General features: G+C 43.3%; 1 protein-coding gene across 6 annotated transcripts; it reads right to left on the bottom strand.

The window, feature by feature from the left end:
* Positions 1-47457: 47457 nt before the first annotated feature.
* Positions 47458-104139, bottom strand: ZCCHC2 (zinc finger CCHC-type containing 2). Of its 6 annotated transcripts, XR_011076290.1 has the most exons (16): positions 103201-104139; positions 90611-90722; positions 87938-88014; positions 85584-85655; positions 82430-82542; positions 76754-76848; positions 74083-74166; positions 72105-72162; positions 69885-70020; positions 68334-68398; positions 67849-67943; positions 64454-64582; positions 58422-59915; positions 57421-57493; positions 51993-52145; positions 47458-47496 (listed from the first exon to the last, which is right to left on the bottom strand). XR_011076290.1 is itself a non-coding variant. In XM_068563327.1 (15 exons), exons 1-14 carry the CDS (start codon positions 104137-104139, stop codon positions 57426-57428), a joined length of 3537 nt encoding a protein of 1178 aa, XP_068419428.1. In that variant the 3' UTR covers positions 49797-52145; positions 57421-57425. The 6 variants fall into 6 exon arrangements, 4 of the variants coding, with proteins under 4 accessions (XP_068419428.1, XP_068419429.1, XP_068419427.1 ...); XM_068563327.1 differs by lacking the exon at positions 47458-47496 and having other exon boundaries at positions 49797-52145; XR_011076289.1 differs by lacking the exons at positions 47458-47496; positions 51993-52145 and adding an exon at positions 52834-53085 and having other exon boundaries at positions 57349-57493.
* Between the last annotated feature and the right edge of the window lie 40040 nt (positions 104140-144179).

The following is a 144179-nucleotide window of genomic DNA, read 5'->3' as shown; positions in this document are numbered from 1 at the left end:
AACAAGTGTATGAAAAGATGCTCAACATCACTAATCATCAGGAAAATGCCAATCAAAATCACAATGAGATATCAACTCATACCTGTTAGAATAGCCGTTATAAAATAAACAGAAAATACCAGTGTTGACACGGATGTGGAGAAACTGGAAGACTTGTACACTGTTGGTGAAAATGCAAATTGGTGTAGCCACTGTGGAAACAGTATGGAGGTTCCTCAAAAGATTAAAAATAGAACAACTATATGATCCAGCAATCCCACTTCTGAGCATTTATCCAAAAGAATTGAAAACAGGATCTCAAAGAGATATTTGCATTCCCATATTCACTGCAGCATTATTCACAATAGCCAAGAGGTAGAAACAACTCAAATGTCCATTGACAGATGAAAGGATAAGCAAAATATGGTCTATACATACAATGGAATATTATTCAGCCTTAAAAAAGGATGGAGATCCTGCAATATGTATAACATGAAGACATTATGCTAAGTGAAATAAGCCAGTCACAGAAGTACAAATACTGCGTGATTCCACTTATATGAGGTGTCTAAAGTAGTCAAACTCATAGAAGCAGAGAACACAATAGTGGTTACTAGGGACTGGGGGTGGGGGAAATGAGTTGTTATTTAACCGGTAAAAACTTTCAGGCATCCAGGGCTTCCCTGGTGGCGCAGTGGTTGGGAGTCTGCCTGTCAATGCAGGGGACACGGGTTCGACCCCTGGTCTGGGAAGATCCCACATGCCGCGGAGCAACTGGGCCCGTGAGCCACAACTGCTGAGCCTGCGCGTCTGGAGCCTGTGCTCCGCAACAAAAGAGGCCGCGATAGTGAGAGGCCCGTGCACCGCAATGAAGAGTGGCCCCCACTCGCCGCAACTAGAGAAAGCCCTCGCACAGAAACAAAGACCCAACACAGCCAAAAATAAATAAATAAATAAATAAAAAATAAAAATAAAGGAATTCCTTTAAAAAAAAATTTCAGGCATCCAATATGAAGTTCTGTTGCTCTACAACAATGTTCATATAGTTAATACTGTACACTTAAAATTTTGTTCAGAGGGCAGTTTTCATGTTATATATTTTTTTAAACCCCAGTTTCTAAAACAAGAAGCTGAATGGAGCAAAAATATATTTGAAATCATTCATGGCATACACATAATTTGTAATTGCATCCAACCAAGCTGTGATAGTCTTCGATTCAACTGAAGTGGTAGTTGACATAATTTGCAAATATATATATACACAGAACTACAATATTATACACACACACAATTTTTGTGATGAAGCTGATGTTAAATAAAAAATACTTCCTCCTGGGACTTCCTTGGTGGCGCAGTGGTTAAGAATCTGCCTGCCAATGCAGGGGACATGGGTTTGAGCCCTGGTCTGGGACGATCCCACATGCCGCGAAGCAACTACGCTCGTGCGCCACAACCACTGAACCTGTGCTCTAGAGCCCGTGAGCCACAACTACTGAGCCCGCGTGCCACAACTACTTAAGCCCACACGCCTAGAGCCCGTGCTCTGCAACAAGAGAAGCCACTGCAATGAGAAGCACGCACACCGCAACAAAGAGTAGCCCCTACTCGCCACAACTAGAGAAAGCCCACTCGCAGCAACAAAGACCCAGCGCAGCCAAAAATAAATAAATTAAATAAATTAATTTTAAAAAAAACTTCCTCCTGGGACTTCCTCGTTGTCCCCTAACCAAATCTCCAAATCTACCTGCATCTGTATCTATACTCTGTGCCTTCTCTCTTACTACATAGATAAACTGTCCCTGGTCACATCAAAGGGCATCTTCTTCCCTGCTGCTATTAATTTCATCCCCTCTTCTTCCTCAAGAACTTCACTCCTGCAAATTTCTCTTCTCTCTCTTGTAGCATCAATTTCACTCCCTCTATCAGATCAGTCCCATCAACATAAAATATGTTTTAGTACTTTCTATCGCTAATCTTTCCCCTTTGATCCTCAATCCTTCTCCAACTATCATTCCTACTTCTCTCCCTTTCACGGTAAAACTTCTCCAAAGAGTTCTTCATAATGGGTGCCTCTACTTACTCACCTTCATTCATTTCTGTGACCTACTGCAAACAGGATTCTGACCTCACTGTTCCACCAAAACTGTTCTTCTAAATGTTGCAATGACCTCTATGTTGTAAATCCAATGACCACATTTCTGACTTTATTCTATTTGACTTTTTAGCACAACTGACCACTCCCACCTGCTCTTGGACTTTCCTCCTTGGCTTTTAAGGTACCTACTTGTCTGGTTTTGCCCTATTTCAGCCCCTTTGATGGCTCCTTCTCCTTGGTTTGACCTCTAAGTGTCAGAGTGCCCTGTTTGGTCCTTCACGTTTATCTACAGATGCTCCCCTAGGTAATATTAATTCGTTCCATGGTTTACAAACTATGTGTGTGCTGATAGTTCCCAGATTTATATCTCTAGCCCTGAAATCATGTACTTGATTTCCTAACTTGAGTATCTAATAGATTTCTTAAATGCAACCTGTCCAAAAAGAAAGTCAATTTCCTCTGGCCAAAACCTATCCACCCCAGTCTTTTTCCATCTCAGTAAAAAGCACCATCACCCATGTTGCTTCTCTTTCCCTCCACCCACCACATGCCATCCATTAGCCAGTCCTGTCAACTCCTCTCCAAAACTTAACCCGAATTTATCCACTTCTTCCCATATTCATTACTACCACCCTGTGTCCCAGCTGGTACCATCTCCTCCCTGGACCTCAACAAGCCCTTCCTGACCTTCCTCCTGCTTCCCACTCTTGCTCCTTCTACAAACCATTCTCCTTGCAGAAGCTAGGAGAGCGTCTAAAATCACAGAGCCAGTCTTGCGGCTCCTCTATGCTAAAAATGCTCCAAGGAGAGAGTAAATGCCACTCTCTGCTCTGGCCTGCTGAGGCCTAAGTGCCTGGGCTCCTGTTTGCCTCTTCGTCCCCACTTCCTGCCTCTCTTCCTCACTATGCTCATCCATGCCGACTTCTGGCCAATTCCTAGAACATATTAAGAACGTTCTCGCCTTAGGGACTTTGCACTACATTGTTCCCTTTGTCTGGAATTTTCTCCCCTCAGAGCTACACATAACTGGCTCCCAGGTCCTCAGAGAGGGTTGCTCTAACCTGCCTATCCAATGCCACTCTTCACCGTATTATACCTTTTTATTTCTCAATTGCATACATCACCACTGAAAAGCATTGCTTTTTTAAGTAAGTGTACTTTTTTTGGTCTGTATTCCCCACAAGAATATAAGTGCCACGGAGTAACAGTGCCAGGTTTAGCAAATAAAAATACGGTGTACCCAGTTACACTCAAATTTCAGAAAACAAAGAATCACTTTTAGGATGTTTCACGCAATACTTGGAACAACATTATACTAAAAAAAATTGTTTGCATTGTTGAGATTCAAATTTAACTGGGTATCCTGTATTTTATCTGCAACTCTGTCCAAGAGCAGAAACCCTGACTACTTTATCATCCCAGCGGATATAGTGATATCTGGCAAGTACCCCAGAAAATACTGATGAAATGAAACAGTGATTGAATGAACAAAAGAAGGGAAAGGAATCAATTTGTGATGCTCAATCTAAAAACCAGTTTTAGTTATTGTGACAGTTAACTTTATGTGTCAGCTTGACTGGGCTAAGGGATGCTCAGATAGCTAATAAAACACTATTTCTGGATGCTTCTGTTTAGGGTGTTTTTTGGAAGAGATCAGCATTTGAATTGGTGAACTGAGTGAAGTAGATTGCCCTCCCCAGTGTGCATGGGCATCATTTAATCCACTGAGGGCCCAAAGAGAACAAACAGGTGGAGGAAGAGCAGATCTGTTCTCTCTCTGCCTGAGCTGAGACATCCATCCTCTCCTGACCTCAGACATCGGCGATCCTGATTCTAGGGCTTTCAGACTCAGATCAGGACTTCACATCAGCCCCTGATTATCAGGTCTTTGGACTCTGACTGAGTTACACTGCCGACTTTCATGGTTCTCCTGCTTGCAGATGGCAGGTCGTGGGACGGCAGCCTCCATAACCGCTGAGCCAACTCCTGTAATAAATCTCCTCTTATGTATATATCTAGCCTATTGGCTCTGTTTCTCTGGAAAACCCTAATACAGTTATCCAGACTGTAACCCAGCGGTTCTCAAGTTTCAGCCTGTATCAGGCTGGCCAAACAGAAACAAGTCCCACGAGGCCCCATTTATGTTTTCCAAGTTAATTAAATTTATTTAATCAGTTGTTTCAGAGCTAGTTTTCTCTCCAGGATTGGTAGCCCCTGACAACAGGCAAAGAGGACAAAGGCACAGCTCTACCAAGTGGCAGCATGAATTGTGTCTCAATATAACTTATGAATGTGCAGGGATGCCTGAGATCCCTTCATTTCCATAAAATGATTCCTCCCCCCTATTCCTAAGCAACTTTAGCAATTTACCTTGGAGGGTTCCCCCCCCCCCATCTTCTCATTTTCTCTTGGTCCCACGTGGCAATAATTGTACCTTGTAAACTACAATGAGGTATCACCTCACACCAGTCAGAATGGCCATCATCAAAAAATCTACAAACAATAAATGCTGGAGAGGGTGTGGAGAAAAGGGAACCCTCTTGCACTGTTGGTGGGAATGTAAATTGACACAGCCACTATGGAGAACAGTATGGAGGTTCCTTAAAAAACTAAAAATAGAACTACCATACGACCCAGCAATCCCACTACTGGGCATATATCCTGAGAAAATCATAATTCAAAAAGAGTCATGTACCACAGTGTTCATTGCAGCTCTATTTACAGTAGCCAGGACACGGAAGCAACCTAAGTGTCCATCGACAGATGAATGGATAAAGAAGATGTGGCTCATATATACAATAGAATATTACTCAGCCATAAAAAGAAATGAAATTGAGTTATTTGTAGTGAGGTGGATGGACCTAGAGTCTGTCATACAGAGCGAAGTCAGTCAGAAAGAGAAAAACAAATACCATATGCTAACACACATATATATGGAATCTAAAAAAAAAAACAGTTCTGAAGAATCTAGGGGCAGGACAGGAATAAAGACGCAGATGCAGAGAATGGACTTGAGGACATGGTGGTGGATGCGTAAGCTGGGACGAAGTGAGAGAGTGGCATGCACATATATACACTACCAAATGTAAAACAGATAGCTAGTGGGAAGCAGCTGCATAGCACAGGGAGATTAGCTCAGTGCTTTGTGACCACCTAGAGGGGTGGGATAGGGAGGGTGGGAGGGAGACGCAAGAGGGAGGAGATATGGGGATATATGTATATGTAGAGCTGATTCACTTTGTTATAAAGCAGAAACTAACACACCATTGTAAAGCAATTATACTCCAATAAAGATGTTAAAAAAACAGTACCTTGTAATAAATTTTTTTGTGCTCACACTTTAATTTTATTTTATGAGCTATGAATTGAGAGGATTCCTATGTTTCTGTAATGGAAATAACCATGGCTGCTTCTGTGATTTTAGCCACAGCTCCAGCTGCCCCTTCTCTTCTACTTTCCCAGTGTCCCAGGTTTTCAACCTTGAAGCTATTTTCCTACTCTCCTATCAATTCTCCTACTGCACATCCTTGACATTCGTCTCTTTCACGGCCACCCTGCCCTGGTTCAGGTCTTTGCCCCTCTTCCCAGGGTTCCCTGCTCCCACTCTTACCAATCCATCCTGCGTCCATGTTTTCATTCATTCATTCTCTCAATATCAATCACTGAGTACACACTTCATGTCAGATTGTGCTAAACACAATGAACAGGGGAACAAGATGATGCCCCTCCCTTCTTTCCAAAGCAGTTATGTGTTGTCTCATCCCTAAGAACCAATCATGACTGGGACGCGCCCGGAACTCCCCTAGGGTTTGGATCTTGCCTGAGCTCTGTCCTCCTGGGAAGTTCTCTGCATCTCCCTTTGCTGAAGTCCTGTCCCTACTTCAAGGTTTAGGTTCCCCAAACCACCTCCTTTGTACTCTCTTCTTTCCCTCTCCTCTACAGCACAGCGTTGCCCCCTGTAACCTAAAGTGCAGCCTAGCCATTCACACTGATGTTGTGTCATGTGTTGGGCCTGCTTCCTGGCTCCCCGTGGTATTTATCATCCCCTAGTTCCCCAAGAAATATTTCCTCTAGGATTCATTTTTGCAGTTGTAGGGGAGGCAAAACTTTACCTCCACCCACCTTAGATTTTCTGCTGGAACTCTAACAAAAAGATTAACATGAGATGGAGCAGTTTACTAACACGTGCAGCACACATCACACGGGAGAGACCTAAAGGAAAAGTAACTCAAAACAGCAACTTAGGGACTTCCCCGGTGGCGCAGTGGTTGAGAATCCGCCTGCCAACGCAGGGGACATGGGTTCGAGCCCTGGTCCAGGAAGATCCCACATGCCACAGAGCAACTAAGCCCGTGCACCGCAAGTACTGAGCCTGCACTCTAGAGCCTGCGAGCCACAACTACTGAGTCCGCGAGCTACAACTACTGAGCCCGTACACCTAGAGCCCGTGCTCTGCAGCAAGAGAAGCCACCGCAATGAGAAGCCCGTGCACGGCAACGAAGAGAAGTCCCCGCTCGCCACACTAGAGAAAGCCCACGCGCAGCAACGAAGAACCAACGCAGCCAAAAATAAATAAATACAAATAAATAAAATTAAAACAAAACAGAAACCGGCAACTTAGAATTCCAGCTTATATATATATCATCTTCAGCAAAGAACAATCAATTTGTGGAGAAATGACAGGACAAAGGAGCTTGAGCTGGGGTAGTGACTTGTGGAGCAGTAACTAGGAAGATGAGGGTTAGTTTAGTGAGGTGTGTTTGTACAGATTCTCAGCCCCAATTCCGCATCGCTGGTGAGAAGAATGTCTTCCTCTGGTACAGAGAGGGCACCTTTCACTCAGGAGTTTTATCTCCTGCTTTCAGGCTGAAAAGAAGGGTCAGAGCGCTCTTCTTTCCACCTGTTTCTCAAATGCCTTTAACTCAAAATAAGCAACATGCCAAAACGGTGTATTTTGGGGGTGACATGATCTGAACTCCTTCACAGCTAAAGGATTACAAAGGGGACAATGGTACTATGATGCACTCCAAGGCAGGGGAAAGGTCGTTAGCATACGGTGTGTCTGGTGAGAAAAAGGCTGACAGGCACATCTTTATTATCTTTATTAAAGCACATGGGACGCTGCTAAGTCCTCCCCCTCCAGCACATCCACTAAACAATTAAACACGTCCTCTCCGCGCTTGCTTTGGAGAACCCAGTACGACAAATGGCACTTAAACAGCATTATAGTCAATCATGTCACAAAAGTGACTCGAGCCGAAAACTTCTGAGCCTGACAATCTGTTGCCTTCTTATTTTGACTCTCCTCATACTAGTTCGAATGTTGCATTTTATCTTTTTATATTTTTACTTATTATAAAACCTCTATTAAAATAACACGAAAGGGGGGGGGGTTCCCTGGCAATCCAGTGGTTAGCACTCAGTGCTTTCAGTGCTGTGGCCCCAGGTTCAAGCCCTGGTCGGGGAACTAAGATCCCACAAGTCTCATGGTGCAGCCAAAAAAAAAAAAAAAAAAACACGAAAAGGGATTTTGAAAGAAAATAGCCCCCCACCTCAATTCTAACATCTGTTCTGATTTTCTACATTCCCTTCCAGGCTCTGTTCTTGAGATACTGGTGTTTTTATATATATATATATATATATATATATATACACACACACACACACACACACACACACACACACACATATACACACATAATCTTAGGGTACAGACAATTTTGTATTCTGTTGTTCCCAATGAATATTATATTATCAACATTCTCCTATGGTGTTACATAATTACAATTGTGCAGCATAAAATTCACCTGGATAATATGCTTTAATTGATAAAGCTATTCAACTAGTATTGAATAATTTATGATATGTCCCTTATTTTCACACCCATCCTTCCTTATAGATCCACTGCAAAAAAAAAAATCTTTAAGGAAAAATATTTCAAAATTAACAAAATATTTCTTGAGATCAATTTTCAGGAGTGAATGGGACTATGCTGTGAAAGGGAATGAACATTTCTGTGGTTCTTGATTCCACAGCTAAATTGCTGTCCTCAGGGATGTTACCAGTTTAAGCTGTAAATGTGTAAAATACATTGTCAGGACGCCCCATAACAATACAGGAAATGGTCCATCAAGCCAGTGTTCTCTGATAGGACTTTCTGAGCGCCACACCCCACATATGAACTGAGGAGTACCCGCTCCTCATATCCGCTCATGATCTGCCCAAATCAGGCTCAATTTGTGCAAACCTATGGCATCTGTTCCCAGGCAACTTCCAAAATACTGTATAGTTATTTTTTCCTTGAATATTGACATTTCTTCATATGTATGGATATATTTCCATTGTAACTCACCCAGGTCCAAAATACCAGAGAGGGGTGTTGAGAGTCCACAGAAACTCAGAGCCACCAGATTTTCCAAGATTGGCAAGAATTCAGAGAGGCTTGGTATGCAAGAAAGCACTAATCTTTGTGCTGTAATGGTTCCATATCTTAAATATTTTCCTTTAAAATCAGATTTGGCTCAAAAAGCATATGGGTATTTAACTGACCAGGAACAATCCAAATTTTAAAAATGCCTCCAGTGGAGAAAAGAACAACATCGTGCTCTCTCCCCCACATTACTCCTCCCTATCTGTACGTTTCTCACCGCATTTCCACCCGCCCTCCGAGCTAGGTCTCTCGGAAGAGCAGCTTATGAACTATGCCATCCTCTTCGTGATAAACATTCAGCTCTTCATTCCTCTTGCTACTTCACAGATATGTATGAAGGTGAAATCAATAATATACATGAAGACTTTTAAAAACTAGAAATAAAGCACTAGGGCTTAACGAATAGATATTGACTGGTATTAATTATCATTAACATTTCCAAAACAGCAAGAAAAAGAAAGATAATATGGCTAAAAATAAGAACTTGGAAAAAATTGCTGATGTAGAGGTCAATTTAAGAATAAAGTTGAACATGATTTTGGAAGCCTGGCCATAAATATATCAAGTTGGTATTAAAAGTGTTGCAATTTAGGTCAGTCCAAGTAAATAGACTTTTTTGGGCTTCCTCAGAAAATTCAAAATTTTAGTAAAAAATAGTGGATATCTTTTTCCCTCCAAAATCCTTTCCCCCTTCAGATAAATATGTATGAAATTTCAGCTGACGTATGTTAACACAGTGTTGAGACAGACATCAAGGCAATAACTGACAGCCCACTAGTGGGTAATATTCTGATATTCATCCAATAAACAGCCTTCGAATGCTTGCAATGCTCAGTTTTCTGTGGTCAGCCCTCTGGAGGACTAAATAAGAATAAAATTATCATTTCCAGCTAAAAATATAACTTTTCTTCATAAGGAAGGATCTGATGTTTAGGTGATGTGGTGTATAAATTGCTTGTTGCTATACTGAGGGCTGAGGGCAGCCTTATCACGCCTAGAAGCTGGAATTGAGGCAGTGAATGAATCAGTGGTCGTTACTGTTTTAAATCCCAATTTGCCTATTCTGAGATATTAAAATAGGGAAGCAGGGAACATTACAAACTGTAATTTGCTTATTTAATGTGATTTTTGGTGCACCAGGAGAGCTTCTTTGAGCAATAAACTCTCACTTGTTTGCTAGTCCCTAAAATACTGAGGCACATGATTCCTTCGCTTTCAGAAACTGACCTCTTTCAAAATGTTAGAGGTAACTAGTTGAGCTGCGGGTTGTTGACAGGCATTTACATTTGGTATGATGCAGTTTCAGGGTTTGTCTTGAGAGGGATTTTGTTTGGGAAAGAGCTTAAGACCCAAAATATGGGAGAGAGACTCCAGTGACAGGCTGGGGAGCTCCAGAGAAAACTGTGGCTCACATCACACCACAGTTTGGCCTAGGATCGGCATTGTAGAAACCACCACCACCAAATCTTAAAAAAGAGGTAAATCTGAAGTCTTTCTCTAACCAGGTGGAACAACGTGACATTCTACGAGATGACTACTTACATAGCGAAGAAAGTGAACGAACCTCCAGGAAAAACATCTGGACTCTTCTTTAGAGAACACTGCACTAAGATGAAGTGTTTTTTTTTTAACATCTTTATTGGAGTATAATTGCTTTACAATGGTGCGTTAGTTTCTGCTGTATAACAAAGTGAATCAGCTATATGCATACATATATCCCCGTATCTCCTCCCTCTTGCATCTCCCTCCCACCCTCCCTATCCCACCCCTCTAGGTGGTCACAAAACACCGAGCTGATCTCCCCGTGCAATGTGGCTGCTTCCCACTAGCTATCTGTTTTACATTTGGTAGTGTATATATGTCCATGCCACTCTCTCACTTCGTCCCAGCTTACCCATCCCCCTCCCTGTGTCCTCAAGTCCATTCTCTACGTCTGCGTCTTTATTCCTGTCCTGCCCCTAGGTTCTTCAGAAGCCTTTTTTTTTTTTTTTAAGATTCCATATATATGTGTTAGCATATGGTATTTGTTTTTCTCTTTCTGACTTACTTCACTCTGTAGGACAGACTCTAGGTCCATCCACCTCACTACAAATAACTCAATTTCGTTTCTTTTTATGGCTGAGTAATATTCCATTGTATATATGTGCCACATCTTCTTCATCCATTCATAAGATGAAGCTTTAACCATCCAGAATGAGTCAGGCCTGGGAGAGAGAGATGGGCAGCAGGAGAGGGGGCCCTCTTGGAATGAGTACGTAAGTGCCATCCCAGCTGTCAGAAGGTGGTATTAAATGGGCGAGACTTTGGTGGGAACCCAACCCTGTATCGCTTGAGTGTGCGGGTTTTACTAGAGTCTTGTGCACGAAAGAGACAAGAAAGTAGAGACTGATTGCCCAGTGACTTTCTTTTTCCAAACTTGCTTTTCTATAAAATAGTTTGGGACCGAACATGCAGATCCTTAATCACCTTGTCCCCCTCAGATGTGGTGACTCAGGTGGAATGTGCCCAGCCAGGTAAGCCATGCTTCTACCTACCCCTAGTCAAGAGCAGTGCCCAGCTGTCCTCCTGGGACAATCTGCTTCAAGACCCTTAATTTGCAAAGCCCTCTGTTACCGCAGCCTAAGGAATTATTCTTAGGACTCAAGTGTTGTAAAACAGCCAACACTCCCTTAAATTCTTTCTTGAGAGGGCCCCTATTATGTTGGGGACATGCCAGCCCCACCCTCCAGCCTGCTTCCTGCTTGGCAATTTAGAAAGAAAGCAGAACAGTTAGCTTTCCTAGTCCATTATTCACCTCTGAAAGGTAATCAAAGGGAATGCCTTTCCTCCTATTATCCCATTGTTCAATTTTATGGAGGACTGCCTCTGAATATAGATGTTGTCAAAGCAGCCAAGAACCTAACGTAAACAAGAGTTTCCTAGTAATACTTGTTCAAATTATCTTATTCCCATGGCTAGCACTGCCAAATTCCTGAAGGACACAGTGAGGCTTCCATATGATTTAACCTACTTTAACAGCTGAACATCTATCTGCAGGACACCCAAGAAGGCCATGGGGGCACAAGCTTTAAACATCATACAAATGGAATCATTCAGTGTGTACGCTTTGTGTCTGGCTTCTTTGCTCAAGCTCATGTTTGCTTAAGCTCCTGTGAGAATTCATTATGTTGTTGTATGAAGCTGTAATCTATCATTTTAATTTCTGTATAGAAATCCCATCATAGAAATTTAATTCCATCATAGGACTATACCACCATTTATTTATCCGTTTTGCCTATGATGGACATTTTGGGCTGTTTCCAGTTTGGAGCAAGTATTAGTTTCCCATTGCTACTGTAACAAATGACCACAAATTTAGTGGCTTAAGATAACACAAAATTGTTATCCTGTAGTTCTGGAGGTCAGAAGTCTAAAGTGTGTCCACGGGGTTGCATGACTTTTGGAGCCTTTAGAGGAGAAGCCATTTTCTTGCCTTTTACAGCATCTAGAGGCCACATATAGTCTTTATCTTTAGCTCATGGTCCCTTTCTCCAACTTCAAAGCCAGTAACATAGCATCTGTTCTCCTCTCTGACCTCTGCTTCCATCCATACATTTATCTCTGACTTTGACCCTCCTGTGTCCTCCTTATAAGGATCCCTGTGATTACGCCGGGTTCACCTGGATAATCCAGAATAATCCGCCCATTTCAACATCCTTAACTTTATCGCCACCACAACCCACAGATCAACAAGTATCCCAGCAAAAAAGGAAAAAAGTCATCACTGCAGCCATGGTCAGAGAGTTAAGGAACTCCATCTCAGAACTGCATCCTATTTTCTCCAAAGCCCATGTTCTTGCTATTTCTAACATGCCATTTATTTCACCTATTAACTGCTTTTAAGGTTCTCTCTGACGGACTCCACATTTTCTATCTAATCTTATTTCCCCTATATCTTAACTTGGTCTTCCCATCATACTTTTTCAATACTCTTCTCCCTCTTGTTTGCAAATACCAAATGCATGCCGGATTGTGTTCCTTTGCTATGTTATTCTCAGCCTCTCCTCACTTTTCTTTGAAATGTCTGCCCTTTGATTATTTTTTGTGTAATGTATAAGAAAATAGATACATAAGTATTAAAGTAAAAAAGAGGGTCATCTCTGTGTCACTGAAATTGCCTTGAACACCAGCAGTGGTACACATCACATTCTTGAAACTCTGAGCTGGGTTGAGAAGCAGGGGCTTCACCTCACTGTGGAGGCCAGAGGATCCGCAGTGAGCTGTCTGGGATGTTATTAAAAGGACTTATGCGTCTAACAGCATTACACCACACGACCTGTACAGTCCTTTACATTTTGAGATTCTCATTCCAGTTTCAAAATCTAAAAACTAGCACACAATTCTGGAAACATTTGTTTCATTTAGGTATAACTCAAAAATTAAATATATGCTCTACAGCCCTCCTCCGAAGCTAGAAATTACAGGCCTCCCTCGAAGATGGGTAACACTCTTAATTAGAGACATAAATAAATAACTGTAACATTTATATCAATGGGTTCCACAGGATTGCTCATATTTGATTGGATCCTGGGGAGAGGGCAGTCTGCAGTAATTGCTGGATTCCCCACATCAAAAAGCAAGCAAACAAATTAAAAAACCCTGTTCTGGTGAAAATGGACGTGGTGAAATGTTTGCAGTGTGACGGGTTTATTATTTCTTTGAGACTTATTTGAAGAGTAATGCCAACCATCCCAGGTAGACTAAAATCTATGTGAACTGTCAAGCCCATCAAGAGAAGACCCCCCCACCGAGCCCCTGTGCCACCCATGCCAAGACTCAATCCCTCTGCTGTAGCCTCGGGCTATTTCCTCTCCTTTTCCCAGCAGAAATGGACACTAGCTGGTCACTAAGTCTGTAAAATAACCCCCAGGGCTTTGGCCACCACAGCTCCTCAACCCTGCTCCTCAACCCTGTCCCTCCCATAATCCTCCTCTCCGTAACCTTTCCTTAGCTGGCGCTGTGTGAAAACTGAACTCTAAACCATCCTTCATCCTGGAATCTTCCCTGAATCTGTCTCACCCTAAAGAGGACAGAAGTGAAACCAGCGCTGGGTGTGACACTGGGACAAAGACAGGGACTGTCTCAGCCCAGAATTATGCATGCTGTGAAAAACAGGGCTACTCGATTGTGTCTTCAGAGGATATCATTACAATGAAGAAAACACAGCTCCTGCTGGATGAGATGCCTGACAAGGCGCAGCCAACACAATGATGCCATACCCAGGGGAGGAACACAAACGTCCCAGGGTTTGAGCATAACTCCCCAGGGAGATGAAGCCAACAGGGCAGGAGGGCCCTTGCCAGCAAAACCAGTTGTAAACAAGTCAAGGTAAATATGAAGGAGTCCTTTTGTTCAATGAGATTCTAAACCCTGGGAAAGCTGAGAAGCATCATATATGTGTCATATATCATAGAAGTATCATACATCAAGACACAGATGACAAATACCTGCACTGCTGTCGTATGCATCACAAGCAGGAAGTAAATGCACCAACTGATAACAAGAAGCAATTTCTTCAGCCCCCTTTCCTTATGTAAAATTGAAGACATGCAGTCAGAGCAGACAGATGGAGAATTATTCAAGTTCTGCCTTGGTTTTCTACTTCTGTTAGGGTCTTTGAGGGGCCCCAAGAGATAACACTCTTCTTTCTTGCCTGCTTTATGAGCCAATTGAGAAACAGATCAAGAAAGATGGCAGGTGAAGGCTACAATGACACCTTTATTAAGCTGATACTGAGGACACAGCTTGTATCTGTGAGCAAATAAACTTTCCAGTACTGAACCGCAGTCACAGCAGCCTGGACCATGGCAGCCTCCCACCCGGCCCTGCCCCTCCCCAGCCCACCGCTCAGTTCACGTCTCCCTGAGGGCAGGGTAGCTCCCAAAAAGGAAAACAGAGAGGGGCTGAGCCAGTCACATTGGTTTGTTCTCTCTAAATTTCCTAACAGCCAAATCACTCCATCTTCTCTGAGCAGAGGGTGAGACAGCCCCGGGTGTTACATAGTGAATAAATGAATGAATATGTAAGCAAGTGTAGGTGTACATTGCGTGCATGTGCATATGTGTGCATGCACAGGTGTACATGTGTGTCTGAATGTACATGTATGCCTGTATCGAGCACTAGAGCCAGGTGTACATATTTGGGCAGATTCATTTCAACAAACATTCCTTGAGTACCAATGATTATGGCAACTGTGAAGAGGAGTATTACATTTCTCTAGAGGCAAAAAGCTTATAAGCTGGTAGGAAAGATAGATACGTAAGCAACCATTTGTAGCACAAGATCAAAGATGCTAAATGCAGTAACAGCACAAAGAAGAGGAGAGTTGTTCTGATCTGCAGGATGGCAGGGATATTTGAGATCAGCTTGAGAGGAGACGGGAGGTGCCTGAGGGCATTCCAGGCAAAGGCATAGCAGGAGCTCAGGCCAGAGGTGGAAATACAGGGCATGTTTAAGCAATAAGTCATTTGTCGTGCCAGGGTAGAAATTAATATGAGAGTTACTACACCAGACCAGACCAGACCAGGGATAACATCTTGCCTTTTTTCACCTGATTTCATAGGGTACATGGTAATGAATGATGGGAGATGGCCAACTTGTGAAGAACTTCGACTGCTATACTAAGAAATGTGAACTTCCTTTCTTGAGGCAAAGGGAAACCATTATGTCCAAGCGGAGAAAGGCAATGGCAAGAGTGGATTGGAAATTTCAGGGTGAAGGGGTTATTACATTGGCTTGGGTGAGAGAAAATGAGGGCCTGAACTAGGTGACAGAAAGGAGGGATCAAAGAGGTGACACTTTTACCGATACACTCGTAAGTATTCTATTAGCATGAGGAGGCTGCTTTCGGATCAGGGGACTGGCTGTATGATGATGTCACCCGCACGAGGAGGAAGAGGATGACGGGGTAAGAAAGATGAAGTTAATTTCGAACTACTGTGTCTGCCCTGAACTTCGTAACCCCAAAGCCTACATAGATGCTGACTTCGGGGGACTGTGTCCTCTAGCTGGTCAGGCAGCAAAGAATGAACGTTTTCTCTCGTCACTATGGTTCGCCTTCCAGAGAAAACTGTTTACTTCTGGAGGAGGCCAATTCCTCTCCCATCTGGAACCTTTCGTCTCTAATGAATTCACCTCTGTAGCTCAAACTCAAGAAAAATCTCAATTTGCATCCTCAGTGGGAGCCCTGAAGAAGCAGCGTTCCTAGAACAAGGGATGTATTGCTCTTGCTCTGGTCTGCTCTGCTCAGAGTCTAGCAAGCCACTACAGTGGGCACGTCCAGGGGTGTATGACCTGAGAGAGTGATAAAGGGACCTAAAGCACATCAGCTGTGAATAGGCACGTTTGTAGGTCCAAGGAGAAGTCAAGTTCCAGGAGAGGACAGGCTGCCTGGTGGCTCCAGTCAACAGATGAGGCTCTGCTGGGCCAGCTGGGATGCAGAAGCAGAAGAAAGCACCCTCAATCTGCCACATCAGCCTGGAAGGATGCAGAGAAGGCCTTCAGCTGCAGGATTCAGTAGAACCGGGGTCTAAAGAAAGGATGAAGATGGAAGGGCAAACACAATAGCAACTGAGGTGGATTCCAAGAATGAAGAGTGGTTAGCCAGAAATATGGCAGCTAAAAGCCAACAGTGGGTGGATTCCCAAAGTAGGGACCTGAGAATTGAAAGGGATTGAAAAATATCTAGTATCTAGTGATACAAAGACATATGCGCTATGGGCTGCTGCTGGTTCTAAGGGGTGTGGTGCTGTCTGCGAAAGCTCAGCAGGCACTGGGGTCACTGGTCTGCAGAAGAGTTGATCGCTGTTAACTAAACTGTAAGCTCCTGTAAGGCAAAGAGTGCAGAGGTGAGGTCTTGACCAGCAGGCAATCAATGGATATTGGTTGATCAATTGCTTAAATAATACTTTCAAGAGGACAGTCTCTTAATTGGTACTTTATACTTTTGAAATGGCTTTGATTTTTCTAGTTTCTCTCTTTCTCTCTTTTTTTTCCCCTGGCAGCTGTTATTGCTTCAGCAAACTGAAGCTGCTGCTATTTCAGCATCATTGCTAAGAAGGGCATCGGAGCATCTTAATGTCAGGCTGAGCTCACTCATCCAGATTAATTCCTTAGATGTTCAGCAGAATTTCGAGTAAAGTCACCTTTCGGTGGGAACAAAAGGCAGATAACTCACTTTATCCGTGAGCCTTTTATCTTGTTGACAAACTCCAATTCTCATCCATTCCAATTTTCATGGCAATCCAAGAAATTGCCAGAAGAATAAATGTGGACTTTGGAAATATACACTTTGCTCCTTGCTGTCATGTGAAGTCCCCACCATCCTGGCAGTTTCTGATTCAGTTCCAAGAGCACTACAGAAACATGATTACTGTGTTCCCTAAGCTTCTCACTGGTTTTAAAGAAGTAGCTGGTTTCCACTTTCTTTATGGAAACTTTACGAATTATCTCCAAAGGCCAAGAGTCCAAGAAGACATGCAGAATCTTGGAGTTTGAGAGGACATGTGAGGTCACCTAACCCCTCCTGTGTCAGATGGGCAAGCTGAGGCTCAGAGAATGATCCTTGCCTAAGGTCCCACTAAGTGGAATGCTGGCACTTGGAACTGAGCTGCCCATGTTCTAAATAGCATGACTCCTCATTGACAGAAATACAGTGGATCCAAATATTAAAAAATGGATGCAAAAAATGATTGAAATATAATAAAAAGCAATCAAAACAAAAAACGCAAAAATAAGGGGGGAAGTCTTAAACAAAAAAATAATGCATATGGCATTTGCTGCCCAGACCAGGTAATCATTCTGCTTAACACACTTATGCATCCATAAGATAAAGCACTCTCAAGCTGTCTATACATGTAGACCTCAAAAGGCACATTATATTCCCTTTTTCTCTGCAAAAATGACAAGCAGTTATAATCTTTTTCTGAGCAAATGATGACCATCCCTAGCACCCAGCATCATGAAAACTCAGGTAGATAAGTTTCACTTTCCATCTCTCAGTTTTTATCCCAGAACAAAGGGAAATTATAAGGCATTGCACTAACAATGGAAACGTAATCTCTTTTTTTTTTTTTTCCTGTTTTTTTGTTGCTAGGGTATAAGACCACGTGTGCCATAGAACTCTCTCCCGTCTGGCTGGTTTTGCAAACTTCTCTGGGACCCGGTTTTTACAGTTGAGCAATTAATTCTCTCTAACACTTGGGAGCTGCTGAAATAAAGATTTCAGAGAGAGCAGTTCATGACCTTATGCCTTTGTGAGCTGTACTGAAAACTGACTTCCCGCATTACTGGGAGAGAAAAATCTATTAAAATCTCTTGGGTGAATACTTCAACAGCCTGATTTCATTTTGAAACTAATCATTTGTTATAGTTTAGAAGGCATGATGAATGATGCCACTTCAAATATTAATATTGTTATAACCCTAGATAACATGCTTTTTCCTCGATTCAGAGCTTTTTTACAACATGTCAACAATTCCATAAAGCCCCTCCTATAACATTTGAAGTCTGGTCAAATACAAGAAAACAAAAAACCCCGTTGTTTGATATTGTTGAAAAAAGTATCAAAAACTGTTAAATATCTATAAACCTAGCCCCCCAAAATCACATGAAGTTATGGAAAAAACTTAAAACTCTAATAAAGGATATAAAAGACCACCTAAATAAGCTGACATATGTACCATATTTATGAGTGGGCCAACTTTAGCACAGAATAGACGATAATTTTCCTTAATCTCTAAATTAATGCAATTTAAATCAAAATCTCAAGATGATTTTTTCCAGCTTTACTGAGATACAATTGACACATAATAGTATTTAAGCTTAAGGTGTGCAATGTGATGACTTGATACACATATGTATATACCGTGAAATGATTACTGCTCTAAAAAATGAAGCTTACTAAAACAGACAGACATTCTACAGCTCCTCCCATCAGGAGGTAGGTGGAGTCTTTTTTGCCACTTCTTGAATTTGGGCTTAGTCATATGACTTGCTTTGGCCCACTGGGTACTAGCAATTTGAAGAAGCAGAGGCTTGAAAAGCATGTGTACATGGGGGCTTGCCCTGTCCCCAGCTGCTGGACACCCCGAGATCATCTCGTGAAGAGGCCTGGGCTAGCCTCCTGGAGGATGAGAGGTCCACCCATCCCAGCTGAGGTCCCCATGATGTGAGACCACACCTCGACCATCCACCCCCAGGAAGCAGGCCCAGTCCAGAAGGACCACCCTGCCAGCCCATCGCAATTCATCACTGTTGGCTTAAGCCACTATGCTTTGGATTGGGTCTGTTATTACAGCAAAAGGTAGCTGATTCAAGCAGGGGCACAAAAAGTAGAAACTGCAAAGGAAAAAAAAAGAAAAGGATGAATTTAATGACATCAAAAGTAAAACTTTCTTCAAAATAAGACAACCCTAGACAAAGGTAACAGAGAGGAGATGTGCTGGAAGAAGATATTTTGCAAAACTAGGACAAAGGATTAAAATCCAGAACATCTAAGGAACTCCTGCAATTTAGCAAGAAAAAAACAGAAAAATGGGCAAAAATATGAAAAAGGAATTCACAGAAGTAAATGCAGAATGGCCAATAAATAGATGAGGAGACTCTCAAACTCACTAGTAATCAGAGAAATGCAGATTGTGTTAAAAATGAGATACTACATGGAGGTGTCTCAAAAAACTAAAAACAGAACTACCATATGATCCAACAATTCCACTCCTGGGTATCTATCCGGAAAAACAAAAACGCTAATTCAAAAAGATACGTGCACCCCAATGTTCATAACAGCACAATTCACAACAGCCAAGACAAGGAAACAACCTAAATGTCCATCAAGAGATGAATGGATAAAGAAGATGTGGTACATATATAAAATGGAATATTACTCAACCATAAAGAGAGTGAAATAATGCCATTTGCAGCTACATGGATGGACTTGGAAGATATTATGCTAACTGAAATAAGTCAGACAGAGAAAGACAAATACTGTATGATATCACTTGTATGTGGAATCTAAAAAATACAACAAACTAGTGATTATAACAAAAAAGAAGCAGACTCACAGATACAGAGAACAAACTAGTGGTTACCAGTGGGGAAAGGGAAAGGGGAGGGTCATTATAGGGGTTAAGGGATTAAGCAGTACAAACTGTTATGTATAAAATAAGCTACAAGGACATAACGTACAACACAGGGAAAATAGCCAATATTTTATAATAACCATAAGTGGAGTATAACCTTTAAAAATTGTGAATCATTATATCGTACACTTGTAACTTACATAATATTGTACATCAACTAAACTTCAATAAAAAAAATGAGATACTACCTTATAACCATTCGACTGGTAAAAAATACAATGTTGTGTAACAGCAAGTGCTGACAAGGACGTGGGGAAATGGAAGTCCTTATTGCACTACAGATGGGCAGGAGTCACTTGTTGCTGCCATTTTTGGAGGTCAGTTGGGCAGTATTAGTGAGAACATGTATATGTATATTCTCCATGTGACCCAGAAATACTGTTCCTGGGTGACAGCCCAGAGGAACTGAGAGGTGCTGAAAGAGACTCATGTCAGTGTGTCTGCACTAGCATTGCCAATGTAAATGGCTGTAAACAGTCTAACTGTCCTTCAGTGAAAGAGTGGACATGTTATCTGTGGTACATGCACAGGACGGAAAAACTAGACAACACTCAGAGGCAGTAAATAAATTTGACTTATACCAACATGGTTACATCTCAGAAACCTCATGACGAGTGAAAAAATAAGTACAATGAGACGTACAGCACAAAACTGGTTATGTGAATGAAAGTCTACTTTATATATATGAAGGTATGGAAGGTGAGTTAGAAGAACACGTGATAAAACCCAGAATGGATGTTTATAAGAGGAGAATAATATGAGCAATTAAGGGACTATAATAAAGTAAAATCGGAAATTTAGTTTTATACGTGTACCTACTGCTTACGACAACGTGAGTTTTACTGACAAAGTTGTGATTTGGAAGACCAAGTAAAAATATATTTCTAAACCAAAAAAGAGCTTCTTTTATGTAAGTAGAAACAAATGCAGAGTGATCTCCCCAACTTTGGCAACATTCTGCTGGTACCACTAGCATCACTGTTAGCCTGTAACTCTAAATGGATGCCCAGTGGAAAACGAAACAGGACAAAAGGCATCTTTCCTCTTGTTAGAGGAAGAATCCGTGTAGGGAACTCCCAGGCTTGTTGCTGAAATCACATATTAAAGGGCTCGTGGTCCCCTTCCCTCTTACCACAGACTGGCCTCCACAGTGCACTCTGTTCTACGGCTGTGCTTTGTAACAACTATTTCTTTAAATATGAATTCAATATCTATGCAGGGCCTCCTACGCTATGCCTCTCTTGAGTATAATTTCATTGAATTTACATTCAAAGGTGAAACCAAAATTATTTTATATTCTTACCTGAGAACAGCCACTCATGTAAGAAATAAGGTGTTGTTTCTTGGGTTAGTTAAGAATTTGTCCTGGCTCTGGTCTTATTACTTTGGTTATATCTGGTTGAGATTTTCACAGCCATTTGAATTTGTGAAATAGACCCTCCTTTGCCTTCTTCCCCAGAGAGCAGCCCATGATGAGATCATAGGTGTCCGTGTAGTGGGCTGGGTGGGGGCAGTGTCGGGGTTAGGATGGGGGAGAGTGCTAAGCATGAGGAACAGACAAAATCCAATGTAATGACACATAATTAATATTATGTGTCAACGTGGCTGGGCCATGGTGTCCAGATATTTGGTAAAACATTATTCTCGATGTTTTGTGAGTGATTTTAGAGGAGATTAACATTTAAATCGGTGGCCTTTAATTGGACTGCCCTCCACACTGTGGGTGGGTCTCATCCAATCAGTCAAAGGCCTGAAGAACATGGAGACTGACCTCTCTCCAGCCTGATGGCCTTTGGATATGAGCCTGACAGCTCATCCTACAGATTTTGGACTTGCCAGACAATTCTTTAAAATAATCTCTCTCTCTCTCTCTCTCTCCATATGTACATATCCTATTGGTTCTGTTTCCCTGGAGAACTCTAATATACCAAGGAACTCCTGTAAGGAGTTGATCAGAAGACAAAGAGTGTATGCCGTCAGCTTCTGACCTCAGGATTGGTGGTTTGGGATCACTGATAAGGAACAATTTCAGAACAGCATAGCGGAAAGATGCTCAGATTTTGTGTAGGTAGTGCTCAATTTCCAACAAACAGAACTGTTTACATAAGAGGGGGACACATCCCTAAAACAACAGGCACCCACCACCCCCAAAACCCTAACCATTTTAACCACAACAATTCACCAGATGGCTCGGCTTGATTTCCCAGAATGTGAAACAGTTCTATGAAGGAAAATGAGCTGATTTTAAAAACTGGAAATAACATAGGATTTTTTTTTTCATTTGTTTTGTTTTGCTTTTTACTCTCATCACTCAATATGATCCAGTTGCCATAATGTACGAGTCCTATGTGGGTCAGGTTGGATGCCAGGTTAAACATGAAGACGTCAGAGGGAAATGTCAGGCCAGTGAGTGGAAAGGGAAGGTGGGTCACTCAGCCTGTTGGAGAAAGAGGATCTCAGGGAATTTTTCCCTGTTGTAAATTCCTAATATTGCCATCATGAAATTGTCTGACCAATAAATAACCTTGTCTAGATTTAAGCATTCCTTAGGAAAAACAAACTAACATGCTAACCTTTCCTCTCCATTATGCTTTGGAGAAGCTCAACTGACTTCCCCACGAGACCACAATCACATCACTTTTTCCTGGTCATCGTTAGGTTTAACTACAGGCAAAAGAGGACACGAACACTAATCAGAGTCATAATAGACGTGTGGACGGAAACAGAATCCTAGGGTCAGAAGGAAACTTGGAAAAGTGTTTGGTCCATCCCCACGGCTCTTGGGCCGCACCTAAACTCTTTTTTTTTTTTTTTAACATCTTCATTGGAGTATAACTGCTTTACAATGGTGTGTTCGTTTCTGCTTTATAACAAAGTGAATCCGTTATACATATACATATATCCCCATATCTCTTCCCTCTTGTGTCTCCCTCCCTCCCACCCTCCCTATCCCACCCCTCTAGCTGGTCACAAAGCACCAAGCTGATCTCCCTGTGCTATGCCAGCTGCTTCCCACTATCTATCTATTTACATTTGGTAGTGTATATACGTCAATGCCACTCTCTCACTTTGTCCCAGCTTACCCTTCCCCCTCCCTGTGTCCTCAAGTCCATTCTCTAATAGGTCTGCGTCTTTATTCCCATCTTGCCCCTAGGTTCTTCATGACCATTTTTGTTTGTTTTTTAGATTCCATATATATGTGTTAGCATACGGTATTTGTTTTTCTCTTCTGACTTACTTCACTCTGTATGACAGACTCTAGGTCCATCCACCTCACTACAAATAACTCAATTTCGTTTCTTCTTATGGCTGAGTAATATTCCATTGTATGTATGTGCCACATCTTCTTTATCCATTCATCTGTTGATGGACACTTAGGTTGCTTCCATGTCCTGGCTATTGTAAATAGAGCTGCAATGAACATTGTGGTACAGGACTCTTGTTGAATTACGGTTTTCTCAGGATATATGCCCAGTAGTGGGATTGCTGGGTCGTATGGTAGTTCTATTTTTAGTTTCTTAAGAAACCTCCATACTGTTCTCCATAGTGGCTGTATCAATTTACATTCCCACCAACAGTACAAGAGGGTTCCCTTTTCTCCACACCCTCTCCAGCATTTACTGTTTGTAGATTTTTTGATGATGGCCATTCTGACCGGTGTGAGATGATCTCATTGTAGTTTTGGTTTGCATTTCTCTAATGATTAATGATGTTGAGCATTCTTTCATGTGTTCGTTGGCAGTTTGTCTATCTTCTTTGGAGAAATGTCTATTTAGGTCTTCTGCCCATTTTTGGATTGGGTTGTTTGTTTTTGTGATATTGAGCTGCATGAGCTGCTTGTAAATTTTGGAGATTAATCCTTTGTCAGTTGCTTCTTTTGCAAATATTTTCTCCCATTCTGAGGGTTATCTTTTCGTCTTGTTTATGGTTTCCTTTGCTGTGCAAAAGCTTTTAAGTTTCGTTAGGTCCCATTTGTCTATTTTTGTTTTTATTTCCATTTCTCTAGGAGATGGGTCAAAAAGGATCTTGCTGTGATTTAGGTCATAGAGTGTTCTGCCTATGTTTTCCTCTAAGAGTTTGATAGTGTCTGGCCTTACATTTAGGTCTTTAATCCATTTTGAGTTTATTTTTGTGTATGGTGTTAGGGAGTGTTCTAATTTCATTCTTTTACATGTATCTGTCCAGTTTTCCCAGCACCACTTATTGAAGAGACTGTCTTTTCTCCACTGTATATTCTTGCCTCCTTTATCAAAGAGAAGGTGACCATATGGGGCCGCACCTAAACTCTTAAAGCCCTTAGGAATTTACTGTGCTGAAGACCTCCAAGGACAATACCTCATGTGTCTTCGAAACTCATTCTAGTGTCTAAGAGTACGTACTGTCAGGAAGTTCGGCGTTGTGAGTAAGTTTGGGCTCCGCTCACACCCACTTCCTCCGGCTCCGAGCTCGGGTGGAGATGGACGGCAGCTGTGCCCACAGTCCAGCCCGCCACACATGTGACAGTCGTCACCAAAACAGCCCCTGCCCACCCCCGCCCCTAGCCTTCTCTTCTCTGGGTTAAATGACTGCTGCCCCTTTAATATCTTCTCATTGGTTTCATTCTCTGGATTTAGGCCTACCTGTGCCTAATCTTGGACAAATAGTCCAGTGGAGCGTTGGTCACGATCGGCTCTCCGGTGACCAACTGTCCCAGTTTGCCAGGGCCTTCCCAGGACATGGGACTTTCAGAGCTGAAACCAGGAAAGTCCCAGGCAAACCAGGACACACTGGCTGAGTTGGTTCTCTAAAGGGGAGAAATGTCTCACCCCCAAATTTCGAGGACACTGCAAAAATCATAGATTTGTATCTGTGCCTTGGCTCAAATCCTCAGAGTGTGTACAGAGCCTGACTTCTCTCCCTCAAGTTCATTGCCCAAAAGGTGTCCCTCTTGTTGGAAGGGTTACGGGCAATGAGCCGTCCTCCGGTGCTGAAACAGAACATCTCAATTAATGACGTGTCACTGTCTGGACACGGCAAGACCAGTCTTAAGGTCCTCTTTTGTTGTTCTGTCCTCAGCACAGACCTCCATCTGGAGGGGACACGGCAGAGTGTTTGCCCCGCAGGGCACAGCACCTGGGTGTCCTCCACCAGTCACCTGGGGGAATGGACACATGTGGGGATGCAGCACATGTGAGTACAAAAAAGAATCAGGAGCAAAAACAGGAACAGAAATGAAGTGTGTGAGGGGGAGGAGAAACAGAGCAGGGGGAATGAAAAAAAACAAAACAAAACAAAACGTGGGGCATGGAAGGGGGAGAAAATGGCCAGAAGTGTATAGAAGAGGAAAAACTTAACTTTGTTTCCCTCTCCCCTCCTAGGTTCATTGGCTGGGGCCCTGTGAATTAGACTAACAAAAGACAGATTAACAAGAGAAAAACAAACAAGTTTATTAACATGTGCATCGCACATGCACAAGGGGGCACTCAGAGATGAGTGATTCACGGGGTGGTCAGAACTTGGGCTTGTATGGCATCTTAACGAAAGAAAAATAAATGTCTAAGGAAGTGACAAGACAAAGGAAAAGGACTTTGAGTTTCTAGGGTGGCAAACTGTGGGAAGGTTAAGTATATGGGGAAATAATGGAAGATAAGGGTTCGTTAGGAAGTTTGTAAGGTAGGTTACTAAGAGTATAGAGTTGTCACCAGTGCTGAACTTCTGTCCTTCCTGGTAAAGAGGGGAGGGGAGACATCTTTACAAATTTATGTCCTGCTTTTAGGTGAATACGGGGAGGGTGGAGCGCTTTTCTTATATCTGCTTCTTCTCAATTGCCTTCAGCTCAAAATAATCCTTATGCCAAAGTGGCATGTTCTGGGGCGGCATATTCTGCTACCCTCCCAGGGCAGGAGCAAAAGCAATGGAGAAACTAAGGCTAGAAACATACTCAAAGGCAGGGAGAAATTGGCCAAGGACACAAAATGAATAAATAAGGAGGAAGAACCTGAGAAGCCTGTGTTGGTAGGAGAAGTGAGAGCCTCCCCCAACCCTCTCTGTGTTTACCTTAACTTTTAGAAGAATGGTTCCCATTCTTGGAATTTCATAGACCAGAAAAAAAAAAAAAAAAAAAAAATCAAGGCTGAAAAGAACATGAAACTGAAAGTACCTCCTACTATGCTCGTTATTTCCAAAAGCAAAGGGCACTGTACATTCTCTGAGTAGAGGAAAAAAAACTGTCATCAGCAACCAAGTGCCAACATGCACACATAGGACATTGTCATTATCCCTCCCGTTTTGCCAAGGGATGCTGAAAACTCTGTCACAGGCTGGTGCCAGGTGTCAGCCCGGCATTTGGGAGGCCCTGCTTCAGTGAATCTGAGTTCAGCCCTGCACTTCTTTAGAAAAGTGCTAAGAGCTAAGGTTTATCGATCACTTCTGTGCCAGCCCCTGCCCTCAGTCACTGTCATCTCGTGAAATCGCATCAATGATCCAGTTCTATTTACTGTCCTCATATTCCAAATAAGAAAACTGCGGCCTGGAAGTGTTAAGAAACTTGTCCACAGTCAAGTGGTAGAGGAGGGATTTAACCCAAGTCATCTGACTCCACGGCCAGTGTTTTAAACCGCGATGCTGCCCTTTGTAAACGTGCTCCTTGACTGAGGGAGCCTTCTGGACTTTCTGGACACCTCTGGAGGGTTTTCAAAAGCTCGACATCAGTTTTGCTTATGCCTCCACGTGAAAAAATATGAGGGTCTCCCTACGACTATCTTTCCTGAAGCAGAAGTACTTAAGAGACTTGAAAGCAGCAACTGCAGCCTCTCCTTTGGTCCCACGTCCCTGCCCTGGCTGGATGTCAGCGCCTCACTTTCCTCCCAGGGTGGAGCCTATCCTCGCCAGTCGCTATTCATATCTATGTTTGTTCAGGGCCTTCCTTCCTGCCTCCCTTTTTGCCTTAAGATCTTCCCTTTTCAGCAGTGCTGGCCTTGATGCCTAACTCCAGCTGCACCTCAAAATCAGGACCACAGAAAGATACTGTCAGGTAGAAGTTTCTTACTTTTCTGCATTGGAGACTTGGTGCCCACGGAATGAGTGCTCAGACCAAAGCTGTGGGTGCACAGGGGATTAAGTGACAGGAAAACAAGAAACTGGATTGTCCTCCTATTCAAACCCTGTCTTGTAAGTGCAGGAGTATTTTATCTGTTCACCATTTGCTGACTGTTTTATTAACAATCTAATAACGAGGGGAGCTTTCATTACGGCTCTTCTGGAAGCTTGAGGGCTGTATTAGTTTACTATCCTGTTGTGTAAATCAGAACATCAGCATCGGGGCTGGAAGAGAGTTTAAACTATCCCCAACATGGTTCCAAACAGATGAGAAGTCCTCCTAGCTTTAGAAATTTCTGGAGAAGAATCTTCCAGGATCGACTCTTTTAGCCCATCCCAATGTTTAATAATCCTCTTTGCTAAGAAATTTTTCTTCCTTTAATCCAAATCCTTTCTGCTGTAAACTTGTGTCTTATGGGTGCCCTTAGAGCTAAAAGCACCACCATCCCTACTACTTTTTAATGTAAACTTCTTCTCTGAAGGAGAGAATTCTTTAATTTTTTCTCATTTTCCAACCTTTAGAAGTTAACTTCTCTATCCTCTTTTGTACAATTGGAAAGGGACAGCAAATAGGTCTGGTTTAGCAATTCTCAGACCTAGAACTCCAAATTAACCTGCAATGCCAGAGTCCCACCTCAGCTATGCCAAACCAGAATGTCTGTGAGGGGGACTCCAGAATCTAAACAACCCCAGGTCATTCTGGTACCGACATTGTTCAGACAGGCATCTGGGAACCCCTGACCCAGTCTAGTTCATTCTTAGATTTCCTCACGGCATCCAGATGGAACACCTCCAGTGAGACTGCAATCACTACATCCCAAGAAAACCCTTCCCAGAGGACGGCCAGAGCCCTCCAACCAGAAGAATGTTTTTCCTTTTACCAAGCCAAACTTTGCCTCTTTGAAGTTTCTATGAATTATGCTACATGCGGCCTCGGATGCCAGAGTATTTCTAATTCTCTTCATTAACTTTTCCAACCCTGGTAGTATACAAATCACATTTCCAGGTCAACATTAAAATAAATAAATAAATAAAAATAAACAGTCCCATTTTCCAGGAATTGGTTACATGCACCGGGAAACTACGTATCCGATTGTCCAAGAGCCCTGGTTTTGTCATCAGCATATCAATGAAAAAGAAGCTGTCGAAAGATCTAGCTCACTGGTTCTGAGACGTTAGTGTGAAGCGACCACCCTAAGGGCTCCGGCAGATAGCTGGGCCCTGCCCGGCTGTATCTGACTCAGCAGGTCTGGGGCCCGGCCTGAGAATGGGTTCTCTAACCAGCGCCCAGGTGCTGCTGGTCCACAGGCCACACTCTGAGAACCACTGGGCTAATTCCTGCATTTACCACCCCACGGAATGAAAACCTACTGCATCAGAATCAGCTGGGGAAGCTTCAAAACGTACACGTGTCTCTACGGCTCAGGACTCTGGAAGTGAAGCAACATTCCACGGAAATCTTCTTGCTAAACTCTGAGAATCCCCGGTCTGTGGTTTTGCCGCTTCAAAGAGCGCTGGGTTTGAGGCCTGTGGTCCTCAAAGTGTGTGGTCACCGGATCAGCGGCATCAGCATCACCTGGGAACTTGTTAGCGATGCAAACATCATCTTGTTTTAACAAGCCCTCCAAGGGATTCTGAGGCACAAAACGTGGGCGCCATGGGCACAGGCTAAGCTCACAGACACGGTCAATCTCTCACTACTTCCCCGGCTTCTGCTTCTTCCCAGTCTTGTTTTGTTTTGTTCCGTTTCACTAGAGAACATGTTAGCTTATTCTTTGGGAGGTTCCCAAACGTCAAGGAGTTGACAGGCCAGGTGGGGAAGGTGGCCTGGGAAAGAATTTTGAGTTTGAAGGAAGCTTTACCTACTCTATTATGAGTTCAAAAAAAAATTTTTTTATTGTAAAATATACACAACATAAAATTTACCATTCTGACCATTTTTAAGTGTTCAGTTCAGTGGCATTAATTACATTCACACTGTTGTATAACCATCACCACCATCCATCTCCAGAACTTTTTCAACCCCCTAAACTGAAACTTGGTCCCCATTAAGCACCAATTTTCCATTTGCCCTTTCCCCCAGCCCCTGGCAACCACCATCTTACTTCCTGTTTCTATGAATTTGACTGTTCCAGGTATTTCATATGAATGGAATCATACAGTACTTGTCCTTTCGTGACTGACTTATTTCAATCAGCATAACGTCCTCAGGGTTCATTCATGCCGCAGCGTGTGTCAGAATTTCCTTCCTCTTTCAGGCTAATATTCCCTTGTATGTATCGGACACATTTTGTTTAGCCCTTCCTCCCCCCATCAGCGTGCAGTTGGGTTGTTTCCACCTGTGGCCACTGTGAATCGTGACACCATGAACACAGGTGTGCAGAATCCACTGGAGACGTCTGCCCAGTTTCCCCAGCTGAGTCCAAAGATGCTCTCCCGCCCAGACAGTCCCATCTTGTTCTGGAGCCAAATATGGTGAAGGCAGGAACTGATTAAGAATCTGGCAGGTTGAGAATGAAGTCACTAGCTTAGGTGTTGGTTCCGGGGCCCAGTTAGAGCTGCTAAATTTTGCAGTGGAGCCCAACTCTTCCTCCTGAAAATCCTCCTTCACAGAATGTTTCTTCCACAAGGCCAGGAGCTGTGCCTTTCTTACTCACTGCTGTGTTCCCAGCTCCCAGGACACGGACCAGCCATGAGAGGAGCTCAGAATAGATGCTGAATGAGTGAACCATACTAGGGCCAGTGTCTCCCAATAGGGATTTCTGGGTCACAGAATCTCCCTCCTCTGCTGATGCTGATTGGCAATGCAGCCCAGCCTAGAAGCCCGTTCTCTCCAGAAGCCCTTCCTGCTCCGGAGGCCCACTCTTTTCTTGCTAATGTTAGACCCCTTCCCTGGTCCTGATGGCCAGCTGGGGTTCTATGTGGACGGCTGCCTGATGGGTGCTCTTGGGACTTCTGAGTGCACATCCCCCCCTCACCCTTCGACATGGGTGGGGTTCCTGACTTGCTGTCTCTTCGGCCCCTGGGAGCAGTGACTCAGAGCCAACACGGGCTGAGTCCCCCACCTGCTCCATCCTGCTAGGTTTAAGGTCTGGAGCCCAGGTCATGTAGAAAGTTGGGAGAAAAACAAAACAGATACTACTTGCCGGTTGACCTGAAGCTCCTTGGCCTTAGTGCAGGCAAGCCACAGTGGTCCAAGCATGACTTCTGGGCAGCAGAAGACAGCTGCGACATATAAAGTTGTCTGGACTTAGAAGGTCGCATCTGGGGCTGGTGCAGTAGAGTCAGGAGACGGGGGAAGATGTTTTGTACGACCCTAGATTCACTTCAGTCACTTAAGCTGATGTCCGGGGAGCCTACAAATGGGACAGATGATGTCTACCTTCAAAAGGATGCTTCTTCATTAATCTTGAATTCGTGGTTCAAGTTCTTTGGTGGGGAATTAAAAATTCTAGTGGACAGTGGAAGACAATTCCTGCCAGTTCAAGTTTACCATTCCATAAATGCTAAGCTACCTTCTTCACCCCTATTCACCTAACCCTGTAGATGTTTCTGTCCATAGCAAAAGCTTGATTTTGAGCTGTAGGTTGAAGGATGGCCATGGTCTCCTGACATATCGAAGACCCTGCTAATTCAACCAGACTGCCTCCTGGAGACTTATACTAGGAGGAGGAATCTGGGAGACAATGTTAAGTGCTGGGGTCTGTAATAAAGTCAGTGGAATGCAAAGCATTTAGACTCAAAGCATTTGCCAGAATTCTTCCCCTGATACCTTAGAGGATTTGCTGTATGGGTATGCTGCACTAGTACATAATTTCTAAGAGTGTTTATCATTTCCATCTTTATAATATTTATTGAAAGCTATGAATTCATAGCACTGCACTGAAAGCTCTTTATATGATTGACACCTATAGCGAATATCTTTCGTTGGCCATGCCAACTTTAATTTGTATACTAAGCAAAAGCAGTGAAATTTGTGACTTTCAAGGACCACTCAGTTGCCAACAGCACCATGAAGTATTCAGAAGAATTAATTTGATAGGCAATGCTTACTGGTTACATTATTGCCTTTAGCTTCTATGGTGCCGCATATAAAACATTAAGGAAAATTACATTTTCTGAACCCATTTTGACACGCACAGCCCTCGGAAGAGAAAGGAGAGACGGGTGCTATTTTAGGATCTGTATTTTCAAAGAACAGCAGCTCCCTAAGTGACGAGAAAGCAAGTAGAACCAATTTTAGAATGAAAGGATGGGTAGGTAGGAGGAAAGGGATGATACAGGTTTGGAATGATGAATAAGACACAGTCTTTGCTCTTAATAGGCTTGCGTTCTAGTGGAGTGGGTGAGCCGGATATACCAAAATAGTAGTAACCATACTTTCCAAATTCAAATTTGGGACACATGATCTGAAAAGAAGGGGTGCCCTTTATGGGGACAACTGGGCCAAATGTTTGAAATGTTAGCAGATTTAGGACACGTGGTTGCCATACTCAGAATGGAAGACAGGGGAAGGAAAGCTCTGTAGGAGCCCACATATAGCCTACGTAGCTTCGGGCTGGAAAGGCCCAGGACACCACACTCTCCTTACTCCTCCCACCTCCTGACCGGCTACCCTTTGCCATGTACTGAATTAAGGGTTGTGGGGGATGCACCCTGGGCCAGCCATACACGTCCCTTCTCACCGGCCACATGCGTTCCTGAGCACGCCTGGGCTTAGGTCTTGAAGAGACTTCACTCTTTGGTTCAACACATGCATGCCATGAGGCTGTCAGGACGGAGAGGTGGCAACAGAAGCGCAGGCTAAACCCTCATTTCAACTTCAGAAATACTAAAACAATTCTTTAATGTAATACTGCATATCTACTAAACAAAAAAGGAGAGGAAAAGGCAGAGGAAGAAAGAAGTGGGGTTGGACAGGGACAAAAAGAGAAAGAAAGAGAAAACTCTGTTAGGCCCAAAGAGAAACTGGTAATCTATAAATTGCTAGTGGTACTAAGAATAAGTTTATTCTTGCAGACGAGGAATCTGACAATATGTGATGCAGTGTCAAAGGCTTTATACACTTTTTCACCCAGTAGTTTCACTTTGGGAAACGGTACATCAAAATGGCAACAATTCTAGTAAAAAATCCATTGCAGCCCTTTTTATAAAACAATAATGGGAAACAACCCATGCTCAATAATAGGAAAATGTTAATCAATAAAATATTTTTAGACACGAGATACTGTGAGAATATACCAATAAATGGAAATGTGTAAATGAAATATTTAGTGAAGAAAAGCAGAACCTGAAATTATAGGTACATGTTGATTACAGCTTTGTAAGCTGATGTGTATATCACTATGTATCCAAAGAGAATTTTTATGAAACAAATAGCTGTTTTGTTTTATCAAGTTTTTCTGAAAATCGCTTGCATTAATTTTTTTTTTAAGGGAAGAGTGAGTGTGCAAGGGTACTGGTTGAACTATCACAGTTTTCAGCCTCACTAGGCTTCTTATAGGTTCATGTACTGAGAGGGCTGTTGCAGGTAGTTTGTTACTAATAGTTAAAGTATCAGTCTTTGGTTTATTCCAATAGTTTAATAATAATTTTAGAGGTGGTTCAACCCTGTTGTCTGTATAGTAAAGTCACTACCACATGTGACTGTTTTGAGATGCGTATGTTTTGAGATGCTTTCTTTAGCGCAGACAGAAGGGATAGAGTCACACGTCACTCCCCGGCTAAGAGCTGGCTCCTGGACGTGTGTCACACATGTGAACGTCAGCTGTCACGCGAGGGAGGTTGGAACTGATGAACTGTCGTGATATGTATGACAGCCCTGTTCCCAAAATACTAATATCTAGTGCCTCCTGATCGCTTCAGTCTTAAAAAAATTACATTTCCTCCTTCCTTGTCATTCAAATGCCTTCACTGGGTCCCTCCTGCTCCCATTTGCCTACATCACGCCTTCTCGGCCAAGATGCCCAAAGGAGCCGTGGCCAGCTGTCCTCTGCAGAGTCTCTGTCTCGGGGACTTCCTAGTTATGAGATTTGGTAAGTGCTTCCCTGAGCTCTCTGCAACATTGAATGCTGGGGACCACTGGTCTCCCTGATACTTTCCCCAGCTCAGGATTCTGCCTGACTTGCTGGCACTTGGGAGAAGCTAGTCCAGAAGACCAGCCAGACAAAGGCTCCCTGGAGGGGCTTCACCGGCCGAGGCTGCAGAGCCACCCCCATGGCTGGCTGAGAACAGAGGAGGGACTCAGTCCCCTGGGGGCTGCTCCCTTGCCAGCCCACCCCGGGACCCCGCCCCCATCCCCGCTGGGCCATAGGCAGGTGACAGCAGTTCAGGAGACTTCTGGCACCAGAAGGACCCAAGGGCAGGGAGCCTGTGGAAGCGTCAGCCCCGGACACGGGTTTCCCTCCCACCTTCCTGCTCCTTCTTCCCTCCGAGATGATGGGATTGAGAGCTGGGCCTCAGAACAGCGCTCTGTGTACCTGCCGTGTAGCCAGGACTTTCTGAAGGAAGTGCTAGAAATCCCCCCTGGAATTGCTCAGCTTCTATCAGCTGTGTGTGACATGGATGGAAAGGCTTCCTACAACCCACCTCAACCCCCCCAACTCCTGCAGAGTCGCAAGTGGCTGCCAGGAAGGGATGCAGCCAGGATAGTGGTGGGGAATCCGGACTCTGGGAGCCACGAGAGGGCGGCAGGTTCTCAGCTCACAGTCTGCAGGGAGGATGCAGCTGACCCCGACTGGCTCGGGGCCTCCCCAGCAACCAACACCCCTGGGCTGTGGTTCTGCTCTGCGGTCAGAGGCTTGTTCTCAGCTGCCCTGGTTTAGTGGGAAAATCTGGGTTCAAACCGGCAAGCCCTGGCAGCTGTGGGCAGGAGGCCAAGGAGGGGGTCTCCTTCCTGATGTCCTGTGGCCGATGGCCCAGGCACGGACCCTGGAGGGTGTCCACGCCTGCACCTGTGTCTGGCTCTACTTGAGGGCTTCTCTCTGCATGTAATAAAGCAGACACCTGTCTCTGGGATTCCTGTTTTGACCCTTGAAACCCAGGGATGGAGCTAGGCCAGATGTCCCTGCACAGCCCTGGTCTCTGTGGGCCTTAGAGCAGGACTTGCTGCTGGTGGTGACAAGGACCACCCAGCACAGTAACCGGAAAACAGAAGGAGGGAGAGGGAAGGAGCGGGGTGTGGGGCGGGAGGACCCTGAGCCGATCCCGGTGCCAGGCAGCTCCAGGCGCCAACAGTCTTGAGGGAACAGCAACATCGTAGCCTTACTGACCATTCGCTGGCTGCCTTGGGACCCTGAGAAAGAGCTAGAAAGTCACTTCTCCCACGTTTATAGGTTTAGGATACCAGACAGGCAGCCCGCAGAGCAGGTCAGCTGGCGAATGGCTTTCTGCTTCTCACCTTCACTTGCTGATGGGAGCCTGGCCCGGCTGCTATGAGGGTGGGTGGTCGGCAGCAGGTGGGCCCTGTCTGCAGCCTCAAGGACAGCCTTGAGCCCTAAAGCCTCCCCTCTCCCTGTCCCAAGGCTGTGGTTGCCCCATGACGCCGATCCGCACAAACGGCTGGAGAATTGCCCGATCTTGGGACAGAGCCTGCTCTGCACTGAATGCGTCTGTCCTCCTGAAATTCACATATTGAGATCCTACCCGCAAAGGTGATGCTATTAAGGGGTGGGGCCTTTGGGAGACGCTTAGTCCTGACGGTGGAGCCCTCGTGGATGGGATCAGCTGCCTCATTACAGATGCCCCACAGAGCTCCCTCCTTCCTCCCTGCGAGGACACAGCCAGGAGCCTGCTGTCCACGGCAGAGGGCCTTCACCGCAACCCGACCAGGCTGGCCCCCTGACCTTGGACTTCCAGCCTCCAGAATGGTGAGAAATAAACTTCTCTTGTTTACAAACCACCCAGTCTGTGGAGGTTTATTATAAATGGACCAGGACAAAGCCCACCTTGGGCAATCAGCCCCTCCATGCACCCAGCTCCCCGTTACCACCCCCTTGTCTTCCCCTTTCTCCCCCCAGACCCCCCGCCCCCGCACTTCACTCCGACTCCACCTTTGGGGTGCTCTCTGCTGCTCTCCTCTCCTCTCGTCCCCTGTCTCTTGGCGCTTTCTCCTTCCCTCTTCCCCGGTGCCGGGAACTCCTGGTTCTAACGAGACGGAGCACGGTGCTGTGGCCTGATGATATCCAGCCCGGGGAATTTGGCAACACAAAAAACAGAGACAAATGCACACACACGCTCCCACCCCCCAAACCCCACTCCAGCCACCCACAGCTGCGCCCAGGGGCAACCGCCGTGCAGACCAGCTGCTGCCCATCTGCTGTCATTCCCCCTCTTTCCCAAATGACATCTTCCAATATCAAAGACACTGCCAGCTGTCAAAATCAGGTTCACATTTTCATATACAGGACAATGACTGCCGAAGAGAGACTGATGCAAACACATAAACAAACGGGGGGGGGGGGGAGGAAGGGGAGGCCGCTGGGCTGTCTCCCTCCAGACTCATCATTTCTACAGAAGCAGGGACTGAAATGACCTCTGAGTTGTTAAAACAGCAACTGACAAGCACAGCCTCGCAGCCATCAAGGCTCGCATCAAAGGAAACTAGAAAAAGGCATAAAAGAGTTTGATCTCTGGAGGAAAAAGGCAGGGAGGATGCAGAGCGATGGGAACAAAGGGAGGCCAAGCCTGGGAGTGGATTATTCGTTCTGCCGCCAACATAATGAACGGTGTGTTATGAGAATGGAAGAAAGCAAAGTGAATTTCTAACCGAGATAATGAGGAAGCCAAGACTGGGGAGCAGAGCCAGACAGGAGGGGGGTGACCTTCTTAATTAAGCATCTAAGGATGTCATCCTTTCTTTCTTGAGAACCAGCCCTCGTGGACACATCTCCCTGCTAAAAGTGTAAAGAGTTGCTCCCGCCAAGCTAAAGGCCCCGAATAGGGTTAGAAGTTAGGACGTTAAAGTCCTTATTCTTGCCCTGTTACCTTGAACAAATCACTTAAATGTTCTCTGCCTCCGTTTCCCCATTTATAAGATGCAGAATCCTAAAAGCAGACTCGAGGATGGTTTGGAGCACAGTTGGGGAAGCAGAGTGTACAACTCCAGGGGCCGTCGGGAGGGGCGGGGTGGTACCGTGGATGGAAATGGCACCCCACTGACAGCTTGCCAAAGGGACGCGTTTATTTTTAAAGGGCGCTGAATTTCATAGAACATAATGACAGTCTGCAGTGTGTGTTCCCAGAGCCTGTCCCACCCACAGCGTCTATGATGAGGCTGTCCAGCCTACAATCATGCAACAAGGTCAAAGTCAGATCCAGGAGGAAAAGCACTTCAGCTGATAGGCTCTTATGCCCTTCCCCACCTCCACTAAAATGCGGAGGCCAGCCCAGGTTGTTGGTAAGCAACAAAGGCCTTACGGCAGTGGTCTTTTGGACCTAATTGTGGCTATGACAGCTGGTGACTCCAAAGGGTGTGGTGATCCAAACGCCTGGAGAAGCAAAATCATTCATCTATAAGCCAAGAGATTCCAGAATGGGAACTGATGGGCAGCCCCCAGGGATTCTGCAGGAGCTGTAGCATCATAAAAGTCCTCAGCCTAATAAAAAGGGGTATGTCTCACTCAAACATTGCAGGGAATCTTGGTCCCTCAATTTATCCTGAGACCTCAGAACAGAGCTGGAAAGCCAGGCAGCTCTCCCTGTGATGTAGTGGCACAACGCTGTCAACAGGCAGAAGCTCCAGAAGTCACACTGAGCAACCACAACTCACTGCAGTACCAAGAAGTGAGTTCACATGGGGTCTCCCAAATTCTCCCACCACCCACAGGTGGTCAATCTGACAGCGGAGGTCCCACACCATGAGGCTAGGATGGTGCCTGCAGGGCTCAGGGCAGTCTGGGGACAAGTCACAATGATGGTGCTGTCCCTGCCATCACTGGAATTTGTGGGTCCAGGAGCCAAGTGGAGGAGGTGGCTCCCCTTCTGCCCATGCAATTGCTTCAGTTCTGTGCCACTGTCATGTGGGATCTATATTGGCTGTGGTTACATGAGCCATTTAGTACATGGATTACAGAATGGAGAGGGATATCTAGAAGGGATCTCAACAAAACCAGGGGTGAAACTGACTCTGCTGAGCGGTGGCTTCTGAAATGGCCCTGCCTATTGACTCTAAGGCAATAACTAGATGTGGCCTTCGATGAGGTGTGTTTTGACAGCTGGATCATATTGGAAGGGAATATATTGATACTACGTAGTGGAAGGCGTGTCATGGGGCCTCAGATCCACGCCCTTCCTGGGAGCAGCAAGCTGTCCCCACTTCTCACCATGTTGTATCACATAAGACACACTTCCGCACAGCTGACTGGAACAGAAGTGGCCTGAGCCAAGGGCAGCCCCAGAAAACTATCACATGGGCCAGGCCACCTGTCTCTCTCTTTGGAACTGGAGCTAAGAGGCCGTTGGCCATGGAAGGGGAATCTGAGGTGTGATGCTGGGAGGTCGGGAGGGAGTGGGATGGGCCACCTCCTGAGGAAGTGGCTCTGTGGACGGTTGAGGCAGTGGGGCGGAGGAGAGAGGAACACCCAGCAGAGGGAGAAGCAGAGGCTCAGAGCAGGAGAGCGGGGTCCTGCCGGCCACCACACAGAGCCCTCACAACCCCCGACAGTGACCCAGGCCAGTTCTCGCTGGTCATGGGTATCCTTAAAATAAACCCCCTTTTATAAAAAAAAAATTATTTTATTATTTTTTTCAGTAACTTAAGACTCTTGCTATTAAAAGAGCCTAACTAGAGCACATTTCCTACTGGACTAGGAAATGATCTATTCTACATGGGTGCTAGGAATCTGGTGACATAATAACTGCCTAGAAATCAGGCTTTGGTTTTCTCATCAGAACGCGAGTCCTGGTTTCTCAGCATATCCAGCCTGAGGACAATTAACACCCTAATGACTAAGACACCTGCTTTACTTCGGTGTTCCTTATTCTTGTCGTCATTGATAAGATTAAGGACTGCTTTCACTGTAGTTACTGTATGGAGAGCTTTTACATTTTCTTAGGTGGAAAGGGGGGTGGATAGGAGGGGATGGGGAGAAAGAAAAAGGATTGTTTCCTTTCCAGAGAAAGAATCGAGAGCGAGAAACAATGGCTGGGTCTCTCCAGCATTAAATGAAAAGACAGAGAAATCCAGGGAGTCCTGCGGGATCTCGAAGTATGAGGCACTTTTGGCCAGCAAGCTAATTCAAGGTTCTGCTAATTCCCGAGGGCATCTGCTGCAAACCTTTTCAGAAGCCTCAGACAGGCTGCCCTTCCTGCTGCCCTCACAGGTGTTAAGTAGTGGTTTCCAGGTGCAGACGGCTGTTACTTTGGAGACTAGACAAGAGCATAAGGCATCCTTGGAGGAGCTCTGCCCTGGGGTTCAGGGAACGAAGAAATCCTAGCCACCCTCCAGCCAGGCCTAGCTTCTTGGAGTTGTGTCCACAGAGAGGGGTCCCTGGAAGCTTCCCAGACAGGGCTGGTCTGCTGAGTGCTGACGCAGCCCCGAAGGGTTCGTGTCCAGGCCAGGGGACCTGCTCAGCACCTCTTGGGTGCAGCAGGACACACCATGAAGAGCCCCGAGCTGCGGCGGGTGGCAGTGGCACACCGCTGGCTCCCGACTGAGGGGCACTCCTCCCACTTCCATCCACCGTCTCCTCCTTTGTCCCGGTGTCCAGGCAACTGCAGGGCGATCCCGACAGGGCAGCGGGGTGCCCAAGTGGCGGCTTAGCCACCTGGCCTTTAGTAACTGGGCACTGCTAGTCGCGGTCACGTCAGGGCGGCTGGACCATTTCGTTTCAGGATCGACGTCCAGCTCACCTCAGCTCCACCTCCTGACACTCAGAGGCCACAGGGCAGGATGTGTCAACCTGAGGGCTCCGGATGGATCCTGAAGGGTCCACGACCCCTGCAATGCACAGGCTTTGTGCACATGCACATTTTTCTGGGGAATATCCGCAGACTTTACCCAGCATCTTGAAGAGATCTGGGAGCCCAGAGAGCGACATGGGCTCTCCATAGTAGGAAAGGAAAGGTGATTGGAGTGCTGGGGTTTTCTGGAACAGGAGGCAGACAAGCGATTTCCGTGTTTCTCACAGAAAAGCCTGGACTCAGAGGAGAGAGTCCAAGCTTTGGCATCAGGACCGCTTCCCTGTCACTGAGTAGTCTGGTGACCCTGGATGAGTTTCTTATCCTCCCTGAGGAAGGACAGTGCATTCATTAAACATCTACGATCCAAACCTCTTCCCCACTGCACGAAGCCTTCCGCGGGCCCTGCGACCCCATCTCCACCCCCTCCCCCCCAGTTCCCCAGTTCCTACAACTGCAACCTCTTCTCTGAATGCTCTCTTCACCTGCACATTGGAACCTCAGCCTGGCTCCATCCAGCGGGCGCTGCGGCTCCGGAGCCTCTCAAGTGACACTTGTCCTCCCGCCTCCTTGCTCCTGCTTGGCCCCCAGGACTTTCCCCTCCTCCCTGAGCCAGCCACACCCCCCCATCACCTCCCCCAATACGCCTTGGATTAGTCAGGGTTCTCCAGGAAACAGAACAAAGAGGATGGATGTAGATATACACAAAGAGATCCATTATGAGGGACTGGCTCATGCAATGGTGAGGCTGAGAAGCCCCACGATCTGCCCTCTGCAAGCTGGGGGCCCAGGAAAGCCGGCGTGTAGTTCCAGCCCAAACCTAAGGCCTGAGAACCAGGGGAGCCGACGGTGGCAAAACCCCCAAACTTGGTTAAATCCAGCTCTGCCTGCTCCACGCCCATGCTCACGTGGCTGTGCTCCGCCGAAGAGGCACAGCCACGACAGGGACGGGGCAAGGGTGTCTCTCCTTAAAGGCATGACCACGGCCGTCCGGGGGGCCTTCCTGCCGCTCAGTGTCACAGGTCCCGAGTCCACCCACTCTCCGCTCTCCAACCACTCCTGCGTAGCATTTTCCTCTCTCCTCGGACCCCCGAGATGCCTCTTCATCCTCACTCTCAGCTGCTGCCCTGGCTCTACTTTCACTCTACACATTTCGCTTCCCCGGGCTCTCGCCGCCCCGTCTCCCGGCGGCTCCGGCCACATCCTCTGCGCCGTCTCAGGGCGGTTACCAGGGGCGAAGTGTTCCTGCTGCCCTTGCGCATCAGACCCCTTCCCATGTCCCCGCTCCCCTTCACAGCAAGACCACCCCGTCCGCAGTCACGTCCACTCATGCTCCCCTCCCACTGTTGGCTGAACCCACTTCAGTGGGACTGTCACTCCACTGCTCCAGAGGAACAGCTCTTGCCCAAGTCACCGATGACCGCCTCAGGTGTCCACTCAGCCCTCATCTTACTGATCCCTCAGCACCACTGGATTAGTTGGGGACACCCTCCTCCTTGAGACGTGTTCTTCTTTCTTATTCTGAGACACCACACTCTTCTGGATTTTTACTTACCTCCCAGGCCCTCCTTTTCATCTCCTGGCTTGTGGCACGCACCCCTCGTCCCCACCTCTGGCCACTGGAGGGACCCAGGCTGAGTCTTTGGACCTCTTCTCTTCTGACTACATGTGCCAGCCTCCTGATAAATGCCAGCCAGATGGTGATGGCTCCCCACGTATCTCTCCAGCCTGGACTCCTCCCCAATGCCAGGCTCCTACATCCAACTAGTCTACATCTGTGCAGGGATTTCCGGTCGGCATCTCAAATCTACCCTTCCCAGAGTCTTCCCTATTTCGCTCAGCCCACTACCTTTCTGAGAAGATTATTGCCAGAGAAATCATAAAGTCACCCTGAAAATGTCTTGGACTATGCACACAGCAGACTTAAAACATCCCTTTGGGTTCCCTGAGCAGGAAGAATGCTCCAAGAACCGGATGAGGAAGCCAAGGAGAAGGGCTTACTCCCCAAGGAGAATTTCAGGCGTAGTCAGGGAAGATAATGAAATAGGAGAAACTCCTTTGAGATGCAGCTGGGGTGCCCTTTGGAGGCCAGATCAGAAACCTAAGGGAACGTTCCCCTTGTCAGGGCTGGGAACCCTCACAAAACCTGTCTCTCAGGAAAGAATCTGTCACTTCTGTGAGCCAGGGGCTACTGCGCCCTCCCTCTGCTCAATGGGAATCTGTCACTTCTACTTCAGCTCTGTACGCTGGGTGTCAGGAGGGCAGGCAGACAGCTCACCCCCCCTTAGTTCACTGGTCACCAGAACACAGGATCGGAACCTAGCCCTGCTGGAGAAGAATGCGTGACCTGGAGATCCTGGATGTAACTTTGGGTTGTCTCCCGAGAGAAGGGGATGAGACTGTGTGTGGAGGGGAAGGAGAATGAGATGGCTGGTGACCAAAAGGATGTACTGGGGCAGAGACAACGCCATTTCCTTTCCTTCTGGGCACACAGGAAGAGGATGTTTCCCAGTCTCCCCTGCAGTGGGTGAGGCTGAAGCACAACTTTAGGTTGATGCAATACAGGCAAAGACTGGTCCCTAAAACGATGCCCTTGTGTAATCCTCCCTTTTATCCCGTCCTTTGGTGACCTTGGAGGCCACATGTTGAGGATGTCAAGTGTCACAGGATGGATGCAGCCGAGGTCCCTGAATGACTATGTCACTCAGAGTCACCAAATGACATAGTGTCCCTCCATAAGTCCTGCCCTTCCCCCACCTCTGCCTCAGACCACCATGGACTTGAAGTAAGCGAGCAACGTTTATTCTACTAGGTCACTTTTAGGGTTGTACGTTAGAGTAGTTACCTTACCCCGACTTATATAGTAGGTACTCAATAATTACGGTGACTGAGTGTTCTAATTCCAGAGCCCAAAGCTTTTAACCACCACACTCTCTTAACTGGCTTTCTATATGCATTTTTCCCATTTCTTCATAAAATAAAATTCTTTCCTGATTTTAAAAGTAATACGTGCCCAGAACCCAACACCAACAACAGAAGCAAACAAGCTGATGAAAAATGGACACAGGCCTTGACTAGACATTTCTCCAAAGAAAATATACATATAGCCAACAAACACATGAAAAGATGCTGTCAACATCATTTTTCATTAGGGAAATACAAATTAAAACCACAAAAAGATACCACCTCACATCCATAGGATGGTTGCAATCAAAAAACCAGAAAATGTCAAGTGCTGGCGAGAATGTGGAGAAACTGGAACACTTGTGCACTGCTGCTGGGAATGTAAAATGATGCAGATGCTGTGGAAAACAGCATGGCAGTTCCTCAAAAAATTAAACAGAATTATCATCTGATCCAACAATTCCACTTCTGGTTACTACCCAAAAGAATTGAAAGCAGGGTCTCAAAGATATACCCACATACCCATGTTCACAGCAGCATTATTTACAATAGCCAAAGGTTGGAAGCAACTCAAGTGTCCATCGACGGATGAATGGATAAACAAAATGTGGTTTAACATACAGTGGATTATTATTCAGCCAGAAAAAGGAAGGAAGTTCTCACACATGCTACAACATGAATGAACCTTGAACACATTATGCTAAGTGAAATAAACCAGTCACTAGGACAAATACTGTGTTACAGATTCCACTTACATAAGGTTCCATAGTAGTCAAATTCATAAAGACATAAAGTAGAATAATGGTTGCCAAGGACGGTGTGGGGGAGAGGGGATGGGGGACTTGTTTAATGGCTACAGAGTTTGTTTTGCAAGCTGAAAAGAGTTCTGGAGATGGGCTGCACAACAATGTGAAGGTACTTAGAACCACTCAACTGTATGTACACTTAAAATAATTTGTTAAGATGGTAAATTTCATGTTATGTGTATTTTATCACAATTAAAAAAAATTTTTTTAATTATTATGTGCTCACTTTTAAAACATGACAAAATATAAAGGAAGTTTTAAAACCATCATCCTCTATCACTCCAACAGAGTCTACCACTGTTGAGAGAGTCTTTTTATGTAGCCAAAGTGGAGTTGTTTTATAAAACATTGATTCAAGACTATAAAGCGAAAGCCCAGTCTTGGTGGAGAAAGCAATCCTGTTATAGAGCGGGAGAATTAGCCCACTTTTTGCTTCCAGGCAGACTGGAACAACTCCAGTATTTCTTTCTAAATCTTCACATTTGACTTTGGTGAATATTGTCTTTGTAACCAACAGCGCAGAGGCCTCTGGCGTGTTTGGATGACTATAATTAGTTTTGGATTCAGGACCATACAAATCGATACCTGGGGCATTTCTTCCTTTCATTCACACATGTATGCATTCATTGAATAAATATTTGTTGACTGTCTACATATGCTAGACAATGGGCTAGGGGTTCAGGAGACAGCAGTGAACAGGAGAGGACACTTACCTTCCAGTTGGGGAGACAAACAGTAAACAAGTAAACAAATTGCAAACCGTGAAGGGCTCTGAAGGAACGGCACAGGATACTGCTATGGATACTGCTATCGAAAGGAACAGGAGAGGAGATGACATCTGAGCTGAGACCTGGAGGATGGGAATGAGCTCCCAAAGAAAGTGCTGGAAACTCCGAAGGACATTAGGACATTTATATAACAGACAAAAGGAATCTGCCGCGATGGAGGTCAGAACAGTGCTTACCTCTGGGGAGGGTACTGACTTTGGGAGGTACGGGGGGCAGGCTTCGTGTGCTGGAGATGGTCTGCATCTGAATCTGGGTGAATATATATGCAGAAAAGTATGTAAAAATTCATCCAGCGGCACACTTTGTTTGTGCACTTATCTTACAAATAAAATGAAATACCCCTTCCCCCAAAAAAGGGAAACGAAAGGGAGGGGGTGGCTTTCCAGGTGGAGGGAATAATAAGCAAGAGGCTTGCAGGTGTACTGTCCCTCGTGGAGAACAGCCAGAAACCCGCAGCTGGAGCTGCGCAGAGGGCAAGGAGGGCCGTGGGGTGAGGTTACACCTGGGGAGAGAATTAAGACTGGGGCTCTAGGACCAGGGATTTTAACTGTTTACACTTTTCAGAAATATATTCTTTTTGAACATATCTTCATGTTTTACGTGTATCATTTTTAAAAGTAAATAAGGCCATTTGCTTTTGTTTTCAAAACGTTGCTTTCCGCCTTTCCTACCTGCTTGTTCTAAGGAGGTTAATGGCTTTGAACATCCTTTTCTTGTCTCAAGGGGAAAAAAAAAAAAAACCCAGGAGTGTAAAGTCCTCATAATTCTTTCTCATTAGGGCTGCGGTCCTAGAATGCCCACTCAGAATACACAGGTCATTTTCTGGTTCGTGGAAGAACAAAGGGAACCGTGGCGGCTGGGGGATGGTTCCTCACTTCATTCATTCCTGTAACATTTACCGAGAGTCTGTTAGATACAGACACCGCTTGTTTTCCGGATATTCCCAGGTCCAAATCTCTCCCTGCTCAATTCACCATGGAACCAAAAGCTGTAACGCTAAGTCTGAGGCATTAGGATCCGGGGTGAGGGCGGGCCGCGTGCACAGAGGGACAAGCCCATCCAAGGGGAAAGTGTCCTGGCCTCGCGGTCAGGACGGTTCCAGTTGCGGCGCCGGGAACCAGTTGAAGGGACGCGGAGCACTTTCTAGACCAACCCTGGGGAAACTGTCCCGAGCCTATTGGAAAGGCCCCTTTCTCACCGTCTTCGAGACCCGCACACACTGACGCTCCGAAGGGCAGGTGGCGCGGGGTTGGGGCCCACCTCCCCGGCTCTTCAGTTTTTCGGGGCCACCGCGCAGGCCGAGGAGGCGCGAGCGGGCGGGGCGAGGCCTTCACGTGGACCCAGCGCGGGCGGGCGGGGCGAGGCCTCCACGTGGACCCCGCGCGCGGGCGGGCGGGGCGGGGCGAGGCCCCCACGTGGACCCAGCGCGGGCGGGCGGGGCGAGGCCCCCACGTGGACCCCGCGCGCGCGAGCGGGCGGGGCGAGGCCCCCACGTGGACCCCGCGCGCCGGCGGGAGGGGCGGGGCCTGCTCCGGGCCCCGGTCGCCTTTCCGGAGGGACCGTCCTTGGCGGTGCGGGCCTCTGTCAGGACATTTAGCATCCTCAGCTCTGGCAGGACAACACCCCTGGGGGCGGCGCGCCGGGGGAAGATCCCCTGGGCGGCTCTCTCGGTCCTAAAATGGGTTCGGAGAAGCGCAGAGGGGCGTCCACGCGGACGGGGGGAGGGGGGCCGAGGCCGCGGGGGGGTCGCTGAGAAGGACCCTCCTCGCCCGCCCCGCCGCCGCCGCCGCCCCCAGCCCTGCAGCCGGTCAGTCCCTGGGCGTCCGAGGTCAGCCGGCTGCACCTGCCGCGGCACCTTTGTCAATAGTCAGTTTTTGGCATATGTGTGGGTCTATATCCGGACTCTCTAGTCTCTTCCAGGGATCGATTGACTTACATTTAAATAACTATCTGTGGCTACTGGCTACCAGATTGGACAGCTCGGGTTTAGACTGAGCATCTCAGAAAGGATACTGTTTGTAAGGCTCGTCAGAGAAAACATTGTTCTGCCTTGGGCTCCACAATAATAATTATTTGAACATTCCATGCTTACCATGTGGTTGCTGAAGAGGAGTTAAACTTCCACTGAAGTCCAGAAAAATGGACTTCCATTTTTCTCTATCAGTTTACTGTCAGGTCTTTAAGGGCTAGAGGCCCAAGGAGAAGAGAGCTCCAGGCTCTGAGGTCCCGCATTCAAATGCCGACTTCGCAACTTAGTGGGCAAGTTCCTTAACCTGTCCTTGACTCGACTTCTCCATCTATAAAGTGGGTATCATAATTATACGTATTTCATAGGCTTGTTTGAGGGTTAATAATACGTGGAAGTGCTCAGGATAATGCCTGGTGCATGATATGGACTCAAAAGCTAGTCATTATTACTTCGTGTAAAACAAACAAAACCCCACAGGAGAGGAGGGGGACAGCCTACACTTTCTGAAGCCCCTTTTCTTGTCTTCTGAGGACCTCTTGTGTGTATCAGTGCATGTTTCAAGCACTTTAGCTTTGGTAGCTGTGCAGGCACTGGGGGGGGGTCTCCACGACCCCATTGTTATTATTCCCATTTTGCAGATACGAATGAAGCCATTTAAATATTTATCCAAAGTCACACGGCTACTGGGTGACAGAGTCAAGATCTAAAGCCGGCTTTTTAGGCTTCTGAAGTTTGTGCTTTTAACTTAAATGATTTTCAAAATTTTGTGCATCGGAATGGAGAGCTTGTGAAGGGCTCGCTCTTGCGCCCTCCGCCGGGCATCCTGTGCAGGGGGGGCCGGGGGTGGTGGTGGTAGTGCTGGAGTCTGTATTTCACAGGGCCCCCAAGGGGCTCCCCAGACGGCACTGGGAGAAACACCGCGCTCCACCAATTTCCCTCCACGTGACGGGCCTTTTCCAACTGTATTCAATCAAGAGACCATCTTTGCTAGAGTAAACACACCTCCACTTTCCATTAGGTGGAAAGTCTGGTTTAAGAGGAAACTGGGACTCAGAACGAGCTGGGCACAATGATTTATTTCCACTGGGATCACACACACTCTAGAGTAGTTCACTTCCTCCTCGCCAGGTTTTTCAATGTAGCCTGAAATATGCCTATTTTGATACTGAACTCCAGAGAAGATACTCAGCTATGTGGAAGCATTAGGACATTGCATCAATTTATCCTGAGGTGGGTGGGGTGGGAGGGGAGATCTGAAGACCCACAGGCAAAGCCCCTCTGTGGAACTGAACTTCCCGTCCGCTGCGGGGTGACGACTTTCCATCCTGGGGGAAGCACTATTGTCTCTTGTTCCGCCGAGGCCCCGCCAAGGTCTGTTTGTGTCTGGCGGATAGGAAGCTCATCCACACCGAGGAGCACAGGCAACGCCGGCAGCCCTGCTTGAAGCCCGGCGTGGAAACGGCTCGCTTCCTTTGCCGTGCACGTCTCTGTAAACACACTGGGGAGGAACTCGGTCCTCTGTGTCCCAAATAAGGTTGAAGAAGTTACGAAGGGATGTCGCTGTAGACCCACAATTTCTGTTCTCTGGGCAAGTAATAAAAGGGCCAGCGGTGGCCCAGCCGCTTAATCTTGCCGTTGTCCCTTCAGAGGAGGTACTTGGAAGCCTCCAGGGTCCCACCCCAGCTGCCAAGTGCGCCCCCAGCTCTGGACTGAGGACTTGGCAACCACTGCGGGATCCTGCTTCTGACATGTTGCCGGATGCCCGCTGGAGATGTCCGGCGCTGCGTCTGAGAAGAGCAAAGACGCAGGGGGACCCTCTGGGCTCTGTCCCTTGGTGGCCTCACATTCCCGTTTCATCCCAATAAAAAGAAAAAGGCGTTAAAAGAATGCTTTTAAGGAGAAAATATTTGCAAAGCACAAAGGATTGGTGTCCAAAATATAGAGAATGCTTAAAACTCAATAATAAGGAAACAAACAGCCCAATTTAAAAATATCAGCAAAAGATCTGGACACCTCACCAAAAAAGACAAACAAGTGAAAAATGCTCCCCATCATGTGTCATTAGAGAATTGCAAGTTCACACAATAAGGTGCTACTACGTACTTATTGTAACGGCTAAAATCCACCCAAGGACAACAACAAATGTTGGTAAGGATGCGGAGCAACAAGGACTCCCGTTCACCGCTGGTGGGAACGAAAACGGGGCGCCACTTTGGAAGACAGTTTGGCAGATTCTTACAAAACTAAACATAGCTTACCACATGATCCAGCAGTCGCACTCTTTGGTATTTACCCAAGTAAGATGAAAACTTACATCCACACAAAAACCTGCACATGGATGTTTAGAGCAGCTTTATTTATAATCGCCAAAACCTGGAAGCAGACAAGATGTCCTTCAGTAGGTGACTGGATAAACAAACTGGCACATCCAGACAGTGGATTATTCAGAGAAAAAAAAAAAAAAAAAAAAAAAAGAGCTATTGAGCCATGAAAAGAGATAGAGGAAACTTACATGCATATTACTAAGTGAAAGAAGCCAATTTGAAAAGGCTACATACTGTGTGATTCCAACTATATGACCACCTGGAAAAGGCAGAACTATAGAGACAGTAAAAAGATCAGTGGATGCCAGGGGTGGGAGGGAGGGGTGAATAGGCAGAGCATGGGATGTTTCGGGCAGGGAAACTACTCTGTATGATACTACAATGCTGGATACATGTCATCATACATTTGTCAAAACCCACCGAATGTACAAGACCAAGAGTGAACCTTGATGTAAACTGTGGACTTTAGTTAGTAATAAAGTGTCGATATTGGCTCATCAGTTGTAAACCAAAAAAAGATATAAAATGCGTGTATAGGATGACTGCAATTATGTAAAACAAAAATAGCAGCTAACAGAAAAGAACAAAGCACAGTCATAATCCAAAGGGAGGCATGCCTAATTTTGACAGGCCCTAAAATAGGAAGGCAGGTTCTGAATAAGAAAATATTTTTAAAGGAAATATAACATTGTGTTAGTGCTCCCTGTATGCCTGGCACCACGTTGGAACGTTTTAACCCTCACAAAAACCCTAGGAGGTTGACACTCTTGTAATCTTTGTTTACAGGTAAGGGAACTTGCTCAGAGGCCCCGGCTCAAGTGACAACCTTGGGATTCAAAGCACTACATTATACTGCCTTTAAAAATAAGTAGCAACTATGGGCTTCCCTGGTGGTACAGTGGTTAAGAATCCGCCTGCCAATGCAGGGGACACGGGTTTGAGCCCTGGTCCAGGAAGATCCCACATGCCACGGAGCAACTAAGCCCGTGCGCCACAACTACTGAGCCTGCGCTCTAGAGCCCGCGAGCCACAACTACTAAGCCCGCATGTCACAACTACTGAAGCCCGCACGCCTAAAGCCCGTGCTCCGCAACAAGAGAAGCCCGCACACCGCAATGAAGAGTAGCCCCCGCTCGCCACAACTAGAGAAATGCCACACGCAGCAACAAGGACACAATGCAGCCAAAAATAAATTAAAAAAAAAAAAAGAAGTAGCAACTAGAGTGAGGTTAGTTGTCCATCCTCACATCCTTCTGTCTGTCTTCCTCTGGCTCTCCTCTCAGTCCCCTGTAACTGTCGTCTTAAAGTTACCAGTGACCTCGTGACTGTCAAGCTCATGGCCATACCTCCTGATCTCTACTGTATGTGGCAATAACGACCATCTCATTCTCCAAGTTTATCTTCCGGTCTTCAGGGAACATTCTCCGCTATCTGGATTCTCCTTCTCAGCCTTCCTTGACGGATCGGCTTTGCCCTCCCCTGCACCCACCAAAATATACATTGGGAACTTCCATTCTCTAGGTGTGTGTTTGGGGGGAGGGAGAGTTGAGGAGTCCGTGTTTTAGTCACACCCTTCAGGTGACTCTGCTGCAGGTGACCCAAGGCCACACTGTGAGACAAACACTGCATGACCAGGTGTCACTCAAGCACCACAAATTCAGCAAGAGCAAAAGAATCCATGTTCTTTTCTTCCAAACCCCTGCCCGTCCTGGCTCCCTCCCGTCTTCGTGCCCTGCTGCCCCGCACCTGCCCCTGCCTGTTCCTCCCACCCTCTCACCTCCCTACCCAACACTCCTGAAGTCCATCTTCGATGACATTTTCTTTGCCATCTCTTTACCTCTTCACTAAGAATATCTCACTTCTTCCTTTCTGGCCCAGCGGAAATGCTGTCCTTTGGAAACCCTTTCCCAGTTCTCAGCAGGCAGAGTTCACCTGTCCACCCGCTGGGATCCCACAGCTTGTGACCAGGCTGTAGCTGGTTATGCCCCTCGTGACACTCAGCTCCCAGCCAAGAGATATTTGCTAAACGGCTGATGGAATGTGTGCACCAGAGGTGATCTCATTTTGCTAAGAAGACCCAGCAGCAAAAAGGAGAGAGTGAAATTCCTGCACTCGCACGTAGGACCTGAAAGACACCGTAGAGCGCACCTTTACTTAGAGAAGGTTGCTGTGTGTCAGGGGTCGGCAAGCTTTTTCCATAAAGGCGCAGACAGTACCTCAGGCTCTGAGGGCCATGTGGTCTGTGTCGTAAGTGCTCAACTTGGCCATTTCCGACGAAAGCAGCCACAACGAGACAAACGAGTGGCCGTGTTCCAAGAAACTTTATTTGTGCATACTGGAATGTGAATTTCATATCATTTTTTATGCGTCATGAAAACGTATTCTTTTCAACCATTTAAAGATGTAAAAACCATTCTTAGCTGTGGACTGTAGTTTGTCCATCTCTACGCATTGCCGACCTGTGAGCTACGGCTAATAACCCTGTGTCCTTCAGCACAGGACTCAGTATGCGAGCTTCGTTTTTTGACTAGAAGGCCCGCCTAAGTGAAAACTTCATCAGTACAAGTAGAGGAGAGCCTAGAATCTTGATGACAGAGGACAGAGCACCTGCTCCTCCGCTGGACCAGACACGGTCAGAACCCGGTGCTGCCACCTAGTGCCCAGCCAGCCCCAACTGGGGTCTTTTCTCTCGCCGTTCCCTAAGGACCTGGAAACGTTTCCTGTCCTGTTAGCACATGGTGACAGCTGGGGTTTGTGCTCCTGACCACACCCAAAAAGGACTTCAGATCAGTTAAAACAAAAGTGTAAAGGTAAAGAATTATAAAAACTTGATAAATCACTTAAAGTGAAAAAGTAAGCTTCAAGCCACAGAATTCTAAGGTCATTTAGCTCAGTTTCTACCACTCTTTTCCAAGCAACACTCAGCTTTCGGGTAAGAAAAATGAAGGTCCAGGAGGGCCAGGTGTTCAAGACGACAGAGTTTACGGCAGAGCCGGCCTGAGTCCTGCCTACATGACCCCCGTGGGGGGTGCCCTGCACTGTCACGCCATGCCTGTGGCATCCTGTGACCCGGGCACAAAGAATTGGAGGAGCCTGGGGGCTAAGAGCGGCGGGTACCAGTCCCAGCCCTACCACTGAACCGCTCTGTACCCTCAGACACTTGGGCGGCCTTCATGCCTCAACCTCCCCAACGGTAAGATGGAGCGGAGTACCCACCTCGTATGGCTGCAGTGAGGCTGAAATGTGTCTGCCCCCCGCTGGGCATGAAGGCATTCGCCACCATCATGAATTTCCTGAGCACCTACTGTGTGCCAGACGCTGAGTGCTTCATGTATTTTGCCAGATTCAATCCTTGTAACTATTCTAACAAAGTGGATGTTATCCCCATTCTGTAAATGAGCCTGAGAAAGGTCATGCGTACTGTGGGTGGGTGCTGAAAATAAGGCTTTACCAGCGCCACCTCTGGTACAAGTTCATCTGATGGAGGCTTCCAATGCAAAAGTGAGTTACCATGTCACAAATACCCAACCCTGATACGCTAGCAAGAATGCGCACCGAGTACTAGGTGACCTGGTGGCATTCTTAACATCCAGAAAGGCTTTTGGGGTGGGTGTGACTGTCACTGTTCCTGCTTGAAGGTGACTTTGCCTCCGTCATTTTTGGTCTTTGGAGTGTCTTTTGAGTTGCGGTGGCTGGTAGAGGGAGTGCTTGGGACAATCTATATATAACTGTCAGAGCTTTGCAAATATCAGCAGTGAAGTGTCTTTTCTGTGTGCCCTGCTACTGCATTTCTTAAGTTCTGAAGTCTTAAAATTAATGGAATAGTCACCAAATGCTCAATAGTCACCGAGACATCTGGGGATAATAAAAACCTTTGCAGAGCAAGACTCAGTGTTCCAACAGAGTCTGTTGGTGCATGTTTCAAACCTTGGATGTAGGCAACAGTTGCTGCTCCTTGAACTCATCTGAGACAGGCAAACGCTGAAAGCCTAGTTCTAAAAGGCCTGAGGTCTCCCAGCTCTGCAAACTTTCCCTCACCCCTTCAACAGAGATACAGAAAAGAGACATTCTGACTGACCAGGACCCAGCCCACTCCTCTCTCAGGAATCCAGAGGCCCCATGGTTCTTAAGACCATGGGTGCCTATCGATTTATATGGTTTAAAAGGTCATTGCCCTGGGTTCAGTGGAGAAGCAGTTGCAGGCCAGGAAGTGGGGCAGGAGGTAAGCACTAATCTGAAGTTGGGGCCTGGCCTTCATCACTGGCGGCATGTCTGTGGCACTTAACTCCTCTGAACCCTGAGTTCCTAATCTGTAAAACAGGGAGGAGGAAGACCCCATATCCTTCACAGTTGTGCAGGCCAATTAGCACAGAGAAAAGTGCAAAGGAAACTCTAAAGTACCATCAATGCGTTTAAGATGTTTATAACAAACTGAGATTGCAATGGCTGAAAGAGGAGACCGCTCAAATTGCTTTTATGGCCAGTTGCCTGCATTCTTTAAGGTTTTGAGCACAGGTTTACAATCTCAAATGTTTTCTGCCTTACGTTCAATTTTCTCTACATCAGGTCAAGTGGGCAATGATGTCGGCTTGCTTGCATTGTCCTCGTCCCCCACCAGGTGGCGCCGCTTCCCAATTAGCAATTTCTTTTGGCGAGAGGCTGGCCGTGCGAGACCTTTCACAGTGGATCAAGTTGGAGCTGCAAGAGGAAAAAGAAAGACAATGAAGAGCCACCCAGCCCCCCACCTCACCCCTACCCCCAAATTTCAAGTAGCAAACCAGGATCTTGGAATTAAGAGCTCTGGAGACTTGAGGCCAGCAGTCACTGAAGAAGAGGTGTGACTGCGGGGAGGAAGGATTTTTGATGCCCACACTTGTGACGTACCCCACTTTCCAGAGCAGGAAAGAGGGAGCCTAAAGCTATCTTGCTTCCAAGATGGACAGACATTTGCATACACACAGAGTTCACTTCACGTGTACCCATGCTCCAATGTAGGGGCTCAGAGTTTTCAAAAGAGGACAGCATTTAAGAATTAGGTCAATTTTTCCTGAAACGTGGAAAAGTTATTTTTGCACATATGAGTACAACAGCTGTGATTCATAAGCAGTGGTATACTAAAATACTGATGTTCTATTGACCTTAGGTATCCAAACCGTGCAAGCGGATGGGCGTGCTCTGGGAAAGGATGGTGCTGCCCTCTGCAGGCGGTCTAGGGCACTGCAGTGAGAACACGCCCTCATCTGAGTTCACACCTGCCTCTCAACCTCGGGCCCCAGAGCCCTTCACTCTCATAATAGAACCCAACTTCAGACTGTCTTCCATCCCCGAGGAAAGGTCCAGAGATGCAGCCACCATGTTTAAGGTCAGGGCACCTCTCTCTTCCTTCATCCCCCAGACCTCAACTCATTTCTCTGGACAGAAACGGGCCCTTTCTATGGGTGGGGTAGGCAGGGGGAGTCAGAATTTTTCTTTATCCTTTGAGAGGAAAGATGGAAGGGTTATGGGGTTAACTACTGTCACAGCTTGCCTCCATTTGCTTTCACTGCCTTAACCTTAAATGTTTTTGTAATCAGTATGTAGAATTGAAAAAAGGTGTCCTCCAAGCTCACATGGATGGTGCTCAAGTACTAGATGCTACCTGTTAAAAAAAAAAAAAAAAGAGAGAGAGAGAGAGAGAAATTATTTTACACTGTGCTTTAATCTTTTTGGAAACTTCTCAGAAAAATTAGATGTTTAGCACTTACATAAAAAATTAAATGCGTATTTGCCTTGTAAGACCTTGTTCTACTTTGGTACTGCAAGGCTCAGCCCATGGATATAGAGCCCATAGCTACCTCCAAATAGATTTACTTTTTGAGCACAAGAAATATTTTGTCCTTTATAAGTGGATAGAGCTGAAACAACTAAGCTTAATATAATGGAGAACTACAGTTACCAGGCTCCTCGCCACCCAGCGAACCACTGCCTTCAACTTAACTCTCATCCGCACTTCCCTCGTCTCTGAAAACAGAATCACAATTCTCCTCCTGTTCACTGAAACGGAATTCAACTAACACTTGGGCGCCTCCTTGGTGCTACTTCATCCCGCTGGACCTTTCCCACGTATCGTGTAATCCTCACAGCCGTTAACTTCTACAAGCTCATCTTCCATGTGGGGAAAACGTGGCTCTGAAGCCCAGGGCTCCTTCCATCCTCCTCCTTCCTGTCGCCTCACCCTAACCGGTCTCTCAACTTCCAAGCCTTCTTTCAACCACCCGACACTTTCAAAAACTATCGTCAACGTATTTTTTCTCTACTTAAAACTTGGCAACTTCCAATTTTTCATTCAATCAACTCCAAATTCTCCAGTCTGGCTCTATTTTACCTACTGAACCACAAATCTCGTAACTCTTTCAAGATGTTCCCTCTACGACAGCTGCCTGTGTCACCTCCCGACCTCACAACCCATCACCTCGGGTCCTGTGCTTTTACACACACCTTCTGCCTAGAGCGCAGCCCCTGGTCCACACTGGTCCAAACCCCGCCCGTACTGTCATGTCAGGCTCTCCCCCACACTCACCTCCTCCATGAAGCCTCACACAAACCCCTCCAAGCCTACACTTATTTCTCCCTCGCCAAGCCGCCCTGGGCACTATCACAGCATTGGGATGTGGACTGAGGGGCATGCAGGCTGCTGGTGAGAGTGTAAACCACATGGCGAATCTGAGAAAACTGAATACTTGGCATGTCCTACAACCCAGCACTTGCATTCCTAGATGTATATCCCAGGAAACTCTCGCACGTACAAGCCAGGAGACTGGTACAAAACTGCTCCTTTTACAAGAGCAAACGAGTGAAAACCACCAAAATGTCTGTTGACAGAATGGATAAATTGTGTGTGTGTGTGTGTGTGTGTACTGTTCTCCCCCAATGCAATGGAATATTGTAAAGTTAGTGAAAATGAATAAACTGAAGGAATGCAACATCAGGACTGTAAAACCAGATGAGTAGAGATAGTCACAGAAGACGAGGTAAAGGGTACCCTTTCTATAAAGCTCAAGAAAAGTAAAAATACACTGTTTGGGGAAGGAGGATGCAAAACGTTGAGGGGAAAAGAGGAATAGTGAAATTGATAGTAGTGCTGACCTTGCACAGTGGGGGAAGGAAGGAGAAGGGTCGGTTAAGGGACACAGGTGATGACACTGGAGGTGCGTGAGTTAACTGGAGGCGGGTCCATAACTGCCGTGTGTTACGTGTAGGTGCCTGTTTGCTGGCTAACGGAAAAGCCATCAGGGGTCCTGTGATCTTTTCAAACCCACTACCCAACTGGGTACAGAGGGAATGTGCGTTAGGTGGCTCAGGACAATCATTCTTAGTGTCCGTCACTGCACGGAACGTTGGGGACAACTGGAGGGGCTGGGCCGAGTGACATCAGTCATCACCAGAGGACATGACTGATGCATGGATACGTGGAAAGCGCCTCCCCACAATCTCTTATAAAATTACTGATTGTGTAAAGACTGACTTGAGACTGGATTACAGAAGATAGAACCAATGTAATCAAAGGTACTGTATTGGGAGAGTTGCCTGGAAAACAAAATGGTATTAACAAATTTGAGGAAGTAAGTTAGGTAGGTCCTCTACGCTTTTGGTGAGGGAGGGCCTGAACCAGAAACACCGCTCTCGGGTGATAAGGACTCTGTCTGAGCCGCCACGGTGCCCTCTGGCACACAGCGTGTGCTCAGGAAGCACAGAAGTGCAGACTCTTCTTTCAGCGGTCACACAGGTGACCCATATATATAGTAAGGCTGCTTGTGGGAAACATTTCCAGATGGTAAATAACTTCGGGATTCACTACCCACATTGCAGGAAAATAACGGGTCGATTCTCTAAAAAGGGAAAAAACCCCAAACCCACCAGGTATGATGTCCTCCTATCTTTCACTTGTACAAAATTTGCAATAAAGCACAATTCTTAAGCCGTTTTTCACTTTTTTATTGCTGTTAATTCAAGGAAAAAAGGTTGCATAAAATCCAATCTGTTCTAGAAATATAAGTGGCCTTTCCAGTACATAACATTTCAAATATCAAAGTATATGGTAAACATACAAATAAGGAGAAGGTAACATACCTCCTATGTACAGTACAGTCTTTTAAATCATAAAATAAGCTCCATAAAGTACAACTGGCAAGTGGTTCACAATGCGGTCCAGATGGGGCTTATCAAAACTCTCACGTGAACAACTCAACTGCAGCTCAACAATTAATTTAATAATGTGGTCCAAAAATACCCAGATCAAACAAAATACATTTAATCAAAATAATTTCCTTTACTTGGACTTCTTCTCTTTTTAAATTAAAGCTTTCGTCTACCCCCTTTCACACCCCCCCACCTTCCTTCCCCTTTAACTCCCAACCCGGAAAGAAGGTTTCAAAATGTACATTGGTGCTATAAATATAAATTCTATCTGTGAAGCATTACACAAAGCTTCTTTCTTCAAGTGTTTCCTTTTGTCTGGCAATCTGTTAGGCTTCTGAACCGAGACCAGATATGATATTCAAGTTCCTCCTCTGCTGCACACCAACGTGACCCCACACAACAAACATCTGTCGATTCTGCCCTGTACTGAGGATGGGGAAACAAACCCAACCCCAAGCCCTCAACCTGCGACTCTACAGTGGTAGCTGCTCACTGCTGTTGGATGCAGCAGTCCAAACCTACATCCCGTCTTCCAGATAACCTCAGTGCACTTTAGGAAATCAAAAATTACCTGGAAGCAATTTAGTACATAGATAGGCTTTAAAAAAAACTTTTGTTTTTAAACAGCAGCATTAAACTTAGTGATGTGACACTGACATGATTCATACCATCTTAACACACTCAGAATTCAGTCTTTCACAGTATAATCAAGCATAGTGGTAAACTGTTATAAAAGTGACTTTGCTACGAGACAAGTTAGGGAACAAATACCTGACTTCTGTAGAAACGCAGAGCTTCTGTTCAGATTGCAATAAAGCATACACATTTTTAACACAATGGAACACTGTAACAGTTGGTGTAGGAAAAGAAACCTTGACTCAAGTGTCTCTTTTACATGACACAGTGGTAGACTACAGGTAAAATTGGCTGTTGATTTTCATGACAAACACAAACACACAGAAGAACCACACTCACACTAGTTTGTTCACTTTATGTCTCTCTGAAGCAACAGGCTAAAAAAGTATGATAAAGTAAAAAGTTTGTTTTTTTTTTAAAGAAAAAGCTCTTTGTCCACTTCACATGTCATATTTTCTCAGTTTCATATGATTTTACTTCCTCCTCTCTCTTCCACTTATTTTAATTTTTATTTGGACAACAAGCGCTGCAAATATGTATTTACGTGGTGCTGTTCATTACATATATACACACTATTTTGGGAATGCGATTCTCCCTTATGATTAAGGTGAAACATTCGACCCTCAATTTATATGCAGAGCAGCTTACAAAGTGTGGACAATGCAGTGCCAACCACTCCTGCGGCCACTGGAAAGAGTGAGGGCGGGGGAGAAAAGCGGAGTGTAGGACCAAAGTGAGAAAAACTGGGGAAGAAGCAAAGTTTTTTTTCAAAACCATAGGACTGTCACCAGTGTTATTAAAAAAGGTCAAATACACAGTTTTAAAGATTCAGTAAACATTGCACACAGCAAGTATTCAGTGTAAAAAAAAAAAAAAAAAAGCACGCATCAATATTTTCCTTTTGCTAGTTTGTCTGGATGTTTAAATTACATGTATCATACAGATAAGCCTGTTGTTGTACCAGGAGACCAGAGGCTCAAAAGCAATGCATTCTTTCTTGTTTTGGACATTGGTACAAGAGAAATGAAAAACCCCAACTGCATAGAAATCTAGGAAATGTATAGACAAAGAAACACAAACAAAATACCTTTCCTTTCCTCCCCTCCACACCCCAACCATGACTCCCCACACTTCAGTGTATTAAGTAGGCAAGCTTTACTTGTTTCAGTCTGCAGAATCCAACGTATCATTAGAAGGGGGGAGGGGAGGTGCGTATCTCAGTCTGTAAGTGCCTAAAATGGGAAAGACAGAACTGCTAAGTCACTGCGTACAATGCAATGCATCACAAACCACTACAAGATATCAAATGGGCATGCTCCTCAGGCGCTGCTCCTTCTGCAATACTCTGACCGCAAAACGGTCCATGAAATGACTTTTAAAAAGTAATAATGAAGTTTGTGCTTTAAGTTCAACCTAAAGCTATCAAACTCAATTTTCCCTTAAAAATGTCAAGCACATACTCCCAAGTCAAGACTTTTTTTCTGTGTGAGATTTGGCAAAATGACAAAAGCCTAATGTGAGTGAAAGGTAACAGTTTCTCAGGTCTACACTGAATTTGGTATCTTACACGTACTTATTTAAGAACAATTTCTTTATTCTGGTGGTAATAATATTAAACTTAGTTTGAATTTCCTTACTCCAAAAACCAGTGCTTAAATATTTTGTTCCTTTTAAAATGCAATACCACTAAAAAAAAAAAAAAAAACGTCTGCTGGGAAGGAAGGGTATAGCATGAGGCCAGTTGGTTATGCATAGATAGACCCAAACAACTAAAAATCTTCCATGTCAGATGACTATCACTTCCTAGTTTTTCAGCATTTAAAAATTTTGCTTACTCTATGACACAGGATTGTAGCTTTAAAAAAAAGTGCTGCTAGCAAGAGATTTGCAAATCCCCATTATGTTCCTTAAGAAGTGCCTTAATGGTTTATTCCTTAATTGGAAACTGAATTTCCCTGAACTTCCTTTTGCTGTGTGTGTGACCTGTGTGTGTCCACACTAGGTTCTGCCGTTTGCATTTTACGATTTGTCACCGAAAGCACAACCTCCGTAAACAAACACACAACAGCTCTTTCTGCTCCAACAGGATCACCGCGATCACTAGGGGAGGGAGGAACGGGCACACTCAGAAACAAGTCCTCTGGGAGCTCTCATGATTACCTTGTTGACTGGCCTCCATGGACGACTGCTTACACTCCTGCGCATAGTGCCCGCTTACACCACAGTTGTAACATGAAACGTTCCCGTTCTTCTTGGGCCCCGAACCGCTCGTGTTGGCAACTACATTGGGTGCTGGGTACACAGGATAGAATCTCCCGAATCCTGCCATCTGCTGCATGCCATAGTTGGCTTGGCTCCCCATGACTGGGTCATGCACCAGTCCATTTGCATATGGAGTCTGAGGCAGAAAAAAAGGAAGTTGGTTTCCATTGCTCTGATGTGCTTGGTTGAGGTAGCTGCCATTGCAGATGGATGGCAGAGTAAAGAACGATGGGACTCGGTACATTGGTCCAGGCATTGGATTAGGATAATAGTAACTATTTAGCTGAAGGTTTCCATTGGTCCCACAGCTGCACCTTCGCCCACAGGAACCACAAGGACCTGAGCCCATCTGCTGCGGAGGCAACACTGTCCCGCTGGCGTTCGTGTTTCCCACAGCACTGATGTAAGACGTGCTGTCGCCCTGCGCAGTACTGTGTGTCAAAGCAGGGCTCGGGCTTGGGGCGGGGCCGGGGGTGTGGGTAGGAACCGCGGGGGGAACATTCGACTGGGCCTGGCTGACGCCTGCTCCCGCTGACTGGGCAGACGTTGCCGCCGTGCTGAGGACGGTGGAATTCTGGCTGGGTAACACCCCGGCCGCAAGGGGAGAGCCTGGCAAGGGGTAGGAAGCTGGTGGCTGTACGGCCGAGAGGCCGGCTGCTGGAAGAACTACCTTCACATTGGCAGGCTGAGGGGCTGTCCCCGTGTTTCCCTCAATCTGAGGCACCATTTGATTTAGTCCTGCCACTGGAGATGCAGATTTTGTCATGGGGTCTGTGGCAGCCACAGGAGATCCTGGAAAACTACCTGGATTATGAACAGGAATAAAGGCAGTGTTTGGTGATCCGACGCTCAGACTCCCGGTTGGTTGCTGGGAGAGGTTCACTGTGCAACTCTCGGAAGATCCCGGCGGCGGCGGCAGTTTTAGCCTCTGAATTGTGAGGTGCAAAGCGGGAGTACTACTGTGTGGAAGGAATGTTGATGGAACAGGTAAAGGGGACGCCAGTAATTCAAGGTGCTTTTCTGATTCTGCAGTAGAAGCTGTTGGCCCTAGTATTCCGACGGGGGTTGAGTTCGTGGACTCCCTTCCTGCAGAGAGAGCAACAGGGCTAGGAACAAGCACCCCTATTGTTTTACCATCAGCAGATCTGGGTGGAGGAACGACCACCTCAGACTTCTGGGCACCATTGTGCATGACACAGTGTAAAGTTGGCATAAAAGAAATATGCTGATACTTGGGTGAGCTTAAGGGATCTTCTAAGAGGCTTGCGTCGTCGTTTCCTAATGAAGCAATCTGAACAGGTGGCTTGACAGTGACAGTCTGGTTGACAGAACCATAACCTGTAAACCTGGTTGTTGATGGATTTCCAGAATCCTCAGAATTGCTGTCTGTGTCTGAGGGAAACAAACATAAGTAGATGTTAACACAAGCAAAATCTCCCAACCTTCTTGCTAGAAATAAAATTTAAGTGTATCTAAAATAAACACTGAAGTTTGGACTAATAAATGTATCCCTAAGCTTCCTGACTACCAAGCTGAACTTCTTTTAATTTTTGGCTTTCTGTGGACTTCACTGTAAACATATGGAGAGTCTGGAAAAGAGGCAAGACTATGGAAACAATAAAAGCTTGCTGGCTGCCAGGGGTAGGGGCCCCGGAGAAGGACGAACGGGCAGAGCCCGGGGGGTTTTCAGGGCAGTGGAAATACTCTGTGTGATGCTGTAATGATGGATATGTATCATTGTACATTTGTCCAAAGCCACTGCAGGTGAACCCTTAGATAAACCATGGACTTTGGGTGATAATGATGCGTCAAAGTAGACTGGTTCATCCTTGGTAAGAAATGTGCCATTCTAGGGAGCAATGTTGTTAACAGGGCAGACTATATCTGTGTGAGAGCAGGGAATACATGGGAAATTTCTGTATCTTTCTCTCAATTTTACAGTAAACCCAAAACTGCTCTAAAAAAATTAAATCTTAAATTAAAAAAAAAATCCAAGGAGAGGTAAGAAACAAAACGTTAATGGAAACTGAATGAAGCACAGTAATACAGACCTTTATTACAGAGAAAGGGATCAGGTATTTTTAACCTTAATCAATTTTAGGCAATTCACTTGATTTATATTCTGTACCACTAAACCCGAGGTCTTCACATTTGTCTCACATAAATAATACAATTTAAAGGAGTTCAATCAAGACTATATTTAACTTGGGACTTCCCTGGTGGCGCAGTGGTTAAGAATCCGCCTGCCAATGCATGGGGACACGGGTTCGAGCCCCGGTCCAGTAAGATCCCACATGCCACGGAGCAGCTAAGCCCGTGCACCACAACTATTGAGCCCACGTGCTGTAACTCCTGAATCCCGCGTGCCTAGAGCCCATGCTCTGCAACGAGAGGCCACCACAATGAGAAGCCCGCACACCACAACTAGAGAAAGACCGTGTGCAGCAACGAAGACCCAACACAACCAAAAATAAATAAATAAGTTTAAAAAAAAAGACTATATTTAACTCAAACATCCAAAGATAGGGAAGGGAAGAGAGTTTTCTTAGAACGGAATAAATATTCTTACTCTTAAATATTTCAGTGGGGGAAAGAAAATTTAAAGCTACCATTACAGTCATAAAACAAGTGTGCTAGAACACAAGCAGCAGCACAAATATGAGAGCAGTGCCATTTCTCCTAAAACAAAACAGCAAAGTGGCAGATACAAAATTGTACTGCATTTGTTTTTATTACTGCATCACTCTTCTGCTTGTAAACAGAAATAACTTCGATCTAGACTTCCCCTGGATTTCTTGACTTTTGGTATAAAGGGGACAAAAGACAAAATCTAACTCACAATGTTTAAATATCGTAAACCCAGATACCGCAGTACTATGTATAGAGACCATTCAGTTAAATGTAGTGCCTAATTTAACATCTTTCTGCTCACAAATATAAACAGAATTGCATTGTGTACTTAAAATGTTTATATTTGTTGAGGTAATAACTAGTTATATTCAGCTAAGATGCTAAAATTTTTTGAAACAATACTAAAAACAAATCATACTAGTCTTCCTGGAGAAAGGTTAAACCTGAACCAACCTACAGAATGTCAACCATGTTATTAATTCAACAATAATAATTTATATTAGAAAAGATTCAACTTATGAGTAAATGGTTCTAACATATACTCTCCTTAATAGCTGAGGAGTTTCTTGTTAAACTTTGCAAAACACAAGGTATCCAAAAATTAGTAACTTATTTAAGGCACTGTATTTATATCTGTACCTTCATACAAGTATAGAGTTAAAAATAAATATTTAAGTTCAAAAGAAGCTGTAACATTTTTCAGATGATCAATTAAATTTCTATAGGAATTGGGCTTTGTTTAAATCTTCTTAAGTCATAGCAAATGGCCCCATGATCCCAAATGGTTTTCTAAGCATTGTAAGGACTCACCCAGCTACTTAGAGAGAGGTCCTCCATTTTTGCACTGACTCTGAAAAGTATGAAGTCTTACAACAAAACCCCTTTATGACCAACAAGAACAACAAAGCCCCATGCTTTTCAAAGCAACCTTTTCATGCACTCCAAATTCTAAAGATGATCAACACTTGTTATCACAGTGGACATTTTCCCCCCTGGTTGGTTTCAGAGAGCCCTTAATGATCCTTCATTTAGGGAAGGCTCATTTAGTCACGCGATAACGGAGCCTATCTGAAAAAGGGCAAGCTCCTCTATACAGGCCCACCAACTCACCCTATCTGATGACAGGAAAGGACTGCTGCAAAGTCATCTAGGCATGCAGATGTACCCTTAATTCTGACAAAGAGGCAAATCTGCGTTGTTAGCTTAAGAGCCATGGATTATTGGTACATCCTACAGAACTGAGCATAGCATATGGAAAGCTTCTCTATTCTGGATAAGGCATAAAAATTCTCTCATTTAACCTTCATAAGAGCTCTGGGCAGTTACTTTCATTTTTCTTCTTTCAGGAGGAAACTGCAGATCAGAAGTGCAGTGTTGCCTCAGATTAGTAGAACTGGCAGTAGTCACTGCATGCTACATTTGTTACGACTTCAAAATAACTTCAAAGTAAAAACTGGCTTTAACTGTATGTGATGCAGCAGAATCACTGTCATAGCTCCCTAAAATGTGACCTGACGCTATAACACAAAGGCTAAGGTCTCGAAGAGTTGTGGACCGTGCGGGAAAAAGCCACGTGTCTGAAATGCTGTTGTCAAAGGATCTTTATGATCTTTAAGTGGCCCAAGAGAAACCATTTATTACTGCCCACCAGCATGGACACACCTTATAACCAAGACAGTATTACTCAGACGTTTATAGCCAAGATGTTATCAGATAGCATATCATTGTAAAGAATGACATCCTCATTCAGCATATACATTTTTTGTGTGTCTGTGGACCACTTTTAAAGTCTTTATTGAATTTGTTACAATATTGCTTCTGTTTTTTTATGTTTCCAGTTTTTTTTGGCTGCGAGGCATGGGGGATCTTAGCTCCCGGACCAGGGATCAAACCCCGCACCCCCTGCATTGGAAGGGGGAGTCTTAATCACTGGACCACCAGGGAAGTCCCAACATATACATTTTTGATACCTCATTTCTGGAAATGGCAGGGTAAGAACCTCTGACACTCCACTCCTCCATAAAAGCAACAAAAATCCTGGCAAACACTATCAAAATCAACTTTTTCAGAACTCTGGAAATCAATTAAAGGCCTGCAGCGATGTGAAGAGTGTTTATTAAAGAAAAACAGCTGAATCTTGTAAGAATAGCAACCACTGCGGTATTTCACCTTGCCCTAATTCTTGCTCACATTCTCCATCTCTGAAGTAGCCTTGTAAACGAATAGTCTTGCAACTATAGTAGCGATGAAAACAAGCAGCCTAGCAGCCACTCTAAGAAACATGGATTTGGAACTCTATAAAAGCACCTTCCTAAGGAACCGTCACTATCTGTCTGGCAACTTGAGTTCACTCTGTGTTAACAGCTGCTTACCCACAGGGCATTTGTCACAATCAATCTGCGGCAACTGTTTAACAATTTGGCTGCCTGGGCTGGCATTACCAGTTGAGGCTAACAATAGTCTGACCAAAAAACTTAAAAGGAAAAACTGAAAATGAGATGTTCACAGGGAGCTCTGAAAAGCTTCAATATATTCCTGGGAATCTAAAAGGCCATGCTCATATCTAGGGCTATATATGCATGCCCAGGAGAGACCTAAGAAGGCTCTAAACTCTCATTTCTGGCTGACTCTGAGCCTCCATTTAAGGAGGAATTGAAGACATAGTACATACAGAAAACAAAGTGCAAAATAGCAGACGTAAATCCTACCTTATCAGTAATTACAGTAAATTTCAATAGGTTAAACACTCCAATCAAATGGCAGAGATGGGCAGAATTGCTAAAAAACCATAATCCAACTATAAGGTGTCTTTAAGAGACACTTTAGAGTCAAAGACACAAATAGGCTTAAAGTCAAAGGATGGAAAAAGAGGTACCCTGCAAACACCCAAAAGAGAGCTAAAGTGGCTATATTATTATTAGACAAAATAGATTTTAAGACAAAACTTGTCATTAGAGACAAAGAAGGATATTTATAATGATAAAAAGGGTCAATCCATCAGGAAGACATAAACGTTACCAATATATGTGCATCTAACAATATGCAAGTTTTCAATCTTTCTGCATTAACTCCACATTTTGTTGTGACTGTCTTCTTTCTCTTTAATTTCATATGAAGTGAAATAGGCTTTAAAAAAATCAACATCACTAGAAACTGCTAAGTCAGTGGTCTACAAGACACCCTTTATACCAATTAAAGTCAATAATGACATTTACAGTAACATAAAAATACTTATGTTTGACTGATTTTAAGAGCACACATTTTCCTCTGACACCCCCAAATCCCTCCAAAGAGCAAACCTCTGTCTTTTTCTTCTTCACTTTCAAAACTTTCTCTTCCATCATGTCGTGGGCTAGACGGAGAACTGTAACTCTCTGAAGACGTTTCTCCACATGTGTCATGTCCAGATCCAACGTCCAAATTCACATCTAAAAATAACGTGATTTTTAAAAAATAGAATTGTTTAGTTAAATAAATTTCTGAATTGAACCATCAGAAATTAGTTACACCCTTAAATTTTTTTTTTCCAAGTTTTTCTATAATTACCTAAAGAGCTGGCCTCTGACCTAGGTAAAAATTCATTACTGAAGCACAATATTATTTGAAAATAATTGACGACATTTTTTGGGGGGGGACAAATGTATTCTTAAAACAAAGGCAGAGGAAAAAATCAATATAACCGACTTCAAAAAATCAGAAATAAGATTCTTTGTAGGATCTGTCCAATATTAGCACATTGAGCCACTTCTTAAGTCTATACATTTTAACTCCTCAGAGCATGTTGTAAAACTCTTTCTTTAAAAGAGTAAATTGCTTCCCATCGAGTAGACTGAGTAACCCCTGAGTTCGAACCAGAAATGACGGACTGGGGAAAAAAACAAAACAAAACAAAACCATTGGGATAGAGTGAGCCAAGATTTGCTCACTAAAATGCAGTGATGACTTTGAAACTCTAAAGAGTAAGTTTCAGAAATGTAAAAAGAAAAATAAAAAAAGGCAGCTATTTCTCAAAACCAATTTATGAAATGATTTTGTTTAGATTATATAGCTAGCAAATATTCTAATCACCAAATGTCATATATTAATTTGCAATTTTCAAAGAACTAAATACATAAATGTAAATCTATACTGAACATAATTTTCCCTCTATGACAATCCAGGTGCTTCAGAATTGTGTAGAGTCTTTGGAATTTTTATAATAAAAAAATATGTGATCCTTTGGAGTCAGAGGTGTGGCTGGAAGGTGAGGATGAAATAACTATGCCAAAGGCTATTCCACAAATTGCCCTTTTAAACAGAGAGACAAACTGTTTTATTTATCATGTCTCAAAGAGATTTTAAAAGCAAATATACTGCAAAAACACAGAGGATGAACAGCACTGACTGCTTTGGGGAGAAGACAACATGGAGGGACGCAGAGAGGGATTTATTTTGTTCCCTTTTGTACCTTCAGAATTTTGAACTACATAAATGTATATTACTCAAAATAGAAGTTAAATTTTAAATTAAAAATAAATAATACTTATCTTTGAGTTATTTAAAATTTTCAGCTTCAATATAGTATCTACATTTATGATATGCGTGATTGTTCTATTAAAAAAAATCTTAAATATATCTTAAGTTTACTGAATGCTTAAAGGTAATCACCTACTTAAAGGTAACTCCTTAGTATTTCAAAGGGGAATTAATAAATAGAGGGTTTTCCCTTTAAGTTGGAGCCAGCAAACATCTGAGCTATACTAGACAATAAGACAAGTTGTACAAAGTATTGATATATATATATTTATAGTCGTACTCTATAAATATAAATATATATGAATCAGTGACATATACAGAGAACAAAATAGACAGAAAAGGTTAATCTTGAATCAAAAATCCTGAGATTGTACTTTCATAATATTTAAAAATAAAGAAAGAAAGGAATTAGAGCCTGAGATGTTATCAAAATTTCTTATAGATAGCTAGTAGGAAGCAGTCACATAGCACAGGGAGATCAGCTCAGTGCTTGTGACCACCTAGGGGGTGGGATAGGGAGGGTGGGAGGGAGACACAAGAGGGAGGGGATATGGGGATATATTTTTATGTATAGCTGATTGACTTTGTTATAAAGCAGAAACACACCACTGTAAAGCAATTATACTCCAATAAAGATGTTTAAAAAAAAAAAAAGTTCTTAATAGCCTATACAGCGTATGTTTTCTTCTAACTTATTAGAATAGGGAAAAGGATCCACATTATTGAACACCTCTGTGCTTGATACTAGCTAAATGCTTTTCATGTTATCACATTTAAGTTCTATAGTCTGGTGAGGTAGATATTCTTCTTCTTTTACAAATTTAAGAAACTGGTGGAGTAAGGATTCAAACCCACATCTGTCTGAGATCAAAGTCCACACACTTCTCTGAAAATATGAAGCTAAAAGGGAAAGAACTGTTACAAGCTTTTTTGGCGTAGTTCCCAAATCATGTGAGAGACGAGAGAGAGTGATGTCATGAGGGTGGTATATATTTGACAGGAATTTCAACTATAGAATGACCTGATTTAGTGTGTGCTTTAGAAGACAGTGCAGAAAATAAACCAGAAGGAGGAAGACAGACAGGGAGGCCTGGCAGAAGCTATTTCTAATCATCCACTGACAGAGAACTCTTGTCTTCCTTATTTTAGCTTCTCCCCACTCCTTTTAGCTGCCATCACCACAGGAAACCTCAAAGATACTGAAGTGTTACAATATACTCATAAACATGGTTTTTTCCCCCATGTCATTTTCCCCCCAAAGACCGCTCAGTTAATTAATTCAATGAGTGGGCCAGATGATTTTAGAGTCAAAATGCAACTATATTTCCTTATCAATATTAAATCTCTCTAAACAAATAGCTAGTTTAAAAATATACTCCATTAAAAAAATGGATATATTCTGGTTATTTATGTTGCATCACAACTGAAGGTACTAACATTTGAATAAAATTTAAATTAAACAAATCGTATTTGTAGGGTCAGCTGTCAACATTATGTGTTAGACACACACATGGACAAACACTTTCCTAGAGGTCTGTGAGCTTTTATTCTTTTTCTAAAAATCTTTACTATTAGTGGTGAAGGTAAATGTAACACAGAAAAGTTACCAATGAACCAGCACAAGGGACATTTCTCAGTCAAATGAACATAAAATCTTTCACTTAAAAATAAAAGGACCTTAAAATAATGGTGGGTAGATGGAAGCCACACAAATCTAGTACAACGAAAATCTGAGGGTCTGAATTCCCCTGAAGTCCCATAAAACTCCACAAAGGACAGTCATTAAAACATGAAAGAGTCAACAAGATTTTTAAAAGTGACTTTACACAAGAACTACAGGCTTTCACGAGGGTGGAAAGACCCCGCAGGTCCTGCGGCCTCTGCTCTGGAGCAGGGATTGGCTGAGAAGGAAACAATCGAGGAGACCGCTGCTACCAGGGGAAGGAAAAGGTGCCAGAGTGTCACTGTGGCAAAGGAGAAATTTACCTCCGTGGCCGAATCAAATTTCCTGCATTAAACAATTCTGAAGTATTAATGGAGTTAATTCAGAAATCACTGTTCACATCAACGCAGGAAAAAAGTGTTATCAGGCTTTGACACAACAGCCTAATACCTACTCTAATAGGTACCCTGCTAAATATATTTAGGTGACGTGTATTTGAAAGAAAAACACCCTTACCTTTCACAGAACCACCGTGGGCGTGCTGAGGAGCGGAGATTCGAATACCATTTATTCTACTATTCAACCTGTTGTCAGTTTTCTTAATTTTCTCCCTAAGCCGAAAGTATACACGTTACCCACATTGTTTATAAGAGTCCCTAGAGAACACACTAAGTACAGTATTAATAAAATTCCCCTCAAATTTTTTTTATAATTAAAATAAAAACGTTTAGTAAGGTACAATGTAAATCCAAGATTCACCCTTTAGTTTACAGGGCTGAGAATTTTGCCCCTCCAAACTGAATATAATATTTGACAATAGCTTTATTTTTATCACCTGCATGTGTTGATTATTTAGAACTGAAAAAATTAAGTCCAGAGTAAAAATATAAAGAAAACTAATGGAAAAATACTATTTATACTACATAAATTAAACATGCGCATTATCAAATGTTGTCTCTTCTTACCAATTTCTATTACTGGAAAGATTAAAATGAACCTACTTTTCTATTTGTGGCTTTCCCTTCTTCTTATTTATTGAAGATAAACTTCGTTTTTCAGTTGAATGCTAGGGAAAAGAATAAAAAAAAAAAATCAGACTAAAGCGAGACCATACTCGTGTAGGTATCCTCTTATTCTGATACAAAACATTAAAATGATGCAGTCCCAGTTGTATATTCTAACACATTTTTATTTCCAACCTCTTTTTTGAAGTTACCTACTTGACCCACTAAAATCTGCATATTCTGACAAATACTTAACATTAATTATGAGAAAAAATATCTATTTCGTATTTTGCTTTTAAAATGGAGTGTGTATTTTTTCTTCTTATCACAAAATAAAACACAGTCGAGTAACCGGTATTTGCTATACGTTTACTAATATTCTCGTAAAGTTCAGGTTGGTAAAACTGCAACACACAATTGCATCAACTCTAAGAAGAAAAGGTGCTGGCACTGAAGTAGAGGGAGAAAAAGTATAATCACATAGACCTGAAACTCGGCCATTAAATAAGTATGACTCCGATAACACACAATTTCTCAAAGTATGTCTTAATGCTTTAGTTCGTAAAAACACATTCCAGTAAAGGTTAACATTTGGATCTGAGTGTTGGCCAGTAATAAAAATCAATTTTCTAGAGAGAAGGTGGTTCTCTCCATAGCTGTACCACTAAGTATCTCTCATGTATCTGTGGTGCCATGTTACCTAAACACACACTTGAGAGCATTCTGTTCTCTGATTACACCAACTCCTAAGAACCAAGTATTTCCTAAGTACATTCAGGACTGCTGGTAAACTGGCCCAACAACTCATGAGGGAAGGTCCATTTCAAAATTCACATCACCAATAGCAAGACAGTGACTGAAATGTGAATAATTCAAAAGCAAAAAAACCTGGCTTAACAATGCATCCCCAGTGAAACATTTTAGGCATCACAATAAAATGTACTAATGTTTTTGAGCAATAAAAGTAATACGGGGCTTCCCTCGTGGCGCAGTGGTTAAGAATCTGCCTGCCAGTGCAGGGGACACGGGTTCGAGCCCTGGTCCGGGAAGATCCCACATGCCATGGAGCAGCTAAACCCACGTGCCACAACTACTGAGCCTGCGCTCTAGAACCCGCGAGCCACAACGACTGAGCACGCGTGCCACAACTACTGAAGCCCGCACGCCTAGAGCCCGTGCTCCGCAACAAGAGAAGCCACCGCAACGAGAAGCCCGTGCACCGCAATGAAGAGTAGCCCCCGCTCGCCTCAGCTAGAGAAAGCCCGTGTGCAGCAACGAAGACCCAACACAGCCAAAAATAAATAAATAAGTTAAATTGAAAAAAAAAAACAAAAAACAAAAAAATAAAGTAATACATATACACTTCTTCAGGTCACAGAGGAGCTTAGATCATGTACACCAATTAACTTTCAAGTCTTACATTCAAACATTCCTTCATTACTTCTTACCAGATACAGTACCTGACATAATAATGCTTAAAGAACTCGACTCTCATGCAGTGACAATGCTTGAACAGTATGGCATGAAGACAAAACAAAGCCGCCGTACCTGGTCAGCTAAGGCCACACAGTGCTCCGGGTGCTGAACGGTGGTGCAGGTCTGCTTCCTCCAATCCATGATTCCATTCTGTTCAGAATACTGCATGGTAAGCCCATCCAACGGAGAACAACTTGTACCAATAGTGCTATCAAAAGAAGAGTTCACACAAGTATGAAACTCTGTCCTCAGTCAGCTTAACCTTCCCATCTCATAATGAAGAAGCTCTACTAACCCTTTCTTCCATATATTAGTTTTTTATAGAATGCCTAGCAACAGCTCTAAGGAAAAAAGTCTACTATAAGAATAAACCAGTTCATACCCCTTACCTATTTAATAATTAATACCCGCCTCTGAGGAGGTTGACAACAGAAGCACGGTCTGTCTTCAGACTCATCCTGCACCACTCACAGCTGGGGTGTTAATCCCAATCTCAAGAGAACCACTATGTACTGTGTGTGCCTAAGGCAAGTGAAGGGACAGGATAATGTGACTGAAAACCAAGAGAAACACACAACAGAAACAGACTCAGAGAGAATCCAGAGAGAATGAAGGGATTGGACACAGACTCTGAATTAACAGTGTTTCCATCGGTCAAGGACTACAAGACGACAGAATTTTGGAAGAATACTGGAAAATATAAAAAAAGAACCAAATTTAAATTCTAGAACTGTACAATAAACTGAAATTAAGAACTCAGTGGATGGAAACAGATGAAAAAAATCACTGAAGAGGAAATTTGACCATGAGAAAATAAACGGGAACACTGAGAGGAAAAAAATGTGGAAATCAAAAAAAATTTGAGAGAACACCTAGGACATGGTGAAAAGTCTAACCTGTAAGCACCCCCCGAGCCTCAGAAGAGGGAACAAGAGAACAGGCAGAAGCAATATGTGAAGAGAGAATGGCCTGGGCTTCTCTAAAACAAAACTGTATCAAGCTTCAGACTTAGGAAGCAGAACTCATTCAAAGAAAGCTACAAATGTATCATAGGAAACTGCTGAAAACCAGACAATGGGAAAATTCAAAAACACAGTTTGGAAAAGCACACTAACTTTCAAAGAGCAGTAATAAGACTGAAGAACAATGGATACCCACCGTCCACTGTTGCCCCTAAAAGCAGAATCTGGGGATGACACAGTTGACTTGGGAGGTGATCCAGAAGTGGGAGCAAGGTGTGGGGAGAATGAAACAGGAAAGGAGGAAAAACCAGCGTGTGGGTCCATTCGTGAGGCTGCCGCTATGAGCGACAGAGGCTCAAACCAGCTGGGACCTCCCAGAATTACCTCCCCAAAGGGCAGGAAGCTGGAGCTCCCCACCAGTTGAGGGTTGACCCCTGGGGCAAATTAACGTGCAGCTCTGAACTGGGCTGGTTCAAGGGCTAAGCAGGCTCACAGAATCAGCGCGGGCCCTGAGGCAGGAGGCGGACAGTCACGAGGCAGGGCCTGCGGAGGCACGGTCGCAGTGTGAGGGGGGTCAGAAGTCACATAAATGATTTTATGTGGCTTGCAGCAGAAATCAAACTGGGCTGAGAGGATATGATGTGAAGGACCAAGGGCACTAGACCGGAGACAGCAACACTGGGGCTTCTGAGCACTAACAGAAAGTAACTGCCAGCCTGGAGTCCTATGTCGTATGAACAAAAAAGTCTTTCAAAAATGAAGGCAAAATAGACATTTTTTCCAGATAAAAAACAAAGTGATTTCATTACTGGCAGATATGATGACAGGGAATTCTCCAGTGTTCTTCAGTTAGAAGGACGCTCAGACACACTGGAAGGAATGCAGAACGGTGGAATGGTAAAAACTAAATGATTAACGCAAAAAGGTTCATGAGGTTTAAAACAGAATTAAGATGCATGACAGCTACAGTTTATAAGCTGGGAGGAGGTAAGTGAAGTTACAGTGATCCAAGGCCCTCACGTGGGAAATGGTACAAGCACAAATATCAGACCTTCCTAAGTCAAAGATGTAGAATAAAACCTCTAGGTAACCATCAGAAGAATCGAAAAACAATGTATGGAAAACTATCAAGGCTAACAAAAGAGAAAAACAGAATTTTAAAAAAACGCCCAAAAGCAAGAAAGGAGAGAGAGGAAAACACAGAAAAGGTGAGACAAATAACAAGCAAACAGTAAAACGGCAAAATTATAGCCAAATACATCAGTAAGTAAACGTGACGCTGATTTAAAAACGCACAAAGTCATTCATGTTTTAGGAACTAGATACCTACTTCACAAGGGGACTTTTCCCGGTATGTTTCTTGTGGATTATGGTGTGCTGTAACACATCTAGGGTGGAGGAAAAAAACAATTTATTATACCAGATGCTTCTGCAAAATCCAAAAGGAAGACGCAACTAATGTATGTGACCATAACAGTGTTGACAGACCACGTAGAGCACTCCCAAGCATTTTTCACAGAAAATTCCTTAAAGAAACAATTTTTCAAAGACACAGTAAGACACAGTAATTTCCTTAAATATCCTCTCAAGTATGTTCCACCTAATAGCAAAATCAATTTTGTCCAAGACTATGAAATTTGACTATGAGCATTAAGCTGCAAAAACCACACATTCAATTTCAGGCTCTTTTTTAACCATGAGAAAAAAAAAAGAAGTGTCTCAAATATCAAAAAACCACATATTAATAAAACCAACACCCATGTACCCACCTTGCAGGTATCTCTGTATTTGCCTCTTTTTATTAGGAAAAGAAATATCCCAGAAACAACTGAAGGCCTCCCTCCATTCCATTCAGCTCCCTCCCTCTACAGAGGTTAACTAGTTGAAATAATCTAGTGCATGTTTTTACTTTAACTACCTCTGTGTGTATTCACAAACACACAGTGGTGTTACATGTTTGAATATACTATAAATACCCTTTATTTTAATTACCACCTGGCATGAAGGTACCACAATCTGTTTATAACTTTATTAACATTTGAGACATTTGGGTTAACACCCAGGTGCTTGCTGTTACCCATAAGCTGCTGGGAGAGCCTGAATCCCTGTCCCCTGAACACACGGACGACAATTTTCATAGACGCAGAACTGCTGGGTAGTAGCATTAATCACCTCCAACTTCACAAGAGTGTCAAATTTTTGTCCAAAATAGTTGTACCAATAGTTGTACCAATTTAAATTCCCATCAACAGTAGATGAGGATTCCCATTACTTCATATCTTTGATAATGTCAGACTTGAAAATGGTTTGCCAATCTGATGAGTGTGAACTAATCTCTCGTTTTTTTTTTGTTTTTTAATTATTTTATTTATTTATTTTTGGCTGCATTGGGTCTTCGTTGCTGCGCGTGGGCTTTCTCTAGTTGCGGCGAACGGGGGGCTACTCTTCGTTGCAGTGCTTCTCATTGCGGTGGCTTCTCTTGTTGCAGAGCATGGGCTCTAGGCACACGGGCTTCAGTAGTTGTGGCACACGGGCTCAGTGGTTGTGGCTTGCAGGCTCTAGAGTGCAGGCTCAGTAGTTGTGGCGCACAGGCTTAGTTGCTCCGCGGCATGTGGGGTCTTCGTGGACCAGGGCTCGAACCCGTGTCCCCTGCATGGGCAGGCGGATTCTTAACCACTGCACCACCAGGGAAGCGCCTCTCATTGTTTTTAGTTTGCATTTTCTGGACTACTCGTGAGGCTGAACCATTCAACGTTCTTCTGTGAGAACTGCCTATGTTTATCTTTCCCCATATTGTTGACCAGACTGATTTTCTCAGTGATTTTTAGAAGAATCTATAGTCTGGATGTATAGTCTTTACACCTGTAAATATCCTGCAAATGTCCTCTGAATGGTAACCTCTTGTCATGTGTTAAGCTTTAATTTAGATTAGAAAGATCTCCGCTATGGTCATGCTCTGTCCTGTCAAGAAAGCCTTCTCATCCCAGACTACTAACATTTAAAAATTTAAGTTTTACATTTTACATATTACATTAAGTTTATATATGTTGCAAATAATTTGTTATTCATTTGAAATTTTCTGTGCCCAAGGGAAGTAGGGATCTAATTATATAACATTTTTTTTGACTGGAAAGCCAGCCAATACCATTTATTGCATATTCTTTCCCCACTTTCCTGTAAGGCCACCTGTCACATTCCAAGTTCCCACATGTCTGTTTCTCAGTTCCTTAATCTGTTCTAATGGTTTGTTTACCTATCCCTGTGGCAATATCACGCAGAATGACTTATTCCAGTGAATCAGCGTTTACCTTCTTCTTGACTTGAAGCTTCTGAGCTGTCTTCTTTTAAGTGTTCTAATATCTTAGAAGTCTTCAGATTGGATTGTAAGTTATCTGCGGGAAGTATTAAATACCATTAACTTTTAGGGAAAATTATAATAGTGAGAAAAACAAATATAATGATTACTCTTCTCCCATGGAGGATGAGAGTGGAGAGTTAATGGTAAAGAGAGCATGTCTCGTAGTTAGGACTTTGAGGAAAGCTAGAGGACATAGTACAAAACCCTGGACTGGGAGTGGGGACCCTGAAGCATGGAGCCAGCTCTCCCCATAAAAGCCACAGGGGTGAAGCAAGCTGCTTCACATCTGCCTGCCCCCGCGTGCTCTTGTGCAAAATGAGGAGATGGACTAGATCAGTGCTTCTCAACTATCTGTGTAAGGTTTTTCAGAATTTCCAGTTCGTGTGGATCGCTCCTTTTATGAAAGACAGTATAATGTGGCAACGTCAGATTACTCCCAGCGTCTCCTCTCTGTTCCTGTTCTTCTACCACAGACCAGTGACCGGCAATCATGGACCAGCACCGACCCACGGAACCCACCCTGATGCACTGGATTACGTCTCCATTAAGATACAGACCAGTGGGCTTCTGGAGGTCAACATTTTAAGTCATTCAGGAGTTTAACAGTTGTTCTCTCAGCTGTCAGGATACGGAATATTGCTCTCTATTGAGGGGGCAGGGGAAGTTAGAGCTGTCATTTCTTAAAAGAGTAAGTGCAAATGAACTTTGCCAATGATGTGTTCTTTGGTGAAATAATCCGAACATCCTGACCAGATTTTCCACAATCTCAAAGCATGTCCTTTAATACACTATTTTGATTTCATAACGATTTGATCTCTTAAAATCTACCAGCCTCTTTAGCATTGCTCATGTAATTTAGATACTGCCAAACTCTCCAGACGGGTTTTCTGTTATTTATGTGTGTACTACTCACTTGGGTACATTTTCCTAGGCAGCCTGCTAAAATCTGAATTAAAAGTTTAACTTCATGCTTCAATGCTTTTTTAGAATTAGACGCTATTTATAGATATTCATTAAAAACCACACTTGGTTCAAGTGGAAAGCACTGACTGTTAAATCTATTAACGACTCTAGAATGATCAGGAGTCTCTTTTTAAAAAGCTATTGCCACTATTCAGACATGAATTTAAACATGGAGTTGTTCATCTTGTCTTAGTCATGAAGAGTCATTAATTCTAGTTGCTACTTTTTGTTTAAAATGTTTAAGGCATATATATATATACACACAAATGATTAGAAAAACTAAAAGTTAACCCCTTTGTTACAATAAATATCCAATCATACTATTTTTTTTTTTTAACCTCTTTTTTCTCCTCCCACTTCAAACTGAGGAAAAATGCATTTTCTTTCCCCTTTAGGTACAGGGAGACATGGCTTTGTTGAAAGCAGAAGGAAAGATTCAAAAAACAAGAAAAATACATAGCGACTTGCCATAGTGGCTGTGCTTAAAGTTAGCAGAAATTCTCCTAAAGCACACATCGACGTTACTGGCAAAATATTTGCTAAAAAAGGCAGCTGAGATAGACGTGTATAAAACTAAACTCCAGGCAGACCATGATGAATGCTGAAACATGCGGGCAAAACCAAAACACAGGAACGTAAGAGAAAGCTAGGAAATCCTCAGGAGGTGTTATTTCAGTTGGGTCCTGAAACAGGTGTGATTTTAACAGGCTGTAACAAAAGATAGGGTGCAGAACGAGCCAAGGCCCTGGGACAGGAAACAGCAGGGTGTCCTGAGTGGATGCCAAGCCTGCAAGCAGTGGGAGCCTGAGAGAGGTGAGAGGCGGCTCAAGGGGCTCACGGCAGGGCTTGAATTTCACAGCAAACGTTTAAGGTTCTAAATAGAGGATTAACAAATTGATCCCCGAGACAATCCCAGGACAGGTTATAGTACAGTAAGAAACCAGAATCTGAGAGAAGTGAGGCTTTGCACAGTCTATGCATGAAAAAAAGACCTAACTAACAATGGGATTGGTGAGGAGGGGTAAAAAGGATGATGTCCTTTGCCTGGCATGGCTTGGCCTTTAAATGACTGAATACAAAGAGGAAAAGTGAAAAGAGTAAGGCCAGAGTTTCCAGCCTGGGAGGCTGGGGAGGTCATTATGGGAACAGGGGCAGATCATGAGAGGTTATCCATCATGCAAGCAGCACTGAAGCATCTCTACAACCTGTAAGCCAGATCTCGCAAGGAACTTGAGGATCCAGTATGCACACGACTTTGAGATACTTGGCCCTTGCCTTGGAATCAGTCTGTTTTGTGACATTAGCTTTTTTTAAAATTTTTTTAAATTTTTAAATTTTTACTAGAGTATAGCTGATTTACAGTGTTGTGTTAGTTTCTGCTGTACAGCAAAGTGAATCAGTTATATATATACATACATACACTCTTTTTTATATTCTTTTTGCATACAGGTCATTACTGTTTTGTCACATTAGCTGTTGTTATTTTCTTTAAAACTGCAGTGTAAGATTCACTAAAAACTACAAATGGTTCTAATTTTGTATGCCACTATTCCTTGACCTTAACTAAAGTGACAATCCCATACAAGATGGCATGGTAAAGCAAGACATCCAAGCAAGGAAAAGGCCAAATTTCTACAGAGAAGCAGAGGGGCACTTACTGAGGCTGTGGAAAGGGTCTGATGATATGGACTGAAAAAAGCTGTGTACTTTCTGATTCTGTAGAAAAGCTCGTGACGAAGTTGAAAATAGCTGCCTGCACATAAAAAGAAAAGAGATTCATTAATTTCATGTACTATAAATCCACGAGATAGTTTAGATTGTAAACAAACCCAGTGGCAGTTTAATTCAGGTATAAAAAATTGCCTTCCTAAGGAAAAGAATATTATTTTCTAATGTATTTCCCATAGGAGGAAGTGAATAAAAGACTTATTTACAAGAATCTAATAAACAGGCTTATTTTTAATTTTATATAATCTAGTGGTAACGCTTCAATTCTGACCAACTATGTATTATTTCAGCCTTTTACCCAAGTGGTCCAATAGTCACCTTTCTGCTCAGAAAAACAACTTCAGTTTCTTTACCCTTCTTCATAGGTGTTACTTTTCATCATTTGGGTGTAACATGAAGGCACCTTCCCACAGTCTGAAAGTAAGAGGTTGGGAAGTTCGGGATACAGGAGTTCTGGAAACTACGAACGGAACGCAGCGGCCAGGTTAGTTACAAGTATTACTACAGACTAAGGTATGACTGATGACTCACCTCAATGTGTATCATACCACAATTCTAAGCTGTTATTTTTTAAAAAACAGCTTTCCTCATGTTTTATTAATGTCATTAAAAGATTCCAACTGGAGGTCTTCCCTACAAAAGGGACTCTGCCAAAAGGGGCATAGTTACAGCACAGTCTAATGGAAAGTTTACTTGGGATCTGAATACCAGCTCAATCACTTAAAAGCTGCATCACCCTAAACAAGTTATCTGGCCTTTCAGTTCCGATTTCTTCTTAGGGAATATACTAACATTCTTCAAGGTTATGACACTCCAATAGTATACGCATATTAAACTGTCACCCTGCTCAACATCCAAACCCCCTTGCATTACTTTTGAACCTTTTAAATGCTCATTTAAAAATTTAATTCTTAATGTCTCCCCAAGGTTTTGGACCTATCATTCAGATTAGTTAAAAAATCATCAAAATACCATATGAAGAGATGACCCTTATGGACCAAAGTTGCCTTGTGCGTTAGACAAAATTGCTTCTTGGTTCTCAAATGTGGAGGTAAATATTCAATAGGAAGACAAAGGGAGGAAATGAAGAGATGGAAGAGAAATTGAGATACGAAGTATGGAGCTATCTAAATTTCCAGGTCTGAACACATTACCTAAGGCTGAGGATTAAAATCCAAAGGCATCTACTGCCCAGTTACATTTACAAACCAAATTAACTGGTCAAAAGTACAGGCATGTCCAGTATAGGAAAACCACACCTGAGATAAAGGCAGGGGCTTGGTTGGAATCAGCATACAGACTCAAGTCAGGGTTCATTGCTGCACAACCACAAGATGGCAGTTATACCCAACTAGAACCCAAAGTGGCCATAAACTACTCAAGCAATCAAATAAGAAAAACAGGATTACATTTTGACATAACAGAAGTCGTCCAACCCCAAATGTACATTTCAGTGCCATATCTTCATTTTCCTAATTTACAGTGTACTTGGAAGTACAGTATGTCCTGTACCAATCCAATCTCCACTTCACTTATAAATTCATTACCCACCTCTCGCTTTCATTTCTCCCCCTCCTTTATAATTGCTACATTTCTTAGGTGAATTATAGCGATACTAATCTAAAATTCACAAACTGAGAATAAGTGTCCTAAAATCCAATTAATGGTGTTGAGACCACAGGCTAGCCATACAAAAGAATCAAAGATGTTTTTAAAAGGAAGTATTATGAAGAAAACATTTTAAAAATATAATTTTTGAAGAGAAAAAGTCTTTTCAAGCTGGACACAAAACCCTGAACCCGTATGAGAGAAGACTGAGAAATCCAACTACATAAAAATTTAAACCTTCTGCATGGTCAAGAAATAATGACAAACAGTGCTCCTTTCTTTTATCTAACAAATAACTCTTATAAACTAGTAATCAATAAAAAAGTGAAAGGGACTGAAAAATTCATTCATAGGAAAGTACAAATGGCCACTCAAATACAGATTAAAATGAGATACAGTCTTCCTTTTTGAGAGACTGGCAAAGATGAGAAGCTGAGAGTATTTATGTCTGCTGAGATGTGGAGGAGATGCAAAAACGAGGCTTCTGAGGGTATAAAGTGCTGCTGCCTCCTGAGAAGTAATCTGGAAGTACCGCATATTAAAAAATGCACACTGTACTTCTGACCAAAAATTCCAATTCCAGACACTTCTCTTACAGAGAAGTGTGTTTTAAGAAACATATATGTGGACAGTCACTGTAATATTCTTGTAGCTTTAAAATATTTAGGAAGAACCAAAACAGCCATAAAATACACTGATTAGTTTAGTTACGGTACAACTAAAAATGGAACATTATGTAGCAAATAAAAAATGAGGCAGCAATCTTTTTACATGTACTGATGCTTTACCACGTCCAATATTATTTAATGAAAAGACTAAATGGCAAAAAAGTGTGCAAAGGAGAGTTCATTTGCACAAAGGAAATAAATACACACAAATACACAAATTCAGGGATGTGTACATGCCCAGAAAATTTTTGGAAAGCTATGTAAGTTTTTAATGAAGGCCACTTCTAGTGACTAGACTTGAAGAAAGGGATATTAGGGACTTTTCACATTACACCTTCCTTTGCATTCTCCACAAATAGCTTGAATAACATCTTTACAGTAAAAAGGCTATCCACACACACACACACACACACACACACACACACACACACACACACACACACACACACGAGATCATAACTGAGGAGAACCCTAAAAGCTATAACAAGGAGTCCAACACATACTTCTTAATTGTGGTGCTGGCCAAGAGCCAAATTTCTGAAAGTGGCTCCTTGTGGAAGTATTTTTTTCCCTCTGAAAACCTCAAACTTACAGAGAAGTTGCAAATAAAGAGAATTTTCTTTCTAAACCATAAATAAGTGACCTCTGCTGCCCCAACACCGGGTGAAACATGAGTATTCCTACAAAGACATTCTCCTACAATCAAAATCAGGACGTTAACACTGATAAATTATGACCTCCTAACCCCCAGATGCCATTTAAATTTTGCCAATTGATCCCAAAGTATCCTTTTTACCACAAAGACCCAGTTCAGATCCTGCGCTGCATCCAGCTAGCCGTGCTACCTTCTCAGCCCTCCCTCGACTGTCCTGGCTTTAAGAGGACAGCGCAGATATTTTGTGGAATGGTCACAATTTGGGTTTGCCTGCTGTTTCCTCGAGATTAGGTTCACAGCAGGAGTATCACAGGAGTGAGGCAGTGCTCCTTCGTTGCAGCCTATCGTGCGGTGGGCGATCCTGAGTCAAGTTCGCTCTCCTGGATCCAAGTAGCATCTGTCAGACTTCTCCACCCAGAGTTACTCTCCCTCCTTTAGAAGTAATAAGCACTGGGAAATGACTCTGACAATGTAAATATCCTAGTCCTCAAACGTTCAATCTATTCGTTTATTATTTATTTCAACACGGACCCATGGTTTCCTATTTCATTCAATGTTACTGTTATTATTTATTTTGATGTTCAATTTGCTCCAGACTTGACCACTAGGAGCCCTTCAGGCTGGCCTCTGTCCTCGTGACCGAGCCAAACATCCCTTGAGCGCTTCCTTGCTCTCTGGCACAACGGGCTCATCTTGTATTTTTCCTCCTCCAGCCCTGCAATCAGCTTCTCCTCCAAGGAGCCCTAGCTCTGTTCAGTGGAGAACGGAGTTACAAGTCAAGCTCTGGATACCAGGGATGCCCACCGCTACTGGGGTGTGGCTGCTTCCCGACCCTTTCAATGACCAGAGCCAGGGAACACACGTGTACACACACAACCATATCTATTTCTGTATCTACCTATATATACTGAAAATTGTGAGTCTGCCCCGATATCTTCAACTCCAATGAGACACTCCAGGGTTCATTCTGGTTTTCTCCTTTCCATACCATAACTCTCTTCTCCAACAGAGAAACTTGGTTCTCATGATTCTTAAGATACACCCTAACTAGGCCCATCCCCCTGTAGTAAGCTCATCTGTCTCCCACTGTCACTGCTTCTCTCTTCGGAGCCCTGCGCATACGCCCTCCTGACCCCATCTGGGCCTCACGCCCCTGCCGGGCCACCTGTCACGTGTGCACCCTCTGGAACATTAGGCCAGGCCTCCCCGCACCGTCACCCGGGGGCGAATGACTTCCCTCCCCAGAGGCTGTCACCCAGCGCAGACACCAGGCTCGCGCTGCCACCCCCCACCCCCGTATCACAGCTGCACAAGCCCCTCCTGAGCCACCTGTATGTGTGGGGGCCTGAGAACTCGCCACCCTCTTGGGCGTGCTCTGCGGACCCCGCGCCCCCAGCAGCCTAGAACCCCAGCACTGCGCTCACCCCAGTACTGTGGGGCACGACTCCGCCCTTTAACAGGCTCCCCAGGGATGCACACGGCCCCGATGCTTGAGCAGCAGCACAGGGGCCTCAGGAGCTCAGCCAACTCCTCCTCACCCAACCCCACCCCGGCTCAGCCCTGGAATGCCCTCTGTGCCCACCCCCAAGAGACCCAGCCCCTCCCACTTCTCCTGTCCTTCTCTGGACCCTCCCACCGTGCCCTCTGAGTCCTGCCGGCCCTGCCTGCTTTCCTCGCAGCCCATGGTGCGCGGCCTGCGCGGGAGGGGCGCTCCCCTGAAGCTGCTCCCCGGCCACCCCACGTCTGGCTCCAGCCTCCAGGTCGCTCTTCAGTCCCTCCACGCCTTCCATCGTGCTCGTGCTCATAGGGGGGCTTCGAATCGGACCCTCCAGCTCTCTGCTCCGCTGCCTTTTCCCAGTCACTCCCTCCATCTCCTCTCTGGTTTCCCTCATTTGCTTCCAAATCACACCCTAAATCTTGTCATACAATGGAAATACCCTCCCCTCCCGGATTTCTGCTTCTGTCCCCAGCCCCACCCCGTCCTGAGAATACTCAGGGGGCCTGGGTGGGAGCAGGAGGGTCACTGCATGACATGGCCCGCACCTCTGCCCCAGCAAGTCTTCCTCCCAGGTTGGGCCCGCTGAGCTTCAGGGGGCAGATCGGTCTCACCTAAGCCCCGATTCTAAGCCACATATGCGCCAACACTGCTTTCACTTATTTTACTTACTGATAACTGCAAGTTTCCAGTACAACAGCCTTTGTTCCCTTGGCCATTATTCCTTAGTTTCTCTCTCCTAAAGGGGGGGTCTCAGAGAGGGATAAGCGCCAACAATGACCAAAACCACACTGCAGACCTCGGCCGCCCCTCACTTTCCCACCCATTAGCCTAACCTTACTCAACAACTTAAGTCCAAAACCATCTCCAAAGGTGAGCTCTTGGACAAGGGCCTCTTTCAATAAATATTTTATGGTGAAAATAAGAGGTTTCACTGAATATTTGCATACTTTAGAAACGATTTTTATGATAACAGACAGCTGAAAAGTACAACGATACGAGAAATTCGTTTGGTGTCGACTACTAGCCTAGATCTAAATAACACAAGGATAAAAAGTCCATTCTGAAAAGTACTGCAGAGGAGGAATCTATGTGATCTCCCCTAGAACTCCATCCTCAGCCCCGGGACGGCCATGGCCCAGCCTGTGAGGCTGCCGGGGAGGTGCCAGTAAACCGTTACCTCAGGATGGGCTCCAGGTCAGGGTGCCGCCGTTCTTCCCGCTTCAATGAGCCCTGATTCAGGGCTCTTAAGATGGTCTTGTCAAAAGTCTCCGAGGACAACTCCTTTGGAAGCTAGGAAAGAAAAACCGCACGACCAACGTTAAGTTTCTCACTTACTGGCAAATATGTCACACACCAGAGGCACAAAAGGAAGATGAATGCCTCCTACTCAGAAATCATCCAGAAGCAGTTCCTTTTCTAAATCTTCCCGACATAGGGCTGCAGCCTGAAGTGGCACTGCACAGGGAACCCACTGCACAGGGAACCGCAGGGTCCCAAGGGAAGGGGAGGGGCCGAGGGTGCCGGCAGCGCTAAGCCTGCTCTGGGCCCCCCGGCACTCCCCCTCCCATCCCATCCCAGGACACTGCACCGAGGTTCTTTAGTGAAATGGAGCCTTTCGCAGAGCACAGGGAGTATTATTTTTATCCTCAAATAGTATTCTGAAAACATGATCTCTGCCTTTGTAGTTACCACTTTTGTGCCTTCTGTATCACGTGTGAACCTCAGGCCATGTCAGGCTGTCAACGCTACACACCAAATAAAGACCTGGGTGTGAAAGATGGGGTGAAAACTCAGAATCTTACATAAAAAGATTAATTGGAGGTTTAGGAACCTTTTCCTCAATGTGATGGAGGTGGCCTCAGAGCCATGCACAAGAAATCACAAAAAAATCATCAGTTGACCAAGAGAATTTTTAAATTAAATAAAATGACTTAAAACTTTGTTTTTATTAACTAGTTTACCTATTAAAATGCCTAATAAATTGATCCCTTATAAAACTAATTTTCCAAGTCTTTCAAGAAGTCAAAGTTTTAAATTTGACTTCTGATAACTAGTCTTTGCAATTCACTCGTGAACTGCAGGCACTTTCACTAAAATTAAGAATAGAACCATTAACACATTCATCTAAGGTGCCACGGGAATATAACAATCTATAGAAATTTGTCAGTTTACATATTAATTTTTAATTGGAGAACCCAAAGTAAGTATTCTTCTGACAAATAAGCATTTTGAGTCAACAATTCAGAAATGGAACATTTAACAAAGGTAGCGTAAGAATTACTATTTTAGGCACAGTAAGACTATGGAATCAAGATGTTATAACAGAATGAAGCTCTTCCTGGTCCTTTTATTAACCTGGTAAGGTCAAACGCTCTGCTGGCATTCCACACACCCACTGTGTAAATTATGTCCTCAGACCACTAACAGGAAGAAACACGTTCTGGATCTACACATTTTTGCAAACAAGGAAATGACCATTCATTTCAGTATTTATACTTTGATGTTATCATTTTAATACAGATTTAGAACATTAGGCATATATCACATTACCCATTTTAAACACAATTTCTCCTGAATATCTGTACACAGCCAAAACCAGCTTCAGCGGAGAAGCTTGTTTCAACTACCGAATGACTGATGGCTCTTCTCAACACAGGAAGGTGAGAATATATACATTTTCACCTGGTCAGTGACCGCAGAGTCACGTGACTGGGCAGAGTGCGGATATGCAGCCATCAGTATTTGCAAACGGATTTATTTTCAAGTGCTTTTATCTTCGATATCCAGGGACTACTTCCAGTGCTAGAGGAAGGCACATTCACTAAAAATACACGCCTCTTCTATACCAGTCCCCCGAACTTTCTCACCTGTCTGGTCTTTGCTCCAGCATACCCAGTCCCCCACCTCCGGAGGCCCGGCTCAGCCACAGCACAAGCTCAGCGTGCTGGAAGGCATTCACACCTCGCTACACGTTCTTCTTTAAGAACACTGAGGCCTAACGGATAACCATCTACAAAATCTCATTACAATTTGGTTTTTGCAACTCTCCTCATTCATCCATTCATTCATTCAGTCAACATAGAGTTCAAACTCCGATCCTGTCCTAAGTACTGTTTCTGGCACTGTGGATACAGCAGTGAGGATGAAACAAGAACCCCGCCTTCATGGAGCTTCCTTTCTGGTAAGGAGAAACAACACAGGTGGCAGACACAGCTGTCAAGGAGCAGCATGGGAAGGAGGCCAGGATGTGGAGGACAGAGGCTGCTACTGATACGGAAAAAGGGACTGGGAAGCACTGACCTCGAACTCACTATAGCAAACTCACTGACCTTCCTCACTATAGCAAACTTTAGGTGCAGTTCAACCACCTCCACAGAAGTCAAAGACGTTAGTTAGCATGTACAGGTTGTCAAGCGGACAGCTTATGCTCTTACCTTCTGTAGATGATTTTAAAAGGAAGATGAAAAGGAAAGAAGACATGGTAAACTTGAAAGGATATTTCATAATCGGCAATTTGTTCCTAGAAGTACGCTAGTTGCCAATTATTTCATATAACCTGATAAGGCATTGGTCCTATGGAAAAAACACTATATTCAGATGTTGGCTAAGCAGGGGGACCATTAATTACTGTGATTCTGAAGAGCAAATTATTTATTTCGGGCTGCATTGTTTTTAAAAAAACACCTAAGCCTTTAGAGAAATTCTGTGACTGAAAAATGAAATCTGTCAAGACAAAGAGTAGATAAAGTTCAGGGAAACCCAGAGGAGAGACCCGTCGGGCACTAGGCGCAGAGCCACCAACAATATACATCTCAGCAAGGAACTAGGAATAAGGTTCCCTTTTTTTTTTTTTCTTTTTTTTAATGTGGAAAACCATCAATTCCTTATATTGGTAATGTAAGGTAACAAAATCTATGTTTAGAATAACATGACATCTTCTACAGCAATGTTCATGAAGAGTTGTAAGCCAGCCTCTATATACATGCTTTAATTTTGCTGGTGTTTGTTTTGGTACTAAGGTTTTCGGATTCTGTGTATCAGCGGTCCCCAACCTTTTTGGCACCAGGGACCGGTTTCGTGGAAGAAATTTTTCCATGGACCGGGGCGGGGCGTGGTGGGGTGGGGTGGGGTGGCGTGGCGGGAGGGATGGTTCAGGCAGTAATGCCAGCAATGGGGAGTGGCAGACGAAGCTTCGCTCACTGCCACTCACCTCCCGCCGCGCGGCCAGTTCCTAACAGGCCGAGGACCACTACCTGCCCGCTGCCCGGGGCTTGGGGACCCCTGCTGTATATCACGTCAAAATCATTTTAACAACAAATCTATACTTTTACCTTCAGCAGAAATTCCTGTAGTTCTTGGTGGGTTTTTGTTACTGTTGTGACTGAAAGATCAGACCAATTTACCTGATTTAAAAAAAAAAAACACGTTATACAGTTATTTCTTAGGCAGGAACTGACTGGAAAAAAGCCATGTGTAAAACAGATGACCTTACTTTAACTTTATCAAGATTAACAATCAGAAATATAAAGTTAATCTGGTATTGTCATAATTGCTTCAAAACTGTTAAAATTAACTGTATATTGACATTCTACTTAAAAAAAATTTAATAACTCCTTTCAAAGCGCATGGTTTTCAAAACAAGCTGTCTTCTAAAAATGTGACTATACTTTAGTAATTTTTCAGAAAGGGAAATGTCTTACGTTCCTTTTGGTGAAGTTGTAGGGACTCTAAAATGACACTTCGACAGCATAGATCTATGCCCCAAGAAAAAAGAAAAACTCTATCTCCTGGAACTTATTAAATATACATTCTTAAGAGAAATGCCAAGTTTACTGCCCTTCTTTGGTAGTACTGTATTGCATTTTTATGGGGACTTATGGTTTATGAAAAGATTTCATCTTTATCTTAATGCTTTACAATCCTATTAACGTAGATGGGGCAGATATGACTACCTCCGTTTTCAGATGGAGAAACTAAAACTCAAAAAGGTTAACTTACGTAGATTCAACTCTAGGTAAGCAGAAGAGCCAGAACTAAAATCTATTACCCACCTACTTCTTGGATACCTTTAACTCAGTGGACTCGATGGTAGCCCACTAATAATTTCTACTTCACAATTATTTGAGCTGAGTGAATACTTGAACTATGCTAATACATAAGCCTTACCAACCAATCATGCCACAGTTAACCAGATACTTAAGAATACATACAAAATTTTATCTAGCAACCCTCAAACAAATATCCTTATTAACTGGCACATCTTTTAAATGATTTTTAATTATTCAAATGTTTGTTGAGCAGCTACTTGTGTCAGACACTGTTCTTATGAAAGGACACAGGAGTGGACGAGACAGTGAAACCTCTGCTGGCTGAGGTCAGAGTCTAGTGCAAGAGTCAGATTAGAGCTAATGAATGTACAAGGAGCTCCATCAGTGATCAGTGCTCCAAAGAAAACGAGCTGGGCATGAAGCAGGAGCAGGAGCAGGAGGTGGGAGAAGCAGGTCAGACGGGTGTCAAGAAAGGCCTCAGAGTAGGGGCCGTCGAGCCTGTGTGTAAGCTGAAGGGACGTCAGCTCTGCCAGGGTCCGGGGGAATATCGTTCCAGAGCCAGAGGACAACGAAGGCCTTCAGGAAGGAATGCGCTTAGAGCTCCAGCAACAAAAGGAGAGCTGGTCTAACTGAATGAAAAGAGCAGGGGGGCTTCTGTTAAATGTTACAAAACGTAGGTGAAATATGGAGATAAGGACTTAAAATTTGAAAACTGAGGAAATTTCTCACAGAAGGCAGAAGCCAGAGTCCTGAAACTCCAACTAATGTACGAAGCAAGTCAGATATGGCGAGATGCAGAGGATGAAGATTCCTGCTCTCTATGAGATGACAGCCTTCCAGAAAGAAAAATCATGGAATCCAAATTAAGAAGCTGGGAAAGGGATGATGGTGGTACACCTGGGATGAATGAAAAAAACATTCTGCTGGAGGATTAGAAATGACTTTGTGAGGCAAGTACAGCTAAAGTTGGGCAAGCAACACCTTTGGGTAGGAAGTGAAGTGAGAATGCACAGAAACACAGCGTCCTTCCATGCGGCTTCCAGGCGTGGGCAGTCCCACGTCAGAAGAAAGGGCTTGACAGCGAAGCCCGAGCAGGGGGGAAGGAAGACGTGGACACGGAATCCACATCACAGTCAACAGGCAAAGAGGAGCCGTGGGGACTAAGAGAGCTGGGCTCTGCACTTAATCAGAAAGCCGTGTGAAGGACAGAATGACAGCAGAGCAAGCAGAGATAAGAAAAGCCAACAAAGGCCAGAAAATCAAAGCCTCGGAGAAAGAAGAGGAGGAGAAAAATACCAGGAAAAGACAATGCCTGTGATCTTGATTTTTAAAAATACTGGTGAATGTTTACTTTCACTTTTTAAAGATATATCTTACACCTTAAATCTAAGGCTCTTATTTCTTTTTAATAAAACTGTCAGAGTAACTTTAATGTGATACAATTTTTAACACTTGGCAAACCATGCAGTATATACTGAAAACAGTACATTCCCTTAACTAAGACAAACACAGACATGTGTATAGCTTCCCTTAAATTAGCAAACCTGCCATTAAGTTTTTCCAAAGATCAATTTTCATTCCTTCCAAAAGATCATTTAACATAGTATGAGATATCTTTTTGGGTGAGAGTAGCTTACTTTGAAGGTGTACTCCCAATATTTGTCAGCCCTTTTTCTCTGGACTCCTTTCAACATTATCTTCTCAATGTGTACAGCTGAAAGAAAGAAAACATGCTGACTTGTTCTACAGAGACTAGATACATATTTCAGTTACCCAACCTGACAAAGCCAAACGATTAAGCTATTTATCTTCATCTTTACTACTAGCCTTAATCATGAAATAAAACAAAAAAACCCAGAAGCACAGCAATGTGCTGTCCATTCATGAAGTAATTTATTTCTATATCCACTAAGCATGCTGAGTGGCTGAAGTCATTTCAAGCACTCTGCTAAGCACCAAAGATAAATAATAAAAGGCGCCCGCAGTGAAGATTATTGTTCTAGATGAAATCTTCAGAACTGTTAATTCAGATTACCACAAATACAGCACTTTAGAGTCATTCAGTTATTTATGCATATTAGGTGTAAACTAGAAAATGTTTTTTTGTTTTTTTGTTTTTTAATTGGGGGGAAAAAACCCTTCAAAAGTAATATGAACTGGTAAAAATTTCCTTCCAATTGAGAATTTAAAAATTGTTTTTCTCGAATGTGACCCTTAATATCATAACAGTAACACAAACTTAACATTATAACGAACTATGATGGTTCACTGCAGCAAAATTTTTCACAATTTATTATACAGATAAAATAGTGATTATAAATTACATTAATGGCTTAAGAACAATTACTCTGAATTGAATTAGATAAGATGGTCAGCTTACTCGTCAAGTAATAAGCAAAAGTGCAAATCCCCAAACTACTCATTTCATACATCCTTCAGTAAAAGTTATCACCTTAGCAAGCAAATCTCTTTACAAATTGAAAAGAGCCAGTCTACTAAGCATAATGTAAGGACTTAAGGAAAAAAAAAAAAAAAAAGATTGTTGCTCACGGTGTAAGTAGAAGAAATAGTCATGAAGATGATAAAGGTCACAGGTAAGAAGTTAGGAAAGTGACTCAACAGAAGGTCACTGTTGGATTCGGGGGACAGGAGATGGAGAAGAAAAGGGAAGGACTCACTCTGCCTTAAAAGAAGAAGTTAAAATAGGCGAAGTAGAATGTACAAAGTAACAAAAGCATACAGGAAGAATTAAGACTGCTGTAGATCACAGAAGGTGGGCACTGAGAAAGCAGGAAACATAAGATTACAGAAATTTGCTGGTAAACAGGCATAATAAACTAAGGAGATACCATTACCAGTATTTTGTGTTAACTTTCCAAATCTATAGTGTTTGGTGGCCTGCTTCTGGGCCAATTTCCCTTGGTGGGTGAGAAATGTTGAGAATGGGACCAAAGAAAATCTCAGAAGCCCGGTGAGAAGCCTTCAATTGCTCACAACTGCTGCAGTATGATAAAGGCCAAAGTGGGGAAGGGAGAGTCTGCTGTTTCCAAAAGCTGTTCTATTAAATTATGTGAAGGATGATGCTATTAAATAAAAACCACCTGAACTAATCAATGTTCCAAAATATGAAGCAGCTTTACTTCTAGGGAAGGGGACCACTGGGGCAGTGTGGGTACGGGAACACGGCTATGGCTTCAGCCTTGATTTCAAGTTATACCTGCTGTGATCTATCAGAATCAAGATGAGGAAAACAAAGGGGTATGTGGTGAGGAATGGCTGATAACGGGAGATCCCCTAACCCTCATAAATTAAAACTGAAAAGCATGGACTGTGTACCTTTGTTTACAAATTAAGAATAAAGGAAAAACCATCTATGAGTACCACATTACAGTTAATTGTTACCTTTTTGATGTAGTCTTTATGTTTTATTTTTTTAATATCTTTACTTTTTTTAAAAAAAGGACCTTCACTGCAAAACCAAACTCTGCTTTAGGTTACTGGTAGGCTCACTGGGCCTGGCTGAAGCAGTTCATTCGTGACTCGAGTAGTTTAATAGTCTTGAATAGAAGTGGTAATTCTGTAAACATTTTCTAAACATTAAACATTCACACCTATTTTTCCTCCGTGAAGAAAAATGCATGACACAAAAGGATTATTACTGGAATGAAAAGGAAGCAAAATGACATCAATTCAAAGCTGCTATAACTGAGTGTGATGCTCAGTGTACACCCTTCACCCTTCCGAGGCCGCCCGGGTGGCAGTCTACATCTGCCATTTCAGACTTCCCTCAATACAGGCTAACGGGCTCCCCAGAGGCGAGGAGAAGAGAGTATCTGAACTCATTTCTCCTCAGGTGGCAACGTCCTTTCACTCTTCCACCCGGTCCTCCCGAAAACTGCATTACTGCAGGAAGAACGGGCTTGTAAGGAATGCCTTCACTCTCTTGCAGCGAACTTCCGTACAATTAATTTCTTCAGTAGACACCAAGCACATTCTACAGATAAAGCACTAGGCTAATACTCTGGGAGTAGGTTAAGGTCTTCGTCCTCCAGAAGTATGCAATCAGACTTAAGACAAGGGACCACAAGGCAGAACCAAGTCAGCGTGGACTGGGACAGGCCAGGGGCTGCAGAGCCAGAGCCCAGACACAGACTCAAGGAAGTGGGAGGGCTGGCATTTGAGCTAAACCCAGGACCTGGCGGATTTCTCTACTTCAAAAAGGAGAAAGAGGAGTGAGTTAACCAATGTCAATAGCACTCTGCAATCTTTTCGTGTACAGATGTTTTAAAGTTAGGAAAAATACAGCATACCTTCTCGCTGGGTTCTATGAGGTGCCACAGTAAGTCCATCATGAGGTATCGGGGCTTGTTCCATTAAACTGGCCTCATTACTTTGCATATAATCACCATGAGCAGAGTCATTCTAGAGGAGAAAGAGGGGCACATGTTAATCTATATCAGAGACTAAGAATAGCGAATGGCACAAAAATAAACCAGATTAAAGTCTTACTTTTAATAGCAATAATTTTAATAGCAATTTTTAGAGATAAAATAGGTGATTACACATTAAGAGCAGAAAGGTACAGTGTCAGAGCAGTGGGGAAAGAAGTATCAATATTTATCTTCATTTAATGGCAATATTCTATCCATTATTCACTGTCCCAGTTTCTTGGGACAGCTTGCAAACTGCTATTCAGAACTGCCAATGATGTCAGTTCTTTACCAAAGTGAACCAGGATCGAAGGAATAAATATAAAAAGATGGTACCCTTTATGCTATTCCCCAGATGTAAGGGTATTTGTATTTTTTACATAATTATGCAATTTTTATTCATTACTTGGTCTTAGTGACAGTCTAACAAGATGCTTTGTTAGGAAAAAGTTTTTTAAAAGGTATCATCAATACACAATTCTAAACAAGAATGTGTGTGGACAATGCGTTTACTATTAATGTTAAACCATCTAATAGCAACTGGGTGCTCTAAATCTGAATTTGCTCAGCCAATCACTACTATTAGTGAACTAGAGGTAAGTTTTACCCCAGAACTGCTACTTGGAGTAATGAAGAGCATGCTAATCTTACACACAGCGCTCAGAATTCAAGTATTGTCTTGTATATATTGTTACTATAACCCACTGGGTAAGCCAAAAATTAAAACAGCTTTAACACAATTCTTTATCACAACTCACACCTTATCCTCCCCTTTATGTTCAGAATCTCAAAACACTACTCAGACCAAAATTATCTCAGTTACAGGAACCAATTACAATTTCGCAAATCTGCAATAAATAATATACATTAATTTTTTTAACTGTATAAAGAAATGAAGTAAACAGAAGACCCTAAACTTTCCAAGAATCCTAATTTAAAGACACAGAGAATGGACTTGAGGACACGGGGAGGGGGAAGGGTAAGCTGGGACGAAGTGAGAGAGTAGCATGGACATATATACACCACCAAATGTAAAATAGATAGCTAGTCGGAAGCAGCCACATAGCACAGGGAGATCAGCTCGGTGCTTTGTGACCACCTAGAGGGGTGGGATAGGGAGGGTTGGAGGGAGACGCAAGAGGGAGGAGAAATGGGGATAAATGTATATGTATAGCTGATTCACTTTGTTATACAGCAGAAACTAACACGCCATTGTAAAGCAATTATACTCCAATAAAGATGTTTAAAAAATATATTTTGTTCTATAGTCTCATCATTCATCCTGGCCTGTCAATGAGTATGGGTTGCCAGTTGACACCTCTATTTCTAGGAATAAGGCATCATAATAGATACTCTTGGGAGCAAAGCTTCAGCCTTGCAGTATGTCTTGTTCTAGAAACCCAAGGAAATAAAGACTGTCTACACAGAAACACTTAAGAAGGAGAGCACCGACCTCTTAAGTCAACATCCAACTTTCGAATGGCATTCACCAACTTTCAATATTACTGAATAAAAAAAAGGGGATACAGGAATTCTTCCAACAATAACAAAATCATGTATTTCCTAACCCAAACCATATAATCATTTACTACAAAGTAATACAACCACATTGGCCTAAAATTGCTGTAAATACTTCAAAAATCAAAATAAATAAAGCACTGTAATCCTCTCAAATACTTGTGTAAATTGGAAGTTTAGCTGAATAGGTCAACCATTTTATATAGAGTATTTTCCACACTGTTCATATGTAGTTCATGAATTAAAAATAACACCTTTAAATATAAATGAATGCAAAATATAAAAGAAACAACAGTTTTCATTAGGGAAATGCGAAGCAAAACTACAATGAGATACCACTTCATACCCATCAGAATGGCTATTATCCAAAAAACGGACAAGTACTGGTGAAGATTTGGAGAAATTGGAGCCCCTGTGCATTGCTGATGGGAGAGTAAAACAGTGCAGCCACTGTGGAAGACAGTACAGCAGTTCCTCAAAAAAATAAAATTATCATATGATCCAGCAATTCCACTCCTAGGTATAAACCCAAAAGAACTGAAAGCAGAGGCTCAAGCAGATAATTAGTACTCCAATGTTCATAGCAGCATTATGCACAATAGCCAAAAGGTGGAAACAATTCAAATGTCCACTGATGAACAGATAAACAAAATGTGGTATATATACAACTGAACATTACTCAGCCTTAAAAAGGAATAAAATTGACACATGGATGAATCTTGAGGGCATTATGCTAAGTGAAATAAGCCAGACACAAGAAGACAAATACTGTATGATTCTACTTATATGGGGTACCTCAGAGTAGTCAAATTCATGGAGAAAGTAGAATGGTGGCTACCAGGGGCTTCAGAGAGAGGGGAATGAGGGGTAGCTGCTTAATGGATACAGAGGTTCAGTGTGGGATAAAAGAAAAGTTCTGGAGATGGATGGTGGTGATGGTTGCACAACAGTGTGAACGTACTTACTGCCACTGAACTGTACGCTCAAAAAAGGTTAAAACAGCAAATTTTGTTATTATATTTTACCACAATAAAAAATTAAGAAGAATAATTTTATCATGCTGTCTCCACAAATTTTATATTGAAACAACTGTGTGAAAGTAGTTTGCTTCACAATCAAAATCACATTTTTAAAGCCTGAAGTTACTTTAAAGAACACAATTTAACAACCAAGTAAAAAGGCTCCTAGTTTAATAAGATAGGCAGAAAAATGGTATTTGAGTTTCTGTCCAAGGACCTAAGTTCGTCAACCCATGAAATATCTACTAATTAAGTTTTCTGCCCCCTCCCAACACCAAGTCTCAGCATGTACCAATGCTATAAAATCATTTAGACTAAATTTAGAAACTATAAAATTTTAAATTTTATTAACAAAAATTTAACGCCTCATGAACTACAGAGATCAGAATCACGGTGTTTATTGGTCCCAGCGTGAACGGGGGTCGGTTCTGCCGTCTCCCCTCTCCATGTCACGTGTGCTTTCCTCTGTGTAGAAGAAGGTGCCATAAAATCTGAAAACTAGTGGTTCAATGGAACCGTACAGGAAGGAATTATGCCCACTTTTTCTATTAAGTTCAGATTCCCATGCAAATGCAATATAGATGACATGCCAGAATTGGCATTTTACAAAAAGAATCAGGACCAAGTGGAAAGTGGGAGAATTTTCTCTGCTTGGATTAAGAAGACGAAGTTTAAAAATTCTAAGCCGGCAAAAGAATGCACAGGAACAAAAAGAGCATTAGTATGTGTGTGCCCTTCTCCTTTCTATAACTCATTTGAGTGTGTAAAGCCTTTTCTGACCTATGGCGTGCTCCTGGTTAGCTCAAATCCACATGTCATGTAATGTATCTCATTCATTCTAGAGATTGCTCAGATTTCAATTTTACACATGTAGAGCCATCACAATTACATACTTGCGATCTCTTAAATGTGGAGAAAGTTTGTGAAATAGTCAAGTGACTGGACAGTCCTAAAAAGACTCTTCTCTGAAAACACATCATTGGAACAAAAATCACACTGGTCTCATTTTACTTTAACAAAGGTCAAACTGTAGGTAGAGTTTATTTTAGCTCATCTACCAATGTTCTAAACGTTTCCTCTAGTCCTTTGATGCGGACTGTACATTTTAAAATACCAAGACATTCTTTCTAAGAAAGAAACAAAAAACAAAAGCAGAAAATGAATTTCTTAGTTTGTTTTTTTTTTTTACTAATTTTACTAACTTCAGAAGTTTTTACACTCATCACATCAGACTTAGAATTTAACACTAGTATATAAAACAACAACACCCTATTAAGTTTTTGTGGTACAGGAAAGATAGCCAAAAATACTTTTGATACTCCTCCCACTGAAAGGTGGGTCTAATTCCCCAACCAGTGGATCTGGGCTGACTTTAGAGAACTGACTGACCAGTAGGATGGGATGGAAGGGATGTTCCGGGATGGCTATGGATAGGTCATAAGAAGCCTTGCAGCTGGGCCTCTGGGAACACTTGCTCTTGGAGTCCTGAGCCAGCCTGTGAGGAGTGCAATTCCCCTGAGGCTGCCGTGCCAGAGACCATGCAGAGAGAGGAGAGGGGGAGAGATGCCCCCAGTCCCCAGCTGTGTCTCCAGACATCCTGGAGTAGAGACAAGTCGCCCCTGCTGTTAGTTACCTGTCTAAATTCCTGGGCCACAGAATTATGAGAAATAATAACAAAATGGCTGTTGCTTTAAGCCACTAAGTTTTGGGGTAATCTGTTACAGTTCTAGGTTTCAGACTCTCTTCTTTAAATAACCAGGGTTGTACCTAAAGCATATGCTATTATTTAAGCAAGATTCATAGAAAGTCTTCCTGTGAATGTCAGAAAATGATTCATTATTAGAAACATTACTGAGATGTCAAATTTCATCTATTTTGGTAGAAAAAGAGGGAAGAAGCTGAGGTGAATTTAAGAATTATTGTCTGTCTCTTTAATTGAGAGGATGTGGTAGGAAAGCAGATATCTGTCTCATCTTTGCTCAATGAAACAGTATAACCCAACCCAAAGAAATGCCTTGAATCAATCTACAGCATCTGATAAAAGGCAAGTTCTGGTGTGAGAAGAAACATGGATGGCAAATGTATTGCAGTTATGCCGCAAAGAACAAAACTGACCCAACAGTGCAGAAAGGAGGGAGCAATGAATCAGCAGCTTAGAAACAGTATGCCATGGATTTCTGCTATGATCATGGACTCACTTTCTAGGTGATTTACTGTTTAACTAGAAATGTGCGCATAAGGTGATTCAGCAAGACGAGTGTGGTAGAATTCACTATGTTAAAGCATGGGTAAGCGCGCTCTAGTTATTGAATGTGGGAGGAAGTGCTAAACTATGTACTGAATCCGTGTATACACTTTGCCATCACAGCGCACAGACAAGACCTGGCTCTCTTAAGTTCTTCCTAACACGACATCTCTGAACTGACAGTGGCTACCTGTATAGAGTAGGAGTGGCCTGGAACTGGGTGCAGCAAACAAAGATGGGAGTGGGAAACTTGATTCACTGTAACTTTCTATGTATGCTGGGGAGCTCTGAATTTATTACAAATAAAAAACCTTAAAATTGTCGATGTCATCGTCTTTTCTAGAGAACTGAACTTGTAGGATGCACAATTAGGGAAGATCTAGCAGAAGAACCCTGATACAAAAGCTTACTGGGGATGAGGAGAGTAGAGAATGAAAGAAGTGAGGGCAGCAGTTTTTACCCGAGAACCAGCATGGATGTGTGTGATGTTTATGAAACTCCCTTTGTGTTTCTGCTCTTTGAACCTCAATAGCGCCATCTGTAGTTGACAGGTGGACTGGTGAAAAAATATAAACTGTATTGGACCACAAAGCTACAAAGGTATAGAATGCAGGGAGTAGTGGTAATGGCTTCCAGCCTAGACCAAAGCTGGGGTACCCCCCTCTTTAACATCAGCGTCTGTTTCCTTTACCAACCTTCTTGCTCTCCTACCTGAGAAGGGGAAAGATCTCTTCTTTTACCCTGGAATTAGGAGGCTGAACAAGAACTGCTACATCCCTGGGCTAGCAGCCCCCAGATCTTTAAAGCCCCACTTTGCGAGCATGTTTCTTAGGTAAGCTGAAAAGAACGCACCCATGAGCATGAGTACAGAAGGATCTAGCGAGGATGTGTCTCTCCTCCGCAGCCCGTATATGACCAAACTGCCCGCTCCTACACAGCCCCACCCCACAGGAGACACCAAAGGATCTTGGCAGGAGGTGAGCCCGGGCTCAGGAGCCTGACCGCCAAATGGCACTGCAGGGACTTCTAGCTGAAGCACAGCCTTCACCCCCAGTGGAGAAATGTTCCTGGGACCGTGTGGAAATTGTAGCTTATAAAGCTTATGAAGCATCCTTGACAGAAAGTGACTTACAGGTCGGTAATTATTAGTGTTGGGAAACACTGCATTAGGACTTGTGCTTAATACCAACTGGGAGCACAGGCACCTTCCCCAAACTAACAAAACCACTCAACATCACCCTCTCTGTAAGTGTTTGACCTCTTTCCTGAGGAAGTCTTCTCCAAGCACCACAGCACTGTGGCTGACACACGACCATGCTGTTCCTTCCAGGACCACTAGAGAATTTCAAGCGTTTGATACCCAAAACAAAAATCCATTATACTGAGGGAACATTATGCTTCTTAACTCTCCCCATTTAAACGTTCCTAACAAGAAACATAAAAACCCCACAGTTCTTAGATTATAAACTGCTCACTTGAGTGACCAAAGTTTTTAACTTTCAGATCATAAGCAAGGTACTATCTCAATTCCACATCTGGCTCCCACCACCCCTCAAGCAAACCACGGGTCAGAGATCAACACTGGGCAACAGTAACTACAACTACCCAAACAATAATACAGTTTGTAAGTTGTGACTTCTTCCGTCCTATCAAAACATCACCCATAGGTTTGCACCAATATGCACCCCTACACACAAAAGCTTAGTTAATTTAGGGAGTGGTGTACATAACACACGACCTGATTTTGAAAGAATAATTAATAAGCACAACTATTCAGCATTCACTCACTGAAGCCTCAGTTCAAATCTATAATGCTCCATGCTTTCTACCTAAAGGAACAATTCCTTCTATTATTTCCAAAACAACTGTGCCTATACTACATGGCTGCAAGTAACCATAAAGTAGCTGATAGTTCACCAACCCCCCCCCCCAAAAAAAATCACTTCCTGATGCACTCTAATTGTCTTAGAGCAATTAATCATAATGGTATTTTTCAGAGCTATATTTGAAATATACTAAGCATAGGAAATTTTGACTGAACACTTACAACATATGCAACGTTGACAAAAAAATGAGACGTCATGCCTGAGTCTTTGGGGAACTTATAAAATTGAACTTCCCCCCTGGATTTTTAAGTTAAAAATAATTCAAAGTTAAAGAAAAAAAAAAAAAGAATCACAGGATACGTGCTGAAATTGTAACACAGAATATACACGCTACTGGAATGCAGAGGCAGCAAAGACTCTTAGGAGAAGATTACCATAGGGACAATTCCAGAGAACAACATGCAAGAAGTGATGGCATGAGTCAGCCTTAAATAAAAGAACAGACGTGAGAGGAAGGAGCAGAAGAAAGATTTTGAGTCCAAAGACCTATTAGAGACCATGTTCCATCAGTCACTGTAAGAAAACGTGATATGATTAAATATTGCTTTAGGAAGATGTATCTGGCAGTGGTATCCAACAGGTAAAAAGTCGGAAGGCTGAAAGCAAGGGAATCAGAGATAAAGGTCCCAGAACAGAATGGTGTCAGCAAGGATGAGAAAAGAGTGGATTCAGCATATGAGGGTGGAGAGGATTAAGATTATCAAGCAAATCAGAGTGACTAGGAATATAATGGTGCCATTGAGAAAACTGGATGAGTCTGGAAGATCTTTTTCTTTTTAACAAATCAGTGATGCATTCTTTTCATACATATGAATTTAAAGTGACAGTGAACATTTCAGGGAGACACACAAATTTCCACCTGCTCCCACTGCAACCAGTTTCTTTCATCTGACCTTCAAGGCCCTCTGCAACCCAACCCCTATCATCTCTTCAGGCTTCTGTATTTCTGTTCATCCACTGCAACCAAATTGTGCCATCCACTCTTGGAACCATCAACAGACAAATGGGTTGACCTATCTCACTCGTGTTTACCAAGCATTTTCATGTACGTTATCACGTTCATCTTCACAGCAGTTACATGCAATAAATGGTGATGAGATCCCCATTCAATACTAGGCAGTCTGAAACTTGAAAAACCAAATAACTTGCAAAAATGACCTCTTCAAAACCTAAACCTGACCTCAAATTATTTCTTGAATGAGCATTAAACAGGCCTAATGAACTAAGACATTTAGAAGGGCATTAAAGCCAAACGTTCCCTGGAGCATAGGAAGAACAGAAGGAAACGGACTACCGAGCGCCCAGCAGCTCTGCCACCTGTGACATAAACACCCGATTAGGCACTTCCCTTCTGGAGTGACTGTCTACACAGCCTGGATGAAGGCGGCTTGTGTAACAAAGCGCTCTCTGTGAAGAAAAGGAGCGCTGTGACAACACAGTCCTCCATAATGGAAACACGGTTGATAAAAGTGAAGCTCAGTCTGCTTTGAGGGTAGTTCAGGCTTTTTTTGCTTTTCTTAAAAAAAAAAAATTAAGCTTAATATTTCTCAAGAAGAACAAAAATATTAAATATGCTTAAACATCAGCCTATTTAATAGCTTCTATAAAAAAGGCATAAAATGTTTAATTATCCATGGATTCCAGGCTGTACTCTGAAATAAACGAAAAATTACATAACTTAACAAAACTGCAAAATAGCTTTACATCATCCTAACTAAATGTGAAAAAGATTTAAGTAGATTATGGTTGCACAGGAGTTCATGATAACCCAAATTCAAAATACGTATTTTCTCTATTCCCATCTCCAAATCCAATATGGGGAAAATACGTATTTTAATGATTTGTGACCCAGAGAAATGCTTCCTTTGGGCTTATCTGTAGCATACCAGATCTTTACAATGTAAGAATTAACAAAACTGCCCCAAATGTGTCTCACACACCAGCTTAATTACTTATCCTTCCTGAACAATCAATTTAGAGGTATGGTAATAGAGAATATAGAAAATACTATTATGTATAGACTTCTATTAGGTTAAAAAAAAAAAAGAAAAGAAAAGAAAACCTACTCCTGAAAACAACTGATGTAACAATCTGGATGGCTGCATCTTAGTGGAAAAGAAAACGCACTGAATGTCATTCTCAAAGAATTTGTGCTCAAGACAGTGTGAATTATTTTGCATCGTATCTCCTTAATTCAATCACCATAACCTTAAGAATAAGTTATTATTCCCATTTTACAGATCAGAGTGAGGCTCACGGATTTAAGTGGCCTGGTTAATATTACGAAGTAAGTGGCAGAGCTGGAATTTAAGCCTCCAAGTCTAGTGCTCTACTAAACATGGCTATCACTCTTCAACGCTTTGATAGCCTCTACAACACACTTCCTGTCCCCTACCCCACAAAAAAATCCACAAAAGGTAATTAAAAACAACAAAAAAAAGATATATATTACATGAGTTAATTTGCAGAAAAATTAATGGTATTTTAACTTACGGTATAAGTGAGATTTTCCCTGAATTCTCCTTACCTGAGAAAACCACTGCAGAGAAAAATGTAAGTAACTGGAGGAGGATACCCAACAGCTCCCATTTGCTACTAAAATAATCACTGCTTTACTGTGATCTTCTAAAAGCCTCTCCCAAAAGGCATTTATTAAGTGAACTGTTTGTATCCTTTGCTGCAGCCAAACCAACCTAAAACTTCCCATAAAAGTCATGGCTAGTATACCCTTACTCCCAACAGAAAATTAAAATTAGTTCTACTTCATCCATTGAGTATAGGTGATGCTTAAAACACTAGTGAAGAAATAGAGGGCTTCCCTGGCGGCGCAGTGGTTGAGAATCTGCCTGCCAATGCAGGGGACACGGGTTCGAGCCCTGGTCTGGGAAGATCCCACATGCCGCGGAGCAACTGGGCCCGTGAGCCACAACTGCTGAGCCTGCGCGTCTGGAGCCTGTGCTCCGCAACAAGAGAGGCCACGATAGTGAGAGGCCCGCGCACCGCGATGAAGAGTGGCCCCCACTTGCCGCAACTAGAGAAAGCCCTAGCACAGAAACGAAGACCCAACATAACAATCAATCAATCAATCAATCAATCAATAAATCTAAAAAAAAAAAATAGAATTATTCCTAAGCAATGAAAAAGTTACAAGTATGGGTCTAAAAGGTTACTTCCGGGGCCAAAAAAGGCTGCCACAAGAACTCCCCTTTGCCATTCCCAGAGGGCACCATGCAATCCACCGGGTTCTTCGCTCGACCCTGCGTCTCCGCCTCGCCCAGCGAAGGCCTAAGGGACACCCCCTTGGAAGCGCGGCCCGTCCTCAGCCCGCTCCCTCGGGGGCGGGGCCAGTGCCAGTCACGTGGGAGGCGCGCGGCCGCCATCTTACAGGGCGGGGGAGGGGAGGAGCCCCGCAGGACGGGCCCCCAGTCGCCGTCCGCCGGTCGGCGGCGGCGCGTTACCGCGCAGCCCGCGGGCGCGAGCCTCGGGCACCTCCCTGCAGACTCGGAGGTGGGCCGTCCCTCCCCCGAGTGCATCGACGGCGCAAGGCCGCGGAACAGCTGGGTTGGACTGCAGTGAACAGGGATTGAAATCAATCCACCCCCATCTGCCGCCTCTAGAGAGAGAGCCTGGGAGCAATAAGATCCGCGGAAATGTCTTCAAGGCCAGAACAAGCCACAGCTGAGGGGCTCCGAGTACACGCCAACCAGCAGAAAGTGTGGGGCAGTAACAATTTAGTGAGACGTAAGTGACTTGTTAACGGTAACCCTAAACAACTACTGGAGAAAAAAAGTTCATCACAACACCAACGTCTAGAAATAGCTTTCAGTGTCACCTGTAGTGTGTGTATCCCCTATTATTTATTCCCCCACTTCTACTGATGGCCACAGCACAAGGCACTGCCTGAGAAGTAATGATGTGCTGAAATTAATGGCAGGATGCCCAGCCTCACTTTGTCCACTCTTCCCAGCACTCACTGGTTGCCAGAAAAGGCCACACACTGCAGTCAAGATAAAAATTTCATTACTGTGGTTTTCATGCTTCTCTCTCCTTGTCTAGTCACCTTCCAACACACTATAAGTAAATTTTAAAGGCAAAAAAAAAGACTCAGCATTTAAAACCAGAAATCGGTTACCCTTGTTGGAATGATACGAATGGAATAATATAAACTGCTCCACTGTGGGGCATTTTGATTATATCTACACTCTAAGGTTATCTTTACAATATATACTATTACAAGAAAAAAAATTTTTTTTAAGATATATAAGTACTGCTTCTGAGTTCAGACTTGCTTCTCTAAATTTAATGACGGGCGCAGGATTTTTTTGGAATTATTTTAGTGAGTAGGCTGAAGAAGAGTGGTAAGGGCTTATACCATCAGTATACACAGTTGCATGCTAGTAGTAAATAGACATTGGAAGATAATATTTCAAGCTCACCAAGAAAATTCTGGATACTAGCGTTACTACATCTGAGTTTGATAAAGTATGTCCTAAAATGTGAGTTAGTCACCTCACAGAAGCCTCGTTTTAAAAAGGAGGGGTTCAGCCTAGATTATCCCTAAATCCCTTCCAGCCCCCAAATTCCTTTGATTCTATGGGTGCTGAGTCCACACAGCCAGTAGGGAAATACAATGCCCAGTTTTAATTCCAAGGTATTGAACGGCAGCAGATATATAAGTTGAATTAACTTTCAAGCAAGGAGTGAAAAAACTCCCCCTTTCCAATATATCATCCTGGAGATCACCCAAGTTGAAAAACATGGCATCCAAATAAATACTTTTTAAATAGTTGTGAACCACGAAAATAAACTTACTGTTCGGGTTTTACTCTAAATAAAAGCTATTACTCCATAAAATTGTGACGCTCAAGGACTTTATATTGGGCCTAGATTATTATTAAATTGCTTTCGTGGCCATATAAAATTATTTTCTTTAATGTTTGCGACAAATGACGTATCTTAATTCTCGTCTTCTACACTTTGGCGCTTAGTAACTTTTTAGAAAACACTTATGCCTCAGCAAAGGACCAACAAACATCCCCGTACCCAAATGTGTAAGCACAACTCAAACCCGTTAGAAACCAGGACACGCCAGAGGCAAAGGGCATAACCAACCGCCCCAGGAGGGGTTTCTTTACCCAGACAACCTGCGCCACGACTTATCTAATTTGAGTCATTTCGCGGGTCTCCACATCTGACGTTTTTCTGGGAACATGAAGTTCTCTGAGCAGGAGCCAAAAGACCCTACGACTCCCTTTAACTCAGGCATACACTGAGCAAAAAGAGCCCCTCTGTATCAAAGACAGGGCCACACGCCGGGAGCGCACCTTTAGGACGCCTCACCGAGGGGCCAGGCAGAGCTTTACAACGTGACCTGAGCGCCAGGAAAGGGAAAGCTCAGCCCAGGGCTAACTGCGGCCAACACACAGGCTCCCCTAGCGCTTCGCCTTTCCCAACACGTCGAGATGCTCAAAGCCAAAAAGGTCCCGAGACCCTTCATCCGAGAGGGGAACGGGGCTGAGAGCTCCACGTTTTCCGTGGCAACTCCGGCACGGAAGAGACTTCTAGAGCATTCTGTTATGGCGGGTACCCGTGTGTGTAGGGGCGGGGTGGGGGGGGGGGCGGAGTGCAACTGAGCGGCCCAGCAAAACGCAGATTAGTGCTCTGGGGCTGGGAGCCTGGGCTGGGGATGCCGAGCCACCTGCGCCGGGGTGAGGCTCGGCCAAGGGGCGTCCGAAAGGCAGGCGGGGGAGGCCGCCGGGGCAGTGACCGCCCCGCGGGCGCAGGGAGGCTGGCGCGCCTTACCTGGGCCCTGGGGCCGGCAAAGTTGCACGGCTCCGCCTCCCCGTCTTCGGGGCTCCGGCGGAGCGCGGCGCGGAGCCTCTCCAGGTGCTCCCTCAGGGTGACCCGCTGGTGGAAGGAGAACGCCGGGTGCAGCGAGGCCATGGTGAAGAGCAGCAGCAGTTCCTCCTGGGCCCTGAAGCCCAGCCCGCCTCCGGGCTGAGGCTCGGCGCCGCCGCCTTCCGGGCCGGAGCCGTCCTTCTCGGCGTCCTCCTCGTTGTCGCCGTCCTCTCCGGGCTCGTCCTCCGCGCCGCCCCGCGAGACGTCGCCCCGGGCCGCGCGCAGGCTCTTTAGCACCGAGTCCACCTGGGGCAGGAGGCGGTGCAGGCGGCCGGCGGCCTCACGGTTCTCGGAACCCAGCAGCGCCAGGTAGACGATGAGGCGCGAGCGCACGGCGGGCTCTCGGAAGTCGGCCAGCGGCCCCGGGTCCGAGAGGCCGTTGGCCTTGGCCTCCGAGTCGCGCAGGTAGTGGTAGTCCTTGCGCGCCAAGTCCTCCAGGCACGAGCCGAGGAAGCGCAGCTCCAGCGGGTTGCACAGGTCCAGCAGCCCGCACATGAACTCCAGGCGCTGCGCCGAGCCCAGCACCAGCCCGAACCACTCATACACCCGCTCCTGCTCGCGCAGCGCCGCCGTGGGCCCGCCGCCGCCGCTCGGCATGCCCGCCCCCGCCGCCGATCCGCCAGCAACAGGCTGCCCGAGCCCCCCGGGTGGCGGCGGCGGCTGTGGCGGGGGGCCCCGCGGCGGGCCCGAGAGCGGCGGCGGCGGCGGCGGTGGGGGACGGCAGTCGCGGCGGCGGCGCGGCGGCGCCTTCGCGCCTGGCCGCGCGTCCGCCTCGGGCTCCTCCGCCTCGGGCGGCGGCTCCGCGGGGTGCGTCGGCTTCAGCGGCAGCTTCATCCTCAGCATCCTCGGCTAAGGCGGTGCGGACATGCGAGCGGGGGCGGGAGGGAGGGGCCAGGAGGAGGGGCGGGGGCCGAGGCGGCGGCGCGGCCGTCAGGAGCGGGGCCCCTCCATGCCGCCAAGGGAGGGCCGGGGGCGGGTCTCGGCCGGCAAGGGGGGCGGTGGCCAGCCGGCGGGGTCGCCGGCGTAGTCTTCCCGGGCCGGAGGCGGGGCGTGCCCGCAGTGACTCCTCCCCCCTGGGCTCCGCGCCGGGTGCGGGTGGGAGAGAGCAAGCGAGCGAGCGTGTCCTCCTTCCGCCTTCCTCTCCCGTCGTCCGCACTGGGCTGTGGCGGCGGTACCTGAGCGGTTCCCTCGCGAACCGGTGCGGGCCGAGCGGCTGGGAGAAGAGGAGGAGCGGCTGGTCCGGGCGGAGACGCTTGCGGGCTCCACTCAGGCACTTCAGCCAATCAGCAGCCCGAACCAATGGTTGCGTAGATCTCCCCGCCCCCGGGGCCCGCCTCTCTCCGAGAAGCCACGCCCAACTGCCCTCTAGGCGCCTGCCCTCTGGACGGCTTCCGCGTGGTCCTAATGTCTGGTGGTTGCCTGCGGGTCGTGGGGAGGACGCAGTGGGACCGTGGGTGGCGGCTAGATGGGCAGGAGCGCAGCGAGGAGGGTGCAAGGCCCACGTGTGAAGAGGGAAGTGGGGAATTGCACCTTTTCCAAGGGCCCGAGCACGGCTTGTGACTACCGACTCTGCCCTACCTCATCGTGGGGGCCGCCGCCCCACAGCGCCGCCGGGTTCCCTTCGCGGCCGCGTGGTACGCGTCCCAGGAACCGGGCTTCCTCCGGAGGGAGCGCGCTAACCCGCACTTCTTCGGTCCACAGCCCGGCCGACTGTCTGGAAGTCAGCGACAGGACAGTTCCCACCGCAGCTTTACCGGGATCTCTGTGTCGACTCTCCGGATTGCGGATCGGGGAACAGGGTGGGGAAGCTGGGCTGCGGCTGTGGGCTGGGGGGCCTGGACACCTCGATCCCGGGCGAGCGCTCACCCGGGCCGCGGGCGGCACGGGGCGACGCCGGGGGCGGAGGGGCGACCCGACCCGCGGGAGTTCCACGGCCTCTGGGCCGAAGCGGGACGCGCTGGTGTGGACGCCCCTGGCCTAACAGTTGCCTCTGGTCTGTAACGCTCTTTGGAAATTATTTTCACGACAGTTAGCAAAAGCCCCGCAAAGCCCCCATCTTTGGGGGATTATTTTATTTGCTACAAAACGTTTCTGTGCCTAATGCTAACATTTTGAATTCCCATGCCGGTGCGAATTCCCTGTGACCTGACAGGCTTTCAACTTCTTTTTTTTTTTAAGTTTTGTTGCATTTTTAAGGTTTAAAGACCTCCAGAATGTCTCTCTCTCTCTCTCTCACTGTTTGTTGCTTTTTAAAAAACAGTGGAACCTAAATTTTTAAGGTCCCACTGGATCTTTTGAGGGTTAACTTTAAAAAGGTGGTTTAAAAAAAAAATCCTTAATGTTTTAAATTAGGAAGTCCTATTATAGCTATATTGTGGCAGTATGTAAAAAAAGAATCACTTTTTACGAAAGTCTTTCTGAAAGTATTTGGACATCTGTTGGGAGAGCATATGCTGAGCCCTCTTTACCCCACAGCTTTATGCCCTAAGAAGCTAATTTATAATTCAGTAAAAGGCTGAACTAAAGCCTAAATCAGTTTCAGTGATAAAATAGGGAGGCAATTGTTTTCAACACACTTGAGATTAGTAAAATATATGAAAGCCATTCTTTCCTGTAATTTGCTATTTCCTTGTGTTCTTTTGGTGTGATGTAGAAATCATTACAATCAGGAGAAAACTTTACAAGGACTTTTATTATTACAGTCCTTGCCCCTTTCTTGCTGTCAGCCTCACCTGCCCTGCAATCTTCTATCTCATCTGTTCCCACATTTCTGAAGCTTAGGGTGAAATACTTTAGGCAACCAATAATAATCTTGCTAGATACTCACAGGTCCACAGTGAGTCACCCTGTTTAGATGAGGATCGAGGTGATCCAGGCATATAGTCTTCACCTCTTCCTTGGCAACAAGAAGCCATTTGGTATGAACTCCCCACGATACTTGATCCATAAATTTTGGGTCTGAATTCAGATTTGTAATCAGTGATGATTACTTTTGTCCTTCTATCTTTCGTCCATATTAGAAAATGCAGTGGACTTCCCTGGTGGCGCAGTGGTTAAGAATCCGCCTGCCAATGCAGGGGACACGGGTTCGAGCCCTGGTCCGGGAAGATGCCACATGCCGCGGGACAACTAAGCCCGTGCGCCACAACTAATGAGCCTGCGCTCTAGAGCCCGCGAGCCACAACCGCTGAGCCCATGTGCCACAACTACTGAAGCCCGCGTGCCTAGAGCCTGTGCTCTGCAACAAGAGAAGCCACCACAACAAAGAGTAGCCCCCACTTGCTGCAACTAAAGAAAGCCTGCACGCAGCAACAAAGACCCAACGCAGCCAAAAATTAATTAATTAATTTAAAAAAAAGAAAAGAAAATGCAGTGATCAAAGCTCCTACACATACATGACACACAGTGATTTAATGATTCTGGTCATCATGCATCAGCTGGATAATTTGCTATTTATGCCCCAGTACATGGTTTCAGAGGTCCCTCTCCATACCGCTACTCATTAGACCAGGCCTCTGTTTTTTTCCACCCCATCCTAAGTGAGAGAGAACACCTTCAGTTAAGACCAATGTACTACAACAGGGAGGGGCCCAGATGGAAATCCCAAGATGAGGTGTAGGCGTGTTTATTGGAAAAAACTATCCAGATGATTCTAATAAGACATCCTAGGAAGGTATTCCTCCCACCGGGCCTACCTTTTGGGAACACCTGCTCTAGATTCCCTGGTATTTTATATATTTTCTATATAATCATTCAGATGGGCCAAATAGTATTGCTGTGGTAATGGTGGGTGTGTGTTTGTATCCAGATCTTTCAGAGGAATATATCCTGTAAAAGACATCTTTAAGGACACAATGTGCTATTGTGTCTTGTCCCTAGGTGATATTTATGCGTATTCAATATACTTTGTTTTATTTGCCTCTTTAACAATGAAAGATGGTGTACCCAGAAGACTGGTTTCAAGTTAAGATTATACTTTGGATTAAGACACCAGCCAGTGGTTGAAGATTGAGGAGACTTTGTAACCCTTTTGCAATTAAGTTACTGCAAGAAATTTCACTGAAACCACAATTAATTGGATGGTTCAAGGCAGACTGGTAATGACATCTACTCCATATAAAGGATGCCTAGCTACAGCCACGTCTACCTCAGATGATATCCTGCAACAGCTAACCTGATCCGTACCAAGAATTTGTTCTCTTAGTCTTTGTGAATGTTGACCTATCTGCCCCCTCCCCCATTATACCTCCCTGTTTCCTCCATTACAATATAAATATCTTAACGTCGACAACCATGTTTTATTCACTTTTATATTTTCACATCTGGAACACAGTAGTTGTTACTAAATGTTTGTTAAATAAACAATGAATGAATAATGCTCCAGGGACCAAAAGTAACTGCTAACAGCTCCGGGGATCACCTGAACCCTTACCACCTCTAGCAGGGAAGAGAAAACATCAGCGTCCCAACCTTGCCAGGCTAGTCCTGAGATTTATTCTAACTGAATTGGCTTCGGTTACATGCCTGTTCCTGATCAATCCTGGAGCCAGAGAAGTGGAGGCAGCTTCTTCAGAACTGTGTGGATCCCACAAAAGAAATCCAGGGCTGTTGGAAAGAAGGGAAACATGGATGCTGCAGAAGCACCCCACATGTGTCCAGTGTCATTATACTTACAATCTATAGTTTTGATCACTTAAGTTGTCATGGGTTTAAGGTACCTCAAAGACAATTTTTTGTTTAGTTAGGTCACATATTTTCCTTTTGTTACACCATATTTATTTTAAGAGATTAAATATTAAATTGTCTTTAGAGATTACAGTTAAAAAGCTGGTCTAAAAGTCTTGCAAACAACGCAGGTAAATTATTCATTGACATACAACTTAAGGGAAAAAAATATTGCATATTTAAAATTAAAAGGATAAGTTTTTGTAAGGTTTACAGAAACACCCAATATGACAGATTTGAGATAAAAAGAAATCCTCAGTATTTATGCTGTAACAGTATTCTCATTGATCAGCTGGAAGTCCATGCCCAATACTGTGGTATATGGCACCTTTTCTGGAAGACTACCATCGGGTAAAATTCGGAGTCTCGCTGGAGTTATGGTTCCACTTGTCAGAAAGGTTCTTAGGGACTTAGATTGACCAGGCTGCCTGAGTCTTCCCACTTGTACATCAAAACTTTTAGAGAAACCCTGAAATCCACCAATCTTTGAGGGCTGTCCGGAAATAAACTTGATTCTGAAGTGGTTTGGTTTGGAAAATCCTCAGGCTTCTAATTTGTGTTAGAAATTAAGGAGCTGGATGACCTTAGGCACTTGTGTGGTTCTTTGGTAGCTTTGCAAATAGACCTTGTACCCAGTCGCTCAAAAAGGCAAGGGCTGTCTCTCCCCCACCACCACCACCCCGCCAAAAAAAATCACACTGCCTTCTAGGGACCTGTGGAAAGGTAGAATTGAAGTTCTGGAAGGCTGACTTGCTAGATAGAAAAATAACCTCTGCTCCAGCAGCATCTCTGGAATGGAATTTGCTGAATTCGTGTACTTCTTTAAACATATGGTAACATCAGATTATTGGTGAGCTGTTGATTGTCAACCCACCTTAAACCCGCCATCTCTTACCCTTCCATCTTCATAAAAGGAGCCTGATTTTTTTTTCTTCAAGTATCCAGGCTTCTCCCAAAGACCCTGTGTGGCTTGGGGGATACCTTTGCCAGCTCTGTGGATCTTGAACAGTAACCCAATCAGGAAAGCCCATACTTCTCTCCAATTGGTTCAGAAACCCAGAATGACTGGGATATGTCAAATGGACATACGAGCCAACAAACTCTATAAAATTGGTACGTGAAGGGGCTCCCACTGGCCAAATCTAGCAGAATTTGAAGATCAAAAAGAATAAGATGGAGCCAGTGAATAAAAAAGAATCCAAGTTCATAGGGATTCTCAAAGAAAAAGGGGTGGAGAAGGGTGCATGGAAAGCGCTTCTTTATAGAAGAACGCCAGCTGAAAATTTTAGAAGGAAAGTATCATTTTGCAACCACCAAATGCAATAATTGATCCAGGCATTTTCACCACTGGGTGCAAAGTTGTTGGGAAGCAAAACATTCACAGGTCCTCAAAATAACACCTCACTTAATTAAAAGGGAGGGATGGTACTTTTACATTAATAAATCTGATGGATACCACCTTAACCATGTGGTCACGATTAGCATCACCAATAATGAGACAGTCTAACATTCCTCCTCCTGTCATGGATGTCATTGGAAGCACACACTATTTGCAGTATTCTTGCCAAAATGTCTACACTGAATCTAATCATGGGGAAAGAGACAAAATCTGGATTGGGGACATTATACGAGACACGGGCCTGAATCATCCAAAATATCAACGTCATAAAAGCAAACACAGGCAGGGGACTGTTGCAGCTTAAAGAAAACTAAAGAGACATGACAACCAAATGCAATTCATGATCTATGATTGGAACCTGGGTTTAAAAAACTCTAAAAGACATTTTGGGAATAATTAGGTAAATTTGAATATGGACTTCTTATTTGATATGGTTACTGTATCAATGCTAACTTTCTTGAGTGAGAATGACATCATGGTTTTATAGAAAAATGTTTTCCGTTGGTTCATGCCAAAGTACTGAACGTTGAAATGTCATGATATCTACAATTTAATCTTTTAATTTAAAAATTATATATAGAGAAATAAAGCAAATGTGACAAAATATTAACAGTAGACAAATCTAGGTGAAGGGTATATGGGTGAACATTGTACAATTTCACCTTTCTTTAGGTGCAATTTTTTTTTTTTTCAAAATAAAGTGGGAAAAAATGGCGATTGCAAATACACATCCACAGGGTGAGTAAAAAAAATAAAATTTGTTAAATTTATGAATGGAGTTTAGCACATTTAAAGTCGCTTTTTAAAAACTATTTATTTATTTGGCTGCTGCAGGTCTTAGTTGCGGCACACAGGATCTTCGTTGCCGCGTGCAGGATCTTTTAGTTGTGGCACGCGGGGTCTAGTTCCCTGACCAGGGATTGAACCTGGGCCCCCTGCATTGGGAGCTCGGAGTCTTAATCACTGCACCAGCAGGGAAGTCCCTAAAGTTGCTTAATTAACTGGTCTTGTCAATGGGACAAAACATTAATCAAAGTCCCCTTAAAACTACATATAAAATAGAATAATAAGATTTGTAAAAGGAACACAAGCCTAATGGAGACTGGGTTTTCTGAATTTGTTATCTCAATATATTGACCTTTCAAAAAATTAGAGAGTGAAGCTGGTTAGAATCAACTTGAAATGGCTTGCAGAGTCATAAGGTGTCCCAAGAGTCAGTTTGTCAATGCATTCTGAAGGAAACCTGGGCCACAGCCAAATGCAAGCAAGGTCATCCTCAGACAGAAATGTTCCTAAAGAAGAGTGCAAAATCAGACTTCCCTGGTGGCACAGTGGTTAAGAATCCACCTGCCAATTAATCTTCATGACATTCTATAAAATGGTATATGCCATTTTATAAATGAGAAAAGCGAGACTAAAATGTTAAGCTATTTTCCCAAGGTCTTATGCTAGAAGGTGACTGATACATGATTCAAACCCTGATTGGCCACCCTACACTGTTTTCAACCATTATACCATCTAGTTAATGAATAATTTACCACGTGTTTCCTGACTATAAAAGCCACACACAGTCACTATTAAAATTTTGATTAATAAAAAAAAATTTGATTAAAATTAAAATTTTTAAGTAAGCCATAATTCCACTGCCTAGAGGTAACTGTTATACAATTTATTTCCAATATTTTCCTGTGATTGTATGTGTTTGAGTATGCACACACATATGTGTGTATATTTGTGCAGGGTATATATATTATACACTATAGTTTTGTGGGTGCTACATTTTTAACTTAAGAGTATGTTGATTTCTTAATTTTAATCTTGGATTGTTCATTGCTAGTATATGGAAATACAATTGATTTTTGTATGTTGATCTTGGAGTTTGCACCTTGCTGACTTGTTCATTCTACTAGTTGTGTGAGTGTTTGTGTACGTGTGTGTTTTAAGATTTTTTACGTACAGGATCATGAGTCTGAATAAAGACAAGTTTTATTTTTCCTTTCGGATCAGTATGCCTTTTTTTTCTTCCCTGTCCGCACTGGCTAGAATTTCTAGCACAATGTTGAATAGAAGTGGTGAGAGTAGACATCCTTACCTTATTCCCAATTTAGTGGGGAAAAAATTCAGACTTTCATTGCTGAGTATGATGTTAGTTGTACATTTTTCATAAATGCCCTTTAATAGACTGCAGAGGTCCCTTTCTAGTCCTAGTTTGCTGAGAGTTTTTATCATGAATAGGTATTGGATTTTGTCCTATATTTTTCTGGGTCTTTTGAGGTGATCATGTGGTGTATGCACTTTATTCTATTATATGGTGTATTATATTAAATGATATTTAGATGTTGAACCAACCTTACATTCCTGGGATAAATCCCACTTGGTCATAATGTATCATTCTTCTTATATGTTACTGGATGCTGCCCTGCTCTGGCAGCTGTCTCTCATCACTTACTCTGCCTGAGTAGAGCTACCTCTCCATGAAGCTGAGGAAAGGGGTGGCTGGGAGCAGCCCCAGGCTAAAATGCCACAAACTTCCACTGATCTCACTGAAGTTCAATAGTTGTCTCAAATAAATTCTTCTCAACTTTTTGTATTTACAGAGTACTGAGATGGTTGTTTTTGATAATTTTGTCCAATTTTATTGTTGCTGTTTGGGGAAAAGATTTGCTGTGCTTCTCCCTCAGTCATTTGGGTAATCCTGCCCCTGCCTTACCCCCTGCCCCCCCAGTTCTTTCTATAGGGATACAATACACATCCCTAACTTTTCATTCTACTTTATTTAATGTTTCCACTTCATACAAAATGTAGAAACCTTGTTATATATAGGTTGATTTACTACTGCTTAGGTTCCTGTATAGGTTCCTTTGTCGTGGAATATGTAGGTTCATTTACCACTTAGAGACTGTAAACACCCCTACCTCCTGTCCTTTACACTGTGTTATCATATATATACACACATGTACAAACAACTTTCAGGATTTAGATTAAATAACTAGTAAGCCCCCTTTCACTCAAAATAAGACGAATGCTTTTAGCAGAAAAAAAAGTTATAACAAAAACTCTTTACATGTGTTCTGCATCTATAAATAGCACATGTCTTTGCCTATAGTTTAAAATTCTGCAAAGAGGAAAGAACGACTTTATATTTTAGGAACTAGTGCCTAGAATAGTAGCTCTAATTCTTTCACTGTATAAAAGGTGCAGAAGGTTATTTGGGGCAAAGGTATTGTGTGCAGAGTGAGTGATCTGTGTATATTTGTAACACCTTTGCCCTCATGCAATCTCAAAGAACTGAACTGACAGATCTTTTACACCAGCAGAGAATCAGCATCCACCAGTATTTTGCAACTATGTGATCACTAATCATTAATATCCCTTAGGCTGTTCAGGAAATGGTATATTTTCTATTCTGGACTATTCTAGTTTTTAGCAACATAATTGAGGAAAAGTTTTCAGGGTGTGTTTTTTTGTTTTGTTGTGTTTATTTTTTTGAGGACAAACAGTTTATTTATTTTTCAGTGCTATCTTTTAGAATGTATTATCCCCCTAGCCCTAAAAATCACCTCTTGGTGAGGTGTACTGTTAATTTTATCCTACGTGTATGTTCACATGCCTCTGTGTATACCACATTTATCTGTTGAAGAAAGTTAATTTTTAGTGGTCAGAGAGCACGTTTATCTAACTTGCCAAAAATAGGCACATTAGACTTCTGTTTCATTCCTTGTCTGTAATGTTTCTTACATCCTCCTAATTCTTCTAAATCTTAACCACTCTCAAGGACCAATGTCAAATCTTCACTCTTTCAGGAACTCTCCCATTGCTATCCCACTTGGAAATGGTCTTTTTTTCCTTCCTTCATTTATTTGTTTAGCAAATATGTATCGAGTACCTACTCTTTGTAAGACACTGATTATGTGATAGAAGATAGGTAAAAGTTATCTGTATCAAAGCTATCTGTGTATCTGTATGCACATTGTAGATATATGTTTCTAAATCTTATTTTCTCAGTTAAATTGTGAGTTGCCTGGGGCTACACCCTCCATCTTATTATTTATTGCATTCCTCATAAAATTTAGCAGAGTGACTTCTATTAAGACTTAAAGGAAAAGTTTAATTTGTATGATGATTATATTTGCACTCTTTCTTTAAATATACTTAAGTATGAAAGACATAAATAGTTCTAATATTTAGTTACGTGTCATTTAATCATTCCACACAAAATATTCTAATACGGGTATGGAACTAAACTTTAAAGTTGATGAAAACTCAGTCCCCTTTTCACATCTATATAATCACTCCTACCTGGCACCCCCCTCCCCCCAATTATTTTCCCAGGCTCTGTAAGAATGTTGTGTGTGTGTGTTTAAACATATAAATATAAGGCATTAAATAAACCTGGTCTCTGTCAGATTCCCGTCTGGTGTGCCTGAGTGTAGGACCCCATAGAAAAAGCACTGTCCTAGGAATTAGAACATATAGCTTCTAATCCTTCACTCTTTTCTACTTCCTCCTTTGAAAAATATAGAATACGGGAGATATTGGCCTGAGTTAAGATCTCTTCTAGCTCTAAAATCAGATGAGCTTATGTGGACTGACTTCTTTGAGTACAAATCAGGAGATGGAACATCAGAATTTAGTGTACAAATGTAGGTTACATCACTTGTAAATTTTAGCCTACTGTCTCCTCATTTCCTTTTATGGCAAACCTTCTTTGTAAATCCTGTTTTCCCAGTCTCGAAGGCCCTCCTCATCTCATCTGTGTTTATCTAGGTCTTACCGTCCTTCAGTGTCAGATTCCACCACTTCCAGAGGAACAGAACTCACCTGTCTCCCCAGGCATTCCAGTCCCCGTGAGTCTCATCTCCCTCCGAACTATGGGGGCCCTTACCACCCACTTCAGCAACGCTGTCTTCCCCCAATTATTTCTATATGTAATTCTTGTCTATCCTATGGGACACAGACCACATTCTGTACTCCTCTTTAGGCCTCCATGTCACACAAATAAACTGATTAAAGCTTGATATTTTTAAATTCAAATATGGTCACAGTAGTGAACTGCTAAAAACCTTTCAGAAGCATAGGTAAAATAAAGGACATTTTTGTATAAATTAGATGTGTGGGAAACTTCTTTTAAGGGAATATTTGCTTCAAACAACTTCAAGTAACTGATTTTGCTAGGAACCTTGATGTTAAATAGGTTACTTTAGAGTGTAAACTGCTACAATCATTTTGTAAAGCAACGTGACACTATGTGTCAAGAATCTTAAAACTTTTTGTACCATTTAGTATAGGTTCCAGAACCCCCTTGGATACTAAATCTGATGATACTCAGGTCCCTTGTATACAATGGCATAGTATTTGCCTATAACCTATGCACATCCTCTCGTATACTTTAAATCATCTCTAGATTGCTTATAATACCTAATGCAATATAAATACTGTGTAAATAATTGCCAGCCTATGGAAAATTCAAGTTCTGCTTTTTGGAACTTTCTGAAATTTATTTTTTCCGAATATTTTTGATCCGAGGTTAGTTGAATTGTGTCTGCAGAACCCGCAGATACGGAATGCCTGACTATACACCTATTTCTGGGAATGATTCCTAAGGAAATAATTCTAAAAAACAAACAAAACAAACAAAAACACAAACTTTATATGCAAACATGTTCATAACAGGATAATTTGTAATATTAATGTCCAAAAATAAGTGAATGGCAAATGCATTATATTCAAATGAGAGAATAGTACGTAACCATTACAAAAATGGGGTTAGTAAAATTTGTACCAACACAGGGAAATGCTATAATATAATGTTAAGTGGAAAAAATCAGAGTATAAAATTTTACAAGTAGCATGGTCAAGGCAATATGCAAAAAATATGAGTAGAAAAAAGAAATGGAGAAGAATACCTGAAAATGTTGAGGAGTTACCTTTAATGGTGAAATTACAATTTGAATTTTTTTCTCTTTCTACTTTCATCTGTTTTCCAAACTGTCAAAATGGGGCATATATTAATTTTGGAAAGGAAAAACATGTACTTTCAAATACAGGGTCATCGGACTTCCCAGGTGGCACCGTGGTTAAGAATCTGCCTGCCAATGCAGGGAACACGGGTTCAAGCCCTGGTCCAGGAAGATCCCACATGCCGCGGAGCAACTAAGCCCGAGCGCCACAACTACTGAGCCTGAGCCCGCAAACCACAACTACTGAAGCCCGCGCGGCTAGAGCCCGTGCTCCGCAGCAAGAGAAGCCACCGCAATGAGAAGCCCGTGCACGATAACAAAGAGTAGCCCCCGCTCGCCGCAACTAGAGAAAGCCTGCACAGCAATGAAGACCCAACGCAACCAATAATAATAATAATTAATTAATTAATTAATTTTAAAAAATAGAGGGTCATCGAGGATTCAAGTTTCAAGCAGAAATTTTTTAGAGTTTAAATATCTTAATGATTTAGCGTCTGAAGTATGTGTTGGCTATCTAAATAGAAGTTCAATCTTTCTTTTTCCCTAAGTCCTGTCAAGTCTGAAGAGCTTTCTAACCACTTGGTCACTATTTCGAGTCCTTTCCTCACACTTTCCAGTTCATGTTGTCCCATGGAGTCCTTGGCCTGTTTGGCTTTGATAGATTTGAGAATAAGCTGTGAATGAGGAGGCCCACAGGCTCCTTTCCTCCACTTTATGGCCAGAATACCAGCAAGTTCAGGAAGTTCTCAATCAGTCCTTTTTCTGGCAAAGGCAGAAACCCTGGATATGGTTCATTCACAGTAGGCTGATTAGGGTGTCAGAGATTCCTGCTGGCCTTTTCATATCAAGGAATGTATAGATGGGGTAAGTTAAGCCATGGATGCATAGATACCGAAGCAGCTACTGGGAAACTTTATGGTAATAGTAAAGTAGATGCATTTTGCTTAATGCTAGAATAAATACGCATGATGCTAAGCTTTAAATCTGTTTAAACTTCTTGTTTAGGAATATCTGCCATAGAATAACTTGTGTATCTTAACCAGGTTCAAGGGCACAAATGAACAATTATAATGAACAGGATCAGATAATACCACTAAAAAGGGAAAGAGGATATCCTGACAACAGAACTGAAACTTAAATGATAGAAAGAGAATGAAATGAAACTGAAACTTAGCCAGCAAAGCTATTTGAAAAAAAAAAGTCCTGATCTTAACAGAGTTCTAGCAGGTAACTATATATTATCCAGTATTACCAAGAGTAAAGTGTCTTAAGTTTTCCTAAGTTACATTTAGACTCAAAATGAAACATGTATCCAGCTGTGTGATCTTGCTGAAGTTACTTAACCTCTCTGAGTCTCAGTTTACTCATCTGTGAAAATAGGGATAACGGTACACGTCGGCCTAGTTTCAATATAGACTCTCAGGGTTCTAAGGGGACTTAGAGACCAGCAGGCCTGACCCCCTCCATTGATTCAGGGCCTCAGTCTTGCCATGCTTCCTCCCAGCCCCCTCACATTCAGGGCCCATCTCTCCCGTTCCTATAGTGAGTTCTAGAGGCAGCCGAGGTTTCTGTTGGGCCCACTGAAGTTCTCAGGCAAACTGAATGCCAAGCAATGTGAGGGAGGGGGTGAGAGGGGAAAGGCTGGGAGGACATTAAACTGATCTGGCTTTGGAAGGTGGCTCTGGGGGGACAGCTGAGTGGTCCCAGGCAGCTTGGACAGGATACAACATTCATTGTTGTCAGAGAGGGGGTCTATATAGTGCTATAAAGTGACGACGGAGCCAGAAACAGGAGACAGGGGTGGGGTACCACCAGGGCACATGACCTGGGCAGACAGAACACCATGCTCAGAAATGAAGAGCCCTATGCTTCTTTGGATGCTCTGCTATCCCCATCTTGAAATTCTTAATCTTTTCACAGAGGGCCTGGCAATTTCACTTTGCACTGGGCTCCCCAAATTGTGTAGCCAGTCCTGATACAACGTCCAAGATTTGCTTAGCTGAGGGCTGGTGGGGAGACGAAGAGGGGGGACACAGGGAGACCAGGAACTGCCCTGGTGTGCGGTGATTTTTTCCCTAAACTCCAGTAAATGGTAGGACAGGGCTGCACTGTGCTTCCTGCCCCCTGAGGATGGGCTGAGCACCTGAAGGAGTTTGTGGGGCCTGAGGCTCGTTCCCATAGAAGCAGCTGCACAGAGGCACCTGGGAGAGGGGCAAGGAAGGGTCTGGTGGTTGTCTTTTTTGCCCTTTATTTTGTTGAAGTAAAATTCACATAACATAGAAGTAACCATTTAAAAGTATAGCATTCAGGGAATTCCCTGGCAGCCCAGTGGTTAGGACTCTGCACTTCCACTGCTGAGGGCCCCAGTTCGACCCCCGGTGGGGGAACAAAGATCTCACAAGCCGCGCAGCGTGGCCAAAAAATAAATAAATAAAAGTATAGAGTTTAGTGGTATTTAGTACACTTACAATGTTGTACAACAATCACCTCTATCTAGCTGCATCACCTCAAAAGGAAACCCTGTACCCATTAAGCAGTCGCTCCCTATTCCCCCTCCCCATACCCACTGGCAACCACTAATTTTCTTTTCTGTCTCTATGGATTTACCTACCCTGGATGTATTGTATAAATGGAAGCATACACGATATGACCTTTTGTGTCTGGCTTCATTCACTTAGCATCATGTTTTGGGGGGGCTCATCCACATTGTAGGATACAGCAGATAGCAGTGTAGTATTATGGCTGAGTTATATACCCTTGTGTGGATATATCACATTTTGTTTATCCATTTATCCATTGAGGGACATATAGGTTGCTTCCACCATTTGGCTATTGTGAATAGTGTGGTAATGAGCATTCATGTACATGTATTTATTGGAGTATCTATTTTCAGTCTAGGATCATATGGTAATTCTAGTTTTAACTTTTTGAGGAACTGCCAAACTGTTTTCCACAGCAACTGAACCATTTTACATTCTCACCAGCAATGAATGAGGGTTCCAATTTCACCACATCTTTGCCAACACTTGTTTGTTTTTTTTTTTGTAATTGTAGCCATCCTCCTGGGTGTGAAGTATATCTCATTGTGGTTTTGATTTACATTTCCTTAATGACTAATGATGTTGAGCATCTTTTCATGTGCCTGTTGGTCATTTATATATCTTTGGAGAAATATCAGGCTCTTTGCCCATTTTTAAATTTAGTTGTTTGCCTTTCTGTTGTTGAGTTCCAAGAGTTCTTTATATGTTCTGGATACAAGTCTCTTATCTGATACATGTTTTTTCAAATATTTTCTCCCATTGTGTACATTGTCTTTTCACTTTCTTGATAGCCCTTTAATACACAAAAGTTTTTAATTTTTATGAAGGCCAATTTGTTTGTTCTTTTGTTGCTTGTACTTTTAATGTAATTTCTAAGAACCCAGTGCCAAATCTGAAGTCAGGAAGATTTACCCCTATATTTCCTTCTAAGAATTTTGTAATTTTAGCTTCTAAATTTAGGTCTTTGATCTATTTTTATTTTTTTTAAATAAATTTATTTATTTATTTTTGGCTGCGTTGGGTCTTAGTTGCTGCACGTGGGCTTTCTCTAGTTGCGGCGAGCGGGGGCTACTCTTCTTTGTCGTGCGCGGGCTTCCCATTGCGGTGGCTTCTCCTGTTGCGGAGCACGGGCTCTAGGGTGCGCGGGCTTCAGTAGTTGTGGCTCACGGGCTCTAGATCACAGGCTCAGTAGTTGTGGCACCCAGGCTTAGTTGCTCTGCAGCACGTGGGATCTTCCCAGACCAGGGCTCGAACCCGTGTCCCCTGCGTTGGCTGGCGGATTCTTAACCACTGCGCCACCAGGGAAGCCCTGATCTATTTTTTAGTTAATTTTTGTATATGCTATAAAATAGAGGTGCAGCTCATTCTTTTGCTTGTGGATATCCAGCTGTCCCAATACCATTTGTTGAAAGCCTGTTCTTTCCCCATTTTATTGTCTTGACATCCTTGTCAATTAACCGTAGATATATGGGTTTATTTCTGGACTCTCATTTCTATTCCATTGATCTATACGTCTTATCATTTTTAATTGGTGTGGATAAATATGCATAAGAATGCCTTGCACTGAGTCATGATAATGTATCAATAAATTCTGGCCGAAGATCAGATACATAGCACTTGGTAAACTTGATAAAACAGTAGAGCTGTACATGCCCACTATTGTTTGGGAATAATTCAGTTTCAATTTATAGTATTGCATCCTGTATTTTAGGGCTGGAGAGAAACTTGATAGGTCCTCTATTGAACCTAAATAAGGATGCATTGCAAAAATGGATGCATGCAAAAAATCAAACAATGATGTGAATAGTGTGATCATCTCTGTTGGAGGAAAAAAATGCTACACATTAAACACGTTACTCATTATATATTTATTTAACAATCTTGGACTTTATTAATAAAATGCTTTGTAGCAAAAAAAAAAAAAAAAAAAAAGACTAGAGCCGTTAACATTAAGCATAAATACTGCAAACACGTATACTGAGACAGCAATTTAGGGACCTTTGCAAGAGCCTGAAATAAATATATAAAAAGACAACCTGAGGAGCCATACTTGGAAGGCCTGGCCTAGAAGCGATGGTGTTTATCTTGGTGGTTGAACTTGTTCTACAAATTCCAGCAAACACCTTACAGAAGGGCACATCCATCAAGGACACTGCAAACAATTCAGACCACAGTGCTCCATATGCTAAAACCAGGAAGAAATTATGATGCATTTGCTTGCAGCTATTTTAGATCAGCCCCTCTTTTCAGTTTGGTAACATAATTTGCTTTTCTCTCTCTTTAGATGTAGTGGTGAAGCTTTCTAGGAGTGAATTTAGTTTAAATAAATTCAATGAAATGGTCTAAATAAATGGTTTACTATTTAAATTTTAACTAAATTAACAATTATTAATTATATTTTAATTTTATTACCATGTATGCATATTATTTACATAATTATAATATATTATATTTACAGGTAGCATTAATATTTGTTAATCACAGTTATTAGGACTATTTAATTAATTAAAATGCTTGAGAATAATTCTTTAACTCAACAATTTATTGAGTGTTTACTTGGTGTAGCAGGCTAGATGAGGACATTTGTTCGTTCATTGAACATTGTCTGAGCACACACACACGCCCTGGGCACAGGGTGGGACAGGAACAGACCCTGCTTTCCTGAAGCTGCTGTAGGTAGCAGAGGTCACAAAATGTTTCCAGGGCTCCACTTGCCCTGGCTACTGCCTCTGTCCTCGTCCCAGGGCTCTGACCTCACCACTTACTCAAGCCCACAAGTGCACCGCCCCCTTAGCCTCTCAGCTTAGCCGAGACATGTAGGAGTTTTTCATATGAAATCTTACTTGGATGCTAAGGGAAAATCCCAAAAGAACAAGAACAAAAGAAACAACCAAAGCAGAGAAAAAGACATGGATCATTTATCTTGCGGGAACAAGAGTTCTTCATTTCAGTCTTACCAAGAGAATCTTTCCCCAAACCCCAGTTTTCCACACACCATCCCCAATACTCCTAGCAAACTCCTTCCTTGGCTGCCAGACTCTTAGAAGGTTCTCCAAGGGAGGGATAGGACGTTTTCTGGGACCCAACAGGCTGCTCTAGATAGGTTTCAGAACCTTCAAACTATCTCTAGGGGTAATTAACTTAGGAATAAACTCCCCTCCAGCCCTAGGTTCACCCCTAACCTTTGCAGGGGTGCAGGGGAAAGGTACAAAGGGAGGCCCACATGCCATAGGTCTATAAATCCAGATATAAATCAAGCTAACAAACTGTTAAATGGTATTCATATGCTCCTTCCCTGACAAATATAACTTCGCAATGACATGGCAAGTATGTTCCAATTTAGAATCCCCTGCCTCTGCCCGGGGCCTACCCTGACACTCTTCTCGTCTTACTCCAGGAAGGACCTTTCATGTATGTGGGTGGACACTCCAGGCAACATGTCCAAGTTCTATATTAATTTCTTACAACTGCATTTGAATCTACGATTATCTCAATAAAAATTTTAATTAAAAGAAAGAGTGTGTGTGTGTGTGTGTGTGTGTGTGTGTGTGTTTGCAGTATGGCCCATATACTCAAACTACATGTGCCCCTGTGCTGTGCTGTCTGCTCTCAAGAGCCCCCTCTGGTCACTTTCAGCCTGGCCCCTCCTCAGAGGACAAGGAGCCCACAGGCTACGGGGTCTTGCCTAGGGCTCCTGGGTGCTTCCCCTTCCAAACCAAGGCCTTGGAATTCCCTGAGGAAATAGCCTCCAGCCCACTTCCGGGGCCTGCGTGGCCTTTCCCTTTTGCCATCCTCCTGAGTGAATTGTCCTGCACTGCCGGTGTGTGTGCACTTCTAGGCCCAAGGGTAGCCTCAGGGGTGGCTGTTTGTGGAGCGTATGAACAAAGCTTGATTTGGAAAATGAAGGCTTAGAATGTTGGTAACCACTCATGGCCGTGACCAGTGAGGGGAAGGGGAGACAGGCAGGCACGTGGTTTCTTTCCCTTTAAGATTCTGGAAAGGAAAGTGAGAAGACAAAGCCAGCCTTACACACACTCTCTGACCTCTAGTGAGTGGGACATGGTTCATAAAACACAGAGACAAAGATCAACTGCTCTGCTCCAATCAACCACAAACTATTGTGGCATCCAGCAAAATGTCAGGCACCAATGCAAAGAGTGAAATATTTAAACCTGAAATTGAACGAGGGATGCTTCATTATTTCAACCTTCAAATCACAAGCTGATTGTACTCCTCTGGAAAGAAGGGTTGTTGATTTTGGCATCCAACGCCCAACAGTTCAAAGCACAGTAAACTTTTCTACGTCCTTCTGGCCCCGCCAGGACATCTGACCAGGAGGCCCACAGTGGAGAGCTGTTTCTTATGTTAAATCCTGTCAGACACGAGGATTTCCTGCAACGTACAACAACCCCATTCTCTGAAGAAAACGTAAATCTGAGACCTGACTGTCATGGCACAGAAGGAAATAGGACATAGGGGAGAGCTGATCTCGGAGTACAGTTTAGAAGTTTCTGGAGGTTTTTTTTTTTTTTTTTAAATTATTATTTATTTTATTTATTTATTTTTTTGGCTGTGTTGGGTCTTTGTTTCTGTGCGAGGGCTTCCTCTAGTTGCGGCAAGTGGGGGCCACTCTTCTTTGCGGTGCGCGGGCCTCTCACTATCGCGGCCTCTCTTGTTGCGGAGCACAGGCTCCAGACGCGCAGGCTCAGCAGTTGTGGCTCACGGGCCCAGTCGCTCCGCGGCATGTGGGATCTTCCCAGACCAGGGCTCGAACCCGTGTGCCCTGCATTAGCAGGCAGATTCTCAACGACTGCGCCACCAGGGAAGCCCCTGGAGGTTTAATATTAGTAACGGAATCATCTGTCAATCACCAAGGGCCGAATGTTTTCGAGTTTAGAGCATTTCTTTTTCTATTCCAGACTAATTTATACTTCACAGTGGAGTTTTGGAATTACCATCTTAGGTATTTATACAGTGCCTCATTCCCCTCCCAAAAGGATTCGAAACAGCTTATCTCCCTTTAAGGTTAATGTGTTTGCATCCTAGAACTCTACAAAGTGCATTTGGTTTTCTATTAGTCAGCCAGAAATTCTCTTGGGAAATTGTCAGAGAAAATAAATAACGGCGCGGGGAAAGGCAGAGTTAGGGCAGGGGACACTTGGGTATGAGTGTACTGGAAACATGTTTCTGCTGTGTCTGTTCTGGAGGAAAGGGCAGCACACTTCAAAAACTAACTTCTAGGGGCTCGTTCTGGAGAACACAGCCTGACACACAGACAGTGCTCAATAAATATTTGTTGAACGGAGCAGAGTCCCAATCAGCGTGCTACAGCCTGTGGAAGGGATGGGGTGGCCGGTGCCCTCTGCCACAAATATTACGACTTCCTATGTGAGCCATGCTGGAAATCAATCACCTGGTCCAGCCCCATCATACTCTCCTCGCTCTGACAGTACCATGCGCTCCTCCAGGGCAGGGAAGAGAGCTCGTCTATATTTATGTCCTAAGAACAAGGCATCGTGCCTGGCATCTGGTAGGTACTAAATAAACGTTGAGCAGAATTTGCAAGCATGCTTTTTATAATTTCCTCCAAGTCATCTATTAGAATGTTGAGCAGTAAAAGATCAAGAACAGAACTATTGATCCTCCAGGTGCCAGGCTGACAATAATTTATTAATCCATACTGGAGGGAGGTGAGGTCTAAAAAGGAGGAGACTTTGCTGGGACATGACGGTTTTGTTCAAACACTAGAACGGCTGTCCCAGGGGCAAGCTGGGCACAAATGAGCGAAAACTAGAAAAAAGGTAAAGTTCTCCCAAGAAGAGTATTGGGGTAAGTCCTGGGGAAAGGGGCATTCTCATAACTGCTGGAATTAGGGTAGATGTTCAGTTTTTCTGGGACAGAATTTGGTGATTTACATGAAAAGCCTTAAATATGTGCCAAACCTTTGACCCAGGCATTTCACTTCTAAATTTTGATCGCTGAAATTAAATCAACTTCACAAAGATATATGTACAAGGATGTTTAATGGTGTATTGGTTATAATGGTGAAACATTTAGAATAATGTAAACTTTCAACAACAAGGCCTTAAATAACTCATTGAATATAGTCAGTGAATGTAATATTACATAGCTATTAAAATGATGATGGAGAGGGAATTCCCTGGTAGTCCAGTGGTTAGGACTCGGCGCTCTCAATGCCAGGGGCCTGGGTTTGATCCCTGGTTGGGGGACTAAAATCCTGCAAGCCGTGTGGCGTGACCAAGAAAAAAAAAATGGTGATGGAGAGTTATACTTATTTGAATGAAGATACATTTGTACTATATGGTTAAGTAAAAAAAAAGTGAGATACAAATGGTGCCATTTTGGTTTGATAGAAATATATATATTATATACATTTTATATATATAGATGTGGGAAAGAGAGAGTGAGAAAGAGAGAGAGAGAAATTCTTGAAGAAGACATATCAAAACACTTCTGGTGATTATCTCTCTGGGTATCAGGAATAAAACTAATTTAATATTTTCATTTTTATCTGTTGTTTCTAAACTTCTAACTATGGATATGTAATACTGTAGTAATAATAATAATAATAATAATAATAAAAGTTAGGACTGATGAAAATGTGTCCCTGCTGTTCATTAAATTGGTGAGCTTTCTGCTATCCAAAGTGCCCAGCTAGGGGTGAAACGGTTACCCGGCTGGATGCTCTGGGAGGGAAGCTGGAACAGAAGAGGCTAAAACCACTTCTAGCTGTCTATACTGTGATCCCATGGAGGAAGATGGTGACATTGGAAAATGTGCATAAGTTCTTGGCACACTTTGTCAGGCAAATGGGGTTTTTCAGGACTAGTATTTTAAATTTTTTTACAAGGCTGTTTTGTTTTTGATGATGAGAATGTCTTTTAAAATCAGAAGTTATATTCTTAGTATTTGCCTCTTTCTATGACTTCTTAATGAGCAACAACATGAGAATTGGAAACTTCTCACTTTGTTCCCTGCTTTGGCACATAATACTCTAAACAGATACTTGTGTCTGGACCTGGAAACAGAAATAGTATTTGCCTCTCATCCCACAGGGTACACCGTAAGCTCCATGAGGCCAGGGATTTTGTCCGTTTTGTTTCAGAGCCCAGACGAGTACCTGGCACACAGAAGGCACTCGGTAAATATCTTTCGAATGAGTCAGTGAACGTTGGCAGAGTGAAACAGGCAACTTGGAAGAAGCTGGTCTGCAAATACATGCTTTTGCTGTATTCATTTTACTTAAGTTTAAAAACATGAGTTTGTAAACAGAATTCCAAAAACTCATTTTTTAAATGTAATTAATTTTTCAAATTACTAACATTCTTTAAAAAGCAGGTATGATCATCATACAGCCATCTATTAAAAAATGAGAACTACAGGTTGTGTTCTAGATAACCACTGTTCAATAGAACTTGCTGTGACAAAAGAAATATTCTACATCTGCATTCTCCAGTATGGTAGCCACTAGCCATATGAGGTCTTGAGCACTTGAAATGTGGCTGGTTGAGAATGAGGAGGTGAATTTTACATTTTATTTAAATCTAATTAATTTACTTTTAAATTTGAATAGCCACAGATGGTTGGTGGCTACGATACTGGGCAGTACAGTTCAAGACTGAACTTCTCATCCTAGTGTACGTGACATGGTAAATACCACGTGTTTGCCAAGACACTGTGTATAAACATGATTGGGTCTTGTACTGAAAGAAGAGGATGGAAATAACCCCAGGAAACCAGTATGCATGACAGTAGAGTATTTTTCATAAATTTAAAAAATGTCTTTACCACACAGTCTTCCTAATCTCCAGTGGTCCTGCTACCCTCTGGACATGCCACAGATTTATTTGTATCCAAGACAAGGTTTATAAGAGTTACAAAATCCAAAGCAAAGATCTGTGCAGTGCACACTGTCAGCATTAGAATGAAAAGTGCAATTTGTATGAAAAGTCTTATTTTTACTCTAGATTAGTTGATGATTCCACAATACTGCTTTGGTAATGTTAGTGATAAAGGTTTTTGTTTGTTTGCTTTCACTTAAAAATCCCCACATTATCTTCAAAGCAGATAACAGCATTGAGGAATTAAATGAATGTAGAACTCAGGCAACCAATCAGAAGAGCCACCCCACTGCCGTCCTCAGAAACCTTCATAAAACATTCATGCAAAGTGTTCTCCTTTAAATTAACTGAGTATTTATCTTAATTCTTCATCTTCTTGATGTATGACTGTCCTATGGTCTTTCTTAGTGATTTAGATATTACTGTAGGTCAAAGAACAGAAAGCAATTTCAGAGAAAAGCAAAAATGGAGGAAGAACACAAAGTGAATATATTTTTGTGGAATTAAACTGAAAAAAATTGTTATAACTTTATGATGAATTATAACCAGTGGTTAAATGAGTGCAATCACTTCATTATAACTAAGCTGCTATAACAAAAATACCATAGACTGGGTGGCTTATAAACACCAGAAATTTATCTCTACAGTTCTAGAAGCTGGGAAGTCCAAGTTCAAGGCACTGTCAGATTCAGTGTTTGATGAGAGCCTCGTACACAGACTTTTTACCGTGTCCTCAGGTGGCAGAAGGGGTGAGGGAACTCTCTGGGGTCTCTTTTATCAGAGCACTAATCCCATTCATGAGGACAGGATCACCTATCAAATCACCTCCCAAGGTCCCCCTCCTAATACCATCACATTGGGGATTAGGCTTCAGTGTTTGAATTGCGGAGGGGGGGAACACATGCACTTTGAATGGATCTTCTGTCCATACCCTTGCATAATTTTATAACATCATGCATTGACTATTTGGAAAATATTGGTTCCCTGAGTTGTGGACTTCTTCCAAATGTTGACCCACTTCATTACACAATATCAAAAAACCACATTCATTATTATCCACACCAATCTCATCTGAAAAGTCTTTAAGTATTGGGATGCTGTCAAGCTTATGATGCCCAATACGAGATTTTTAAAAATCTAATTTTTGCCTAAAAGCTCAAAACAAATATTATCGGTTGCTTTTCCTTGGTGTGACAAGCTCACTTGGTTCATTTTCAAGAAAATGCCCACCAAGCAGTCAAGTCTGAATAACCCTAGTTGCCAGTTGTTCTTTCAAGTAAAAAGGATATTCCATGAAGAAAGCAGTTGGTTCAGCTCACCACTTAAATGGTGGTACAAGTGCTTTTTCTGGAGATAACCATGATGGTTGGATACACGGCAGAGTGCTTTATGCATACGTTCTATTTCATCTTCTGTAACTTTCCAAGTGGGCCCCTGTACCCTATAGATGCACAAGAAACCCTACTGGGGTACTGGAAGGAAATAACAGAACTTCTACTTATATATATTTTTAATCTGATCCTTTTGTCATTTCTGTTTTTGTGTATGGTTTATAACATACATACCATACAGGAGCTTATGATTATAATTCATTTATAAATAAATAAAGGCACACTGGGGTGCATGCTCACATTTTTTTGTTGGTGGAGCACGCAATCAAGAAAGTTTGGGGGGCTTCCCTGGTGGCGCAGTGGTTGGGAGTCTGCCTGCCGATGCAGGGGACACGGGTTCGAGCCCTGGTCTGGGAAGATCCCAGGTGCCGCGGGGCGGCTGGGCCCGTGAGCCACAATTGCTGAGCCTGCGCGTCTGGAGCCCGTGCTCCGCAACAGGAGAGGCCGCGATAATGGGAGGCCCACGCACCGCGATGAAGAGTGGCCCCCACTTGCCGCAACTGGAGAAAGCCCTCGCGCAGAAACGAAGACCCAACACAGCCATAAATTAAAAAAATAATAATAATAAAAAAAGAAAGTTTGGGGACACCATTATGAACAGCCAGGGTGAAAACAACTAATTGAAACAGGCTGGATGAAATCCTGTGGATGTCAGAACACAAGCAGCAGGTCACTTTGCCTTTCCTGGCCCGGAAGAGCGTGAAGTAGGTGGTGTCGTGTGAGAATGCTGCCCATCGTCCTCAGGGCCTGTGCTGCCTTCGCTGTGGAGTGAGTGATGGCAAGTCCCTCCTTGGGAGCTACCGTCAGGTCTCCTGGACTGTCTGTCGCATTGAAGGACTTCCTGGTGATTCACTTGAATGTCCACCTGAAGTCATTGCCCTCCACTGTAGCTTTCAGGGCTGTACCTGCCCTGCTGTTTCCACTGCTCGGGCCCTTGAACCTTCTGCCCTCCCCACCTTCCAACCCCGCCCCGCTGAGCCTGGCCCTGAAGCAGTGACATCTGGTTGCAGTCACAGAACAAAGGCTTCCCAAAGCCTGCGGGATCTTGTGGCTTCCGGTCCCACAGGGCCTCACGTCGGTGCCCTTGGGGGCTTGCGGGGAGACTGTGGAGTGCCCCAGGGCTGACCACATGGCTGAGCCCCTGCCAGCTGTGCGGCCACTTGGCACAGGCAAAGCATCTCGACCTTCCGCAGTCTCTAGCCAGCATCTCTAACCCCCTACTTATGCCCCCAAGTGTGGGCTGTTGGCCCCAATGGACAGACAGCCATTGCCTCTGACAACTGACTTTTAAAAATTACTGAAGCTTACTGACTCTTTCCCTGAGACCTGTCACCAGGTTGCCTTAAACACCAGTCAGTGCAAAGAATCCTTCTCAAGATGAACCCCCCTCAGGTACAGTGGGGCGACTAGAACTCTACATCTCACTCTGAGGGTGGATGATGTAGTTGGTCAAGGCCTTAAATGCTTTCCAGAATATTCTTTCTAGTATTCATTTCATTTCATTCCCTTTCCCTCACAATGAGCTGTTAAGCGATTCCAGTTATGCAAGAATGTGATTACCTTTTCAAGATAAGAAGAGCTTTTCTGTTCTCTAATCTTTCTCAGGTAATATACTTCTGTATTTTCTTCCCTGGCTCCATTCCCAGGCCCAGACAAAGGCCTTACACATGTGTTTACATTTCGTTCTAAGACACTGGTTTTAGCCTCCCCATGGGTTTAGGGACCTGATAGGAAGGAACAGTGTATTGAGTAGCTTTCACTAGCTTTTCATCTTAGTTCTTAAAAATGCTTCACCTTGACAGTGATGCAGTCAGTGAATTGTTTATATGGGAGTGTGTCCTGTTGTTCTCCTGAAAGACACATGACTGAAATCTCTCTAGCCTTCCAAGCTTTCTTTTTCTCTTTTCTCTTTATGGCTAGAGGGGAGGTTTCCCTCTCAGGCATTCTGACTCATTTTGTTGTGCCTTTCTCCTAAGAGCCTGAAGCATGTTTATTGGAAGGTGTGGGACACAACTGCATATTCTGTCTCATATCTCAGCAATGCCGGCAAGATTTTTTACCCGCATTACCACTCATTCTAAATCTTTCTCTTTACCTGATTTCTAGATCCCAAATAAAAATCCAATGGATGCAATAAAAGGTTATATTTATCTGTGAGACCCACAAAAGGTAGAGTGTTATAATAAAAGGTGAAAAACATAAGCCTTGAAGCCACAGAGATTTTAAAGGTATATGAAATAATAAAATAAAAATAAATTCACCATCAAATACTAGAAACCCATACATGGTCGAAGAAAAAACAAGATTTTATAGCTTACGAATCATGCCTCCTCCACAATATTCAACTTTTTTCTCATGAGGCTCTTGTTTCACTGTGTTGTGACTATTTATTTACATGGCTTGTTCTATATTCGATTTTGGTTACTCAGGGATGAAAACCAGGTTTTGTTTATCTCCGTGTCTCCAGTACCCAGCGCTGCGCTTAGAAAACAGTGGGTGCTCAATCAAGGTTTATTAATGTGAAGAAGGAAAGAAAGTGTTTCTGAGAGAAGAATGGAGAAAGCCTATTGAGAGAGAAAATCGGAGTCTAGCACATTAACTAAAAGAAACTCAGTGACTTTCTGCACCACAGAAAAGGTTATTTTATGCAGCTACAATGCCATGTTTTCCCTCCAGCTTATTGGAAATGCACCAAGGATTACCTATCAAACTGAGAGGGGAGGGGTGACTGGGGAATGGGATCAGACCCATTGCAGTTGGTGAATTTCAGGGTGGTGTTTTTCCCATCCACGATGTCTTGTAGGCTATAAGAATGAAAGCAAATTAAATTAATCGCCAAGTGTAAAATGCCTTTGAATCCACCAGGAATAATTTGGGATATTTTGAAAAGTTAAGATGAGCAAAAGAGTCAGCCCAAAATAGTAGGTAATTTAATGGTCTTTAATAGGAGCTGGAGGAAAGAGAGCTTTTACCATCATCACCGTCATGATCACCGTCCTCAACACCATCATTAAACAAGCAGAAAACAATGTCACTGTTAGTACACAGGCAAACATCCTCATTAGGAGATGCATTTCAGAGTTAGACGCCCTTTTCATCACTACATTCAAGAGGCAAATGAGGTAGAGAGGTAATGAGATGTAGCTTAGTGCTTGTTTTACACTGTGATTTTAGGAGAGTCATTACTGAGAACCTCCACTGATATAAGATTCCCCAAGGGGTTAGTATGCTGTTAATATGGAAGGAGATGGAATTCAGGATTTTTATATCTTCTGAAACAGACGGTTATAATTTAAACTTCATGAAATACCGGAAAGAGGAAATGCAATCAAAACCCTTAAAGTCCTAGTTTCTTATTTTCCAGGCCAAAGCCTGCTGTATAGTTGTATAAATAGTTCTGAGACTCTCTTCTATTTTTCTTCCTTCCTGGAAATAATCCACAATGTGTCTGCCTGGACACATCTAATGGTTAGCCAGATGGCATTCCAACATCCCTTTTCTAAAAGTTTGAGCTCTCGTCAGATACATTGGAATGATCTTGAGCTGGTGGAGGAGAAGCAGCATTAAGTGTAGAAACTTTGGAATGAAAGGAAAGGAAGGGAAGAGCATAAAAGAATGCCTTGGGAGGGATATTTCCTTTAAAAGGCAGAAAGAACATTTGAGGGTGAGATGAGTAAAACCCCATACGTATTAAATCTGTCATGATCCTTATGACGCAGTGTTGCCCTGAGCCAGTCTCAACGTTATCAACACACCTTAACAGCAGTGTAAATGCTATATTAGGGTTTATAAATATTTCACAATCAGGCTTGTTCACTGCATGACTTTCCTAACTGAAGTCAAACAGGTCTGAAAGCAAATTATAATGGTTTAAGCAAAGCTAATGAGCCTTCCCTTTAGGAACAGCCAGATGCTATTCCAGGAGACCCCAAACCTCACTTCAGACTCATGATTTAAGGTGGGAAATTAACCCAGAGGTTTAGTATTTTAATTTATGGCTCTACTGTCTGTTAGAACACACCCTTCTTATAACCACTTTTTATTCACATCCTCCCAGAGACTGTACAAAATAAGCTATAGACTGATCACTTAGAGGTTAGTGAATCACTCAGCACTTCAGGTTTGGTCCTGAGTATAAGTTTTTTAAGTGTATACTTCAATGATTTTAGTACATTCACAGATTTGTGCAACCAAACTCTTTTTTATGGCTGAATAATATTCCATTGCGTGGCTATACCACATTTTGCTTATCCATTCACTCACTGGCAGACATTTGGGTTGTTTCTGCCTACTGTAAATACTGCTGCTATGAACACTCATGTACAAATACTTGTTTTCAGTTCTTTTGAGTATATACCTAAGAGTGGAATTGCTGGATCATACGGTAATTCTATGTTTACATTTTAGAGGAACTGCCAAACTGCTTTTCACAGTGGCTGTACCATCTTACACTTCTACCAGCAATGTACAGGGGTCCCAATTTCTCCTTATCCTAACCAACCCTTGTTACTTTCTGGTTCTGTTTTTGTTTTGCTTTATTTATAATGGCCATCCTAGTTTGGTACGAAGTGGTATCTCACTGTGGTTTTGATTTGCATTTCTATAATGACTAATGATGTTGAGCATATTTTAAGGTGCTTGTTGTCTACATATCTTCTTTGGAGACATGTCTATTCAAGTCTTTGGCCAACTTTAGACTGGGTTGCTTGTCTTTTAGTTGTTAGAGTTCTTTAAATATTCTAGATTCTAAACACTTATGGAATACACTACAACTATCTTCTCCCATTAGCACAGATCACCATTGTCTGGGCTGAAAAGGAGACACTGCTAAAGATCTTACAGACTTGAAAAAGATACTATAGGGACTTCCCTGGTGGTCCAGTGGCTAGGACTCCGCACTCCCAGTGCAGGGGGCCCGGGTTCGGTCCCTGGTTGGGGAGCTGGATCCCGCATGCCGCAGCTGAAGGATCCCGCATGCCGCAGCTGAAGGATCCTGCGAGTTGCAACTGAGACACCCAGCACAGCCAAATAAATAAGTATGAAAAAAAAGAGATATTATAATTCTAAGATGATATGTGTGCACTAAAAGACATGTTCCAGAATGGTCATAGTAGCATTTTTCATAATGGCCATAAATTGGATACAATCCCAAATATCCATCAACAGTAAGAGGGATAGTTATATACTCATGCAACAGAACACTGTGATGTCAATGACAATGAACTATTGCACCCAAAGTAACACTGACATATCTCACAAGCATAATATTGAGCCAAAGAAGCCAGATCCTGAAAAGTATTTATGGTACCATCTCAGTTAATTTACATGTAAATGTAATACAAGGTTCAAAAACAAACAGGCAAAACTAATCCATTATGTAGAAGTTAGGATAGTAATTATTTTTCGAGGGGTCATTACTGGGCGGAGGATAGGAAACGAACTGGGAGATTTGGGGGTGCTAAGAATGCCCCATTTCCTGTCCTGGGTAGTGGTTCCACTAATGTGTTTACTTTGTGAAAACTCGTCAAGTTGTGCATTTATGACCTGTTCACTTTTCCATATGTTATGCTACCATAAAAAAAATATTCAAACAAACAAATCTTCACGTTAGCCCTCTGTACATGGGCTCCCGGGGCCTGAGTTCTGGGCGAATTAGCTGTTAACTAACTTGAATCTCTCTTCATCTGTTTCCACTTTATTTTCCTTTTGCCCTGAGCAGCTGACAGACAAACAATCCAGCTCTCACTTCAGAATGTGTGGAAGCTTCTCGTTCCCAGTATGTCTCCATCTCTTTCTGTCTCTGTCTCTTCGGAAACTCTCAATCTGCTTCTGTCTCCTCCTCTGCCCTCTCTACTTCCTGCTCTTCTGCTCATGCCCTGCTCTCCCCGGCCTTTTTCTCTCCATCCTGCTCCCCTTTCTTTCTCTTCTTTCCCCATTTCTCTTCTCTTCTTCACTCTCTTCATAAACGACGTATTTGCAGGGCAGGGGAGGAAGTCTGCTGCTTTCACTGCAGAAAAATTTACACTCTATACTCTTCTGTTTAAAAGTAGTTAAGTTGAGACTTCCCTGGTGGTGCAGTGGTTAAGAATCCGCCTGCCAATGCAGGGGACACGGGTTCAAGCCCTGGTCCGGTAAGATCCCACATGCTGCAGAGCAACTAAGCTGTGCACCACAACTACCGAGCCTGCGCTCTAGAGCCCACGAGCCACAATTATTGAGCTTGTGTGCCACAACTACTGAAGCCCGTGTGACTAGAGCCTGTGCTCCGCAACAAGAGAAGCCACCGCAATGAGAAGCCCGCGCACCACAATGAAGAGTAGCCCCCCTTCGCCGCAACTAGAGAAAGCCCACCAGCACCAACGAAGACCCAACATGGCCAAAAATAAATAAATAAAATAAATTTATTTTAAAAAACAAAGCCAATTAAAAAAAAAAAAAAAAGCAGGTAAGTCGAAAGTACTCATTCCCTAAGAAGCACTCTGGCATTTAGGTCGTTCCATTTTAACTTTCCAAGTTGAATGCTGCTAAAATACAAATTGTAAGAAAATGCCCTGCATATTAACAATGATTGCCTCTGGGTGGCAAGATTATAGGTGTTTTTTATTTTCCATATATATATTTCATATATATATATTTCTGATTTTTAAAAATGTCTACATTCTTTATAAATATTTTCATTAAGATGTAAAAAATTGCCATGTTTATTATTAATTCTTTTAGGCTTTACATTTTTTTAATTTTGGAAATTAAATCTTTTAGAAAAAATAAAATTTTTAGCCAGTTCTAGTGTTCCTCTTTGGTGCTATGGAACAGTCTAGACAGAGAAAACAGCTTGCACCAAATCATGAAGATGGGGAAATAGGAGATATGTACAGGGAAAAGCAAATGTCTTTCTTTGAAGAAAAGCAAGACTAAGGAGGTGTGTCAGGTGACCTATGAGTCTGGACTTAATTTCACAGCCATGGGGTGCTGGTGTCTTAGCAGCACCACGACAAGATGAGGATACTTAAAAGATCCCTCTGCAGCGATGCATCGAAAGGACTGAAAGGGAGACTTCCTGGTGGTCTGGGGTGTGGGTACTGAGTTCGGGATCCACTGGAATAAGGCTGATCTCGTGATTCTCCTGCTTAAAGCTCTTTTGTGGCTTCCCACTGCCCACGGGATCAAGTCCAAATGCTTTAGGTGGTGTTAAAGCCCTGCACATTTTGGCTCCTACCTGCTCCTCTCACTGGCTGTCCGGCATCTCTGCGCTCTGGCCACGTGAGCTGTCCCACATTTCCGCTTTCACATCTGCTGTTCCCCCTTCTCTCAGCACGTGGCCCAGGCCACCCCCGCTCATCATTCAGATCGCAGCCTCACTGACCCTCCCACGGAAGCTGTCTCTGAACCTCTGATGGGGTTAGGCCCTCCTGTTACACGCTCCCAGAGCAACCTACAGCTCTCCTGCGCGTGCTTGTCATTATTCACATATTTGTAATGGTTTCCTGACGGCCTGTAACCCTAGAAGGGCAGGAACGTGGGGGCTGGGGGGGTGCTCCCTTAACGCGTTCTAGGCGCAAATACATAGCCACAGGCTTTCAGTAAATGTTGACCAGTGAACGTGGAGAACAGTGATGAGAGTCTTCCGTTAGGATGACGGCAATGGAAATGTCAAGGGCAGGAGGGGAAATACGAATTTATAAGTCCATGCTTGCCCCTCTCCAAACTGAACGCTCTAGAATAGGGGGTCGGCAAACTGTGGACGGGACAAATCAGGGGTGCTGCCTGTTTCTGTAAACGCAGTTTTGTGGGGACAGAGCCACGCTCGTTCATTTAGGTGTTGTGTACATCTGCTCTCCCACTAACCAGAGGTGGGTAGCTGCCTGTACAGCTTAAAATATTTATTATCTGGCCCTATGCCAAAAAAGCTTGCCAACCCCTGCTCTAGAAGAAAGGTTGCAGACAGGTTCACCATAATAATAACAGTGGTTATCTTTAATCCTGTGCCAGGATTACAGATGAGCTTTATATTCTTCTTAATTTTCTGCATTATTCATATTTTCTACAAAGAACATATTTTTATAATCGGTAAAACAATAAAAGTTATTAAAAACCAGATTGAGTACCCCACTAATTATTTTTAATTTTTAATTTCTACATGTTTTATACATCTTTCAGGGAAAAACTTCGTTAATCAGAGCAATTTTCCTTGCTGGCTCTGGAGAACATAGGGAGATAGCCCTAAGAGCTAGAGGAAATCTCTGTTACCCTCATTTCCTGCAGCAGTGGGACAATGTCTTTCAGCTATTTTGAGTCTAGCTTTTGATTCTGAGTTCAGAGAATCAAGCTGAACATTTCTGTGAAACTTGGATTCCAGTAAATGTATACCTGTCACATACTGTACATATCCATGGTCAGTATCTTGATGAGAACACTGGTTACTCTCTAGCAACATTCTGATTGGAACTTATTTTCTATATTTTAGTAACAATTATTAATATTAAGTAAAACTGCAAAACATAGACACAACTCCTAAGAGTGATTGCAGATTTTTAAAGAAGTGTTAGCAAATGACTTTAATTAGAACAGAAAACGAATAACCCAGATCTTTAAACATCTGGTGAAAAAACAAGGTCCAATTTCCCATTTATATAGATACCACTCTCCTTCCTTTCCTTCCAAGAAGTCTCAAAATGATTGACGTAAGTGATTATTATGGACATTTTCTGCTTATAATTTTCCATTAGATGTAAGCTCTATGAGAACAGAAACATTATTGTCTGTATTGTTCACAACTGTGTTCTGGTGTGTAGAACCATAAGAAGCACATAGAAAGTGCTCAATAATAAACATTTCTTGAAGAAATAACTATAAAAGAAGTAGATAAGAAAAAATGGGTTCCCAAGGAAAGTGGTCTTTTGCAAAAGTTTTGTTAATTATAAGAATGACGCACCCACAACATTGTAAAGCAACTATACTCCAATAAATAAAATATAATAATCTCCCAAGAAAAAGAATGACACGCACTTTAAAAACACTTAGAATGGGACTTCCCTGGTGGCACAGTGGTTAAGAATCCACCTGCCAATGCAGGGGACGTGGGTTCCATCCCTGGTCCAGGAAGATCCCACATGCCGCGGAGCAACGAAGCCCGTGCGTCACAACTACTGAGCCTGTGCTCTAGAGCCCACGAGCCACAACTACTGAGCCCCCGTGCCACAACTACTGAAGCCCGTGCACCTACCCCGTGCTCCACAACAAGAGAAGCCACTGCAATGAGAAGCCCGCGCACCGCAATGAAGAGTAGTCCCTGCTCACCACAGCCAGAGAAAGCCCGCACACAGCAACGAAGACCCAACACAGCCAAAAATAAATAAAAAATAAACTAAATTTATAAAAAACAAACAAAAGACACTTAGAAAATTAAGAAAAGTAGAAAAAAGGACAAAAATCAACTCTGTTCTCTCAGATTTAAAGCTATCGTTATTGTGTTGCATTGCATTTATTTCTTTTCCATATGTATAAATTTTAATGTAATGTTAACCATGTTTTTATGTATCTATATCTATATTGTTTTCCCTTTAAAATTAATCTTACACTATAAGAATTCTCCATGTAATTTCAAAGTCTTTATAAACATTCATTTTAATGATTATATAATAAATTGAGTGGAATTGCATCCTTTACTTAATAATTTCCAGTTTCTTTTATTTTGCAACTATAAACAATGATGCAATACCTTTGTACATTTAGCCATTTTTCATAGAAAGCACACGACAAGTGGTATATCAGCCCAGAGAGTCTTGGTTATGCTCAGTAACAAAAACCCCCCAGATCTCTGTGCTTACAACAACAGTGGTCTACTTCTTGCTCACGCTATATGTCCAATGCAGAAATCGGAAAATTTTTAAATTATAAAAATTCAGTTCGCTTCAATTCAATTCAACAAATATTTGTTGAGTGCCTGTTTTTATAAGGCCCACTGCTGGCTCTGAACATAGTTGAAAAGATTTTCTGATGAGTCACAGATAAATGAAAGCTGGGAACTCTATTTTCATAACATGCTGTACAACAGCAGAAAACAAAAATCAATGAAGGCAAAAGATCATTTTTCTAGTCTAGTCATTTGTATGCCATGTCTGTATTGTTTTAGATGTGAGTCTCTTTTTCTGTCTGCCTCCTAAAAACCCTCCTTTGTGTGTAAAGGTCAGCCTGGTGTGTCCTTATGCCAGTGATATAGCTTGAGCAGACTCAACGCCAGCCACTAGGATCACCAGCCTTGGGTTTTGCAACACCCTCGTGCCCCCATGACCTCAAAAGCTGTTGTGAAATTTTCCAAACAAAACACATTTTAATTTACCAAAAATAATAAAATAATATTTAAAAGACCCTTTAGACCAATAATCCTAATTGTAGAAATTTTCCTAAGGAAATATTCCACCAAAGGAAAAAATGATACACACGTGAAGATCTTAATTGCAGATATTTATAACAGCAAATAATGGTAGGTAAATTATGGCATATTTACTAGATTGAATATCATGAATCAGTAAACATTCATAAGCATGAAATTGATATAGATGCTTATGATTTAAGGTAAAAATGGGAAATTTGTGATTTATGCTTACGATTTAAGGTAAAAATGGGAGAAAGACGATAAAATTCCATCTATGTTGTGCAGTTATGTATAAAATAGGAATACATTAAAAAAAGACTAGTAGGAAATATGGCAAATGAAATGGTTGGTTTGTTAGGTCATGGGAATTTTGTATTATTTTTAAAGATTTAATATTTCAGTTACGGTTATTTTTAATATTTGACACAATAAAGCATTTTTAACAAATACATAAAATCCATTCCTGGGAGGGACCCTGTATCAAATTAATGTTTTTAAAAATTGGAAATAAAGCCTTAGGGAGATAACTAATATTGTGCTGTGATGTTGGTTTGCTAGCTCTTCTGGAAGCATCTTATCAATTCCTCCTTTTTCTGATATGTTCTTATTTTTCATTACTCAGGAATTGAATGATTTAGATAAAATTTTTTGGAAATAGGGCTGTTTGGAGACAGAACACCCCTTGCTATCTAATTTCTTGCTATCACTTTCCAAAACTCAGGAAGTAAATAGAGTTGAATACTGAGGGATGCTTCTATATGAAATACATGGACCTACGTAACATAAGACATTTTCCAGAACTGAGTATACCTAAGTCTTTCCTTTTGCTTTGGACTGGACACACAGTAGACACCCAACAAACTGCTGACAGAATGCAAAGGAGAAGAAATTCTATCACGCACCCCAAACCTGAGGGAGGGAGGGAGGGACTGTGTCCTCCAGGGCAGCAGGCATCCCAAAGTGGGAGGCAGGAAGGCCGAGGGGGAGGCGTAGGAGCCCCGTGGAGAGCACAGCTCAACACGCCATCTCCACACAGATCTTTTGGAGAAACCAGTGAGCAAAAGCGGCCCCAGCGTTGATGGAGGTGACATGCAATGTTCTGGGGCCTGTCCACCCATTTTCACACCCTGTTGACAAAAGGTGGAAGAAGTTGGCCAATGAAAGTTAGCAAAGAGCGGCTGGATTCGGGTAACTCATGTCAGCCTATTAGATTCTTTATTGGAAGCTCTCCTGGGCCTGGACGCTGAAGGGACAGACTCCTGGAACCACTATTTATCCTTGAATCAAAAACCCTTTGGAAACATTCTTGTGCTTTGCCATGTGAATCCATAATGCACCAACAAGGCTGGAGACATTTGCTTTCAGTAGCTTTAATGACTCCCCTTGTTGTTGGTTGGTTAGTTTTGGGGGTTTTAGGTTTGCCTGGAGCAGATCCAATCTCCTCACTTGGTAAGCTGGCGACTTATCATAGCAGCAGGAGCCTTCCACATAATACCGGTGGCATCAGTCTCTGCAGCCAGTGGCCGCTTTGCCACAATGTCACCGTGGCTGTGCTCCTGAAGACAGCGTGGTGGCTCTTGACAGTGGCATCTGTTGGGCTGCTTCTCCGTGCTAAGTGTGAGCAGTGCAAGGACCAGCATGGGTTTGTCAGGGACCAGGACGAGCCTCAAAGAGACAATGAGCGTATTCTCAGGGTAGTGATATTTGATATACTTGCACGGAGCCACCGTGGTGTGATTGTTCAGGTCGAGCTGCCTTGGGAAGGTGCTGGAGCACCCGGCCAATCTGGATGGCCCAACTGGCTGACCTGGCCCTGTCTCCTATGCTTTTTGCCCTACTTTGTTGCAAATTTAGCTGAACTATGTCTATCCCTTGGGTCACTGTGAAGTTTCAATTACCTTTGCAAAATATTCTGAGGTCCTCATTAGAGATGAGAAGAGTATTTTTGTTAAATATGGGTAATGAATTAGACTTGGGCCTTCTCTTCTGGGTAGCTAGCAGGAAATTTATTCTCTTTTCACACTGCAGTGAAGTCCCGAAATGCTGACAGCTGCAGAACGACCAACTCACCTGCATTCCGTTTTCAGTTTGTTTCTTAGGACCCTTGATGAGGAAGCTTGAAAATGAAAAACAGATAAAAGAACCCAAAAACTTTGTTATTTAAATTATATGATGTTTCCTTTGCCAAAGATTTAAAAGATGCAAAGATTTCAGAAAACTGTGGGAATGAGCCTTCCGCTGCCAAGTTTCAGGAAGGAGAGAACACTCTTTCTGAGTGGTTTTCAATTGTCTGCTGTGATAAATGATTCACTTCCCCATCACATTACATTAAAGGGATTAAAAATGACACTACCGGGTTTCCCTGGTGGTGCAGTGGTTGAGAATCTGCCTGCCAATGCAGGGGACACGGGTTCGAGCCCTGGTCTGGGAAGATCCCACATGCCGCAGAGCAACTGGGCCCGTGAGCCACAATTACTGAGCCTGCGCGTCTGGAGCCTGTGCTCCGCAGCAAGAGAGGCCACGATAGTGAGAGGCCCGCGCACCGCGATGAAGAGTGGCCCCCACTTGCCACAACTAGAGAAAGCCCTCGCACAGAAACGAAGACCCAACACAGCCATAAATAAATACGTAAATAAAAAAATTAAAAAAAAAAAAAAAACATCTGATTAAAAAAAAAAAAAAAAAATGACACTACCCTCCTTTGCATCCAATTTTTATGAGTCACTCGTATGATGGTGTGTCATGAGTAATAAAGATGGACCAGACAGTTAAATAAACTATGCCCCTGCAGAAGTCTGGGTGTGTGGTGTAGAACTTGCAATATACTTTTACAACGAATCCAAGTTCACTTTCAAATAACACTATACCACTTCACAGGTATTACGAGTACCTTATAAGAACAAAATAATCCTAATTCTTTCCTCCTGTCCCTTGTATCACTGGTGTCATTCATTCCACTTATATATAAGTATATATGTATATAAATATATATATATACACATGCACACAAGCATATATAATTGAATACATTGTTGCTATTATTTTTTTGAACAAAATGTTAACTGTTAGAGCAATTAAAAATAAGGAAAATAAAAGTTTATGTTATCTTCACTTATTCTTCCTTCGATGTTGATGTTCTTCCTTTCTTTATGCAGATCCAAGTTTCTGACCTAGATTATTTTCCCTCTCTCTAAAGAACTTCTTCCAACATTTCTTGCACAGCAGGTTTACTAGGAACAAATTCTCAGTTTTTGTTTGTCTGAGAAGGTATTTGTTTCTCCTTCACTTTTTTTTTTTAAAATAAATTTATTTATTTATTTTTGGCTGTGTTGGGTCTTTCTTGCTGCACGCAGGCTTTCTCTAGTTGCGGTGAGCGGGGGTTACTCTTCGTTGCTGTGTGCGGCCTTCTCATTGCGGTGGCTTCTCTTGTTGCGGAGCACGGGCTCTAGGCGCGCAGGCTTCAGTAGTTGCGGCACGCAGGCTCCGTAGTTGTGGCTCACAGGCTCTAGAATGTAGGCTCAGTAGTTGTGGTGCACGGGCTTAGTTGCTCCGCGGCCTGTGGGATCTTCCCGGACCAGGGCTCAAACCCGTGTTCCCCGCATTGGCAGGCGGATTCTTAACCACTGCGCCACCAGGGGAGTCCGGGAATTTTTCCTTAATTTCTGACTTTCTGTAATTTGAAAATGATATGCTTAGATGTAGTTTGGAGGTGGCATTTATCCTGCTTGGTTTTCTGAGCTTCCTAAATCTATGGTTTGGTGTCTGATACTAATTTGAGGAAATTCTCAGTCGTTGTTTCAAATATTTCTCCTCTACCTTTTTTCCTCCCCTTCTGATATTCTCATTATGCTATACCTTTCGTAGTTGTCCTACAGTCCTTGAATATTGTTTTTTTTTAAGTCTTTGTTCTCTTTTCAGTTTTAGAGGATTCTATTGACATATCCTCCAGCTCAGAGATTCTTTCCTCAGCCATATCCAGTTTACTAATAAGATCATCAAAAGCATTCATTTCTGTTAGTGATTTTTTAATCTCTAGCATTTCTTTGTGGTTCTTTCTTAGGATTTCCATCTCTCTGTGGACATTGCCCACCTGCTCTTATGTGCTGTCCACTTCATCCGCTAGAACCCTTAGTGTGTTCATCATAGTTGTTTACAATTTCCAGTCTGATTATCCCAACATACCTATCATGTCTGGTTCTGATACTTGTTCTGTCTCTTCAAATCGTGCGGTTTTTTTGTTGTTGTTGTTGTTTTTTTGCCTTTTGGCATACCTTACAATTTTTTCTTGATAGCCAGACATGATATACTGGGTCAAAGGAACTGATGTAAACAGGCCTTTGTGGGTTTTTTTGGCCACACCGCACAGCTTGTGGGATCTTAGTCCCCCAACCAGGGGTGGAACCTGGGGCCCCAGCAGTGAGAGCGAGGAGTCCTAACCACTGGACCGCCAGGGAACTCCCCGAACAGGCCTTTCGTAATGTGGTGGTGAGGTGCAGGGGGAGGGGAGGCTATGGTCAATGGTCCTACAATTAGGTCTCGGTCTTCAGGGGCCTGTGCCTCTGGATTGTGAACTTCCCAAGTGTCTCTCACTTTTTTTTCTCCCCCCTTAAGTGGGATAGGATGACTAGAGAGGCCTGGAGTTGGGTATTTCCCTTCCCCAGGTCAGTTGGTTAGGCTCTGGTTAACTAGTTTCCCCTGAAGGCAGAAGCTCTGTTCAGAACAGAACGCTCTGGTGTATTTCAGAATGGTCCCTTTTTCCCTTCCCCCGGCTGGAAGCAAGAGGAAGCTGATTAAGCTCCTGGAGGTAAAACTCACTGCATTTTGGGGACCCCCCCGGCTGCCCCAACCGTGAATGGATCTCTCTGGAGTTTATACTCTCAAAGTTGTCCACACTGAGCCTCCAGCATCTTGTCAAATACAGTTCAGGCTTCCCCACCAGGGCAAGGAAGGGATATTAAGGTCTCTGCTTACAGCCTGGAACAAGGAGACCCAGAAGAGAATTGTGGAAGAGCATTCTCTAACCCACCTCGTTTACCTGTTTCTCAATCCAATGTGCTTTTCTTTTAATAACTTTCCCCCTAATTTTTAAAGTAGTACATAGTCATTGTATAAAACTTTGGCAAAAGCATCACAGTATATTTTAAAATTTCTATAATCCCTTTCTTTACCCAGAGATCACTACTGCTAACAGTCCTATATATTTTATTTCTGATTTTCTCCTATGTATCTGCATAGACAGACAGATGGTAGATAAATGTATAGAACAGAGTTGATATTGTAGTTATGGTTTCATATCCTGCTTCTTCCAATTAAACTGTTGTTATATCTCCTCTGTCACTCTTATGCATATCATATTCAATGGCTGCTTAATTGTACGTTATTTGGATTTTCTATAATTTTATTAACTGGCCCTTTTTTGGGAACTTTAGGTTTGTTTTGTAATTTGGGGGCATAAATATTTGATAACATTTGACTGTTTCCTTTGGTTAGTGTTCTAAAAGTGGAATTGCTGGGTTAAAGGGCATGGGCATTTGAAAGGATTTGATTAAGAGTAATTCATTTCCAGAGAGAGTTTGTACTTGTGTCCTTTCCACATCCTAGTGTTGTCTTACCCTTGTATTACAACTGACCAACCTATGAATGGACTCTTCATGGAGAAAGAGGTCATTGTCCTGATATGGACAGGCTATGGAACTTTCCCATCATTTTTGTTACAGGACCATGATGTCGATAGCCCGCAATAGCAGCCTACCTCCTCTTTTATTCAAATGCTTTGTTTCTTCCACTGCTGCTGGAGAAGGCTAGTGAGCACAAGACCAAGAACTCAGAAAGAAGAAAACATTGCCAGAAATCAGTTACCTATTTTTTTTCTCCAAAACAAATCCAATCCATAACAGGAAAGAGATGGAAAGGAGAAGATGAAATGAACCAAAGTGATTGCTAGCTGCTCACATTTCCTCTCAACAAATCACGTAATTTAAGCTGCAGGAGGCAGATTTAGTATCAATAGCATCATTAGTTCATGAAACAGGAAACGGGGTGATGTTGGTGGAAATGTTGGCCAAATTAATCCCGAGGCAACTTCTAGAAAAATCACTGTTTGCAAAACCCGTAGCTGCCCCTGAGTGACCTGGGAAACCCACTCTGGCTGACCCCTTCTTCCTAATCCCTTTGTTTCATTAAGTTTTTACTATGAAATATTTTAGATATGTGAAAAAGGTGAACCCACAACCCAACTCTTGTTAAACATAAAAGCCTTTTGCTCATTACTATACCTCCTCTTTCCACCTTCACACCCCTGTACCCAGAAATAACAATTATTCATAATTTAGTGTCCATCATGCCCATGTATCTTATACTCTACTATGCACATTTGTATCCCTAAAGAAAATGTAGCATTTCTTCCTTTTTTTTTTTTATTTTTTAACTTTTACAAGGATACTGAATGCTTCTTTCTGTAACTTGTTTTGTTCCACATACTGTCCGTGAAACTTATTCATGTTGAACGCGTAGCTCAAATTCATTGATTTTTGCTGCTGTTAATACTCCTTTGTATGTGTATACCATTCATCCACTCTCTAAGGATGAATGTTTAGGTGGTTTCTAGTTTATCATCATTGAAAACAATGAT

This window comes from Eschrichtius robustus, chromosome 14 (genome assembly GCF_028021215.1).
Source record: "Eschrichtius robustus isolate mEscRob2 chromosome 14, mEscRob2.pri, whole genome shotgun sequence".
Taxonomy (NCBI): domain Eukaryota; kingdom Metazoa; phylum Chordata; class Mammalia; order Artiodactyla; family Eschrichtiidae; genus Eschrichtius; species Eschrichtius robustus.
This window is presented reverse-complemented; position numbering and strand designations above follow the sequence as displayed.

Coding starts and splice junctions, on each gene's coding strand:
- ZCCHC2 (XM_068563327.1), bottom strand. CDS start 104,139: ATGCTGAGGATGAAGCTGCCGCTGAAGCCGACGCACCCCGCGGAGCCG. Junction 72,163..74,082: donor AGCTTCAAGTCAAGAAGAAG/GTAAACGCTGAT, acceptor CCTCCACCCTAG/ATGTGTTACAGCACACCATA. Junction 57,494..58,421: donor CATGGAGGCCAGTCAACAAG/GTAATCATGAGA, acceptor TTCCCATTTTAG/GCACTTACAGACTGAGATAC.